The 144,179-nt window shown below is 41.4% G+C and overlaps 1 protein-coding gene, 1 long non-coding RNA gene and 1 other non-coding gene across 4 annotated transcripts; 1 reads left to right on the top strand and 2 right to left on the bottom strand.

The window, feature by feature from the left end:
* Nucleotides 1–44,106: 44,106 nt before the first annotated feature.
* Septin7 (septin 7) lies at nt 44,107–109,376 on the bottom strand. 2 transcript variants are annotated; one of them, XM_004652290.3, is made up of 14 exons: nt 109,238–109,376; nt 86,189–86,193; nt 84,417–84,519; nt 79,832–79,938; nt 70,271–70,371; nt 68,896–69,030; nt 62,760–62,877; nt 58,528–58,620; nt 57,270–57,366; nt 55,417–55,468; nt 51,456–51,581; nt 48,307–48,442; nt 46,391–46,530; nt 44,107–45,179 (listed from the first exon to the last, which is right to left on the bottom strand). In XM_004652290.3, the coding sequence occupies exons 1-14, from the start codon at nt 109,296–109,298 to the stop codon at nt 45,140–45,142; spliced, it is 1,314 nt and encodes a 437-aa protein (XP_004652347.1). In that variant the 5' UTR covers nt 109,299–109,376; the 3' UTR covers nt 44,107–45,139. The 2 variants fall into 2 exon arrangements, with proteins under 2 accessions (XP_004652347.1, XP_004652348.1); XM_004652291.3 differs by lacking the exon at nt 86,189–86,193 and adding an exon at nt 107,615–107,616 and having other exon boundaries at nt 109,238–109,365.
* A 215-nt stretch (nt 109,377–109,591) lies between these two features.
* LOC123453294 lies at nt 109,592–112,814 on the top strand. The gene is made up of 3 exons (XR_006632724.1): nt 109,592–109,744; nt 111,996–112,146; nt 112,263–112,814. It is a non-coding gene; the product is annotated as an uncharacterized LOC123453294 (long non-coding RNA).
* Nucleotides 112,815–138,658: 25,844 nt separating this feature from the next.
* On the bottom strand, nt 138,659–138,765 carry LOC123453362. Its single transcript, XR_006632755.1, has one exon. It is a non-coding gene; the product is annotated as a U6 spliceosomal RNA (small nuclear RNA).
* Nucleotides 138,766–144,179: the final 5,414 nt, after the last annotated feature.

The raw sequence follows: 144,179 nt of genomic DNA, 5'->3' as shown, positions 1-144,179 counted from the left end.
TTGAAGGAGCCAGAGTGCTCAAGGACTGTCCTGTTCTTCAAAGTCTGCTTTATTTCCCCCCTGGATTAACAAATTGGCATATTGTGGAGTATGAGCAATGCAGGAAAGAGGGGGTCATTGAATTTGCAACACGGTGTTGTGTTTTGAAAATGCCATGGGCAGTGTGAAGCAGGTTTGCTGGATGCCTGCATGGAGACCTGATGGGGCCGTGAGGATGAACCGTGGATTGTGGTGGAGACCCAGTGGAGTTGCTGGGACCACGAGATGGCTGCCAAGAAGAGCTGCCAGCCTCGATGAAGTTTTCCAGGACTGTGAGTAGCCTAGCTGGAGGGGCGGAATTGAAACTCCAGAGACTTGTTGCTAGTTAGAATTATCAGATTTGGAGACTTGTCACTGGCTAGAGTTGTTGGACTTGGAGCTACAGAGTTTGGTGTTTGCGCTGTTTAAATCAAGTATTGCTTGAATATTTCTTTGCTATGCCCAATGCCATCTTTTGCAGTGAATGTTTATTCTGTGCCATTATGGGTTTTTTGAGGACCCTTTTTGGTATTATGGCTCAGTTAAAAGACCTTGGATTACAGGAATATTTGAACATCATTAGGATGATAAAAGTTATAGGGACTCTTAAAGACATACTGAATGCATTGTATTTTACAACATGTATGAATATCAGTTTATGGAGGTCAAGGCCAGAATGTGGTGATTTGATTCAGGTGTCCCCCATAAACTTAGATGTTTTGAATGCTAGGTTCCCAGCTGATGGACATTTGGGAATTAATGCCTCCTGGAGGCAGTGTATTGTTGGGGGCGGGCTTATGGGTATTACAGTCAGTTACCCCATGCCAGCGTTTGGCACACTCTCCTGTTGCTATTGTCCACCTTATGTTGGCCAGGGGGTGATGTCCACCCTCTGCTCATGTCATCATTTTCCCATGCCATCGTGGAGCTTCCTCTTGAGCCTGTAAGCCAAAATAAACCTCTTTTTTCCCCACGAGCTGTTCTTGGTTGGGTGATTTCTACCAGCAATGTGAACCTGACTGCAACACCCAGTTTCACTTTGTTGTATTTACAAACACTCATCAAGGATCAAGACTCTCTCTTCTGCTTGTTTAGACAATCTTCAGTCACTGTGGAGTTTTTGTAGCTTATAATATTACAGACGCATTACTTTTAAATCTCTAAAAATATAACCCAACTACAGCAAGACTTTGGGGCTTATGAAATTTTATTTAAGTTAATGGACGGACTTTCATTCAACTCTGAGCATGTGAGGGTTTGATTCAGGTGTCCCCATAAACTTAGGTGTTCTGAATGCTAGGTTCCCAGCTGATGGAGATTTGGGAATTAATGCCTCCTGGAGGGAGTGAATTGTTAGGGGCAGGCTTATGGGTGTTATAGCCAGTGTACCCTTGCCAGTGTTTGGCACACTCTCCTGTTCCTATTGTCCACCTTATGTGGGTCAGGGGGTGATGTCCACCCTCTGCTCATGCTATCATTTTCCCTGCCATCGTGGAACTTCCCCCTGAGCCTGTAATCCAAAATGAATCTCTTTTTCCCACAAGCTGCTCTTGGTTGGGTGATTTCTACTAGTAATGTCAACCTGACTGCAACAGAGCATATGCTATTTGGCATATCTATTTCTGATATAATAAGCAAGCCAATATTCTGGGAAAAGAAAAGATTTTCCCCCCACTTCATTCACCAAGAGGTGAATTTATTCACAATTCAACAAATATTTATGAAGTATGTGAAATGGTCCCAATTTCAGGGAACCAATCCAACCACCGCATCAGCAGGGATGGGGCGCTGATGTTACTCATTGGTTGGGAAACTAAACAAAATGTCATTGCAACAATGACGTGTATTTTGCCAAGGGGTTGGTCTGGAAATCTGAGAATCAATGCGCTCATGAGTGAACGTGTGATATAAATGGATGTTGGCTTTTTAAAACAGCTTTGGTTGCTTGCTGTCTTCTACTTTCTGCAGTTATTAAACATACTTCTTCCAGAAATCTTCAACTCAGCTCAGGGAAAGACTCTCTCCAGGCATCAACAAAGGGCAGAAGGTCCAAAAACTGCAGAAGAGCTTCTGAGCAAAAATGCAGAACCATTCTGTGAGGAGAGAGATGAGCTTCCTTGTCAAGTGGCTGTGAAGTTCTTTCAAATTCCAGCTTTTTGCCTTAGGAAACAGACTTCTTGGTAATCACTTCTGTACTTCTGAGATGGAAAATAATAGTTTGGGGGTTAGGAACCCCCTCACTTTTCACCACACACCACAGGGAGGGCTGGTGGGTTCTGTGGTTGAAACCTAGGATTGGGTGGTAAAATTTGAAAACACTGAGCTGTGGTCTCAGCTAGCCTAGCACAGTGGTAGACAATGTGTTCCGTAAGGTCCGCCAGAGAAAGGCTTTTGTCCTGCATATGCCACTTACCAACCAGAGCGCACAGACGGGCAGGGGGCACTCATTTTAGCTATTGATTTCTTCTCTCCAGAAACCCTAACCCTGCTTGCCTATGCTTCAGTCGTGGGAGGGATTCCTTCTCCCTTACTCCACTGACACCCCTCAAGCCTCTCTGGGGCTTTCTGTGAGAAGGTGAGGAGGAGCTAGCTTTTTCTCCGAGTTCCTGTGAGGAGGGGGCTAGCCTTTTTTTGCAGTCAGGTTCACATTGCTGGTAAAAATCACCCAACCAAGAGCAGTTTGTGGGGGGAAAAAAGAGGTTTATTTTGGCTAACAGGCTCAAGGGGAAGCTCCATGATGACAGGGAAAACAATGGCATGAGCAGAGGGTGGACATCACCCCCTGGCCAACATCAGCTGGACAACAGCAACAGGAGAGTGTGCCAAACACTGGCAAAGGGAAACTGGCTATAACACCCATAAGCCAACCTCTAATAATACACTCCCTCCAGGAGGCATTAATGCCCAAATCTCCATCAGCTGGGAACCTAGCATTCAGAACACCTAAGTTTATGGGGGACACCTGAATCAAACCATCACATTCCACCCCTGTCCCCCATAAGCTGATATCCATACATGATAAAAAAAAAATACAATGCATTCAGTCCAACTTTCAAAGTTCCCATAGTTTTTATCAATTCCAGTGATGTTCATACATCCCCATAGTCAAAGGTCTTTTAACTGAACCATAATACCAAAATATCCCCCCAGAAATCCATAATGGCAGAGAATAAGCATTCACACTGCAAAAGATGGCATTGGGCCTAGCAAAGAAATACTCAAGCAATACATGATTTAAATGGGGCAAACACCAAACTCTGTAGCTCCAAGTCCATCAACGCTAGCCAGTGACAAGTCTCCAAGTCCAATAGTTCTAAACACAAGTCTCTGGAGTTTCAATTCCGCCCCTGCAGCTAGGCTGCTCACACTCACAGTCTTGGAAAACTTCATTGGGCCGGCAGCTTTCCTTGGCAGCCATCTCATGGTCCCGGCATCTCCACTGGGTCTCCACTGCAACCATGGTTCATCCTCATGGCACCATCAGGTCTCCATGCAGGCATCCAGCAAACCTGCTTCACAGTGCCCATGGCATTTTCAAAACACAACACCATGTTGCAAACTCAATGACCCTCTCTTTCTTGCATTTCTTATACTCCACAATACCAGGTAGGGTGCCAATTTGTTAATCCAGGGGGAAATAAAGCAGACTTTGAAGAACAGGACACTCCTTGAGCACTCAGGCTCCACCAAAAGAGTCTACATTCTTCCTGTTGCCCCAGTGCAGGTCAGCTGGCCCAATCTCAAAGGCTGTAATCTCTCAATTAGAGCTGAACGGGCAATGGTTTACCCAAAGGTTGTTCTTTCTGTGCCATATCCCTCTGCTCACACCAGTCCATTTCTATGCAAAACAACCCTGCACAACTTCTCAGGACACAGACATAAATAACAGCAAGCTTGCCACACAAACTGCTAGTCCAGTCTCGGCAAAGCTCTTTGTCACCCTCATAAACCAAACCTCACAGTCCATAGTTCTTACTGCATTCAGGTCTTTAAACTCTGACCTTAATAGTCCATCAAGCTGTATTTACAGCACTGCAAGGCATCTCTTAGGCCAAGGTTTCAAGTCCTTCCACATTCCTCTTGAAATTCAGCTTCAAAAGGCCAAAGCCACAGTCAGGTGTCTAGCAGCAACCCCACTCCTCGGTACCACTTTACAGTTGCAGTCACATTCGCATTGCTGGTAGAAATCACCTGATCAAGAGCAGCTTGTGGGAAAAAGAGGTTTATTTTGGCTTACAGGCTCGAGGGGACGCTCCTTGATGGCAGGAAAATGATGGCATGAGCAGAGGGTGGACATCACCCCCTGACCAACATAAGGTGGACAATAACAACAGGAGAGTGTGCCAAACATTGGCAAGGGGAAACTGGCTATAACACCCGTAAGCCCGCCCCCAACAATACACTCCCTCCAGGAGACGTTAATTCTCAAATCTCCATTAGCTGGGAACCTAGTGTTCAGGACACCTAAGTTTATGGGGAACACCTGAATCAAGCCATCTCACCTTTTCTCCCAACTCCTGTGAGAAGGGGCTAGCCTTTGCTCTAAGTTCCTTTGAGGAGGGGCTAGTCTTTGTTCCCAGTTCCTTGAGAAGGGGGCTAGCCTTTGCTCTGAGTTCCTGTGAGCAGGGGACTAGCCTTTGCTCTGAGTTCCTGTGAGGAGGGGCTAGCCTTTACTCCAAGTTCCTGTGAGGCTCCTTTATGACAAAGGAGTGAGCATAGGCAAACACCTGTGCTTCTCACCTCCGTGTGAAGGAGCTATGATTTTTGCTTCTCTCCTTCCTCCCACCTCTGACCAGCCGAAGATAAGCTTCATTGTGTCTACGCAGAATTCCTCTCTTCTCTGCCCTCAAAAAGTACGAGTCTTGGGGCTGGAGAGATGGCTTAGCGGTTAAGCGCTTGCCTGTGAAGCCTAAGGACCCCGGTTCGAGGCTCGGTTCCCCAGGTCCCACGTTAGCCAGATGCACAAGGGGGCGCACGCGTCTGGAGTTCGTTTGCAGAGGCTGGAAGCCCTGGCGTGCCCATTCTCTCTCTCTCTCCCTCTATCTGTCTTTCTCCCTGTGTCTGTCGCTCTCAAATAAATAAATTTTTTAAAAAAAGTATGAGTCTTGCCTGGCTATATTATTTATTTTTTCTCATCACTGTGGCAAAATACTTGGCAGATGAGACTTCGGGGAGGAGAACTTGATTTTGGGTCGCCATTTCAGTTCATCGCAGTCGGGAAGCAGGACAGCTTTATCCACAGAGGCGGACGCTGGTGGCTTGTTGGAAGGTCCCTAGATCAGGAAGCAGACAGTGTAGAAGCAGGGCCAGGGTATACCCCTTAAAGGTTCACCCATTCTGGCCGACATCTGCCAGCCAGGCCCCATGTCACAAAGGTCCCATTACCTCCAAAACAGTTATGCTTGCACAGGAGCCTGCAGCGCTGCGGGTGGTGTTTCAGACCCACGCCATGACACTACAGAAGATGCAAAATACCCGTGGTGACTCTGCCAGTATGGTACAGACAATTAGGGCCCGAGGTGAGAGGAAATTGGACAGACTATAACCGGAGTGACTGTCAGGCTGCGGTGCTAACGACTGGAAGGACCAGGGGGGAAGAAAAGCAAGAGGGAGGCTCAGCATGTGGACAATGGGAAGGGTTCGGAGGGAATTTGGCAACTGAAATTCCTAAGGTATCTATCTGCTGGGGAAGAGACTAAAGGGAATTTGGAAAGATCTGATTTCCTCCGTTAATAGTCCTCAAAAATGCAAATAAGGGTTGGAGAGATGGCTTAGCGGTTAAGGCACTTGCCTGCAAAGCCGAAGGGCCTCAGTTTGATTCCCCAGGACCCACGTAAGCCAGATGCACAAGGTGGAGCATGTGTCTGGAGTTCGTTTGCAGTGGCTAGAGGCCCTGACATGCCCATTTTCTCTCCCTCTCTCTCTCTCTGCCTCATTCTCTCTCTCAAATAAACAAATAAAAATAAAATGTCTTTAAATGCAAATAATTTAATTCATCTCTAATCAAGTTTAACTTACTTTGAACTGTGTGTTTTTTAAATAAGTCTCAATGTGTCCCAAAATGTATCTGGGTCACACACATCTCTTCAGAGCTTAGGATGGTATCTGGCATGTCAGGTGTGTCAAACAGTAGGCTGGACTGACTGCCTAACCTTGCTGTAAGAAAGGCATTTCTGTTTCCATTGTCTGAGCCAGCCCCATCATCATAGCCGTGGTGAGCCCATGGCAGGAAGCTATTATAAGAAGCACATAAACGTGGAGGGCCATGCTCCTTTGACAACTGAAATTTTAAGGTCATATTTTCAGCTCTCAGTAACCCGCTAGAAGGTTCCTTTCCATTGGCAGTGCTCTCCTCAGCCACAGTGCATCTAAATAAAGACATCAGTTTTTCCTCCCGTGGGTCTGGAATTCTAGTGATAGACAGCTGGAGCCAGGGCCGCGAGGTAGCCATGTTCATTCTCACGCAGGACAAAGCAATGAAAGCCTGTAAGAAGAATAAGGATGAGGAAAATGAGAGAGGAAGTGAAAAAGAAGCTCGTGCCATCTCCGAGGTGGTTCTCCTAGAAATGTCCATTCTGGTGGAAGGTAGTTTAAGGTGGGGTCGTCCCCCTCTCTTCCCCCGGCTTTCAACCATAGTCTGACCAAACCCATTCTATCAGCATCTTATGCCACAGCCTTGCTCGTTGTTACTAAGCCAGCCTTTCCCTCTAGCCCCAGTATAGGAGCTCTGGGAATAACGCCACAAATCCTAGAGGCTAGGCAGTTGGAAAAACATCTTCCAGGCTGCTCCATGCCTCCTTTCTTTTTTAAAATATTTATTTAATTTATTTATTCATGAGAGAGAGAGAGAGAGGGAGGGAGGCAGATAGAGAAAAAGAAGTAATGGGCATAACAGGACCTCTTGCCACTGCAAACTCCAGAGGCATGTGCCATCTTGAGCATCTGGCTTTACATGGGTACAGGGCAATCGTCCTTAGACTTTGCAGACAAGTGCCTTAACTGCTGAGCCATCTCTCCAGCTCCGACACGTCCCTTCTAACTTAACAAAAGAAGACAAACAAACACCCTTAAAATTTGATGCTGAAGAAAAGAAAAGCAATCAGAAAAGCCTTCTTCGATTTAAAAGCAAGTCAGCAGACCCAGTGACCATCAATTATTTCTACGAAGCGGGAAAACACTTTCCAAGGGTGTTAAAGATTACCAGACATGAAAATAAGACTTAATGAGCTTTGGCCTCAGAAAAGCTGAACCCAAAGGTAAAAATGTGTCACCCTTACAAAGACTTTCTGAGGAATCAATAAAACAAGATAGTGTTATCTGATTTTTAAAGCTGGCAAAACAATTCATTTCTTTTCTGATGAGTTTTTAGTCTTATCTGGTATTAACAGAAGAGACACCCCCACCCATTGGGAACTTGACAACCTCACTTCTGCCCTGGAAGTGGTGAGACAGAACACCTTAGAGTTCTCCCTTCTTGAAAGAAAGACAGCAGCTCCCCGCAGAAACCTGAACAGAAAGAAATGTAGGGAGGTATCATTTGTGAAAACTTGATGTGACAGAAGCCAAGATTGTTTTGAGAAGATTTTAAAACCCATAATATAAGATATTTTTAAATTACTATAATTTGGGCTGGAGAGATGGCTTAGTGGTTAAGCGCTTCCCTGTGAGGCCTAAGGACCCCAGTTCGAGGCTCGATGCCCCAGGACCCACGTTAGCCAGATGCACAAGGGGGCGCACGCATCTGGACTTTGTTTGCAGTGGCTGGAGGCCCTGGCGCGCCCACTCTCCCCCCCCCCCGCCTCTTTATCTATCACTTTCAAATAAAACCAAAAATATTAAAATGACTATAACTCTAAAATTTTAATTATTCTAGGGCTAAGGAAAGTGCTCAGTGGATAAAGTGTGAGTATCTGAGTTTGGATTCTGGGAAGGCTGGATGCTGTGGAGTGAGCATGTGTAATCTATGGAAGCTATGGAATGAGCTTATGTAATCACAACATGCCTATATTGCAAAAGAAGGTGGAGACAGGAGAATCATCAGGAAGCCTACAGTCTAGTCAGCCTGCCTCAAACAAGGTGGAAGGCGAGCACCATCGCCGGGAGCTGTCCCCTGACCTCCAACAGGAGGTGCCTGGCAATGCTGCGAAGGGACGGAGGTCCTACTGACAAGCTCCTTCTTACGTTCCCAGTCCTCTCCTAGATCTTGCCACCGTGTCTCGTCTTCTCTCCCTGGGCTTCAGAAAATAGTATCACACTCACTGCTGTATTGTGGGCTGATATTTTAACATTCAAACAACCATCCACTAAGGTTCATCAGAAGCTCCTCAACTAATCTAATTCTCTTTCTGCTGCTTTTCTATATTGGAAATTGTTTAACTTTTTTTTTTTTTCAAAAGGAATACCACTACTAAAAAGAAACCACTTCAGAATGCAGAAGAAGCCAATTTCTACTTCTTTGTGGGGCGCTAATCACACATACTGACACAGTGCCCCAAGCTTACTGCTTCCCTTACAATGGAAAGAAAAGACTGTAGCCTAAGAGGTTTCTCTGAAAAGGCAGATAATTCACCTTCTCTGTGTTTACTCAGAAACTGCTGTTCAGAGAAGAAAGGCCACGTGTTCCGGCCTGAGCCTCTAAGGAAATGTTTCTTCTGTACCAACTTAAAGAAATAGCAATTTGAAAAGTCAAAGAAAAAAAAAAAAAGCCAACCAACTGATAACCACACAACAGGAAAATATTCTGACAATAAAACTATAGCACCAATTTACCTAAAAAATTTAAAAAAGGAAAAGAGCGGCTGGAGAGATGGCTTAGTGGCTAAGGCACTTGTCTGTGAAGCCTAAGGACCTAGGTTTGATTCTCCAGATCCCACATAAGCCAGATGCTCAAGGTGGCACATGTCTCTGGAGTACATTTTCAGTAGCTGGAGATCCTAGCACACCCAGTCTCTCTCTCCCCCTCATAAATAAATACAAATAAAAATTTTTTTAAAAAAAAGGAAAAGAAACAACTGTTTGGAATGTGCATGCGCGTGCACGTGTGTGTGTGTGTGTGTGTGTGTGTGCGCGCGCGCGCGTGCGGGCACTTGCACATTTTCAAAGATGGCAACGAAGCATAAGAAGTGGCGGAAAATGTGATCTCAGTGCTCATTGGCTGACTAATCATAGTTTCTGTGTGTTCTTTCACTCAAATGATTGAGGTAAGTGGTGTTCACATATGTTCACACATTTGTCTGTAAACTTACTTTATGGAGTGCCAGAAGACAATGAAAAGACAGCCTGGAAAGATGGCTCAGCCATTAAGGCACTTGCCTGCAAAGCCTAACAACCCTAGTTCAATTCCCCAGTACACACATAGCGCCAGATGCACAAGTGGTGCGTGCATCTGAAGCTCATTTGCGGTGCCTGGAAGCCCTGGCGCTCCATTCTCTTTGTCTCTCATCTGTCTCTCTCTGCTTGCACCTAAGTAAAGATATTTTTACAAAGAAAATAAAAAGACAACTGATGGAATGACAGACAATATTTAATTATTATGCAACTGAATTGTATAAGTGACCAAAAGGCCCCAGAAGCTGAGACTTGAGGATCTCGAGTTCAAGGCCAGTACATAGCAAGCTCTCTGGTAGCCCAGGTTACCTAACGAGATCCTGTCTCAAAGGAAAGAACTAAAGAGAAAGAGGAAAAGGAGGGAAGGAGAGAGGGAAAGAGAGGAAGGTTAACCTTTAGTTATAATTTAACCCAACTAAAGCATACAGAGCTGGACCCAAAAGAAATGTCCATAGTACCATTGTTCATATCAATAAAATAAAAGTAAAAAAAGCACAAGTATTCATCAGTATTGGGCACATGACCAGGTAGGTCCACATAATGGGATTTGTCCATTTAATGAAAACAGAAAGGAGATGGAGGGAGGGCACAATGGGGATGGAGAGGAAGAGACTCAACTCTCTTGTATTTGAAAAATGTCATGATGATACCTAACACCTTGTATGATAAATAGAAATACATAATTTAAAAAACACAAATGAATATAGTATTGACAAATTGTATAATATTGGAGAAATCTTAAGAACATGATTAGGAAGAGAAACTCAGTGCAAAGCACCAACAATCATATGATTCCATGTGTCTAAAATGTCAAGAACAAGCAAATCCACAGAGACAGAAAGTAGATCTGTGACTGCCTCGGGTGTGGGGAAAGGGTATGGGGTATGGGCATTGATAGGTTCTGGGTTTCTTTTTAGGGTGATAAAAATCTTATGATGTTTAATGTGGTAATAGCTCTGCCCATATGCTAAAAACTCACTAAATTATAATATTTCCAATGGTGACTTGAACAGTATTATCTTGGTAAAAATTTTAGGTACGGTGCTATTTTCGCTAAGAATTCTAATTGGGGGTTTTCTGTTTGTCCGAAGTGTTACCAATTAATTCTGGTGTTAGGTGTTCAGGGAATGCTGGCAAGGTCATTTATTTGGGAAAAAAATGAGAATTGTTATGGCCTAGTTTATGATTAGTTCTACTGGCTGTGTGCAGTGTCTCAAACATGCACATGCCTAGTCATATGTGGAGTAAGTAGTATGTCAGGTATTGTACTGGAAACTCTGCACACAGGAGCTCTGCTCTCAGCACCTCAACAAAAGCTGCCTCCAGCTCACAGTCAAGGTGTGAAGGCCTCTGGGAGTTCAACCCCACAGCTTGTGAGTGGAGGCGCTGGGACCTGAGCCCAAGCCAGGCTGGCTCCCAGAAGTCTGCTCTCCACTGTCACAGAGCTTTGGTCAGAATGACCACTTTTCTTCAGGTAACTTTCCTTTCCTCCCACAGAGGCACCAGGTCATTCCTTTTCCTCCCCACCACCAAGCCCGTACATGTAAAGCTAACAGAATACTTTGCAGAAACATTTCTTTCTTTACATCATTGCTTCCATTGATTGGTTAAAACTTGACTAGTGAGCCCAATGGGTAAAAAACAAACAACAACAAAACAAAAAAAGGCAAGATTCTTTCTCCAAAGGATCTAAATGATGAAAATGAAAGAAAAGAACTGAGTGAGCAGATAGAATAGCAAATCCAGGAAATTTCCTCCAGTTAATAAAATCATACAACCTGAATTCTTGTGAAATGTTTAAAACGTGCTTGCTCAAATAATCCAAAACTGCATGCCAAAAAAAAAAGAAGGCATAATTTGAAAAGCCAATTTAAATGAACTAGAGTAATATCAGGCAGTGACTTTGAAGCTATACTGAACACACAAGGATGCAGGCGAGCAGCACTGGATACGTAGTTCTGAGGAATAAAGTACATGCTGAGAAGAAAATTCAAGCACCTAATCTTTGACGAAGGTGGCGTGTGAATCAGTCAGGAAAAGAAGACTTGCCCTGAGTAGGGACTCCTGATGTGACCCCCAGGGGCACTGAATATGCCCAGAGTCAAGGTGAGTGCTCTCATCTCCACCCCCAGGTACAGCCCCAGCCCCCACTCATGGAAATTGGGGATCAGAGGGCTGGATATGATGGCACATGCCTTTAGTTCCAGTACTTGGGAAGTCAACGGAGGAGGATCACTGTCAGGCACGGGTAAGGGCCCCAGGCCACAGGAGGTTGCAGTGAGCCAAGACCCCTATATTCTCGCCTCGAGACCAGCAGGAGAGAGGCCGCTCCCTCCCCCCACCTGGGGTGCACCTGGACATCCTGATAAGACTTAGGTTTCAGTTTCCTGTGGCCATGTGACCTTTTACAGCTCGCCCTAAACCTATATGTTAATGAGGTATCAGCCAGCAGCCTTCACACAACCAATCCCCCTGTACCCCGTGCTTTTTCCCGCCACTACAGGCACGCTTATAAGCCCATTCCCCTAACAAATAAATGAGCTGTCCTCTGACACAGTCTCCCAGGTATTTCTTCCCGTGGCACTCACGGCCACTCAAGACCCTGCTCCATAGTTGCCCGGATGCCCCTGGGAGACCGATGCTCAGTGGCCCCAGCATGGCCAGGAACCACAGATCACTGTGAGTTCAAGGCCACCCTGAGACTACAGAGTGAATTCCAGGTCAGACTGGGCTAAAGTGAGACCCTACCTCGAAAAAAAGGAAAAACTAAAGAGAGATTGGGGATCAGACCCACTTGGCATTGCCTTCACTCTCCATCCTGCCCACCTGCACCCCCAGAGTGGAAACTGCTGAGCAGATCACATTCTACAGCTGGAGGCACTGAGCAGGCTGCTCAGGGTCGAGATGAACACTCCCTTCACTGTGGTGCAACCCAGCCCCACTCACTGCGTTTGCTCATCAGGCCTACTTGGTGTTGGCCTCACTCACAGGCCTGGCCACCTGTGATTGGAGTAGAAACTCCCAAGCTGTTTGCACCCCACAGCCCCAGACACTGAGGAGCCCACGCCACCGAATGTCCAGCCCAGACAAGCAGGGAGACTACGCATACCAGGAAGAGATGGACCAGCTTCCAGTGTGCCCAGCCTAAACCTGCAGCCAGACCACCATCTCACGGCCACCTAGATCAAAAGTGACCAGGCCAATCACCATGGGCTCCACAAGAGGCAGTAATGTTGCATTCTCAGCAAGACAAAAGGACTATCCATGGATGGGCAAATCGCAATTCAAAACAACACAAGGAAACAAGACAAGCTATGCCCACCAAGAATGCCTAGTCCCTAGTGGAAGCCTCCATTGAAAACTACCTAGAGGGGGCTGGAGAGATGGCTTAGTGGTTAAGCGCTTGACTGTGAAGCCTAAGGACCTTGCTTCGAGGCTCGATTCCCCGGAACCCACGTTAGCCAGATGCACAAGGGGGCACACACATCTGGAGTTCGTTTGCAGTGGCTGGAGGCCCTGGCACGCCCATTCTCTCTGTCTGTTGCTCTCAAACAAATAAATAAAAACAAAGAAAAAACTACTTAGAGGAAACTATAGCCATGGAATTCCAAAGTGCACTTATGATAAATATATTCAACAAACTTAATGAGGCCATGAGCAAATGGCTGAATGAAATGGAAGAGAAACAATAAAGAGAACTCAGTGCATAGTGGAATGAGCGGATGAGAACCAACAACAAGAAAGAACTCGAGAACAGTGGAATAAAGTCAGTGAGGACAGGATCAAAGGCAGGAATGAATTCCAAGAGACAGTAAGAAAGTCAAATCAAAAAATAAAAATGGAGTTCAATAACGAGATGGAGATGCTGGAAAAAAAAAAAAACTAATGAAAAACATAAATGAGGCTCACATGGAAGCCTCACCAACAGAATAGATTGTGTGAGGGGCAGACTATCAGAGCCCCAGAGACTAACTGAGGCACTAGTTGCCCCACAATGAACATTAATAGCCCTACTAAGGATGGCTCTCAGGTTAATGGGGACCTGGATAAAAGACTATAACCTATGTAAAAATTAGCAAACATAACTAAAAGCTATAACCCTCAATAGGAGTATGGGGAGATCATCTGGTAAGAAGGGCCCTGGAGAGGGTGAGATGAAGCCTGACCCTAAAACAATTGACCTTCGCGTATAACTCCCAGTACTAGAGATTGGTTACAACCCACACTGAGGCCTTGATCAGAGGGACTTATGAGGTTCCTAAGACAAGACAGGCTTCTGCCAAAGCACTTGATTACCCATCTGAAGTAAAAGGAAAGGCCCTGATGCTGAAGTCACCACATGCTGCTGACACAGGACATTGAGAGATCGGGATGGAATCTGCAGGGAAGCCAGTTCCCAGGTGGTTAGCCCATATAGTGCTGGAAAGTGTTACATGAACTACTGGGGGCAAGTGGCCCATAGTGTTGTCAGCAAGAAGACAGTGCTGTATGACAGCAACGAGCCTGACAAGATGTACACACCTGTGCAACAGTGGCACCCAGCCTAGGTGAGTAACCAATGGCACTCTTTCTGGCTAAGAGATCTCAGTGGAAAGGAACCTGTAGCTGGAACTGGGAACCAAGTCAGAATCCTATGGAGACCAACATTATGGTCACCAACAAGAAGAAAGTCCCACTAGTCTTTGGCCAAAAGAGAGGATACACCCATGCAAATCTCTCTTAATTACCAATGCTTATCCCCTTTAGCCTGTGCTGATCTCACTCTCCATTGGAGAATCTGTTCTTCTTTTTCAAAAGGCAGTCAGAAGCAAGGACAACCAAAATCTATCAACAGGACAAGACAAGATAGCTGACTCCCCATCGAGAGATGAGCCACCTCTTGCACATCAGCCAGGACCAAGGCAAAACCACAGAGGAACTGGAGAGATGAGCGTGAGCGTGGCTTCCACGTGGCCCTGGCAACGTAAGCCATGGTGAAGGAGATAAACACCAAAAAAATAAATAGGCTGGAGAGATGGCTTAGCGGTTAAGCACTTGCCTGTGAAGCCTAAGGACCCCGGTTCGAGGCTCGGTTCCCCAGGTCCCACGTTAGCCAGGTGCACAAGGGGGCGCACACGTCTGGAGTTCGTTTGCAGAGGCTGGAAGCCTGGCGTGCCCATTCTCTCTCTCTCCCTCTATCTGTCTTTCTCTCTGTGTCTGTCTCTCAAATAAATAAATAATTAAAAAAAAATACCCAAGCAGAAATCCAGAAGCTTCTGAGAACACTACACTACAGTAGACTTAAATCACACCCACCAAGGCTCAGGGAATTTTGTGGAAGAGGGGATGGAAAGATTGTAAAAGCCACGGGGTGGGAGGCAATATCCATAGGCATTAACCGACTGCTGCTTTCACACCTCCTAGCTCATAACCCCATGGCGAATACCAGCAATCAGTGGAACGGAATGGGGCCAAGAAGGAGGGCAATGTTATACAAGCGATCAGTGGAACAAGGCCAAGAAGGAGGGCAATGATGTTATAACACTAAATTATGTGTCTATACAAAGTTTCTACTTACAATAATAATAATAATAATAATAATAATGATGAGGTGGGTTTGAAAATGTTATAATACTGCCTATCCTTTTGCTAACTAAAAAAATTAATATAAAAATAAAATAAAATCACACATGCAATTTATTTTTATGTCCTTATTTCATTTACATATATCCAAACATATTGTATCCAGAATAATAGATTTATAGTGTTCATAATTTCATCATAATTATGGTTTTGGCAATTATCTATCTTATAGCATTAGATTCTGCCATATTTTTTAAAAAGATGTTAAACACCTATAGCCATCAGGGAAATGCAAATTAAAACTATCTTGAGATCCCATCTTACTCAAGTTAGAATGAGTAGCATCAAAAAAGAAAATCGTAGGACAGCAGATGTTGATGAGGGTGCTCAAGTAGTCCAGCCACTTGGGAAATCACTATGGAAGTTCCTCAAAAATCTGAAGGTAGATCTACCATTTGACCCACTCCTGGGCATAGACCCTAAAGACTGTACATTTTACTGTGCTGATACTTGCTCAGCCATGTTTGTTGCTGTTCTGTTCACAATAGCTAGGAAATGGAATCAGCCCAGATGTCCATCAACTGAGGAATGGATAAGGAAGACGTAGCCATATAGACAATGGAATCCTACTCAGCAGTAAGGAATAAGGACAGAGGCAGGAAAACGGGTGGACCTGGACAGAAGCATGCTAAGCAAGTATAGTAGTTGGCTTCAGGTCGCTGGGGTGGACCTCCAGACCGGGCACAGTTATGGAGGAAGGGATTTATTGAAGTAGGGTGACCTCCATAATGGCAGAAGAAGCTGGCCTGCTTTCACAGGTCCAAGCACAGAGAAGAACCATAAGCCGAAACCCCAAAGCCACATCACACAGCACCACAAACAAGCGCACTTCAGGAACATCAGGCAGAACTCAGGCACTTTGCATATTTTTAGACTGGAATTCCACATCATCCCCCCGCCCCCCCCGCACATACATACACACACCCCACAAACACCTTACAGTTAGGGTTAATCCAAGAGGCTTTGATAAAACTGAGTATATTGGGGGACATCCATTCAAGCTACCACAGTGAGGTTACACAGGCTCAGAAGGATAAACACTACATGTCTTTATGTTCTCTCTCAGATATGATACCTACCATGAACTAGTTTGCTTTGTTCAAAAGTTGTACTAAGGGCTGGAGAGATGGTTTAGCTGTTAAGTGCTTGCCTGTGAAGCCTAAGGACCCCAGTTCAAGGCTCGATTCCCTAGGACCCATGTTAACCAGATGCACAAGGGGGCGCACGCATCTGGAGTTCATTTGCAGTGGCTGGAAGCCCTGGTGCGCCCATTCTCTCTCTCTGTATCTCCCCCTCTTTCTCTCTCCGTCTGTTGTCCTCAAATAAATAAATAAAAATAATTTTTAAAAAGAAATTTGCTATAACCATTTTTTTTTAAGTTGTATTAAGCATCAATAGGGTTGGTAAGAAAGGCAGAATGTTCAGGAAGGAATGAGAAGAGGGGCTACTTGACAGGCAAGTGGAGGGACAGAAAACAGGCAGTGGAAAAGTCTAGGGGTTGAGTTAGGTAAGGGAGGGAGGGAAGGGAGGAGAGACACAAAACTAATGACATGAATCAGTACCATAGAAAACCTCCTCTTGGTTAGCCACAAAATTTAAGTAATTTGGAAAATTCCTAATGAAGGCAGTGAAAGACCTCTATGATTACAACACTGAAGAAAGAAATTGCAGCAACATGAGAAGGTAGAAAGATTTGCTGTGCTCACGGATTGAAAGAACTAATATCACAAAAATTGCCATCCTACCAAAAGCTGATGAGCAAAGACGCCATAGGCATTGTAGACCTTTGAATACATCTGTGATTAAGCTGGGAATGTCAATACTAGAAGCTGAATTTCCAGACTCCCAACTCAAAGATGTCTCATTTGGATCAAGCTGACATCCTATCCGCTGTCACTTTTTTCATTCACATATGCAGCAGCCAGTGGCATGAGGAAACATGTGACCTCCAAATAAATAGCACAAAGTTCAGTCATGACATTGGCCTTACACCAAGTTATGATGTCTAGTCAAATGCACAAAGCCAAAAGTACATGTTTGCATAAGGAGTGTAGGTAGCCACTGAGAAGTGATTTAGCTATTACAATGCCAACACTTAAAGATTACTCATGAACTATTTTTCACATCAATTCTATGAATAAATGACATAGGTGAGTACTAACCCAAAGGCACTGTGGTGATTTTGAATGCTCTCCAATGGATTCAGGAGTTTTATTAAAACATATTGGATTTCCAGCTAGCTGGCTGGAGGAGGAGGTGTCGCTGTGAGTGGATCCTAGGTCAAGCCCTAAGGTATTTTGGAGTGGATCTGTTACAGGGTCTGGTGTCGCACAAGTAAGACCATCGACTCATGGAATGTGAGGCAAAGTTTTATTGGATAAAAAAGAAAAAAAGAAGGTCTGCCCCCAGCAGGAATCTTAGGGGCGGCAGCCGTGAACTGTTCAGAGTGTCAGCTTTTATTGGAATAACCACATGATGTTAGAAAAAAAGCCCAGAAACCAGGATGGGAATTAAGCCCTAAATCACAACTTACATGTGACATTTATAGCCATAAAAGTTTTTTTGTTTTTTTTAAAAGGAACTTGTAAACAGATTGGTCAGTTACAGGAAGCGCTGCCTGGGGGGTGTGAGGCAGGCCTGTGACCAGGAGTCCCTTATCTTAAGGAGTTTGCTCAACAATGCAGGCCCCAGGAAATGCTATTCACCCCAGCAGAGCCTCCTGTTTTCCTGCCATCAGCAGAGCCTCCTGACTTCTGTATTTCTCTAGGCTAGGTACAAAGAAATGTAGAGAAATAGAACATTTGGCTCTCTTTACAGGTCCTAGGCTCCAGCCCTAGGTTGTGTTGGGGGTGTATTAGTCAGGGTTCTCTAGAGGAACTGCTAGAATAAATTATATTAAAAAGGGAATTTATTGGGTTGGCTTACAGTAGTCCAATAGCAGTTACAGACCCAAAAATCAAGGAGCCCGGTAGCTGCTCAGTCCACGTGGCCAGATGCCTCAGCAGTCCCAGGCTGGCACTGAAGGCGTGAAGGCTTCCTGAGGAACCGCTGGGTTTTGATCCACACGGGTCTTCAGTTGACGCTGGTCTTCAGTCCACGTTGGAAGGCAGCGAGCAGCTCCCGCAGCCACGTGGAAGGAAGGAAGGAAGGGGCTCTTCTCACCTAGAGCTTCCTTATATAAAGTCCCCCTCTGAGAGGGGCCACCCACTCTGGGAGAAGGGCTCACCCTGGGGAAAGGACTTCCTCCTTCAGTTAATCCTTCCTGGAAAAGCAACCTCAGAGACCCACCCAGAAGGCCAAATTGACAACACTTTAGCTGTCACAGGTGGAGGCGGGGGGGGGGGGGGGGGGGGGGGGGGGGTGGATTTGGAATTCCAGCCAAAGAAAGATATGCAAAGTGCCCGGGCTTTGCCTGGAGTTCCTGAAGTGTGCTTGACTATGCTGGCAGGAGCCAACTTCTGCCATTATGGAACAGCCCCTGGATCTGTAAGCTTTAATAAATCCCTTCTTCCTCCCTTAAACTTGTCTGTTCTGGAAGTGCATCACAGCAAGCTGAAGCTGTCTGCAACAGGTGCCTAATGTAAGATCTCAAAATGATGAAAGCTAACCATAGTCCCCCACTAAGATGACAAAAGGGAAGAAATGAAACAACAATTATGCTTTCAACAGCTGGATCAGAAATATGAACTTAATACAGTGTGAATGCCAAAATAGAAGATTATAAAATAAATGAGAATTGGCTAATTAGTTGAGGAAAAGTGGAATTCAAGTCCTCACTAAAAATAACTTTAAAATTTTGCAATACTAAAAACAACTATAAACAAAATTTAAGAACAAACATTTATCACAGACTTACAAATCAATAAGGAAGCCAACAATGTCTTCCAATGGACAAAGGATATACAGAGACCTTAAGATATTAAATATATAAATAGCTAATAAACAGATCAAAAGAGGTGCAACTTCTATACTAATTAAGAAGTAAAAATAGAACAAGAAGCTACTCAGCTGTCAAATCTGACAACATATTCTGTGTTATTTTTCTTTGTAATACTTTTTGCAAAGTTTCAGAGTGACACTGATCCCACTTTTATTAAGGGTATAAATTCTATTTGGAGGCCAATTTGAAAATAAGCATCAAAAAACATTAAAATACATATTCCTTCTGATCTAACAGTAAACACCGAATGCTCCAAAACCCAAAAGGTTTTTTTTAACATTGACTTGATGCCACAAGTGACATTTTATGATGGTTCTATGTACACAGACTTTGTTTCATTTCCAAAATTACTAAAAAATACTGAATAAAAATATCCTTAGCCTATGTGAATGAAGTGCATATGAAACAAATCATATTCCTAAGATATTTTATTATGTATATACAACTATTCTAATTTTCTTTTAAAATCCAAATTTGAATCATTTCTGGCCCCAAATATTTCAAATAATGGTTACTCACCCTATATGGCAATTTTTTTTTCTTTAGAAATTGAAAGGGGAGGGTTGGAGAGATTGCCTAGTGGTTAAGGTGCTTGCTTGCAAAGCCTAAAGCCCCAGGTTCCACTCCTCAGTACCCACATAAATCCAGATCACAAATTAGTGTAGGCATCAGCAGTTTGTTTGCAGTGACTCGAGGCCCTGATGTGTCCATTTTCTCTCTCTCTCTCTCTCTCTTTTGTTCATTTTTTTATTTATCTATTTGAGAGCAACAGACACAGAGAGAAAGGCCGAGAGAGAGAGAGAGGATGGGTGCACCAGGGCCTCCAGCCACTGTAGACGAACTCCAGATGCGTGTGCCCCCTTGTGCATCTGGCTAACGTGGGTCCTGGGGAATCAAGCCTTGAACCGGGGTCCTTAGGTTTCACAGGCAAGTGCTTAACCGCTAAGCCATCTCTCCAGCCCTCTCTCTCTCTCTCTCTCTCTCTCTCTCTCTCTCTCTCTCTCTCTTTCTCTCTCTCTTTTGCTCTGCCCCTCTCTGCTTACACAAAAAAAATAGATTTTTTTTTTTTTTAAAAGAAGAGATTAAAAGGGAACGTTCAGCCCCTAGAAGAGCCGTGGGGAGAGCAGGCCAAGTTCTTTCACACACAGACCTCCCAAAGCCCAGAGGGCTGCACAGAGAGGAACCCGGGAGACTTAACTGGGCTGGAGCAGTGTCATGATGGATGAGCTACTGCCACCTCTGAGGCAGAACGCCCCAAATGATGTGGGAGGTGTTGCATCTGGAAAACTGAGAAGGACCTCTACATATGATGTCATAGGCGATTTTTTTTATTGTTGTTGTTTGTTTTTCAATGTAGGGTCTCATTCTAGCTCAGGCTGCCCTGGAATTCACTATGGAGTCTCAGGGTGGCCTCAAAGTCATGGCTATTCTCCTACCCTGCCTCCCGAGTGCTGGGATTAAAGGCGTGTGCCACCAACCTGGGCCATAGGCACATCTTGCATCTCTGCTTTTTTTTTTTTTTTTCTCCCAAGTCCCTCACTCAAGCAGCATCATGAAAAACATAGCAAACAAACCACAAACGCTGGGCTCCCAACAAAACATCTGTCAGAACTCTTGAGAGTCATGACAGCGAACAGCCAGAAAAGGAGAGAAATTGTCATGGTTAGTGGCGGGTGCGGGTGACAGAGTCACTGAAAGCAACATAGAGTCCCTGACATGATCCTGAATCAGAAGGCCATCAGCACACAAACTGGTGAAATGGGAATGAAATCTGCAGTTGACAGTACTCAGTGCTTAGTTTTGTCATCTGTACCATGGTTCTGGAAGATGCTAACAGAACAGGAAGGTGGTTGGGGGTGGTGGGGTACTCTCTGGATCTCCTTTGTTCCATAAGACGTGAACAAGACAGGAAAGGGGTTGAGGGGATATGGGGAGCCGTCCGTATGCTCTTTGACACTTTTCTGAGAGTATGAAATGATTGAAAAACAATGTAAAATGTTTATAAGTGGGGGGGTGCATACAAGGTCTATCCTCAAGCAACTATTTAACTCACTGTCATGCTATTGGAGCTTATTTCTCTAACGATCAATAAAGCAGTCAGGTTTTTTTTTAAATGTGGGAATAATGAAACAGATGTTAGTGCAAGATAGTGAGAAATGCTTTTACTTTCTTCCAGTGAGTGTGTGCATCAATAATCACTTTAAAAAGTAGACATTACGGGCTGGAGAGATGGCTTAGCGGTTAAGCGCTTGCCTGTGAAGCCTAAGGACCCCGGTTCAAGGCTCGGTTCCCCAGGTCCCACGTTAGCCAGATGCACAAGGGGGCGCACGCGTCTGGAGTTCGTTTGCAGAGGCTGGAAGCCCTGGCGCGCCCATTCTCTCTCTCCCTCTCTCTGTCTTTCTCTCTGTGTCTGTTGCTCTCAAATAAATAAATAAAAATTTTTTTAAAAAAAAGTAGACATTACTTTGAAAATCATATGGAGAAAAAGTGACCTACCCTTTAGTCTGAGAGCAGTGGACGGCCCCCATTGTCATGCGGGCTGGCACGCCAAAAGCAAGGAAACACCCGCTGGAGAGAAAGCAGAAGGCTTTCCAGGAAAGCCAGCATTGCCATGCCCAGCGCGCTCAGGCTCCGACATCACAGCAGGATGAATGAGCCTTCAAAACTCCTGTCAGACACGCGTTGTGCGCATGAGCTAGACAAGCCTCCCTCCGGGTCAGGCCATCCCGCCGTCCTTCCTCCTAACAATGAGGCAGCCGGAGAGACTCACTCACATGGCCTGTTGCCAGCTCCTGCGGCGGGGACAACCGAAACATGATCTGGTGGCTGATGGGAGCCAGTCGATGCAAAGGTAGATGGTGGACAAGGACCAGGCAGGCAGATTGTTCAAGGTCAGGACAAGAGGATGGTGCGATTTATCCACGGGGTCCCTTTACCCATCCATCTGCTCCTGGGCTCCCACTGGGTCCCTGACACAGTGCTAAGGATTAGAGAAAGCAGGGAGCTTGCTTTGATGGCACTTAGTCTGTTTGGTCAATGACATGCCAAATGCCTAAATAAAGAACAATGCAGGTGGCATGAGAAGAAGATGGCCTGGCTCTGCAGTACAGGCTCGGTGGAGAATTGTTAAGGCCCAACCTGGGAGACAAAGACAGTGGATGAGGTTTCTCTCCATGGCCTCCAAAGGCCCGGATGAGGTCAGAGGCCTGACGGCAAACTTTCCCACCGCCAGACTGAACTCCTGTGATAAATCAGAGAACTCAGGTCATTCAATTTCCTTGCAGTCGCCGTGAAACTCACAGTGGGCAAACACCATGGCAACTTCTGTTGGGTTCTGTTGCAGTCAGGTTTGCATTGCTGGTAGAAATCATCCAACCAAGAGCAGCTTGTGGGAAAATGAGATTTAATTTGGCTTATAGGCTCGATGGTAGGGGAAAACGATGGCATGAGCAGAGGATGGACATCACCCCCTGGCCAAAATAAGATAGACCACAGCAACAGAAGGGTGTGCCAAACAGTGGCATGGGGAAACTGGCTATAAAACCCATAAGCCCGCCCCCAACAATACACTCCCTCCAGGAGGCATTAATTCCCAAATATCCATCAGCTGGGAACCTAGTATTCAGAACACCTAAGTTTCTGGGGGACACCTGAATCAAACCACCACAGGTTCTCTCTCATAGGTTTGGTAAAAGTGATTATTCAGTCATCCCTATCTCCGCACATATTCATTCTTAAAATTCAGCTGGACGTGGTGGTGCACGCCTTTAATCCCAGCACTCGGGAAGCAGAGGTAGGAGAAGCACAGAGATTTTGAGGCCACCTGAGACGGCATAGTGAATTCCAGGCCAGCCTGGGCTAGAGAGAGACCCTACCTCAAAAAAAAAAAAAGGAATCATGTCTACTAAGCATCCATTATGAGCAAGCTCAGACTTCCAGACTAGCTTCAAGATATGGAATAAATGGAGACCCACCTAAGGAAGAGCTTAGCCAGCAGTTCCAAGCCCTGCTGGGAGAGGACGCAGCACACCAGCAGCATCAAACTTTGCAGCTGCGTTCTCAGCTTTTCCAGGTTCACTAACCTTGCCCAGGAAAACTCCAAAATAGGGGCTGGTGTGGGGGGGCGGGACGAGGATGGTTTAGTGGGCAAGAGCACCTGCCATGCAAGCCTAAGGGCCTGAGAGGGTCAGATACCTCTCAACCACGATTGCCCTACACCCACATAAAGCTAGGTAGAGCCACACATGTCTGTGATCCCAGTCCTGTGAAGAGCAGAGGCTGGAAGCTGCTGACTGAAGAAAACAAAAAAGGGCACTTTCAGGTTGAGGGAGAGATTCCATCTCAAGGAAACGAGTGGATGTGACTTGACATTCTCCTCTGGCCTCTGCACATGCGGGCATGGGGCATGCACACATGCATATACATATGCATATAGAGCACACACACACAGCACATGCCACATTTATGCATACTCAACACAAGCACATCATGTACCCCATTTATTCATTTATTTATTTATTTTTATTTTATTTTAGAGCGAGTGAGAGACACACAGAGAGAGAATTGGCGCACTAGGGCCTCAGCCATGGTAATCAAATTCCAGATGTTTGCGCCACCTAGTGGACATGCGTGACCTTGCGCTTGCCTTGTGCATCTGGTTAAGGTGGGATCTGGAGAGTAGAACATTGGTCCTTAGGCTTTGCAGGCAAGTGCTTTAACCTCTAAGGCATCTCTCTAGTCCACATACTCAACACACACATTATGTACCACATGTATGCATACTCAAACTCAACTCACACATATACGAGAGGGAGAGAGAGAGAGAGAGGGAGAGAGAAAGAGAGAGAGAGAGAAAATCCTAAATAACAATAAATAACCAACAACTATGATACAGAAGAGGAGGCAATTCAACTGCATCCACTGTGGCTTGCATAGTGTTCTCAGGTAGCTAGGGAACCACGCCACAAAAGCAAAGTCAAATGACAGATGCTTTTAGCATCACAATGACGATGGAGGATGTTTCCAAGATGGTTCCAAATTAGCTTAAGCTGGCAGAGAATGGAGTAAGTTTTTCACTGCCCCAGACATTTGTTGTCTCTTCTCTAGGAGGAGTAGTCAGAACCTGCCTCATGGACTTGTGAGAAGAAAATAGTTACGCACTCAGCCCATTCCTGGAATATATTAATTCCATTAATATGGAAGTTCTATGACATGTTAATATGTTTAATCACATCATAGAAACTACAGAGAATTCTGCCAAAATGTGACCGTGTTTTAGGTATGCAGATGGTCTCACTTCATGAACAACTTGAGTTATGCTGAGAGGGCATGGAGTCACTTGTGATCCCAGCGCATGAGAAGCAGAAATGGGATCCCCAGGGCAAGCTGGTTGGCTAGACCAGCCAAACTGGCAAACTCAGAGTTTAAGTGAAAAACCCTATCTTAATAAACAGGTGGAAAATGATCAAGAAAGACATCTAACATGAATCTCTGGCTTCTGTATGCATGTGCATATGCATGTATGCATAAATTTGTACAAACATAGGCACCTACACACATGCACACACACCACACACATACACATGCTAAAATAAAGAGAATGGTTAAAATTAGAAATATTTCCTATTAAAGGTTGCAGTGTGGTCCTTAAAAGATTGTGTAGAGATACTTATGAGAACATGTCAGGATCTATTGTTGAAAGAAAAATGTGCATTACAAAACTATGTTTTAAACCTAGTTGTAAAAAGGCAGTAATTGGGACTAAAATATAGGAAATTATTATTTCTAATTTTCTTCACGATCTGGAGAGTTTTCTACCATAATAATCCATTACTTTAAAAAAAAAAAAAAGCTTATTTAAAAATTAATACATAGTCATGGAATCAGACCATGCCTGAGGACTGGATAGCGCAGGCTTCGTCAGGCCTCCTTAGGAGGCAGGGCTGCTGATAAACAAATAGGAGTGTGAGACCAGCAGGTGTCATGGCCAGACAGCCAATGACCTCTCGCTTGTCCCCATCTGACCACTGCCCACAAGTTGCCTTGTTGCAGAGGGTCACCAGGGAGGGCTCCCGTTACTCTAACCAGCTTTGAAAACAGTCACGAAGACTGTTTGAGTAAGCTCAAAGGTCTTGTTCCAGCTGTAACCGGCCCTCACTATCAGCTCTGACTTCACGTATTTTACAGGATTCCCCAGCCCCTCATTCCACAGAAGCTGTTTGTTGTTTACTCCTAACTTTCCCTTATATCTGGGGTGTGCTTTTTGCCTGCTCATGTACATTTTGCAAACTTTCTCTTCTCATCCTCTGTTCTAAAATGTTTCCATAGCTTTTTAAAAAAAATTTATTTTTATTTACTTATTTGAGAGAGAATGAAGCAGAGAGAGAGAGAGAGAGAGAGAGAGAGAGAGAGAGAGAGAGGGAAAGAGTGGGTACACCAGGGCATCAAATCATTGCAAACAAACTCCAGACACATGTGTCACCTTGTGCATCTGGCTTATGTGGGTCCTGGGGAATTGAACCTGGGTCCTTTGGTTTTGTAGGCAAATGCCTTAACCACTTAAGCCATCTCTCTAGCCCAGCTTTTTTTGTTTTGTTTTGTTTTTCGAGATAGGGTATTACTCTACCTAGGCTGACCTGGAATTCACTATGTAATCTCAGAGTGACTCCAAACTCACAAGGATCCTCCTACCTCTGCCTCCCTAGTGATGGGATTAAAGGCATGCGCCACCATGCCTGGCTCCTCAATAGCTCTTTTTTAAAAATATATATATATCTTTATTGGGCTAGAGAGATGACTCAGCAGTTAAGGTGCTTGCCTATAGAGACTAACGACTGGAGTTTGATTCCCCAGTACCCATGTAAGCCACATGCACAAAGAAACACATGCATCTGGAGTTCATTTGCTGTGGTTGGATTCCCTGGCATGCCCATTCTCTCTGTCTTCCACCTCTCTCTCTCTATTTGTTTGCAAATAATTAAATTTTTTATATATTTTTATTTACTTATTTATTTGACAGAGAAAGAGGGAGAGAGAAAGAGAATGGGCATGCCAGGGCCTCTAGCCACTGCAGACGAACTCCAGATGCATGCACCCCCTTGTGCATCTGGCTAACATGGTTCCTGGGGAATCAAACCTGGGTCCTTTGGCTTTACAGGCAAATGCCTTAACTGCTAAGCCCAATAAATATAACTTTTTAAAAGTTGCTTTATTTGAGGGAAGAGGGAGAGAGAATATGGGGGAACAAGGACCTGTTGTCCTTGCAAATGTACTCCAGATGCATGCACTACTTTGTGCATCTGGCTTCATGTGGAATTGAACCTAGATGGTCAGGTTTCATAAGCAAGCCCCTGTAATCACTGAACCAGCTCTCCATCCCTCCCTATTTTCATAGTTCTAAGCCAAGAGGTGACACTGACAAGAAAATGACAATGTGAATGTAATAAGAGTAGGTGGAACAGCAAGAAAAGCGAACACAATGGCTCTATTGTATGCTATTTAGATACCTTAAATCTCATTCATTTCTTATAGCTTCTTTCTGGAAAGATATCCTGTCCTTATAGGGAAAAGATGATCAATGAGGTTAAGCTACTTTCCACAGTCAGTAAATGGTGGGAAAAAACTTGAGTCCAAGCCAATCTTTTCCACTCACGTACTTTCATACCTGTGGCCTCTCCGTATCTGTGAAGAAGGCTAGGTGGGTGGAGTCTTCTCTGTTTAAGGGCTGAGGGCGTGAACCTGGTTGCTAGGAGCTGGGAACTGGTAGAGGGACAGAAGTTGCATGTCCTGGATCTTCCTCAGTGCAGAAAACATTGTCTCCACTAGCCTCGGCTGCCTGAATCTGCATCCCGAGGTTCTCAGTCCACCCATTCTCAGAAGTGCCACTCACCAGTGCCAAGGGAGGGACTGATGGGAAGTCACCAGTGGATGGAGTGCCAGACCTGAGCTCGTGAGAGCACGTGTGTGTTCTCAATGGATATACAGAAGTCTTGTGAAAAGCATCTGCAAGAAGATTCAATGACTGAATTTAAGAAAAAGATACAATTTTTTTTTAAATTTTTTATTTATTTATTTGAGAGCGACAGACACAGAGAGAAAGACAGATAGAGGGACAGAGAGAGAATGGGCGCACCAGGGCTTCCAGCCTCTGCAAACGAACTCCAGACGCGTGCGCCCCCCTTGTGCAGCTGGCTAACGTGGGACCTGGGGAACCGAGCCTCGAACCGGGGTCCTTAGGCTTCACAGGCAAGCGCTTAACCGCTAAGCCATCTCTCCAGCCCAGAAAAAGATACAATTTTTTATGAAAATATAAATAAGCAAAAAGTCCACACTGACAAGGTGGTCTTTGGCCCCTAGTGCAAGGAACCACTGAGGTCCAGGGCCGATGCACTGCTGGTGAGTGCTGACTGGGGAGGCGGCCCAGTGGCTCATCTAGACCTGGAAGTTCGTCTCTTTCTTACGAAACGCATCTGGGCCATGAATTGCGTTGGACTAAAGGCAGGTCCATCTCTGAGCTTTGCCTCTTCCCACACTTAGGTAAAAGGGATTTTGCTTCAATGTTTACTTAGACTTAGCAACTTCCAGTTCTTGTCTCAGGAGAGGCATAAATTGGCTCAAAAAGTGGACTTCGGGTTCAGGAAGTCCTGAAGCCAGATCCCTTGTCTGATTCTGCCCGTCTCTGTCTCCGTTCAGCTCAGCCCCAGGTGTGGCAGGAGGAAGAAAACTCTGAAAACACAGGCCCACCTCGAGAGCTGCACTGCAAAGATCACTGTAAGTCTAGTTTTTACACACACACACACACACACACACACACACACACACACACACACGAGTCATTTCTCCTCACAGAGGGCCCAGCATTCTCCTTGGAAGATGGCATTTATGCAAGCACCTTTGTTCTTGTTTTTGTACATGGCATTGGCTGAACTATAGAATTTGACTCACTTGGCAGAGTATGGTGGCACATACCTTTAGTCCCAGCACTCATAAGGCAGAGGTAGGATTGTCAATGAGTTCAAGGCCACCCTAAGACTACATAGTGAATTCCAGGTTAGCTTGGGCTAGAGTAAAACTCTACCTTGAAAAAAAAAAAAGAATTTTACTCACTTGTGCAATAGATGAGTGAGATTGGTTCACACTTCTTTTAGAGCTTTAAATATATAGGAATTCAGGGCTGCACAGATGGTTCAGCAGTTATAGGAGCTTGTTTGTAAAGCCTGGTGGCCCAGGTTCAATTCCCCAGTACCCATATAAGCCAGATGCACAAAGTGGAGCATGCCTCTGGAGTTGATTTGCAGTGGCAAGAGGCCCTAGTGCGTCTATTCCTTCTCTTCCCCTCCTAGCAAATAAAATTTAAATTATAATAAACATGTAGGAATAGTAAACAGATTTCAGTATATTCATAGAGTTATGTGACCATATAATAAATTGTGGAACATGTTTTTCTCTTTTTTTTTTTTTCTCATAGTGCTGGGATGGAGTCCACAGGGTTATATGCATAAGCTAGGTAAATGCTCTACAACTGAGCTACATCCCCAACCCAGTTTTAGAACATCATCATTAACCATAAAAGAAGGATTCCTCACCTTTCCTTCAAGTTCTTGGCAAACACTAATTTTCTTCCCATTTTTATAAATTTTCCTGTTCTGGAATTTCCTGTAAGTAGAATCATGTAGTCCTTTGCAAATAGCTCCTTTCATTTAAAATAGCATGCATCCATGTTGCATCATGTATCCATATTTTATTCCTTTATATGACCAAAAAATGTCCTCTCGGATGGATTGACTACATCCTCTTTATCCAGCAGTTGGCTAATTTTGGCTATTTTCCGCTTTGGGGTTATTATGCATGACGCTAGTAGGAAGATGTGTGGACGTGTCTTCAGTTCTCTCAGGTTTACACCTAGCAAAGTGACGAAATAATCCACTACGGTACCAAACCCCAACACAGTGTAAACAGAAATAGAGAACTGGAGCTCAGGCCATCAGAAACCATCCACTGACCTCTAACTAGAGAATTTACCAACCTGGATTTTCTAATTAAACCTTAAGCAGTGACTTTCCTTTTAGGTGATCAATTATATTTTGCCTTGCTTCCATTCACACCTCATGAAAGTTTCTCCTCATGTTCCTTGCTGAATTGCACGCGTGTGGTTTGGTGTTGCCAATTCAAAACTGACTGATTGCTGAAATAAGGTTCTTACAGACCTGTATTAGCTGCCTTCTCCCTACTGGACATGAAGCCGTTTTAGGAAGGAAGGCTTTATTTCAGTTTACAGTTGTAAGAGACAGACCCCTGTGGCAAGCAAGGCATGGTGGCAAGAGCTGATCATGTTCAGTCCGCAGCAAGGAAGCAGAGAGCAATGAATGTAGGTGCGCAGTTTAAATCTCTCCTTTTGTACAGTCCAGGACTTCAGCCCACAGGATGGTGGTACCCCCAGGGAATGAGGGTCTTCTCACCTCCATTAACCTAGTCAAGACAATCTCTCAGCATGCCTTGAGGATTATCTACTTTATATAACTCAGGAGTGATTCTAGGTCCTGTTACATTGCCAGTCAATATAAACCATTGCAGTGGCCAACTTCATCCCTTAACAAGTCGAATTGCTGGATCAAATTATAACTTTTTTCTCTGGAGAAATAGCAAAGTGATTTATATTCCCACCAGCAATGGATGAAGATTTTTCTTTCACCATATTCTCATTAATACCAGTAACTGACTTTTTTTTATTATTAGAGTCATCTTGGTGACTATGATGTGCGATCTCACGGTTCTCATTTGCATTTCTTTGATGTGCTCTTTAATCTATAGATGAGAACCGGGAGACTATGCTTCAGGGATAACTTTGGGGCCAGGGGGAATGAACAAGTGGGCAGACGCTGCCTCTGCCTATGGCCTGACCAGGAAACAATCACACGGAGGTTAGCCTGTTGGCCAGTAGCTGAGCCCTTACAGTGAGCGCTCCTGGGCTGACCTCTTCTGGCTCACAGAGACTGCAAAGCAAGCCAGTCAGCAGTGGACTGGGAAACAATCTGGGTGGTTCTGCTAGCTCTCTTATCTGCCTGCTGGGTTTTTTTGTTTGTTTTGTTTTTAATGAATGTTATATTCACCCTTTCCATAGCAAACAGAATGCTTCAAAACGGGACTGTTCTTAGGTGTAAAACCACTCCCAGCAGGGCGTCTCTGAGGTCACATGCATTTAGTGTTTACTGTATCTCTGGATAAGGCTGTGGGTTTCCAGTACTGGTGACCATAACTGTAGCTATACCACAGCCTTTCAACAAGGACGACCCAGGCAGGTTGACCCGTCGCTTAAGGGTCAGCAGGAGTCAATCCTCTACAGAGAATCAATTTACTTTTAGTCTCAATCCCGAAAGAAGGCAGTGAGGAAATCCTGTCTACTGTACGCTGTGTTTAGGGAACTGAGAAATTGTGGGGTAAGGTCACAGGAATCCACCCAGGTGCTGAGTACATGAAAGGTCCCGGAAGCAGTCTACAACCAGTGACTTCCTGCTGCCTTACAGCATTGCTTATAAACTTGGCAGTGACTGGTCAGGCCCCTATTGTTACAGCTCATCCTTTATGCCTGGGCACATCTCCATGGACCGCCTCTGCAGAAAGCTGGGCTAGCCACCGTCCCCACCTTGGGACGGTGCTTGGACCTGGGAGGGTGGTCCTCTCTAGCTTTCTGTACTTAGGGATACCTACTTGTCTCCATGCTCATATCCCTCCCTGGTGCAGTTGAGATTTTTTTTAATCAAAGTCTAGCTATGTAGGTATGTATACACCACTATACCTAGCGTAAACTGTATTTTTGTTTAAATTTTATTTTATTTATTTGAGAGAGAGAGAGAGAGAGAAAGAAGCAAAGAGAGAGAATGGGTGCACCAGGGCCTTCAGCCACTGTAAATGAACTCCAGATGCATGCACCACCTTGTGCAGCTGCTTTATGTGGGTCCTGGGGAGTCGAACATGGGTCCTTTGGCTTCACAGGCAAACGCCTTAACCACTAAGCCATTTTTTCTAGCCCTTAAGCTGCATTCTTGAGCATACAAGTATCCCTACAAACATTGTGTACATGAGTGTTCACTTAAATGAATCACACACTGGATTTGGGCTCCTCCACTCTCCTTTCTGGTTGCTGGGTGTGGGTAACTTTTTTTTTTTTTTTTTCCTGCATTCCTTATGCCTCTCAGTTTGATGTCAGGAAAACTGAAGCCACCAGAAGATGACCCTTCACCAGCTTTGCCTGGCCCCAATTGCTGGCCCTGGGACCTAGCAAACGCTCTCCGTGGCATCTCCGCAATTCATCCCCCCGAAATGAGTCTCCTCAAGGTGCAAGTAATGTGAGTGGTTTTCCTCCTAAACCCAGTGCCTCGGGCTCTCAGCCACGAAGGCCAGAAAGTACTTACAGCCAGCAATTGAGAACTTCCTTTTAATTCCACGAGAACCCTGGGTAAAGGTGGAGGCTACAGTGGACCCAAAGAGGCCCTCTAGCTCTCTAGACCTGGAGTTCTCAGGTCAGGGTGGCACCCCACATCTGGGCAGGGCTGCAACCCCCTACTCCCACCCTACCTGCCAGGGTCCCGAACTCCAGTGTTACTCTGACCCTCCTAGAGGGCCCTCCAACTCAGCTCCCCCCACTGCACCCCTGTCCTGCAGCCATCTCTCCCTCAGCAGTCATGACTTCCACAGATGACGGGCTCAGAACGCTGTCCCTTTCCCAGTCTCCAAACAACAGCGTGTTTGCTCTGCCTGTTTGTGTCATGACAGGGCACCAGCCTGAGAACCACAAGGCACCTACATTGCCCTTCTGGCCATGGGGAGGTGGGATGTGGGGCCAAGGGTAAAGACCTAAGGCACAACAAAGTCTGGCTGTCTTCCTGGGAGGGAGTGGATGCCTTTCATTCCTTGTTCATGAGACTGTCCTAGGCCTAACTTCCCCACCCTGCAGACAGGGGCTGAAGGGGTCCCACAGAACAGCCATAAAACTAAGCGGCCCCCATGGCTCACCGCATTGCTGGGCGTATTTAGAAACTTCACCAAGCAGACAGCTCACTACACTCACGTTTTATCTACACGGGTGCTGTAAAGGTAAGAGTCTCTGTTGTCCAAAGGTGAACCATGGAACTTAAAAAGAAATGTTAAGAAACTTGCTCGAGGGCTGGAGAGATGGCTTAGCAGTTAAGTGCTTGCCTGTGAAGCCTAAGGACACCTGTTCGAGGTTTGACTCTCCAGGACCTACGTTAGCCAGATGCACAAGGGGGCGCACATGTCTGGAGTTCATGTGCAGTGGCTGGAGGCCCTGGTGCACCCATTCTCTCTCTCTCTCTCTCTGCCTCTTTCTCTCTCTGTCACTCTCAAATAAACAAACAAATAAATAAATAAATAAACAGAGAAACTTGCTCGAGGTAAAGGGATAGAAACAGAGCTGTCACCACTGCATGCATAAAGGTGATGGTTCTGTGAGGCCCCTGCTCAGCGGATCTTCACAAGCCCTTATCCAAAGACAGTTACATTAAATTTGAAAAGCCTTCCTCTAGTGAAAGCTAAGGACAACTCAGTATGCATTGAAGCCTGACCTCATGAGATTATTCCAGCATCTTCTAAGCCCCCTGCCCCCAACAAAGTCTTCATATTCTGCTCTGACAAAGCTCTAGGAATTGCAGCCCTTGGCTGACCCGTTCTGTCTGCCTTGGCCACCTTCTGGAGCTGTGTGGAGCTAATGCTTTCAGAAAGCCTGAAAGGGAGCTAGCTCGCTACCTGGGTCAAATGCTTGCCCAGCACATGTGAGCTCCTGAGTCTGGTCACGAGCATCGCTATATAAATGGAGGGGGAAAAAAAAAGAAGAAGAAGGAGAGAGAGAGAGATGGAAAGATTGCCAAGTTTATCTGCCCAGAAACCAGCCTTGTCATCTGCTCAGGGGATTGGTTCTCTTTAGAAGTTGCTCTTGAATGGGACACCCAGGAGTGGGTAGCCACAAGTTTCCCTCATGTACCCCTAAAACAGATTCCCAAACTGCTGAGGCCTGCTGCTGGCCAGCCCTGACTTTGGCTCTTGTACTGAGGCCAAACTAATTTGCTGCTTGGTGGCTGGTCCCCACCTTCCCCTGGACTGAGTTCACTGGAAACAGGGCACAGCACACACCTGCTGCGTGTCTGCAGCTGTTGTTGAAGACGTCAAACCCTGTTCGAATCCCACCCTGGCTAGCTCATTGCCTCACGGCAAGGGGTGCAGCCCCGAGGTCACCTGACCCGACAGGAGGGACGTGATTTCACATCAGCTGCTGCTTTGCAGTTTGTGGGGAAGAGAGTGGGCCGGCTGGAAGATGGAGACACTGAAGGAGAGGGTGGGAAAGCTTGTGTCTCTGCAGAGCTGAAGAGCAGAACCTGGTCTCTCATTTCCCCAGGTCAGGCTTTCCCACTGACCAAGTTCATGACTCTCAAAAACGCTTTATACCGTCGAGTCCTAAAACAGTTCAGCCCCTGCACCACGTGAGCTGCTCTTGGAGTCAGGAAGGGGACTGCGCAGAGGGCTGGCACTGAGGCAGCACTGCCCCCTGGTGCCCACTGGCAGCTGGGCTCCAGCTCCAGCAGGATGTGGAACCAGGCCCAAGTCTGTCACCTCCCACTCACTGCCAGTCCCTCCAAATGGGACAAATGGACAGGCCACCGGAATGCTAGCAGACAGGGCCCCACCCAGTCTTATAACCATGTGATCTGCCAGACAATGCCAATAGGCATTTGAGGACAAAAATAACTATGGCAAAGGTGCAGGGTATGTGGACACAGCTCCCACCAGCGCACTGGTGCTTACTGTCTTTTATCCACAGAAGCCCCATCCGCCAGGCACAGGGTGGTGGGGTCACCAGGGCCCTTTAATCTTTGTGCGCCACTTTCAAAGCCAGCCAGGCTGATCTGTGCTGAGGGCCAGTGGCCCCCTCCTTGCCTGTCCCCTGGCTCAAATGGGAGACACTATGGCAATCTGTTTATCTCTGTGTCACCTGCAGCCTCCTGACCACTGGGCACGTTGGCCATCCTACTACATTCCTTTCCACAGTCAGAAACCCCTGCAGGCTCCTTCCACCTGCTTTCCCAACACTTCTCTCTACCTCCCCAACCCCCTACTGCAGGGCGAAGCGGGAGGGGAACTGGCTGCCCCACAGGCCTGACGGCCTGGTCAAGATGTGCAGGGCCCGGGAGTACTTAAGGATTAGCATCTTCCTCATTCTCATATGTCCCAAGTCAACACACAATTCACCAACTGTGAACATGAGCCAAGAAGTCCAATAACACACGGTTTTTCCCATGAAAAGTAAGTAGCTATTAAAAAAAAAAAAAAACAAGTTTTATTTATTTATTTACTTATTGGTTTTTCAAGGTAGGGTCTCACTCTAGCCCAGGCTGACCTGGAATTCACTATGGAGTCTCAGGGTGGCCTCAAACTCATTGTGATCCTCCTACCTCTGTCTTGCAAGTGCTGGGATTAAAGGCGTGCGCCACCACATCCGGCTAGAAAAAGCAAGTTTTAATCATCTTTTTTTTTTTTCCTCTCCTATTTTTTTTAGAGACTTAGCAGCAATTAAATGTGCCTGACCAGGGATAGAAGAGTGAGGCAAGTGTGTAGCCCAGGGCAGGTGGATGAGGGTAGTGACAGGGACTGGAAACAGCTGGTGTCTTTAGAGGGACACAGCGTGGGAGCGGGTGTGGGGAGGGGGAGGCCCTGGGGAAAGAGACAGTCGCATTATCCTGACCCAGACCTAAGGAGAAAAGGGTCCTTGGGAAGTTACCAGACTCGGTCCTCAGGTGTTTGACCTGAGCTGGGACCTGTCTATGTAAGGTTTCAGAAGTCATTGTCACCACTGTCTTAGAGAAGCCTTGGGGCAGCACAGTAAGGCCCAGACCAGCTCCAGGCCAAAGTCATATCCTCGCAGAAAGCAAATATCAAGACGCTGAGGGCCCATCCCGTCTTCCCAGGGAGAGCCCACGGTGTGGCAGCCCCTCCCGGGCGCCTGTGGGCTGTGGGGAAGGCCACCCTGAGTGTGCTCAGTTCCTCTTGTGTAGTGAAGCCATGAGCTTGCCCCTGGCCCGGAGAGGTAGAGTTAATGTTTTCTCTTATCTTTTTAATATTTTTACTTATTTATTTGAGAGAAAGAGAGAGACTGACAGAGAGAGAGAGAAAGAGAGAGAGACAGTTTGAGCATGCCAGGGCCTCTTGCCAATGCAAACAAACTCCAGACACCTGTGGCACTTTCTGCATCAGCATTAACGTGGGTGATGGGGAATCAGACTCAGGGCCATCAGGTTTTGCAAGCCTTGCCCTGTGAGCCAGCTCTTCTACCCTGTTTTCTCTATTCATTTTCTTCTCTTCTTCCCCTTCCTCTTTTTCACTATTTATTAAAAAATAAAATATAATAATATTTGTATTTATTATTTATGCAAGAGAGAGAGATAAAGTAAGCATGGGTGCTCCAGGGCCTCTTACTGTTACAAACAACTCCAGAGGCATGTGCCACTTTGTGCATTTTGCTTTACGTGGGTGCTCGGGAATCAAACCCCAGCCTGGAGGCTTTGCAAGAAAGTACCATTAACCATGAAGCTATCTCTCCAGGCCCCTTTACTAGTCCTTGTTGGGATGAAATATGCTACGTAAAATTAACCCTTTTAACACATATGTACTTGTGATATGTGGTGTACACGGCTATGGGAAGATGGGTAGGAGTCGTACATGTGGTGTGTATGGTGTGCATGCCTGTGGACAGATGTGTAGAGTGCATATAGAATGTGTGTGTGTGGTGTGGTTTGCACATCGTATGTTGAGTATGTGTCTAGTGTGTGGCATGCACACGTGTGGGGCAGGCTATGTAGAGTACACGTCTAGTGTGTGGCGTGTGGTTTGCGCACCTGTGGGCAGGCATGTAGAGCAGGCGTCTAACGTGTGACATGTGGTTTGCACGTGTGGGCAGACACTGAGGCGGAGGGGAGCGCTGGGTAGGCTCTCCAGCTTTATGTCGGTGAAAGTCCCTCGCTGAGCCTGGGGTTGTCATTTGTCCTTTGGGTGAGACTGGCAGCGATTCTCCTCTCTCTGCTCCCCACAGAACGGAGGTGGCAGGTGTGCCTGGCCACACCCAGCTTTTTACATGGGTGCTGGTGACGGAACTGAGGTGGTCTCAGGTCCTTGTGATTGTGCTGAGCCATTTCCCCAGCTCCCATTTAACCAGTTTTTAAGTGTACAACCCAGTGATATTCACCACATTCACAATGTATTTACAAATCTTTACTACCCTAAATAGCAACCCTACCCAGGAAGTAAAGACATCTTGCTTCCCATCCCCTAGCCCCTGGCATACTCAAATACCCTCTTGTTCCTATGAAGTTTCATATGTATTTATTTGTGGAGTCTTAACGTCTTTGTTCTTTTTTGTTTGTTTTTCGAGGTAGGGTCTTACTGTAACCCAGGCGGACCTGGAACTCACTCTATAGTCCTAGGCTGGCCTCAAACTCACAGCAATCCTCCTACCTGCGTCCCTGTCCTCAAACTCACAGCAATCCTCCTACCTCTGACTCCTGGGTGCTGGGATTAAAGGCGTGCCCCACCACAGTGGGCCCTCAATCCTTTGAAGGCAGAATGATATTGCACAGTTGTCCTTCTCTAATCCGGTAGTTGTAACTACGGCTGCTTTGAACCTGTGCGCAGAACTCGCTCCAGCGACCCCGGTGTTTTGTTTGGGACATACCTGTCTGTAGGAGTGGGAAAATGTGTTTAACCTTTTGAGGAGCCGCCTGTTACTGCTTTCTTTAGGCCCAGCCATATAATGACACGTTTCCGGTCTCGTTTCTTTTTAAAATAGTTTATTAGAGAGAAAGAGAGGGGAAGGGAGAGAAAAAAAAGAGGCATAGAGAATGGGTGCACCAGGGCCTGCAGCCACTGCAAACTCCAAACACAGGTGCCACCTTGTGCATCTCGCTTACTGGGGAATTGAACTTAGGTCCTTCTGCTTCGTAGCCAAGTTAATCATTAAGCCATCTCTTCAGCCCCAGTCTTGGTTCTTTTGTAACATTCTTAAACCTCTTCCCTTAACAAATTAAACAGGTCCTGAAGTATGAAGATCCGCGAGAAAAGCAGGACTCGCGGGCAGCAGTGAGGTCCCTTCCCAGCCTGGGCGCTGTCCCTTCCAGCTGGGGCCCTGGGAAGCCCCTTGCAGGAGGCCCGTGACAGGGTGGTTGGGGCTGAGATCCAGGGGCGGAGGAGAGCGGCCTGGGATGCAGTCCCCTTCGAGGCCACACATCCGAGGACCCAGGGGCTGCTAAGAAGGCAGCGGACAGGGACGCAGACGCTGGTGGGCCCCAGGACGAACTCTGCCTATTTCTCTGAGGCTGTGGGCCCCTGGGGAACAAGAGCATCCCATGCCCCTGCAGCGGTGCAGGCTCACCACACGCACCCACGCCTTCCCCCAGGGCTCCGCGTGGATCCGGAGCTCGCAGGGGGCTCCGTGCAATAAATGCAGGAGCGAACGAATGAATATAACTAACTCAGACCATCCTAGACCCCAGCACCAACTCAGACTAGGGTCCTTTCATCCAATCAGCCCACAGCACTGATTAGCAGCTAAACAAAGGGACCAGGCCCAGGAACACTGACGTGGCCCTCTTTAAACCCCCTAGAAGAGAACCGTGAGCACAACAGCCTGAACTGGGAACTTCGGAACACAACACAAAGTGTACAAACACGAACCTCAGTATATATTTCAGGACAAGTTATCAACACCCATTTGTAACTCATCTCAAGTTTTGACAGATCATTAACTTTTATGCACTTTGATCACCTGTTATCAGCTCCCTTGGTCTCAGGAAATGCACATGGAAGTATTTGTAATGACCTCAGTGCTGCAATGATTAAACAATACTTGGGCTGGAAGGATGGCTTGGCGGTTGAGGCGCTTGCCTGCAAAGCCACAGGACCCAGGTTCAATTCCCCAGGACCCCACCTAAAGCCAGATGCACAGAGTGACACATGCATCTGGAGATTGTGTGCAATGGCTAGAGGCCCTGGCATGCCCATTCTCTCTCTCTCATAAAAAAAAAAAAAAAATGCTCACACTTTTTATTTAAGAGAGAGCAGCAGATAACAGAACTGGTGCCCCAAAGCCTCCATCCACTGCAAAAGATGCATGTGCCACCTTGTGCATCTGGCTTACGTGGGGAATGGGAAATCAAACCTAAATACTTACACTTTTGACAAACTGTTTTTCTAAAGCAGCATTTTATTTATTTGAGGGAACGAGAAAGAGACAAATTGAGAATGGGCGCACCAGGGCCTCTTTAGCCACTGCAAACAAACTCCAGATGCGTGTGTCCCCTTGTGCATCTGGCCTTGTGAGGGGACTGTGGAATTGAACCTGGGTCCTTTGGCTTTATTGGCAAACACTTTCACCGCTAAGCCATCTATCCAGCCCTTGACAAAAATTTTAAGTCTGAAATTATGTTACAATTGAGGAAGAAAGTAAGGTTTAAGTGGAAGCTGAAGTAAAGTGGTAGGGCCTGAGCTACAGCCCCCAGGACCCCTGCACAAATCCCGGAGTGACTGTGCTTCTCAGTGTCGGGGAGACAGGCACTGGACGACCTCTGGAGACTGCTGACCTGATAGTCTAACCAAATTGGTGAGGTCCAGGTTCAGTAAAAGATTGTCTCAACAACAAGGTGGAGAGACAGTAAGGAAAACAGCCCCCCTCCCCACCAAAAAAAAAAAAAAAAACCACCACCACACCCACGTTGCCCTCTGGCTTCCTCATGCAGGTGCACACACACATCACATAAACCCCACCCCGTGCAAGAGAGTCTGAGTTTGGAAGAGGAATATTGGACAACCTGTTGTGGAAGCCAGCCCTGGGGGAGGGGGCTGCGATGTGGGCTGTGGGTGCGCGCATTCTTGTGAAGTAGGGGCCAGCATAAACCCACACCCAGGGTAGGCTGAGGATGGAGAAAGGGAGTTTCACGAGGGCCTAACTCAAGGGCTGCCTGGATGTGGATGGTACAGGCCAAAAGCTAACACAGGGCCAGCTTACCAGTCAGGTCTGGGTCAAGCTGAGTGGGCACTCATTCACCCACAACCCCCAGGGGCAGACAGTTACGGGAACCATCCCTGGAGGCGTCTAGTTCACAGATGACTTACCTGTGCAGTGTCACCATTCGCGGTGGAGCTGTCACGCTTCTGTGGCAGAGGGAGGAAGATCCTGCTCGTCTGCAGAAATCAAACTAGCCAAAAGACAACCAGTAAGATGGTTATTGGGGGCTGGAGAGATGGCTTAGCGGTTAAGCACTTGCCTGTGAAGCCTAAGGACCCCGGTTCGAGGCTCGGTTCCCCAGGTCCCACGTTAGCCAGATGCACAAGGGGGCGCACGCATCTGGAGTTCGTTGGCAGAGGCTGGAAGCCCTGGCGCGCCCATTCTCTCTCTCTCCCTCTATCTGTCTTTCTCTCTGTGTCTGTCGCTCTCAAAAAAAAAAAAAAAAAAAAAAAAAAAGATGGTTATTGTACATACTGCAAACATCAAATAAAGTGTTTCAGAGGAAAAGTGACAGTCTAGCAAAGACTATGAGGGTTCTTACAGAGGACTTTTTGGTTGTTTGAAGTTTTCCTCATTTGAAACCCTTCTCCAGGATATACTGTTCCGACTACTGTAGATCTACTATTATTATGCATTGTATATTAACTTTTTTGTTGTTGTTAGAGGCAGGGTCTCACTCTAGCCCAGCCTGGTCTCAAACTCACAGTGAACCTCCCAGCTGTAAATGTTTTTAACGTCAGATGGAAAGTGTTAAGAGAAAACTCAGACCCATATCATGATAGCTAATATGAATACAAACCTCTTCCCTAATGGCATTAACAACTGTTTCTCTCCTTTAGACCCTCCTGTCTATCAGCCTCATCCTTAGCTGAGCTAGGAGTGAGCATTACCAAAGCTATGCTGTAGAAGACAGACAGCTTTTGCACACACAAAGTGATTCTCAGCCAGTGCATGAAATTGTGAAGTTCCCTGAAAAAGCCCCGCCATGCTAAAGACTCTGAAGAGTGATTAAAACTTGGTGATTGTGGAGAGTTACAAGGATGTAGATCAAGAGTCAAAACGGAGCCAGGTGTGGTGGTGCATGCTTTAATTCCAGCACTCTGCGAAGCAGAAGTAGGAAGGTCACCATGAGTTCGAGGCCACCCTGAGACTAAAGAGTGAATTCCAGGTCACTCTGGGCCAGAGTGAGACAGACCTTATTTCAAAAAATCAAAAAAAAAAAAAAAAAAAAAAAAAAAAAGAGTCAAACTTGGACTGGAGAGATGGTGCTTGCCTGCAAAGCCTAAGGACCTGAGTTTCATTTCCCAGTATCCACATAAAGTCAGATGCACAGGGTGGCACATGTGTCTGGAATTCATTTGCAGTGTTTTGAGGCTCTGGCGTACCCATTCTCTCTGTCTGTCAAATAAATTTTTTTAAAGTCAAAATTATCTTGAGCTATCTTTACATTCCTTCACAACCCTTTATTAGTCTTCTGTATCAGAGCCAATACTTTTTGACTGTCAGGAAAACCGTCTAGGGCTAAGAGAGGTCAATGAAGTGCTTGCTTTGCAAGCATGAGGACCTGAATTCCATCCTCAATACCCATACAAAATGCCAGGCATGGCAGCACTGGGGAGGTGGAGAACGGGCAGATCTCTGGGGCTCAAAGGCTAGCTAAGCTACCTTAATAGGCGAGCTCCAGGCCAAAAGCATTTTTCACGAATACTGGGGATGGAACTCAGGTCCTCATGCTCAAAATTAGGCAGATGGCATTTCTCAGGACAATACTTGGGGTTGTCCTCCAGCCTCCACACACCATCAGGCATATTATACACACAGGTACACTACATGCACACACCCCTTACATCACATCTGCACAGAGCTGCTGGTGACTCCCCTCCCTCAACCCCAAAGAAGTCAGGAATCCTGAGTGACATTAGACCTAAACCAGAGGATCTGCATGAACATTAGGGTTTCAGGCCACCCCATGAGGGCCAGGCACAGAAGGTCTCCTTTCACTTGACCCCTCTTTGCTCACTCAAGCAAAGGCTGGGCCTGAACCCCAGGGCAAATGTTCAAGCCAACAAGAGTCTTCATTCTTTCCGTGAAGCTTTGAAAGGCTTCCAATAAACACAGGAAATTGTCAGCTCTAATTCCCAAGTGAAAAAGGCTCACACAAAACATTGAACATTTTACGGATTCATCTCAAATTATGGCACTCAAGCTTGCTCCATACGCAATGTTTCAATCAGAGATGGCTGGTAAACCATCTTAGCATCACTTCCACAGAATGGCTTATTTAATAACTTCTACTCCTAACATCTTTTCTCACTCAGACAGTTAACTTATTTCACAAAGTACGCTACTGTCAATACAGAGCCACTTATTGACTTCAAACAGCTATCTTCTGCACACAAAGAAGCCAAGTGTAGACTTCAAGCACACTTGCTGACTGAACCATCTCCCAAAACTAGGAAAAAACAAGTTCTGGTCAGTTATGGTCCCACCAGATTGTTTCCATCAACAATCAATGGAATGAGACCGAAAAGAGGTATTTCATAGCTGAGGAAACATTCAGAGAGATGTTCGTCACACAGAGCTGAGCTGCATAGCCAAATAAGTGTCAACACACACATATAATTTTTTTATTTTTTTGGTTTTTTGAGGTAGGGTCTTGTTCTAGTCCAGGCTGATCTGGAATTCACCACACAGTCTCAGGGCAGCCTCAAACTTCCGGTGATCCACCTGCCTCTGACTACCAAGTGCTGGGATTAAAGGCATGCGCCACTACGCCTGGCATGCGTCCAGTATTTCCTAGCTGCCAGACCTGGTGGAGTGCAAGACCCATTCACTCTCCAGCCCTGCTAATTACTAAACACCTCCAAACCTGTCTGTAAAAGCATTGCGGTCTATCAAATATTACATAAATGCATGCAAACATAGCCTACTCTGGAACAGTGGTTATGGGAGGTTACAGAGAAAATGATTGGTGGTGGAGTTTCTCATGTAAACATTAGGGCCCCAGAGTGCCCAGCACCCAAGTAAACTGCTGGGTGTGGCCACACATGGCTGTAATCCCAATCCTATGAGGAGCAAAGACCAGAGAATTGCCAGGGTCATGAGAATGGCAAGCTGTGGGATCAGTGAGACTCTGTCTCAAGGAAAATCTGTGGATTAGCAGTGAAGGGCAACACCCAGGGTCCTCCTATGGTCTCCACACATACAGATCTGCACGCACGCACAGGACTCACAAGAGGGGGAGGGGAGAGGAGGTTAGGAAGTTAGGAAGGAAGGAAATATTAGGGGATGAAATCCGGAGGGAATTACAGGGACTTCTGCTTCCATTTACAAGGGTTTGACTAGAACTTCAATTTACTAGAGTGCCAGGCAAGTTTTCCTTTCAGAGGAAGCCATGGTAGTCTTCCACAGGGATTCAGTAACAACTGAATATCAACTATCCACATGTAGCCTAGATCAGTAGTCCCTAAATTAGCATATTAATAATTAACTGGGGTTTGGGACAAAGGCACTACCTTTCAAATTCACTCTTTAGAAATATTCTATAATGTTCAATTATATAGTAGCACCTTTATGCATACATAGCTTTACATATTAATACACATAAGTGCAGACCCATGCTCAGGTTTGGAGCAGTGACTTGTGTAACTTCCCAGGTCGACCTTGCTCTGGCTGCATCTTCCCCTTTAATCTCACCTGACTTCCATTCTTAGATCGGAGTTTTCTGAGAGCCAAAAGGTGTGGCAGGTCAGAATGTGCACGTGGTTGTGACACAAAGCAAGAGCCTGTCTTTCTTTTGTTTACAAGATGATGACCTGAGCTAGAAACAAACAAACTGCACATGGTTCACTATCAGTGCCATCTGTTGAATGTGAACAGCAGGCTCCGGTTCCACTAGGGGGCAGTAACCGTCTACTAGCTGCGCAGGCAGTTGCTTGCTGAACTCTGCTGGATTACTAGGAGGAAACACACAGGGTCACAGCAAATACCACTTTATGTACTTAAAACTCCCGAAGTCAACATTCCAAAGTCACAGGAAAGCTCTGTAGATCCCTTTGTGAGATTCAGGTAAAAGCCTGGGCAGGTATGATAAAAAGATGCATGAGCATTTTGGTTCAGGTGGGAGAAGGGCGCATCTTCAGTTCTGGAAAACAACCGATTAAGAAGCATCAGTACCTATCAGCTATGTAGCAAGTTTTCTTAGGCTCCCTAAAAGCAATTTGGAGTGTGTGTTTGGCTGGGGGGTAGAGGTATGAATACACCCAATCTCTCAACAACATCATTAAAAAGACATCTTTTGTTATCACAGTTATACCTGAATATCTTGATTCCGGTCTTGGAATAACAGCCATCTTTTTAGTAGGTGGTAGAGGGAAGAAACAAACACAGAGGCACAACTCAGATTTATCAAGTATATAGATCTACTGAGATTTCTTTATTTAAGACACAGCGTCTTCACTATGCAGTCCTGGTTGTCCTTTAACTCACCATGTAAACAAAGAAAGGCAAGCCTCAGAATTGCAGCCTTGGACTTCCATGTGCCCCAACCATGTCCAGATACCACTGCAATTTACTTTTAAAAGGCCACACATAATATAATTTTCTCCAAAAGCTGATGGCAATTTAGGATTAACAAACCTTTCTAAGCAATTTTAAGCTAGCAATGAGCATCTCTTAAGGGTAAATGTTTTCTAGGGTATTTCTAAGTCACGCTCTTCTTTAAAAATAGCTATCCTTAGGTAAACTTTTATGTACAGATACACTAAGAGGAATAATAACCCTAATTGTTCTATCTTTAAAAGGTAAGCCTTTAGGTTATGAATTAACAAAATATTGTCTGATTAGGACCATCATTTCTTTCTCTTCTGTTGGGATCATTAATAGTAAAATATTGTTACTTTAGTGAAAAACTACATAACTCCCTTTCCAGTTCATAACTAATCCAAATATGAGCTAAAAATTATTCTCAGAGAAATACATATATTAATGAGACAATCATAGCTAAAGATGCTAAATCACTGAACTTAGCTAGTCAAACAGGCTGAGATGGCACAGGAGAGGAAAATTCAAGGTGAAAAGTTCCCAAACATATTCTACTTGGGAATCAATTGTAGAATATGTAAGACATTGCACTCTATTACATCACAACATCGTTTATTATGTGAATTTTTTACAATACAAACAAAAATACAGAAATGCAATATATGGATACAGCTAAATGCAGAATGGTGACTTTTTTTCTCTCTTTAAGAGGCCATGATTCCCATTTCTAGTAAACAAAGAAACTGAATATAGGTAGAAATAGGTTGGTCATTAGCTTCACAATTTGCCTAGAAATGATCTACAAATGCATTTTCCCCCTGCTACTTAACATAAAGTGTAAAAAGGGGAGTTAAAAGAAACTTTCCTTGTTGGTTCCTACCATATGAAAGATGCTATATTCTATTTTAGCAGGGCCAATATATGGAAAATATCTAAATTAAATGTTATTACAAAAATGAAGCAGTAATGAGATTCTTTCTGGCTAAAAGGGCACTAAATGAGAATAATATATATATATTTATATATTTAAAGAATCCAAAACAAACAAACAAAAGGTTGTTATAAAAAAGCTCTAGGTGCACAGTAAGCATATAGGTTTTTTTTTTTCCATGTGTATTTTTAAACAATGGAAGTGTCAAAAAATAGGGTCAACTGTGTTAGACTAAATTACATTATTGTATAGGCTGACTGAATGGAACCTCTGTATTGTAATTATCATAGAGAAGCATAGTTTATATGGCAATTTATCCTCAGTGAACACCTTCCAGAGTCCTTTTATTCTGGGATATTCTGCAGACAATCAAACCACCAGAACATGATTGTGCAACAGTAAAATGTTCTCTTGCATTAAACTGAAGACATCTTTTTAACTTAAAAAAAAAAAAAAGAGGGAAAAGAAAATATAGAAAGGTACCTAGAGTTGTTAATTTCTAAGTACACAACACCCTAGACAATTGAAGGCATCTTAATTGCTATCAAGAACAACAACAACAAAAAATAATTTTTGTCATGCTGTTAAATCCATCATTATGGATAAAATTGGTGCAAATTGGTCAAACGGATCCAACAAACACTGGTGTCCAAGCTGGCGTATTGGCAACAGATATGTGACTGGTGGTCAGAAGGATTTAAAAGATCTTCCCTTTCTTCTTATTCTTTTCCAAGGTTCTAAATAATTAAAGGAAAATAATCTACATGAGTTATATTATAAACATAAAAGACAACACAGTGAGCAATTATGTTCTCAACCCACCTACAACTATGTTGGATTTTCATTCAAAGAAAAAAAAAAGCAGCAATGGGGCTACAGAGATTGCTCAGTGGTAAAGAAGCTTGCTTACAAAGCCTGTACGGCCTGAGTTCAGTCCCCAGAATGCACGTAAAGCAAGATGCATGAAGTGATGAATGTATCTGGAGTTTGTTTGCAGTGGCAAGAGATCGTGGCACATCCTTTCCCTCTCTCTGTTTGCAAATAAATAAATAAAAATGATTTTGGAAAAATTTAAGGAGTTAAACAATGGGGTCAATGCTACTAGTCTACAAAACCATTTTCCTAGATAACCAAGTATTTGAAAAAATTCTATGATAAGTAGTAAACAATACGGCAAAGTTCCACCTTCATCATTTTAACATATGAGAGCATTTTTCTTCCTCAAACTAAATTGTAAAAATTTTAAATGATCAGTGGAAAGTAACCTTTCCTCCTGTCATCAGTTGAATTCTTTTTTTAAATTTTTATTAGCATTTTCCATGATTATAAAAAAATATCCCATGGTAATTCCCTCCCTATCAGTTGAATTCTTAAGTACATTTGCTTTCTCCAGTATATTTTCTTCTTTGAGCAAAAAGATAAACATAACAGAACTGTCTAACCTTCAAAGTGTTTAGCTGAGGTATAATCTAAAGGCTCTTTCAAAAGATATCATGTAAATGATGCTAACGAGCAAAATAAAAAAAACCTCAAGCTACAATTAATAATGAGTTTTATATAAAGTGACATGATTGATACCTGGCTTTATCATAAGGAATTTATTCTAAAGATACAATTGCAACGTGTCCTATGGACTGGAGATGTAAAGTGCCTGCATGACACACACAAGGCCCTTGGTTCCATCTTCAGTACCCTATCGTCATAACAAGCAGGGAGAGGAAGCAAAAAGTGACTTGTGACTAGGTAACTGGACAGCATGTTATAAAGCTGTTAAAATTATAATTAAAGCCATGGTAAATGTTTTTATTTTAAAAATACTGTTGTATACACCAAATAAATCTAGTCATATGAAAACAATTGTACTTGAGGAGTATAGCTTTAAAAAAATAAGAAAGTGGTTCTTTAAAACTTTAAGATACACATTTCTTAGGAATTGGATCCTTGTTACCTTGAAGAGTTCTGCTGTTCTAGAATGCGTTGTTGAGCTTCCCAGTTTGCTTTTTCCTCCTCAAACTGACGACGTTTTTCCTCTAGTTCTTTGTGCTGTGCTTCCAAATTCTTTTTCATTTGCTCATGGCGCCTTTGGAGCTAAATCACAGGACAATATAGAAAATGACAGCGTTGAAGAACTCTGAGGCACAGGAGGTTTCATCCAGGCACTCTACTATGAAGAGTGTGGGCCACACATTTGGAGGGCCACCAGAGAACAGCTGAGGATGCCTCCCACTGCAGGAGCTGCCACCACCCACAAAGACAGCGATCCAAGAGAATCATCTTAGAAAACAGGAGGAAACATGTTTTTAAATAAACATATCTGTAAGCACTTTATATGGACAATATTATCTTATTTCACTTTTTGTAACTCAAAAATATGGTGCAGGTTGAGCAGGAAAAACACAATAGCTTCCACTACACAGATGAGGAGTAGTTAAGCGACTTGCTTTAAGTCACTAACCAGCAAGTGGTAGCACGAGGACTTGAACCAGTCTCCTAATCACGAGTTCAGGAAGCTGAGGCAGCGGCAAAGGAAAGCGCTCCGTTAAGGACCTGTGGGCCATCACTGGATACTATACTAGTAATGGGCAATGTCTCTTGATTCTTGCAAAGGAGTGATTCTCAAACACTTGTCCTCAGAAAAGTTACCTGAGGCGCTTGCTGAGCACACAAAATCCTGATGTACCCAGATGTACTGAATTAGGTCTTAGCATTGTCTATCGATCTGGAGCTTCAACAACCCCTGAGATTCTAATGTGGGTAGTTCTTCCTAGGCTGAGAATGAATTTGGTAAGAACTGCTGGCTGAATCACTCATAGTCAACTGCAAACTAAAGAGCTCACACCTAATTAGGAAACCAATCACCTTACAGTACTAGCCAATCTACTACTGAAGAAAATTATCAACAAATTTTTACAAAAGGAAAATAGATAAAGCATACCACACCAAATGTCTAACAATTGTTCAAATTATTCACCTGTGGGGGAATTGTGACTAAAGTTTCATTGGTGAATTAACATATGAGTTGGTATAGTTCTATGTTTGTTTGTTTATTTTTTAAAAATTAATTTATTTTTTTCATGGTTTAGCCAGACATGCCTTTAAACTCAGCATTCAGGAGAGAGGCTGAGGTAGGAGGACTGCCATGAGTTCAAGGCCAGTTTAGGGCTACAAGGTGAGGACTGAGACCCTGCCTCAAATAAAAAAATAAATAAATAAACTACCTGGGTGTGGTGTCTTTAATCCCAGCACTTAAAAGGCAGAAGTTGGAGGATGGCTGTGAGTTGAAGGCCACCCTGAGACTACATAATGAACTCCAGGTCGGCATGGGCTAATAAGGTGAGACCCTACCTCAAAAAGCCAAAATAAATAAATAAATAAAATAAAATAAAGTAAAACAGGGCTGGAGAGATTGCTTAGCAGTTAAGACAATTGTCTCCAATGACCTGGGTTTAATCCCCCAGTACTCACCCTCATAAAGCCAGACAAACAAAGAGGTGCATGCATCTGCAATTCATTTGCAGTGGCCAGAAGCCCTGGAGTACCCATCTCTAACTCTCTCTCTCTCTGCTTACAAATAAATAAATAAATAATTTTTTAAAAAACCCAATTTTTAAAATTAGTTTTTTATTGCTCACTAAAATGATAACTAATAATTTGTAAGAATACTATTACTATATTTTATCATCCTACATAATATGCTGTTTAAGCCCATACATACTGAATTATGTATTATTTTATAATACATATAGTACTCATTTTTACTTCTTCATTTAGAACATTAGGACAATAAACTAATTTTTGAAAACGTATGAACGGTTAATCTATAAATTTTATTGTTGATGATATGTGAGCTACTAGACTGATTACCTCAGCTTCAGAGTCCTTCAATTTTTGAACTTTTTCTTTGACCTTCATCTCAAACACCTGTTCCATTTCCATCTCCATCTTCTTCATCTTAGCTACATGTTCCCTTCTTTCTTCTTCCATTTGTGCCAGAGGGCTCCTGTCATCAACATTAATAATCATTAAATGTCTGTAAATAAAAACTGCACTATAAAACTCAGACACTAGTTAAAATAATGCCATTATTTAGATATACAAAAGTATTTTAGAACACAAATTCTAAGTTTTACACAATACAAATGGGTTAGGCATTCGTTAGAAACTTTAAAATGTATAAATATGAGAGCTGGAGAGATGGTTCAGCAATTAAGGTGCTTGCCTATAAAGCCTAACCATCTGGACTTGATTCCCCAGTACCCATGTAAGTCAGATGCACAAAGTGACACATGCATATGGAGTTCATCTGCAGTGGACAGAGGCCCCAGCATCCCTATTCTCTCTGTCTGCACTGCTTGCAAAGAAATAAATGAAATATTTAGAAAGATGGGCTAGAGAGATAGCTAAGTGGTTAAGGTGCTCGCCTGCAAAGCCAGTACCCATGTAAGCCAGATGCACAAGGTGGTGCATAAATCTGGAGTTTGTTTGCAGTAGCTGGAAGCCCTGGTACACCCATTCTTTCTTTTTTTCTCTCTCTCAAATAAATAAAATAAAATATTAAAATATTTAGAAAGAAAAAATGTATAAATATGCCAATAATGGAAAACTACCCTCCCTTCCTATGAGGTTCCATACCTAAAATCTGTTTCACTATTAAATTACAAAATAAATTCTAAAATAATGAAGGCAACTGTGAGATGTTTCTCTAAACCTTGTGCAAATGAGCTCTAAAGATGAGATGATATATAAAATACACTGCAGAAGGAAAAACAAAAAGAAACATTCAAAAATACATTCAAAGAAAATAAAACAATTCTCAAATAGACATCTAAAATGAGAAAAGTAAATGAGCTAATAAAGGATATATATATCTAACGTTTCAGGTTTGATAAATTCCTCTAAAATGACTACTAGATATCACAAGTATAATTACAAATATTCTAATTTATTTTAGTGATGAAATGTTGAAAGTAATTACCAGTGAACAATTAAAACACTTGATTATTCAAAATATATCTAGGCCCTTTCTTAAAACTCAACCACTTCAACATTTCAGTGCTCTACATTTTAAATGTGTTTATTGCTGTATATCTAGGCTATGAACAAATGTTTAATTTTTAAAAATGAACATTAATTGCATGTGCTTAAAAACTCATTTGTATAGATGAGTACATTTGTCTTTATAAGTACAAGACCATTTTTCTTTCAGATAGTTACAAAATCTGTAAGTTAATAAAAATGTATTTCAAGTGGATTAGCATCTTATGACCAACATTCAATTTGATGAATTTTTATATCTTTGCGCTAAAGTTGCTCAATACACATTTTGCTGAAAATTTTAAAAAGCCATATATTGAAACTTACCTCAAATAATTTTAATGAAAAAGGCACACTTTTCTATTCCATTGCAATGAATGCTGACCACTCTAGAACACGGTGCTGCTGCTCTGAGAATTTGTTTTCTCATCATTGTGCAGTGGGGCACAACAGCTACACACACATTCTCTAAAATGGCCTTCACTGCAGTTCTGGTGTCCAACAATCCAAAACAAAGGAAAGGTGGGGCACAGATATGGTTCCCAGGACCCTAAAATCTTTTTTTTTTTTAAAGCACGGTATCACTCTAGCCAAGGCTGACCTGGAACTCACTCTGTAGGCCTAGCCCGGCAACCTGAGCCTCCCAAGTGCTGGGACTAAAAGTGGGAGCCTCTTGAACACCTGTTGACACTGTCATCATAAAACCATCATAGCTTGAAACAATGAACTCAGCAGGGCAGATATCCACTTGGCAGTCATATTATTCTCACAATCGAACCTACTAAGTTACTCATTGTAAATATACAATAGCAATAGCAAAAGTAACAAGACTACATTCATCTAAATATTCCTTTTATTTATGTTTTTTGTTATTTTTGTTTATTTATTTGAGAGAGACAGAGAGGGACAGAAATAGGCAGATAGAGAGAGGCAGAGAGAATGGGCATGCCAGGGCCTCCAGCCACTGCAAACGAACTGTAGACGCATGTGCCCCCTTGTGCATCTGGCTAACGTAGGTCCTGGGGAGTCGATAATCTTAAAATAAAAACCCTTTTAAATCAGCTTACTTTATAAAACTTTTACAGAAAGCAAAATAAATTTTCCTTAAAGAGAATTTGGGACACTTACCTAAAGGTAAAATGGATTCAAGAGATTTTTTTTTTAAAGTTAGGTTCTCACTCTGGCCCAGGCTGACCCGGAACTCACAGTGATCTTCTACATCAGCTTCCTAAAGCATTGGAATTAAAGACATGTGCTACCATGTCTGGCTAAGAGATCTTTTTAATAACTAGCCTTTCTTCAACAGAACATATTTCAGGGTTGGAGAGATGGCTTAGCAGTTAAGGTGTTTGCCTGCAAAGTCAAAGGACCCAGGTTTGATTCTCCAGGACCCATGTAAGCTAGATGTACAAGGTAGTACATGTGTCTGGAGTTCATTTGCAGCAGCTGAAGGCCCTGGCACATCCACACTCTTTCTCTTTCAAATATTTTAAATATTTGAAAAATTTTAAAATATTTTTAACAACACTTCAGCAAGGCATGATAGTGCGTAGTTTTAATCTTAGCACTAAGGAGACTGAGGTGGGGGGTCACCATGAGTTTGAGGACAGCCTGGACTGCAGAGTGAGTCCCAGGTCAGCCTGGGCTGGAGTACGACTCTGCTTAAAAAAAAAAAAAAAGACATTTATGTTTGACTTCTAATTGGAATTCTATTAAATAATTGATGCATGAATTACAAATAATAGGACAAATATAAAACAGATGGCGCTTTCACTATAAGAACAAGGTGACAGAATAATACTTATTCTAACAATTAAACAATAAATAATATATAAAATTGCTAAATCTTAACAGTATTTTTCTACTGTTGTAAAAGAGATAATCATCTAAATTTTCTAATGGGTAACAACGGGGAATTTGATTTTAAAAATGAGACTGTATTAATAAGCAATACCTCTGAAAAACAGATCTATACTTACTTAGTAAGCTGCCCTTTATTCTTGTTGTTATCAACTCCATTGTAAGTCACAGCTGCTAGTTTTCTGCTTCTGTAGTTCTCATAGTGCACATTATTAGTAACATCTTTCAAGTCCTGCATGTGTGTTCTGCCATAAACAGCAAAAATTTGTTTAAAAAATTTTTGATGCCAACTAAACTTCAGGCTTAAAACAAGCAAAATTAACCTTAAGAAAGATGACATTCACACTCAAAAAGCAAAGATAAAACCCTTGACTTGACCAACCGAAATTGAGGTTCCAAATGAGGTGTTTTGTTGTTGTTCTGAGGAGGCAAGTTACCCTTCTTGTACAGGCTGACCTTAACCCACTCTACAGCCCCAGACTGGCCTCGTTCTCTCAGCCATCCTCCTACCTCAGCCTCCTCAGGGATGGCATTAAAGGCATGTGCCACCATGACTGGCTCCAAATGAGATTTCAAGAGTCATAAATCCTTCAAAGCAGTTACTCAAGGATGAACTTTCTACCAAACAAGCATTTGTTTTCATAGTTCTAAAGCAGCAAAAGTAGGTTAGCTACCGCTTAAGGTTATAAAATCTAAAGGACATTGCTGCTCTTAGCCAGGCTTGGCGGTGCACCTTTAGTCCCAGCACTCGGGAGGCTGAGGGAGGACTGCAGGAATTTGAGGCTAGCATGGAGCTATAAAGGAGTTCCAAGTCTGCCTGGCCTAAGGTGAAACCTTGCCTCAAAAAAACCAACCCCCCAAAATTGCTTGCTTCTCTTTAGATAAGTGTTACGAGGGCAATCTATCTGAGTTCATATTAGGTTAATACAAAGGGAGACTTAAGATCAAGATGTTTTTGACTAGGGATTTTTCAGTCTAGTGAACATGCTGTTTTAGTCAAATAAGTATTTGCAACCTTTCATCATACATAGATACATACATACTTACTTAAAACACAGGAAATAATCTACATGAGCTGCTTTCATCATTCTTTAGTGATTACAGATCTTGAAGACTCCCTGAGCTGCTCTGGAAACCTTTTACCAATGCAACAGTATGGGGACAGCATGTTCCCTTTGCTCTTCATTCCTCATTTTAAACTTCCTGCATTTACCAACTTCACCCATTTACCACAAGTCCCTTTGTGAGATAAATGTAAGCTGCACTGTCTTATCCTACCTTGCAACCAAATAACACTCACTATGAAGTGCCCTCTTCCGTTTCATACACAGAATGTAACATTTAATTACCTGGTTCATCTCCTACTATCTGACATTCCCGTGCAGTTCCTGACAGTTTATTCCTCCTAGCCCTAAGTTTAGATGTTCTAGTCCCTTTATACTCTGTCATTTGATAAATGCATTCTCTCTTATGGACACAGCAGCCACATATAACCCTAGTTTCAAAGGCCATGAAAGCTCTATTTCCATGTCAAGGCACCCAACCCAGAACAACCTTTCCTGAGGATGCCATGCATATTTTTGGCACTAGTATGTCGTAGGTGAAACAATGCTACTAATACTTCTACTATACTGAAAGCTCTTCTTTACCAGAAATACACTAGTTTTTTTGGTGTTTTTTTTTTTTTGGGGGGGGGGTTGTGAGGTAGGGTCTCATTCTTTCCTAGGCTAACCTGGAGTTCACTATGTAGTATCAGGAAGGCCTTGAACTCAGTGATCCTTCTCACCACCTCCTGAGTGCTGGGATTAAAGGTGTGCACCACCACACCCAGCCTTTTATTATTTTATCCATCCATCCATCCTTTCATCCATCCCACCCACCTACCTACATGAAAAAGAGAGGCAGAGGTGTGGTGGGGGTGGGGAGAACGGGTGCACCAGGGCCTCCAGCCACTGCAAATGAACTCCTGACACACGTGTCACATTGTGCATCTGGCTTTGTGTGAAATGAATCCAGGTCCTTTGGCTTTGTCGGCAAGCGCCTTAACCACTGAGCCATCTCTCTAGCCCCATACTACATTTTTGTACTTAGCATAGATACTAACATATAGGAACTCTTAAAAAGTTGATAACTAAAGACTGAAAATAAGACAGAATAATGTTTATTTTGGGAATAAATTAGTTATAAGTGTATCCAGGCTGAGAATAACTGTGCTAGTATGTAACACCTTTTTTTGTTTGTTTTCCTGAGGTAGGGTCTCACTCTAGTCCAGGCTGACCTGGAACTCACTATGTAGTCTCTGGGCGGCCTCAAACTCACGGTGATCCTCCAACCTCTGGCTCCCAAGTGCTGGGATTAAAGGTGTGGGCCACTGCCCAGCTTGAAACACCATTTTTAACAGGGTGTGATAGTGTGCTCTTATGGTACTAGCATTTAGGAGGTGGAGGCAGAGGATCTAAAGAGTTCAAGGCCAGGGCTGGGGAAGCGTCTCAGTGGTTAAAGGCACTTCTTGCTCTGTGCAAAGCCTGTTGGCCCAGGTTTCATTCCCCATGTAAAGCACAATGCACGTAGAGCTCATTGCAGTGGCTACAGGCTCTGGCATACTCAATTTTCTTCCTCCTTTGCAAATAACTAAATAAAAATAGAAAATAAAAAGAAGAGTTCAAGGCCAGCCTCAGCTACATACTAAGTATGAAGCCAACATGGACTAAATGAGACCACCATCACAAAGCATTAATGGGAAAGAATGAACAGATGAATGCAAGGTAGAAGAGAAAGTCTAATAACTAAAACAATAGCATTGTATAATTTCAGTATATCACATAACCACTGTTGAAAAATATTTAAAGCACCTGAGGAAAAGAACATAGAAATGAAATATGATATAAAAAAACAGGTTAATTCATTGTTAAGCCACTTGTGCTAGCATCATCTAACATTTAGGATAATGGTTTTTATTTTCATTAAAATAATCTTCTAGGACTGTCTAATCTTAACTTTCATAGATATTAAAGTCTTTATTTTTATTTATGTTTTATTTTTTTCCTTTAAGATTCAATCCATTCCTCTGTTCTTAAAATAATTTGGTAATGAGTATATGTTTTCTCCAGTTTCAGTCCATCAATTTAGACAGCACAAACTGGTGGTTGAAGAGATTATGTGCTAAAGAAATGAAGATACCAGATAAAAGAGGAAAAATGGGAAAGGGAGAAGAGATAGGAAGAGAGGAATGTGTATGAGCATGAAACACTACTTTCTTTGTTGGGTAATCCTACTCCATGTCTACAGACTTCTAACAAGATGATCTCAATGTTCTACTCTCAGAAGTGTTTTCCTCTCTTTTCTCTTTTTCTAAGAATGAGGCAGTTCAGATGTTTTCTCAACAAGTAGGAAGATTGATTTTGCTTATAATATTCCAGCACATTAAAAGATCCTACTTATCAGTTACTAGCTTGTGCACCTTAACATTTAAAGTCTGTTTTTTGACTCAAAATGACCTTCCAGTTTTCCCAAACTTTATACAGCAAGAAAGAAGAGCCTTAAAAAAATGTTGTTTTATTTATTTGAGAGCAACAGAGAGGAGGGAGGAGGGAGGGAGGGGGGAGAGAGGGAGAGTGAATATGGGCATACCAGGGCCTCCAGCCACTGCAAAAGAACTCCAGATGCATGTGCCACCTTGTGCATCTGGCTTACGTGGGTCCTGGGGAATGAAGCCTCAAACCAGGGTTCTTAGGCTCCACAGGAAAGCACTTAACCACTAAGCCATCTCGCTAGCCCCAAGAAGAGCCTTTTTAAATTATGTTTTCCAAATCTGTTTCAGTATTAAAGCTCAACCCAATTATAATGATGGAAGTGATTTTCTTTGTATCCCTAGCCTCATAATTTGTTTTGTATTTTGCCAATGAGTTCAAAAGCTTAGATGAAGAATCCACATTGTCTCTATATAGGACTTTGCACTCCACTGTTAGAACGAGGAGAGCAATATTACTAGAAACAAAGTCTGCCCAACTTGAACTTTATTTAGGACAAAAACAAAAAGGAAACATCACTTATTCTACTTTTATCATTGTTCATCTTTACCTTATCAACATATTTCTTAGAATTGTAAAATCACAATGTTCACCATTTTCAACTGTAAAAAAAAAGGAAAGAAAGAATACACATATTATTTTTACTGAAGCTAGTCTTTTCAAGAAATTTCACAGGGATTTGGATGTGAAAACAATGAGAGAACATGTTGAACAGTCTAAGTCAATTCATTATTAAGGTTCAACACTGACACAGTAATCAAGGGAACGCAGACAACTGTACTACCATGCTACTTTATTGTAGCTCAATCTTCAGTGAAACTATATAATAAATGAACTCCCTGGAAGCAAAACTCTGATAATTTGGCAGAGGAAAATAGGCACTTTCTTCTCATTCACAGAACACATTCTGTAACGCATTTTGAAGAGTTGTGGCTGAAAGGAATATATATGAAATCCTTAAGGGCTAACCAAGACAAAGAGGCAGGTCAAGGGGTGGGGGTGTTTACTTCTAAAAACATGGATCACCAGTAGGAACACTACTGGGGGTGGCAAAAAACTAAACAATGATCAAATGAATACAGAAATGTTTTCCAGTGAACATTTCTAAGGGATTTTCTAATGTTTCTAAGTTCTAAAACCTCAGGTCAGCACTGTAAGTTGCCGAAGTACAGTGGAGAACAGGGGAAAAAGTACAGGGATGTTGGCTGAGAAAACCACCGATAAAAACAGTAACTTGGACCAATACCCTGAAATCTACACAATTATTCAAGCTATCAATGAGTGACAGGCCTCCAACTTACTATAATACAGAAGACTATAAATACCTATTTGAGGAAATGCTTCTATGGCTAAGATGATTTCTGAGTTTTGATATAACTACAATTTTATTATTACTTGAAACATACAGACTAGTAAAAACATTTGGGAAAAAAAAACTGTGACTTTTGCTTTGAAGGAGGGAAAGGAGCTAGTCTTGTAAGTAATGGGCCTTCTCTCCACACAGTTCTATTATCAAGGTACCTTTTGAAACTAAGCCAACTCCAAAACTGTAACCATGTGTGATAGTTAAGGTGGTGTCAACTTGATCTGTTTAGTAATCCACAGAAATCCCTTTTGGGTGGGTCTCTGAGGTTGCATCCAGGAAGGATCAACTAGAGGAGGAAGTCCTTCCCCCAGAGTGGGCAGCCCGGCTCAGAGGGGGACTTGATATGAGGAAGCTCTGGGTGAAAAGAGCCCCTTTCCCTTCCTTCCTTCCTTCCACGTGGCTGCCGGAGCTGCTCGCCGCCTTCCAGCACGGACTGAAGACCAGCGGCGCTGGCGCTCTACAGTGCTACTGCCAAGGTAAACAGTACACAAGCCCCCACGGCTCGAACCAGCGGCTCCTCAGGAAGCCGCCAGGCCTTCCAGCGCCATCTGCAGCGCAGACTGGGACAGCTGAGGCATCTGGCCACGTGGATCGAGCAGCTACCAGGTTCCGTGATTCTCGGGCCTGCAACTGCTAGTAGATTACCGTAAACTAATCCATAAATTCCCTTTTTAAAATAATTCATTCTAGCAGTTCTGTTCCTCTAGAGAACTCTGACTAATACACCATAATTTCAAAAAAAGAAGACAGAAACCGACTTAATGATAGTACCAGCACAGGACAGTGAAGCAGTGACAACTGACTTGTTAAGCCTCACAACCATGACCGAAAGTATACTTTCCTGACTTAGGGCACAGGTGTGAAAAACAGGATTTACTCAGGAAGAAAGCAAGATTAGAGGAAAACAAAATCAGAATTACCATTGAAAATCTAAAGTATGTCATAATGCATACATTTTATACAAGTTTCTGTAAGTGTAAAACTTTTTTAGTACATTTATGCAATATCACAAAAGATCCTCAATGAAGACAACTTACCTTCAGCCACACCCCAGGGATACTGCCTTCCTCTGACCCTCTTGCCATTAACTTCAATGATAGTATTGCTACCTACCACAGCGAGAGGTAAACGGTCCTAGGAAATAATGTGATGCTGTTAGAATATAGCTCTGTAGTCCTCACAAGTTGAATAAGAAATAATTTACATATTCAACAGTCACAAAATATTCACTTTTATAGGCCATTAAGTATTCAGTAAGTACTACTATACAGTGCTACTACCGAGGTAAACAGTAAATAAAATTATATTTTTCGGCCAAGCATGGTAGCGCACACCTTTAACAGCACTCAGGAGGTCAAGGTAGGAGGATTGCTGTGAGTTCAAGGCCAGACTGAGACTACATAGTAAATTCCAGGTCACCCTGGGCTAGAGTGAAACCCTACCTCAAAAAAACAAAATGAAACAAAACCTAACAAAGCTATATTTTTCCTAATTTTTAAATTAATACTAAGGTACATATTGGTTAAACTAACTACATGGCAAAAATCTCTGTAAAAATCACACTGGGAAGCACAATTTTAAAAAATTGGTATTTATAAGAAAAAAAAAGTAAGCTTGTGACTATCTTGCCTAAATGGTCATTAATCAAGCTTCACAATATGGGAAGCAGGAAATATTCTCTCTCTTGAACCCAATAACTTCACAACCTCAGGTCCAGTTGACTGGATTTATGTTTACACATACTAACTCAGAGTATAACCATTCAACATTCATCCCAGAAATAAAGAAACTTCTTTTTTTTGGGGGGGGGGTTTCAAAGTAGGGTTTCACTCTAGCACAGGCTGGCCTGGAATTCACTACAGAGTCTCAGGGCGGCCTGGAACTCACAGTGATCCTCCTACCTCTACCTCCCGAGTGCTGGGATTAAAGGCATGCGCCACTATGCCCGGCTAAGAAACTTCTTTATAAAGCCTCTGAACACCTTCACTGTTCAGGTAACTGCAAAGGTGAAGTCAAATTCAAAGAAAAGCCTTATTTTTTAGGGGGCTGGAGAGAAGGCTTAGGGTTAAGTGCTTGCCTATGAAGCCTAAGGACCCATGTAAGCCAGATGCACAAGGTGGCGCCTGCATCTGGAGTTCATTTGCAGTGGCTAGAGGCCCTGGCATGCCCATTTTCATTCTCGTTCTCTCTGTCTGTCACTCTTAAATAAATAAAAATTTTTTAAAAAAAACAGTATTTTGGTCTTTCTAATGGATATTATGACTTTAACACTCCAATGTATAGGAATCAGCCTACCTTTATCTTTTTAACCAGCTTATTTTCTTCTTCATCATCTGTTTCTGGAAATTCATATATTTTAATTTTATGTTCTTGAATTTCTTTCATTATCTAAAAAAGAAGTAACAAAAAAGCACCACATAGCATATTAGCCCTGTTTCAACTAAATACCTCTTGGATTATGTGACAACTCAGTTTCAGTTCCTTTGCCACTTGTCAATTGTGTAAAACTATGATCTAAAATCAAAGAACCATTTTGTTTTTTTCTTTTAAACTGTAATGTTGAAAAAAGCCAAAATCCAATTATTTCAAAAGTATTGCTATGGTCATTATCCCCAAAGAGTTCCAAAAATGATTCAAAAGTCTACAGATGGATATATCCAACTGACTCCTATTAGACTGGCTTTAGGTCTTTTATTAGCAGTGACTGGATTTTTTTTTCTCTCAATATATTCACCAATTAAGTAAGCTGAAACAACAGGGCTTAAAGTCACATAATTTTTGGCAGAATATTTTATTTATTTATTGAGAAAGTGAGTGAGTGTGCATGTGTATAAGTATAGGTATAACCTGGCCTCTTGCCACTGCAAACAAATTCCAAACATATGTGCCACTCTGTACAGATGGCTTACTGTGGGTAGTGGGGAATTAAGGCAGTTCATCAGGCTTTGCAAACAAGCACCTTTAATCACTGAGTCATCTCTCTAGCCCCACATAATAATTTTTGTAGAGCATGGTAAGGGTAAGTAAAATACAAGTATAACACTGGCCCCAGGAGAACAATTTATACTCTGATTAGAAAGCATGTGCGCGCGCACAGACACACACACACAGACAGACAGACAGACACACACACACACATCAATGAGCAGCAGATGGAAGACTAGATAAATACATAGAGAAAGCACAGGCTGGGAGTCAAGTAACTAAAGTGTAAATTATAATGTATAATATCAAAAAAGAAAACATTAATAACACTAGAAATTACTTAGTAAAAGTTAAATTAGACATCCAAATCACTGTCAACTACACAAAATTCAAACTCCTAACTAATCAATGGCTAATTGACTAGAACTATTTTTCCTGCCTATGGTGTTACAGCCCCATAGGCCAGTGTTTTTGAACAGTTAGTCCCCAGCTCATGGCACTGTTCTGGAAGGTTGTGAACTCTTTAGAAGGTAGAGTGATTGGACAAAATGCATCACTGGGGAGGGGGGCATTCGAGATCGGCCTCCTTGGTGTTTGCTCTCTTTCTCTCAACTTCCACCCTGACGGATTCTGGCTGTCTTCTCCTGATAAGCTTTCCCTGCCATGACAGACTTCCCCTCAAAATGTAAGCCAAAAATAAACCCTTTCCTTCCCTAACATGTTTCTGGTCAGATATTTTGTTCCAGCAATGAAAAAGTAACGGAGATACTGCCCGTACTTTTAATCTGCTGTTATTCATAAAGTAAGGGTTTTAGCAGCAGTAAAGCGGCTATAAGAAAATGAGTTCCATGATTCCTGTACTAGATGGAGGAAAACAGAAGCAGACCCTGACAGTATCCTGTAATATTAGCCCTTGGGAGGCTGAGACAAGAGGACTGAGTTCTTGCTGGCCTAGGCTATATAGTGAGAAACTATCTCAAAAAAGAAGTAACAAGTTAAAATAACAATGGATAAAACATATCCTTCACAAGTGGGGCATGTACCTAGATGGGAGGTGAGGAAGTTGTATGAAGAATGAAGTGGCAAATCAGGACTAGCCAAGAAAAAGAAACAAACAGTAATTATGGTGGCTGTCAGAGATTGCAGATTAAAATGTATTTTCAAAAATAAATGCTGCAGCTCCAACTTCCTCTATAGAGCGAATTCTCAGGATAATGTTCAGTGATTTACTTTGAGCTTTTCTAGATGGTTCTAATGACTATCTCTGGGTAGGAATCATTCTAAGATTATAAAAATAATTTGGGGCTAGAAGTACAGCACAGAAGTAAAGTTTATGCTTAGTATAAACCAAAGTTGTGGGTTCAGTGATGGGAGAGGGCAGGAAGGGGGGAAAGGAACTGTGCTTCCAGAATGCATGTGACTAACTGCGAAGTAGAATTGATTACTTATTTGGGATTTTGTGTTGTTTTTTAAGACAGGGTCTCACTCTAGTCCAAGCCGACTTGGAACTTACTCTGTAACACAGGCTGGCTGTGAACTCATGACAATTCTCCTACCTCAGCCTCCCGAGGTGCTGGGATCATAGGCATAGGCCACCATGCCTGACCTTCATTTTTTTCTTTTCTTTTTTAAAAAAATTTCTGAAGCTCTCAGAACAAATCTACATGGAGGCATATAAAATTCAAGATATAAGGAAAAAGTATGTTATATGATTAGCATTTGAAACTTAGAACGTTTTAAAATTAAAATGGAAATGAATCAATAAGTTATACAGGAAATTAGGTATAGCAGCTATTGTCTGTAATCCCAGAGACAGAAGGATTGTCATGAGTTTGAGGTTAGCATGGGCTAAAGAGACCATGTCTCATACAACAACCAAAAGGCGGGGGCGGGGGGAGAAAGAAAGAAATAAGAGGAAGACGTTTTCTGGTGAAAATATAAGTAGTAAAATTATGGAGAAAGAATTGTCAAATTGTATAGTAAATCAATATCTCACTTGGAAGAAAATTTACAAGTTTCAAGATTCTAAAGTTTGTATGAAAAGATAAAGAGTGTTTTGCAACAAAGACTTTATTATAAAGACCATTAAAGATAACTGACACGAAGATCTATCTTGAATATGATATTATGTTGCTATAGTTTAACACTGGCCTAAAATAAAAAGACTGCTAGAATAGAACATAAAACTGTCATATGTAACATTCTAAATACAATGAGGAAAATGTGTCATTATTTAATAGTAATATCGAGATAACGACATGAATTTGGGAAAATAATCATTTTATACACATACCATTAAGTACAATGAAAGCAAAATTAAGATACAGGTAGAAAATGAGAGAAAAAATATGAATTTGTGAAAATGAAAGCACTAAATATTCAGAATAAAGACAACCCATATACATACACAGAAGCAATCAAAGTCTACCATTCACAATGACAAAGGTTTTAATTTTTAATCTTTTTGTGTATGTGACCACATGCACAGTTTAGCTTGTGGAGATCAGAGGACAGCTATGGGTGTTGATCCTTGCTTGCCATCCACCCTATCTAAAGATAGCGACTCTTTGTTGTTCACTGCCATGTTCACCAGGCTAGCTGGGCAGGAAGCCTCTTGTTCCCACCTCTCACCTTGCCTTAGGGATGCTCATGTTAAAGACTTGAGATACCATGTTCAGCTTTTCCATGGGTCCAGGAAGTCTGAACTGAAAGTATTCACACCTGCATAGCTGGTGTTTTACCCACTATACCACCTCCCCAGGCCCAACAAAGGCTTGGAATAAAATGTTCACAAATGTATTTTTAAAATAATCAAACTCCTATTGCAAAAAAATTCAACTTTTTGGAAAATAAAGGCAATTATTAAATGATTAGTTGCTACTTAAAATGAGGTTTTACCATAAAAATGACAAGTAATGCTGGCAAGTTTCTAAGAAAAAAGATATATGCTTCTTACAAAGGAATGTGATTGTTTCCTTGGGAAAGTAAAATGACAAAAATTACCATGCCCTTTCAAAAAATAATCCTCTTCTTAGGAATTCATACTAAGGCAACAATTCTAAAGAGTAAAGGGAGGGTTATGTGCTATGTGTTATTTTAAAAAAATACATCTGAGGGTTGGAGGGATGGCTTAGTGAAGCCTAAGGACCCATGTTTGACTCTCCAGATCCCACATAAGCCAGACACACTCTAACACAAGCACACAAGGTCACACATGTGCACAAGGTGACTGCATGTGTCTGGACTTCAACTGCAGTGGCTGGAGGCCTTGGCACACCAATTCTCTTTCTCTCATAAAATAATAATAATAATTTGAAACATCCTTGTTAACCAGGTGTGGCATAGGCCTATAATCCCAGCACTTAGATTTAGGTAAGAGGACTAGAAGTTTAAGGACAGCGTGGGCTACCTGAGACCTTTTCTCAACACTGCTCCCCTCAAGTGAAATATATGAATGAAACATCCTTGGTTTAAAATTGGCCAAAGAGTAAGAGTACTATGACAATAGATAAGGCATATTAACTTCAAATATTAGTTTTAATACAGTATAAACACCTTATATTAAAAAAACAAAAACTGCAAACTTAACCCGTTCTGCTCACCTGTTTTTTAAACTGTTGGCATTCCTCTGGTGTGAGTGTGTCTGCTTTGGCAATTAGTGGGATGATATTCACTTTTTCATGCAAACGTTTCATAAACTCAATATCCAATGGTTTAAGTCTGAAATATATATTATTTAACAGTACTAAATTGATCAGCTTGGGAGAACATAGTCTTTATAACTCCAACAATCAATTACATGTACTGAGCTACTTTATGTATCAAAAACACTTCCCAAAGGTGTACCTGACAGAAAATTTTTTACTAAGACTTGATTCCTTATCTAGCTTGGCTTAAGATTGTGAAGACACAGATTCTTTGGCCAGCCTCATTTCTCAGCATCCTTGGACTATTGGTACCACTTTCCATTTCCAATGTGGCAAATAAACTTCTCACAATTACTTAAAAGTACCACAGTTGAAAGAAGAAAAGGGTGTCCACTTTTCCCCATTTTATTTAATATAGTACTGTAAATCTTAGCTACAGCAATTAAGAGACACAAATAAAGATACAAATATGAAAACAAAATGTCAAACTATCATTATTTGCAAATGATATGATTATATACATAAAAGACCCTAAAGAGTGTACCAGAAAACTGTTAGAGCTAATCAACGACTTCAGCAAAGTAGCAGAACATAAAATTAACACACAGAAATCAATAGCTTTCCTATATACCAATAACAAATGTGCTGAGGATGAAATCAGAGAAACTCCCATTCACAACTTCCTCAATAAAAGTAAATTATATCACCTTGGAATAAACCTAACCAAGGAAGCAAAGGCATAATTCTAAAACATTCAAGACAGAAACTGAAGAAGATATTAGGAAATGGAAAAACATCCCAAGTTCATCGACTAGAAAAATCAGTATTGTGAAAATGTCTATCATACCAAAAGCAATCTACAGATTTAATGCAACCCCTACCAAAATCCCTACAGTATTTATCACTAAAATAGAAGAAAAAAAGGATCTTAAAATCCATTTGGAAGCACAGAAAACCTAGGATAGGCAAAACAATACTGAGTAACAAGAATATGGGTAGTGCTATCACCCTACCTGATCCGAGATAGACTACCCAGCCATAATAACAACATCGGGACACTGGCAGAAAAAAAATAGATCAAGGGAACACAACTGATGTAAACCCAGAAAGCTACAGCCATCTGATTTTTGACAAAAATTCTAAAAGTATTCACTGGAAAAAAGACAGCCTCTTTAAGAAATGGTGCTGGTGAATTCGGATATCTATGTGTAGAAGATGAAAACAGATCTAAGTGCACAAAAAAGTAGACTCCAAATAGGTCAAAGATGTTAACATCAGGCCTGAAACTCTGAAACTGCTACAAGAAAAAATAGGGGAAACACTTCAACATCTAGGTATAGGCAAAGAATTTCTGAATAGAACCCCAGCAGCTCAGAAGTAAAATAACTAGTCAACCACTGAAACCTTATGAAAATAAAATGCTTTTGTACAGCAAAGAACAGTAAATAGAGTGAAGAGGCAGCCTACAGAATGGGAGAAAATCTTTGCTGGCTATGTATCTGACAGAGGATTAATAACTAGGGTACACAAAGAATTCAAAAAAGTAAATAATAAGAAATCAAACAACCCAGTAAAAAAAACGGCTGTACAAATGCACAAAGCGGCACACACATCTTGAAGTTCATTTGCAGAGGCTAGAGGCCTATACTCACTCTCTCTCTACCTGCCTCTTTCTCTCAAATAAACAAATTCTACTTTGAGATTTCATCTCACTTCTGTCAGAACAGCTTTCATCAAATGACAATAAATGCTGGTGAGGCTGTGGGCAAAAGGAATTCTTCTCCATTGTTGGTGGGAATGTAAACTAGTACAGTCATTGCAGAAAATCAGTGTGGAGATTTCTGAGACAGCAAACAAACAGATTCATGATATGACTCCGTTATACCATTCCTTGGCATACACTCTAAAGATTCTACACATTACTAAAAGATACTTTTTCGGGCTGGAGAGATGGCTTAGCGGTTAAGCGCTTGCCTGTGAAGCCTAAGGACCGCGGCTCGAGGCTCGGTTCCCCAGGTCCCACTTTAGCCAGATGCACAAGGGGGCACACGCGTCTGGAGTTCGTTTGCAGAGGCTAGAAGCCCTGGCGTGCCCCTTCTCTCTTTCCCTCTATCTGTCTTTCTCTCTGTGTCTGTCGCTCTCAAATAAATAAATAAATAAATAAATAAATAAAAGATACTTTTTCATCCATATTTACTGCTGTTCTATTCACAATAACTAGGAAAAGGAACCAGCCCACATACCCATTAAGTGATGAGTGGACAATGAAGACGTGGTACATGTACACAATGGAGTTTTTTTATTCAGCAGTAAAGAAGAATACAATTCAGAAATGTGCAGAGAAAGGGATAGGTTTGGAGGAGTATACCAACTGAGGTAATCCAGGCTCAGCAAGTCAAAAGATGCATATTCTCTTTCAGATATGGATCCTAGCTTCAAATGTTTAGATTTGGGGCTGGAGGGATGGCTTAGTAATTAAAAAAAAAAAAAAATCACTTGCCTGCAAAGCCAAAGGTCACAGGTTTGATTCTCCAGAACCCACATAAGCCAGATGCACAAGGTGGCACATGCATCTGGAGTTCATTTGCAGTGGCTGAAGGGCCTGGTGAACCCATCCTAATCTCTATCTGCCTCTCTCTCTCTTAAATAAATAAAATAAATTTTAAAAAAGAAGCTGTATTTCAAAAAGTTTAGATTTGTATGTGATTGCAGTAGAAGTCAGTCAGTAGCGACCAGGAAGCTAGAAAGAGGCTATGATGGGAGGAGAAGGGAGGAGCACATTATCTAAGCACAGGGACAGGATATGGGGATGCAACGGTCTAAGTAGGGAGAGTGAAGGTAATGGAGCAATGGAGGTAGTGGGAGGAGGGTTAATCGAAATTAAAGATGTTCTATATAAGCAATATGGAAACCCATTCCGCTAGCTAAATAATAGATATGCGCTTTAAAAAAAAAGTCCGGAGGCTGGGTAAAAGTATTACATGGAAGTGGACAATGTTGTGCCCAGTAACATAGACTGTTATTAGAAAAGTTTCAGAGTCAGGGGTGAGACACCTTGTAGCCATTTGGCCTCTGATCCCTCCAAACCACTACAGGCTATCACCAACCCTCTTGGTTGCCCAATACAACTAAGTGGTAAGACCTTATTGCTGAAGACTCCACATGCTTGGGGTGCGGGTCACTGACAACTCAAGCTGGAACAGAGCTAGAAGCTTCCTCCCTGTTAATGAGCTGTAAGGATGCTGAAAAGAGCTATGTATTGTTTGGGGAGAAAAATCATCAACAGTCTTAACCAGCAATAGACCTTGCATGCTTTATGCTGGCCAGTCAAGTCAAATGTACCAAGTGGTTGAGCCCTGTTAAGGGGGACAACAACTGTTCTGTAATTGGACTGGAGGCCCACTTCAGCATATGTAACTTCTTGGTACTAAAAACCTAATCAAAAGCCCACAGCTGGGGAGGTCATAACCCCTAGAGGGAAAATTCCTACTGTTGTCTTGCTAAATGCATATATGATGTCCACCAAACTATCCTGTGAATACTTTTATGTTTATACTCATATATTAGTGCTACTTTCACTTTTGGTTAGAGAAGGTTCTCTTCACATGTCAGTGACACTAAAGTGACTCACGTCACCATAGTGCTGAGAAGAGGCTACAGTGAAACGGTCATCACTGAGACATCTCTATCACATCCTCTAAGGCTCAGGTCCAATTTGGCTTTTTTTCCCCCGAGGTAGCATCTCACTCTTCCAGCCCAGGCTGGAACAAGAAAAATAAAGCAGTAACAGATTAAATAAGTCATACTTGCATCCAGCAGTGACATTAGTAAGGCAGGCAGAAAGCACTGAAAATACACCATTTATCCTATTTATTATTACTTTAAAAACAGGGTCTGGGGCTAGAGAGATGGCTTAGCGGTTAAACGCCCTTGAAGGTGAAGCCTAAGGACACCAGTTTGAGGCTCGATTCTCCAGGACCCACATCAGCCAGATGCACAAAGGGGCGCACGCGTATGGAGTTCGTTTGCATATGCTGGAAGCCCTGGCGTGCCCATTCTCTCTCTCTCTCTCTCTCTCTCACTCTCAAATAAATAAATAAATAAAAATGAACAAAAAAAATTTTTTTTAATTTTCTAAAAAAAAAAAAAAGACAGGGTCTGTCTCAAGAGGGAACCTAGGGACTCCCAAGCAAGACAAAAAAAGGCCTGAATCATTTACTATGTAGCATTTTATTTCAGTGTATTTAGAACTCTATGTCATTTAACTATAAGTATCCTATATCAATGGGCAAAATTTTACTTCACCTCTAAAAATAATTAAGCTGAGAAACTGTTCGAAAGCACATTTTCATTCACAGGAAGTAGAAACTTTGAACTCCTATCCCTTGTAACAAGTAAGAAATGGTAACGTCAAGACACACCATTTGAATCATGTAATTTTATTTTTCTTTAAAAAACACAACTGCTCTTATTTCCCATGCAATTTTAAGAAAGTGAAAATTTCCCTTGGGAGATGGAAGGAATGTGATTTCATGAGAATTACTAAAACTTGAACTGAATCCAAAAAATTTGTTATAAGCTCACAAATTTCTGTCTTATAGATTAAGATCTCACTGTGCTAATAAATTAAGCCAGAATAAATTTTTTAAAAAGCATGAATGCAGAAAAAGCAACCCAAGTGTTCATAAAAGGCTGTATATGCATGCAATGTTGGGGGTTTTCTTTCATTTTTGGCTTCTCAGGAGAGGTGTTAGTGGTTCTAGGGACAGAACAAGAGCCCTGCGCTGAGCTACATCCAAGAGAGGGTCTTGCTATATAGCCTATGTTGGCCCTAAACTTAAAATCCTTCAGCTTTAACTTCGTAAATACTAGGATTCCTGATGTGTGCCACCATACCATTTAAAAAAAAAATTTATTTCTGTATTTGCAGGCAGAGGAAGAGGAAAACAAGAGTGAGCATGGGCATGCTAGGGCCTCATGACACTGCACACTCCATACACGAGCCATTTTGTGCAGCTGGCTTTACGTGAGTACTGGGGAAATCTAACCCATTCTGGCAGATTTTGCAACAAAGAGCCTAAATTCTGTCAGTTAAGTGATATAAAAACTTCCAAGAACAATATTGGATAGCAGACTTAAAGATCCCACTCCAATTTTACAGTGCAGAAATTAAGTACATAATCAAGGCTCCTTGTTCCACCAGGAGAATGAAAATTAGCAATTATATAGGAAAAGAGAGGAAAAGGAAAAGATGTAAGAGGGAATAGGTTTACAGGACAGTGATTTGAGTGCCAGATGACAATACTAACTGGAATAGACTAGAGCTCCTTTGATGGAGAAAGGGTAGAATTAGAGTCATTAGGAGGTTAACTTATGCTATTATTTACCCAAGGACCCAACTGCTTCCACCTTGCCAGAGCACGATATACCACCACACCTGGCTTAAAAAAAAAAAAAAAAAAACAAAAAAAAACCAACTATGGGCCAGGTGTGGTGGTGCACGCCTTTAATCCCAGCACTTGGGAAGCAGAGGTAGGAGGATCACTATGGGTTCAAGGTCACCCTGAGATTACATAGTGAATTCTAGGTCTGCATGGACTAGAGTGAAACCCTACCTCAAAAAAACAGAAAAAAACCAACATGGGTGCTGGGTCTTGAACTCAAGTCAGCCTTCATGATTGCAAGGAGAGCACTTTACCAACTGAGTTATGTCCCCAAGCCTTTTCTAACAGACCTGTAATAAGAACATCCTTGGAATTTCTTAGGATGTGCCCAAACCAACTGTTACCTTATTACTGTATTCTTTATTTGGCCATTCAACTAGTAACAGTATGTGGTCAAAACAAAAACTTAATTAGTCATAAGACCTCAAGCCAGGTGGGAACACTATTCCCTTTTCATGAAGAGGTTAAATCTGCATGCATGGGGAGTTAAGTAGTATAACTATTGCTACATTACCTAGACTTAACAAGATTATTCCAAGCCACTTCGATATGCGTAATTGTTCTCCATGTACTCCACAGACACAACTATTACTCTAACATATGCACATAGAGGTAATGGTAAACAACAGAAACATCAAGGTACTGACCCATGTCCTGAAGGAGCAATGAAGTATAAACAACACTGCACTCTGTTATCAGGCATCTGACGTCTGTTCACACGAGATTCTGCATTTAGGTAATCTTCAAATTTACTATCAATGTAGTCAATAACAGGCTGCCAGCTACAGAATGCAGATAAACAAAAATATTGAGTTGCAATTCCATAAATGAGTGAACTGGTTGACAATTACAGGATATTTTTAATTAGGTAAAAAACTAATCCACCAATGGAAAAAGTTTTAAATTATTTTAAATTATTCTATATACTGATCCAAAAATAGGCATAAATTTGTATCAGCTATAACCTCAACATTTTTAAACTTTCAAATGAGAGAAATAACTGTTTAATGATAAAACAAAGCTGAGCTCATTAATTAGTAAATTTTTAAATAGATAACTATATCAATACTAAGATACTTTATAATATGAAAACAAATATATACAGTTTTAAATGGCAAATGAAGAGATTAAGCAATATAAAAACTTTATGATGAACTTACTGTGTTTTAAGAGTTGAAAGAACACGGACTTTAATTCAAAAACTATGTAGAACTCAAATAAGAACCCAGTTTATAAATCCAGTTTATAAATATTAAGATACTTACTTTGGACTGAACTGCAATTCCATGGATGTCTAATTTATTTAATATTTACAGATAAACGGAAGGCCTAAAACGTGTGTAAATTACAATGTAATAAAAAAGTAATCCATACAAATGAATAAAATTAAAGAAAAATGCTTTAAATGTTATAATGCTTATGCTATGTTGCCTCAGAATTTACCTAAAATTTTCATGACAGGTATTAGCTCCACTGCATAAAAATGAAAAAATAAACGGGGGCTGGAGAGATGGCTTAGCAGTTAAAGCACTTGCCTACAAAGCCAAAGGACCTGGGTTCGATTCCCCAGGACCCAAACAAGCCAGATGCACAAGGTGATGTATGCATCTGGAGTTTGTATGCCATGGCTGGATGTCCTGGGTCACTCATTCTTTCTCTTTGTCTTCCTCTTTCTCTCAAATAAATAAATAAATAAATAAAATATTAATTAATTGGAAGCTGAGGCAAGAGGAAAGTATGAAGTTAGCCTGAGTTACATAACAAGTTCTAGGCAAACGCAAGACCTAGAAACCTATTTATGAAAAGCTAAAAGAGAAAAAGAAGCCATAGACCGCTAAAAAAATCAGTTAAAGAAATTAAGCAACATTTTCAAGTAAGTGGCAAAGTGGGCATAAGAAGCCAAGTCTTAGCACTTAAAGCTTAATGACCTTCGCTGGGAAGCAGTTCTAGAATGCTAACAGAAAAGGCCTAGCTACCCTAGTGCTAAATTTCCTGAAAGCAACGAAGACAAAGACATCTTACCAATTACTATTGTCCACTGCATCTCCAAATCCTGGGGTGTCGACTATTGTGAGCAGCAACTGAACACCACCTTCTTTGATTAAAACTTTGGATTGCTCCACCTGTAAGGGTCATTGGTGCAGATGTTAATTATAACTACACCAGCAATATCCTCAAAGTTTATCAAAACCAATTTGGACACTATTTGCTAACTAAATCTACCTTTTCCCACATTTTGTTTAGAATCAGTGACTGTGGGCATTAGAGCTCTAGTGACCAGAAAGGAAAGCCCATAAAAGAAAGAGGACCTGATAAAGTAGGAGCCACTAACACCATATAAAAATAACGCAGCCGGGTGTGGTGACGCATGCCTTTAATCCCAGCACTTGGGAGTCAGAGGTAGGGAAGACTTCCTTGAGTTCAAGGCCACCTTGAGACTACGTAGTGAATTCCAGGTCAGCCTGAGCTAGAGTGAGACCCTGCCTCAAAAAACCAAAACAAACTAACTCACTAACAACTCAAACACACCTGAGTTCAAATGTGACTCAGCAGATAAGCAAATCTAAACTTTCACTTACAGCAAATGTCTTTTTGAACATTTAGAACTTAATAGCATTACCAGTCTCTTTTTTTTTTTCTCAGCATGGCTATAATAGTTATTCTGTTATAGCAAAGGTTCAATCCTTTTCTCAAATGTGATTGTTCAAATCCTGGACAATAATCAGCAACTGTCCACACGACTAATGGGAAGAACTTTAGTAAAGTGAAATCCTACTAATTAAAATCTTCAATTGTCTGATTTTCAAAAAACGTTCTGTTTGAAAGAAAGCTCTTAGCCTGAACTATGACCACAGTTCCTGGCACAGTTTAAGGTTTCTGTAACAGGAGGTATGTATCATTCATCCAGGGCATATGCTGTTGTTCACCATAACTCTCAATGTTCAAGAGCCTGAGGTAAATTTATCACTGGTTCAAGTGAAAAAGAAAAAATCATTCTCCCAGATATGAATGTGTTTTAAGATCAAAAACTCCAGACATGTTGATAAGCCAACTTTTGCATATTAAATGTCATAAAAATTAAGGGCAACTGAAAAGCAGCTTTAGCTGTCTACACTGAGTAAGAAAGAGTCTGGAAAGGAAACTGACTACTGAGTAAGGAAAGCTCAATACACCTTTGCAGATTATGAAAGTGAGGATGTTTTGTACAAAAGGTGCTGATGCATGAACAGCCTATGAAGCTAAAAGATGGCCGTGCAAGAGTCAGTCACAACAGTGTCCAAGAGCACATCTGAGCTGCATTTGCACAGTAGCCAAATGGTCATATGACTATTTTCCCCTTGAAATGTTGACATGTGCAACCAAGAAGGTAAATGTTTATTTTATTTCATTTGAATCAACTTAAATTTAAATAGCCCACATGTGGCTAGTACTACCAAAATGGATGGTGCAGGTTTTCTACAGTCAAGAGCTTTTTGAAAAATGTCACATATTATCACGAATAATGCAAATTAAATTGGAAGGAGGACATGCTTGTATACGGAGGAAGTTTTCTAACTCTTAGACAAGTAAGCCATGGTTTTATTTTTTATATCAATATTCTTCAAACCATTTCAATCTTGGCATAAGCTGCCAGTGAAAATTTGAGTATGAAAAATGTAAGCATATTTATCTACCAAGAATGTACTATAGACAATTTGAATATCAAATATTGGTTAAGTATGGGTTTCTCTGTAGACTGAAAAAGCAGGCCAAGCACTTGGGAGGTAGGAAAATCACTTTGAGTTCAAGGGTTCAAGGGCACCCTGAGACTACATAGTAAATTCCAGGTCAGCCTAGGCTAGAGTGAGACCCTACCTTGGGGGAAAAAAAAAATATCAAAAAGAACATTTAATTATTTATCAATGTTAGAAGATGGAAATAAATTAAATTAGTCTATCTAATTCAGTTTAGGAAATTCACATTTTAATTATTTCTTGGTGTTCTGGTCAAAAGATGATCTGGTCAAATATAGTATCTAAAGTATCCCAAATTCATACCCAGCTCCTTCATAAAACCAGGTAATTGATTGATGATTCTCACTAAAAAGAAATACCCAAAAGTCCTATCATCTAAAAAAATATACTTGTGTGATATAAATATTCTCTCAACTTTATTCTAAACCATTTCTGGTTCCCTTATTAGAAAATATGATTCTTTTAGTAATATAATACAACAGTTTAAATTCTAAGATATTTTCTATTTCTATATTTTCTAGGAAAAAAAATCAAACAGGGCTGTAAACTCAGTGGTAGAGTGCTTACCTAGTACATTCAAGACTCTGGATACATTCCCTAGTGCCAAAAAAACCCCACATCTTTTTAAAAAAGTACAAATTTATTGAGTTATTAAGAGCACTGAAGGTTTCTTCTTGTGTACTAAAGATTTTCTTCTCTGACCTATGAGATTCTGTGTATCCATACATGGTCAAATACAAAAAAGTCAGCAACATATGGAAAAGGTCCAAAAAACACACTGTAAACTACTGCCATTCACAGGATCCAAATGTATCCTATCATATCATCTGGTCTTGCAAGTATCCTCACGGGATCCATGGAAAACAGATTAATTCAAGTCCAGGAATTCCAAACTTTTCTTAATAAATCTATTCCAAATGGCCACTTTCCCATGCACTTTTCTTAAGAAGGTCACATCAGCAAATTTTATAGCATCATTTAAGTGTTTTCTAAGATTAAATGCATAACTTAATTCCAAAGGGATGAAGCAAGAATATTTTCAATTGTTTCTCTCTGGATAGATAAAACTAAAGCTGGCCTCAAGAGATGGCTCAGCAGTTAAAGGCACTTGCTTGCAAAGCCTAGAAGCCTGGGTTTGATTCCCCAGTACACATGTAAAGCCAGATGCACAAAGTGGAGTGTGTATCTGGAGTGTCTGCAGTGGAGTGGCAGAAAGACCTGGTGTGCCCGTAGTCACTCACTCTCAAGCCTATTATAAATGTTTATGTATAATTAATTTGATGTATTATTTGACTCCCTAGATTTCAGAAATCAAAGATACCCCATTTTTAAAATATTCTTTAGTTTTTCAATCTGAGGTGAAGTCAAAGTTATTCAGTGTTGGGCTGGAGAGATGGCTTAGCGGTTAAGCGCTTGCCTGTGAAGCCTAAGGACCCCGGTTCGAGGCTCGGTTCCCCAGGTCCCACGTTAGCCAGATGCACAAGGGGGCGCACGCGTCTGGAGTTCGTTTGCAGAGGCTGGAAGCCCTGGCGCGCCCATTCTCTCTCTCTCCCTCTCTCTGTCTTTCTCTCTGTGTCTGTCGCTCTCAAATAAATAAATTAATTAATTAATTAATTTAAAAAAAAGTTATTCAGTGTTTATTAATCAATCTCTTAACCAAAATACTACATGGTAGCTTGTACATTAAAATTTAATTGTTGTATCCATATGTTATTGTATACATTTTCATTAAAATGTTGCCCATCTAGGGATCTATACCTGAGATTAGAACTCAACTGCCCATTTCTCCTCACTTCATATTAATCATCTACTGAAACAAGCAAAAAGGCACAATTTAACCTGAAATATTGAAAGAACTAATAAACACTGCTCTCTCCTATTTTCTCTGCTAGAGACAATGAAACCAGCTTTTAGCAGGCCAGAAACACCACCAAGTAAGAGTTCTTAAAGACTAACCCTTGAGGCTGACACAAGCTGGGAACTTATTAGAAATGCAACTTATTTGGGTCTTGCCTCAAACTTACTATATAGAAAACAATGGGGAGGGACCTGGCATGTTTATTTACTAAGCCTTCCAGTTGGCTGAGATGCACACCCACTGGTCTAAAGAACTATACGACTGGAAATGCTCAGTTCAAGGTCTTGAGGTCTAATATAGGTTAGGAATTAATCTCAAAGGTCTTCTGAATTAACAGTGAGAATTTTACTTGAATCAGAACCACTAACAGAAATCAGTCCTTCAGTATAAACAAACACTGGTTATCCCCCAAGGCTGGGGATGCGCACAAGTCTCTCTTAAAGTAAAAGTCTCTTGAAAATAGACATGTTCAGGGAGCAGGTATGACATCGTGGTCTTCACTAAGTTTCATTCCCTATTTGGCAACATCACAGTCAAGAACTTTTATTCCTTTTTCTTTTCTTTTTAACAGAAAACATTAAAGTTAGGAAAGCTATAGATATTTGCCTCTCAAAATTAAAGATTATGTTTTTACTGGTCTATTATGTCTATAATGAGATAAAATACTGGTGACCACCTCCCCCCACTGGGATAATTTATTTCCAAGGGCAGATCATTTGCTAAGAGTACTGGCCTTGGTGAGGAGCAACCAACTGGAAAACATGATCACATTCTAATTAGAGCAAGCCTCTTGAGTGATTCTAGCCTATAATACGTCATGCTCTTCTTTTCTGGGTAAGTGTACAAAAGAATTTATACAACCTTCACCTTATTTCCAGTATAGTGGTTCAGTCAAGAAAGAGGACTTGGCATTCTAATCAGGATCAACTTGGCCCTCATGTGTCTTCTATTTTTTTTTTTTTTTTTTTTTAACGAAGGAAGATGTTTACAATAGGGTACAAGGCTCTGTTTTAAAATTTTTAGTAGGGCTACCCTCAACTCCCATCATGGCTTTGTGCTGAATACAGAGAAACTGAGGAAAATATTCATATTAGATGAGGACTGTTTTGGAGTATTTTTTTTACAGGAAAGTAAAATGAGTTCATATGATCTGTTTTTAGGTTAGACCAGGACATTTCCCTTATTAAAAATAGATGCTTAGTCAGGCGTGGTGGTACAAGCCTTTAATCCCAGCACTCGGAAGGCAGAGGTAGGAGGATCACTATGAGTTCAAGGCCACCCTGAGACTACATAGTGAAGTCTAGGTCAGCCTAAGAGAGTGAGACACTACCTCGAAAAACCAGAAAAAAAAAAAGAAAAAGATGCTTGCCAGGCATGGTGGTACATATTTTTAATTCCAGGACTGGGAGGCAGAGGTAGAAGGATCACTTTGAGTTCATGACCAGCCTGGAACTACACAGTGAATACCAGGTCAGCCTGTGCTAAAGTGGGACCCTACCTTGAAAATCTAAAAGAAAAAAAAATCAAAATAACAAAATCAGTTCAATGAAATCTAAGCAGCTAATGCATAAAAAAGACCTATCCAAACTCACTACAAATAAAATATATTCAAGCAATGAAGTACCTCTATTTTTATATAAACATATATATGCACACATACATATTATATATAAATATATATGTTATATATAAGGATATATATATATATATATATCCTTATTAGTAAGCAAATGAAACCCCAAATACTTACCTAATATAAAAAAGATATGCTGTGATATATTTCTACAAAGGAATATTATCCAGCAATGAAAAAGGATAAGCACAACCAATGTTAATAAGGTAGATATAATCTTCAGTGAAAGAAACCAGCCACAAGAGCATATATATCTATATGAAGTCAAACTAACCTCTAGAGACAGCAGGGTGTTGAGCTTTAGGGTGGAAATATAATACTGGTGAGATGCAGCACATGGAAGTGTTCAGGGATGCTGTAAATGTTCAGCAATCTAATACTCATTCAGTAAATGTACATACAAATATAACATCTAGGTTAAATTCCGCAGCCATCCACATAAAGCCACAACCACAGAGATGCAGCCATTTGGCATTCCATTTGCAGTGGCAAGTGGCCCTGGTGCACATACACGCACGTATGCACGTGTCAAAATTTTTTTAAATAATGTAAAATAAAAAGGACAATAGTTCACGCAAAATGTAAGACATCAGTGATAACAATTTGATATGCATCCTATTTAATAGCTGTTTTTATATATGTGTGGACCAGGTCTGGAGAGGGAGAGGCTTAGCAGTTAAGGTACTTGCCTGCAAAGTCTAAAGACCCAAGTTTGATTCCCCAGTTCCCACGTAAGCCAGATGCACAAAGTGGTACATGTGTCTGGAATTAATCTGCCATGTCTAGAGGCCCTAGCAAGTCGGTTATATCTCTAAAATAAATAAAACATTTTGGGCTGGAGAGAGAGTTTAATGGTTAAGGCACTTGCCTGCAAAGCCAAAGGACCCGGTTCAATTCCCCGGACCCATGAAAGCCAGATACACAAGGTGGCACATGCATCTGAAGCTCGTTTCCAGTGGCTAGAGGCCCTAGTGTACCAATTTGCTGTTTTTTTCTCTCTCTCAAGTAAATAATTAAAAATATGTTTTAAAAGAATATATGTTGACCATAACAGAATCACCATGATTATATTACAATATTTCACTGAGTAAATATTGTATCACGTAGCATGTTGTACTAGATTACTAGGTGTTAAAATCCTGAAGTTAGGAGCTGGAGAAATGGCCTCGCAGTTAAGGTGCTAGCCTACAATGCCTAACAACCTAGGTTAAACTCCCCAGTATCCATGTAAGGCCAGATGCAGAAAGTGGTGCACACATCTGTAGTTTGCAGTGGCTAGAGGCCTTGGCACACACATTTATATTCTCTCTACCCCCTTCCTTGCAAATAAATAAAATATCTTAAAAAGAAAAACCCGAGATTATGTTGTTAATATTTTCATCTGTTGAACCACTGGCAAATTACCAGTAAAGGGAAGGGAGGAAAAAATCTACTTCTCCTGTCTTTATTAAACAAAGTAAAAGAAAATGGTAAAGTACAAAATTGTCATGAGTTCACTGGCATCCATCATCTCCCCAGCAGTTTATTGACAGTGTACACGTATACACGTAGTATCTAAAGGGCAGCCAATGCCTCTCTAAGTTTAGAATGCAAATCTATGCTTAACAAACATCAGCCACCATGTATGCATCATGAGATCCAAAAAATCTTAAAAACAAAAAAATTCTTCCCCAGTAACTAGCATTAGGTCATCATGTGGCCTATACTGGCATTTTCTATATTCTTTTGTCTACCTTCATGTGTCATGTATCTATTATGAAGACATGGCTTCACTGAGCAAACTTTTGTCTTTGTCTTAATTGTCCAGGAAGGAAATCTATCTCATTATGCCAACACTTAAAAGGAAGCTGGGCATGGTGGTATACACCTTTAATCCTAGCACTTGGGAGACAAAGGTAGGAGAATTGCTGTGAATTCCAGGCTAGCCTGAGACTACATAGTGAATTCCAGGACAACCTGGACTACAGTGAGACCTCACCTCGAAAAACCAAAAAATAAACAAATAAACAAGTAAAAATAAAAGGAAAATGTTAAGGTACTGGCCATCTGGCTCAAAGGCAATCTCTTGTCTAGCTTAGCTTGTGCAAGACCCTTAGTTAAACTCCCAGCAAAACAAAAAGAACAAAAACAAAAAAACTCAAATAACAGTGGCAAACAATAAAAGGAAAACAAAAAATAAGCTGAAAAAAAGGCTAATAATTTAGGCCATTCGTTAGACAAACTGATAATATGTTGTTACCACAAGAGGAAGTAGTAAAGTTAATCTACTCATGAAGAACTGGTTGACTAGCCAGCTACAGTGTACAAGAGTGTATATGTGTGTATAGGTTAGCATGAGATTGCTAGGAAGAATTTTGTATCTTCCATTCTTTAATTACATGGTCTTAGGGTGTAGCACTCTTGCTGCCTCCACTGTTCCATTTGTAAAGTGAAAATACTACTATTATCTACCACATAAAGTCATTGTACCAAACAAACAAGTTGATACACCTACTGTGTTTAGAATTTATCTGGAAGATCTTAGTAATAACTCATTGAGTATTAACTTTTACTATCAATGTAGGCTCGGTATTATGATTACCTACAGGTAGAACTGTAACAAAAGTCAAAAAAAATTCCTCACTAGAAATAATTACCACAAATAGGTTTGACAGGTTTATGACAGTATCTACCAAAATATCTGAACTTACAACTTTATACTGTGGAGTTCATTCAAAATGTCCACATACCAAGTTTACTGATTTGGAATTTAAGTACTTAAATTAAGAAAGGCAAATGGGGGCTGGGGAAATGGCTTATGGTTAAGGTGTTTGCCTGTGAAGCCTAAGGACCCTGGTTTGAATCCCCAGTTCCCACATAAGCCAAATGCACAAGGGCCGCATGTGTCTGGAGTTCATTTGCAGTGGCTGGAGGACCTGGAGTGCCCATTCTTTCTTTCTGTCTATGTGCCTCTTCTTCTTTCTCTCTCTCTCTCAAATAAATAAATATATTTTAAAAAAGAAAGGCAAAAGGTTTGTCTTCTTCTTTAGGATTAAAATTTCCAATATTAATAACAATACATTTGTTTTTGTAATTTAAAGATTACCAAAAAAGTTCTTTAAAACACAGAAAAGCTAAGTGAAGGAAAAATGAAGTATTTTCTTCACAAAACTGTTCATAGAGATTTAATTACTGAACTATACTCATAGTGAAATAAATGTTTCTGTTCACAATACAGAAACTAACCTTCTATCTCATACAATGTAAAACACCCATCATCCTTTAAATCCAGCTCAAAGCTGAATTACCTCAATAAAGCCTGTCCACAAGAACTATTCTTGTCTCTCCTCTCTGCTCACATGCTGCGCACTGCTACCACAGTCCACCAACATTTTTTCAAGCAACAGTTTGGAGCTGTACTACCAAACAAAAATATTGTGAGCCATATAAGTAACTTTAACTTTTTCGGTAGCCATTTAAAAATAACAGGTCAAATAAATAAATATAACCCAGTGTATTCAAAATTATTATCACAGAACCATAACATACAAGCAATACAATAACCTATTGAGATATTTTACATTCGTTTCTTACATTCTAACTGTTCAAATTCTGGTTCATACTTTATTTACACTTTTAGAACATCTGAATGTGAACTACTCTCATTTCAAAAGCTCAATACCCACATGTAGCTATAGACTACTTTGCTGCAAATTGCAAATCCCAAGTCTCAAGTGTGACCATAGTTGACATCAAGTGTGATGACCAACTAGCAGCAGCACTTGAGGTTTTGTTAGAAATTCAGAAACTCAGCACTTCCTCAGACACACAAGAACAGGAATTAAATTCTGCAAAATCCCAGGTGATCTTTATATACATTAGAGACTGAGAGGAACAAAATGAAACCACACATAATTTGGAACTTTTGCATAATTGCTACTGCCATTTAAACAGTATATGGCATTAATCTACTACAATGTGGAAATGTTTCATATATGGGCTGCCAAAAGTGACAGCCACTTGAACTGAACACCTGAAATATGTTTGACGGCATTAAAAAATTGCACTTAACATTACTTCATTTCACTTTATTAACTGCAATTAGCCTCATGTGCAAAGTGTGTATAATAATGGAGACTACAACTCTAGGGTTATTTACTATTTCACAAGCAATCTCTAGAAGGGTCATCAGAACAATTCTGGCAGGTTCTAATTCCTTTGATTAGCTATATACATTTTTTAAAAAATTTAAGAAATCATGTTTACCACTTTACACTTAGCCAGTGTAAACTAGGCAAGTAAATAGAAGTTATACCTTGAATTTATGTGTATTAGCATTACTTTAGCTTATTATCAATTAACAACGATAATATACATACTTGTACAGTCTTTTTTATTCTATGGGAAGGACCTGGATACTCTGGAGAATACAAATCCGTGAGGAACAATGAGTTGATTAATGTTGACTTTCCCAGTCCAGATTCACCTAAAAGAAATAGTGAGGAATATCTGTCAAACTCAGCCCCTGAACATAATGAATGCTATAATACAATAAGTAAGTGACATTAGAAAGCATAATACAAAGAATCCCTATTACAGAATGAAAATGTATATAACCGAGCAACCATGTCCACAATAGATGACGTAAAATCATGATGACGATGAGCTCTAATGATGGGCTGGAGAGATGGCTTAGTGGGTGAGGTGCTTGCCTGTGAAGCCAAAGGACCCAGGTGGGACTGCCCAGTACCCACAGCGGCACATGCATCTCAAGTTTGTTTGCAGTGGCTACAGGCCCTGGTGCACCCATTCTCTCTCCCTGCCTCTTTTGCTCCCTCTCACATAAATAAATATTAATTTAAAAAACTAAAACAAGGAGATATAAAGGGAAGAGAAAGGAAGGGAGGAGGGTACTTTATAGGTTGGTATTGTACAATGATTGAGATGGGGAGGTAATATGATGGAGAATGGAATTTCAAAGGGGAAAGTGTGTGTGGGGGGGAGGGTATTACCATGGGATTTTTTTTTATAATCATGGAAAATGTTAATAAAAATTAAAAATAAATAAAAAATAAAAACAAAGAAATGGGCTAATAAGAGGCTGGAGAGATGGCTCAGCAGTTAAACACTATTGCTTCTAAAGAATGTCAACTTCAGTTTTATTACCCAGCACCCACATAAAGCCAGACACACACAAAGTGGCACATGTGCCTGGGAGTTTGTTTACTGTGGCAAGAGGCTCTGGTGCATGCACGCACGCTTGCACACACACGTGCATGCACTCTCACTCTCCCCCCAACCCCACTCAAAAAAGAAAAAGAAATGGGATAATTAACCCAATGGACAATTCTAAGAAACACAAATATCCAGTATTTTTTTTAATTAATTATCTTATTTATTTGTAAGCAGAGACAGACAGAAAAAGGAGACAGAAAATGAGACTGGGCATGCAAGGGCCACTAGTCACTGCAAACAAACTCCAGATGTATGTACCATTTTGTGCACCTGCCTTTATGTAGGTACTGGAGAACTGAACCTAGGTCATTAGGCTTTGCAGGTGCTAAGCATCTTAACAACTGAGCCATGTTCAACACCCTTAGCCATCAACGAAAAGCAAATTAAAATTACATTAAGATTTTGTGGAACCTTTTATTCACTGCTGGTGGGAATATAAACTGGTAGTCATTGTGGAAATCAGTACAGAGTTTTCTAAATAAGTTAAAAACAGAACTAGAACTACCATCCAACTCATGTACACCACTCCTAGACATATATTCAAAGGACTATATATCCTACTTGCACACATCTATGCTTTCTGCTGCATTATTCATAACAGCAAGAAAATGGAACCAGTCTAGATGCCCATCAACACATGAATGGATAATGAACATGCAGTAGATATACATTGAGCCACAAGAACAATATTATGAAATCAGTCGGAAAGTGGATGAAAACTGTTATAGTAAACAAGATGTCCCAGAAAGGACAAATACTGCATCATTTTCTATACTGTATCATTTTCTTTTCATCCACCTACCCAATCAATCTTGAGTCTATTCAATATGAAGGAAAACAATTTCTCTTAGTCTTGAAAATATATAACACTCTTGCCTCCTTGATTTGGTGCATACACTCTGAAGTTTACCTTAGACTCTCAGAAAGTCTAACAAAAAAAGGGGTCAAATATTCCAACATTATAGTATTTTAAATAACACTTCCAAAGATCATATTAAGATAAGAATATTATGAGGCAAAACTATGTTTAAAAAGCATAATGCAGGGTTGGAGAAATGGCTTAGTGGTTAAGGCGCTTGCCTGCAAAACCTAAGGACTCATGTTCCACTCTCCAGGTCCCACATAACCAAGACATACAAGGTGACACAAGCATGCAAGGTTATATGTGTGTCCTAGGTGGCGCACACATCTGGAGTTCGATTACAGTGGGTGGAGATTCTGGTCCACCAATTCTCTCACTCTCTTGCACTAAAAAAAAAAAAAAAAAAAAAAAAGGCCAGGCTGTTGTGTTTGTCTCTAGCCTCAAAAAAAAAAAAAAAGCATGATTCAAAGATATACACACACGTATTTTAAAAATCATGTTGAAAAATACCTTTTTCTTTTTCAGGGTAGGGTTTTGCTTTGGCCCAGGCTGACCTGGAATTCACTATGCAGTCTCAGACTGACCTCAAACTCATGGCGATCCTCCTACCTCTGCTTCCCGAGTGCTGGGATTAAAGATGTGCACCACCATGCCTGACTAGGAAAAACATTTTTTAAACCTACTGAATGAACCTATTATTGAGATAACATTTCTTATAAACTTGAATTCAGATAGTGTTGTTAAAAATCCCATGTTGAGCCAGGCATGGTGCCGCATGCCTTTAATCCCATCACTAGGGAGGCAGAGGTAGGAAGATCACCATGAGTTCGAGGCCACCCTGAGACTCCATAGTGCGGTGCATGTCAGCCTGGGCTAGAGTGAAACCCACCTTTAATAACCAAAACAAACAAACAAACAAAAAAACATATGTTGCTGGGCGTGGTGGCACATGCCTTTAATCCCAGCTTTTGAGAGGCAGAGGTAGGAGGATTGCCCAGAGTTCGAGGCTACCCTGAGACTAAATAGTGAATTCCAGGTCAGCCTGGACTACAGTGAGACCATACCTTGAAAAAAAAGTCATAAGTCATTTTCTCATAACAAGTAGTGAGTTATTTGAAATGGTAGTACATGGTTTTTAGATATCAAAACTACTCTTTATCAACACCCATACCCTTTGTCTTAACACTTCTTATGACCTAGAGGATGAAGAAGGACAAAAGGAATGAGACAACAGAACAGAGAAAGGACTGCCTTGAACTAGGGGGGCTCCTAGGGAATGAGGGGGGAAGGGAAAGAAAAAAGATGGGTACATGATCAAATTACTGTACGTTTGTATTTTTAAATTCTCAATAAAAAGAGAGACCCTAGTGTGCCCATAAATACACGTGTGCATAAGTAAATTTAAAAAATATAAACAAAGGCTATGTAGAACTGTACATCAAAATAAAAAAAAGACAATGGAAGAAGTAAGTATTGTTTAAGGACAATACGCCAGAGGACATCCAACAAGGGTAAATGCTCACAATATTTAGTGTATGAAAGCTGAAAAATTACTAGGCAAAAGTAAGCTCATCTCTCCCATTTTATGCCTATTCCCAGGCCAGATACTCATTTTAGTGAAATGCTGGGTGGGGTGGGGAATGGTCTTATTATTTAAAGTCTCTAGCTTTCACATCCTCTCCCCACGTCTATTAAAGGAAGATAGAACAAGTAAAGTCATGACATATTCATTTTATACATATACATACATACCCATACACACACGTGTGTGCACATGTGTGTACAAAGCACTTGAAAGGCACCCTACTGAACTATGTACTGTATATACCAAGTGCTTCCAAAAGAACCTCTGCATACCAAACTAAAATACTAGATGGTGAAACAGGATTAGCAAATTTTAATATATACTACCTAGTAAGTCAGACAGCAACTCAAGTTTGTGAAAGACAGTCAATCATTCTTCCTTTCACCTTCTTAAAACAAACTATAGGCTAATATAACCACATTTCATTGTACCCATGATTTAGGTTCTACAGTCAATCTATCTCAAGTAAAAATATAACTATAACTTAAGAATAAATCTGGTGGGACTGGAGAGATGGCTTAGTCATTTAAGTGCTTGCCTACAAAGCCAAAGGACCCAGGTTTGATTTCCCAGGACCCATGTGTACCAGATAGGTAGCACAGGCATGTGGAGTTGTTTGCAGCGGCCATACAACATGATCATATATAATGACAGTATTAACCAACATACAGCTAAAATAATCCTTAACGGCACCTTCAAATGAACTACAGAGCAAGAAAAGGTGGTCTCAAAACAAAACATGGGAGAAAAATTTGACTGACTGAAGACAACAAGGAGAGGCACATTGTGGTCCAGTGCCCAAACTCAGCGAGCCAACTCCAAGATAATTATTTGGAGCATCTTTTCTATCCCGCCTTTCTTTTTAAAATTCAGAGCACATGTTCGCTTGATTGAACTCCTCATATGATGTGACTTCACTACAGTCATATAAGCTGGAAAACAAGCTTATCCTTCAGAACTGAGTAGCCATCAAATGCTCTTTCTTTTTGCAGCATTATGCTGGAAGAGAAACTCTCTAATGCGCTAGTCTACCACTACTTCCCACCATTCGTCAATTCTTAGTTTTTACCTTGAACACACAGAAGGAAAGGATGAAGAAGAAGAAAAAGAAATATAAATCCTATTATGTAAATAAGTTAAAATTTAAAATATATTCACATAAAACATAAAATACATTCACTAAAGTTATTTGTTATTTGAATGGTATTTTCTTAAATTTATTTGGAACTGATTAACAGTTTAAAAGTTAGACCAAAACCAGGTTAGTAAGAAATCATCTTACCTACTACCATAAGTGTGAATTCAAACCCTCTTTTCACTGATTTTCTGTACACTTGATTTGGGAGATTGGCAAATCCCACATAGCCTTCAAGATTCTTCGGTTGCTGAGCAAGGTAAAAAAAGAAAAAGGAAAAAAAGCCAAGTCACTTGTATATCAATAATACTCTATCACAGATTTAATTCTTTTCATCAAACTATTTTAGAAAAGCATACAAACCATAATTAAATAATCTTTACAATGTTACCACTAAAGGTTTCAGTTAATTTCAGAAAGGATAGAATTAATTGATAGAATTACTTTTGAAAACCCAAGAATGGGGCTGGGGAGTAGCCTAGTGGATAAAGCAGATAAAAGTTCAGAGACCACATAAAGCAGAGTGCTGCAGCATTAGTGTCTGTAATCCCAGCATGCCTAGAGAGAAGAGAGTTCAAGACAGGAGAATCAGCTGGAAGCTCACAGGGTAGCCAGCCTGGTGAATACAGCAATGAACAACAATAGACCCTGCCACAAACAGGGAAGATAGCGAAGATCGACAACTGAAGTTGTCCTTTGACCGCCACAGATGTGCTGTAGCATGCATGTGCTTGCACTAACATGTACAACCATACACACACACATAAAAAGAAGCCGACAATAAGTAGTAAGATTTTGCTCAACTAAAGCAACAAAATAATAAAGGAGTTTCCATAATGAAAAAATTTCAAATCCCCTTAAAATTACATTAAGAATCCCATGTCACCTTTGCTCAGATTTATTACCATGGATATGAGTTTCTCGAAATATGTCTTCTGACTCATGAAATAAGATCAAAATGTTGAGTTTAAAGTAATTCTTTTCATGAATTCTGGAAGGCTTTCATAATCAATGTCAATCAGCAAATACCACCATTTTAAGCTGTTATGCCTGGTCTAATTATGTCACGTACAGATTTTACAATGACCCTGCTGCCTTTAGGGAATCAAGCTTTTATTCAGGACTAAAAGTAGCTTGTTATTTTGCTGATTATATGTATATTTTTTAATTCTCTGATGACCTAACAATCATTTCATGAGTAATTTTTTAAAACTGAATTTTACACTAGTGTAATTAAAGTATGATTAACTCACCCATTGGTGAGAAATACTATTCATAGTTCAGACCATCTGAGTGAGTCCTCAGTCTTGTTGGTTAATTTTACTTCAAAAATAGGTCTTCTTTATCATATATATGATGACAATAAATATATTGATAAAATAATCCTTAGCAGCATATATACTTCTCATAAGTTTTTACCCCATTTAAATTCTCATTTTAAGCAGGGTGTGGTAGTGCATGCCTCTAATCCCAGCACTCGGGAGGCAGAGGTAGGAGGATTGCCGTGAGTTCAGGGCCACCCTGAGACTACTGAGTTAATTCTAGGTCAGCCTGGGCTACAGCAAGATCCTACCTCGAAAAACAAAACAAAAACAAACAAAAAACTCATGAGATCAAAGCAACAATTTTGGATTTAAAAAGAAGTCTGCATCTTCACTAGTATCATGTGTGGCTAAATATTTCATAAACTAAAATTTAAGCCAGATATTGATAGGCCAAATAGCCAATTAAATTGAAAGGCTAATTTTAAACATTAGGATACTGATCAAAATATAGTATTTTAAAGTCAAACAGTTGAGTAGAGCTAAAAACATATACAGTTTCCTTGGCTCATATTTCATCTAATTGTTAAGCTAATTTAAATTAACTTAAAACTGTTAAAAACAAAAGTCTCTATATAAAGTATGTAGTATACTCACAGCTACTTTGTAAAGGACACATTTCCATCATTCCATTGTTCCGGATTCCAAGAGAACAAATTCACAGAGGAACAGTAAGTGAGGAATTCCAAGTATTGTAATGGTGCATTCAGTTCAAACAGCAGTGGCGAATCCATTGGAACATAGCAAGTGACAGAATAATTAAAGTTACTTACATGTAACTCAACAAAGTGGAGGTAAATTATAAATAAGTTGAAGGCATACTCATTTCTGTATGTATCAAAATAATACTTCCAAAACAGACATACTAACAGAGAGTGGGAAAGAGAGGATGAGGTGAAAGAGGGGAGAGAAAAGTGTTCTTGTGGAAATATAAAACAAAAGACTTCCGATCTCTTTGAAAAGTCCAGTTGCCAATCATTACACCTTGACCCTGAAGTCTTACAGGAAATGGTGGAAAACATGTGTCAGTATAAAATTTCAGGAGGGTATACTGTGAATTTCATACAACTTTATGTTGTCAGCTAATAAATATATTAAGACAGCCCAGCTCAGACAAATACAAACATTTTAAAAAGCTAACATCTTTTCATATAATGCTGCATTTCAAGTTCTATTAAGCTTGTGTTAAAACTGAAAAAAATGTAGATTGTGGATACAGGAAGGTGAAAGCAGCTCAAGATGAGAAACAGTAATATATAAAAAGAATTAGAGGCTGGAGAGCTGGCTTAGCGGTTAAGGCACTTGCCTGTGAAACCTAAGGACCCAGGTTTGACTCCCTACAGCCCATATAAGACTGCTGCACATGGTGGCCCAAGTCTCTGGAGTTCATGTGCAATGGTTAGAGGCCCTGGCACACCCATATTCATTCCTCGCTTTCATGCGCGCTCTCCTCCCTCTCAAATAAATAAATAAATAAACAAACAAATAAAATAAAATATTGGGGAGTTGGAAAGATGGCTCAGTGGGTTAAAGGCACTTGCTTGCAGAATCTGTTGGCCTTGGTTCAACTCCCCAGTGCCCACCTAAAACAAGATGCATAAAATGTCACATGTATCTGGAGTTCATTTGCAGCAGCAAGAGGCCCTGGTGTACCCATCCCATCCCTGTTATTCTCTCTCTCTACTTTCAATTATAAAAATATTTTTTTAAAAAAAGAATTATAGGCTATGTAAAACTCTGAAAGGTCACCAATGAAACAGAGACAAAAAACAAAAAATCAGACAATCCTAGGACAAACTTTCTGTGAAGAGTGCTTTATACTAATATATCTGTTATATAGCAATCTACTTCAAACCATTTAATGCAGTGAAGGAAATATTAGTAGTTTATACTAAAACATAGTTAAGTAAAAAGCTTTACAGTGAACCAATTATGTAATTATTTCCCATAACAAAATCCTTCATCTCTCACAAAAGCAGAGCTCAAAGTCCTAATAAGGCCTATAGCAGTTCTCAATCTTAGTTGCCTTTTACAAATAGCTGGAAGATGGGCTGGAGAGATGGCTCAGAGGTTAAAGGTACTTACTTCCAAAACCTGACAACCTGGGCTCAATTCCCCAGTATCCACATAAAGGCAGATTTATGAGGTAGACATACATCTGTAGTTCATTTGCAATGTCAGGAGGCCCTGGAATGCCCATACTCACTCTCTGTCTCCCTCCCTCTCAAATAAATACTTTACATAAGAAATAAACTGGGGGAGCTTCTATGATGCCCAATCTACATCCTAGATCAACAGCATCAATCCCTGTAAGTGGGTCCCATCCATCAGAATTTTTAACACACACACAGCGTCCTGCCACTGCAAATGAATATCTGTCAGGCATTATGTAGGTGGCTGAGGAATTAAACCCAGGCCATCAGGCTTTGCAAGCAAGGGTCCTTAACTATGAGCTCTCCCTCCATCCCCTCCATTGGGATTTTCCAAGCTCTGCAGGTACTTCCAACATGCAGCAAAAGCCGGGAAGCAACTAGATGGCCAAGCCCTGAACGACAGGGCTCTCCTATTACTTCTGGCAGCTTATCCCACCACTCCTCCCTCCCCCTGCTCACTTCTCTTCTATTCTACACTACACCTATTACATACCTACATACCTGTAACTATTCCGCAATCAAATCAGGGTGCTTTCACGTCAAGGCTTCTACACATATCACCTGTTTTGTCTGGAAGAGCTTATCATTATGATTACTTAAATGTTGGCTTCACAGAAAGGTCTGATTGCCATATTTAATCTTAATCCATCCCTAACCCTAGAATTTTGCTGCTTGCTTAATGTTCTCCTTAAGGCTTAACACCAATTAGTACAGATTTTACTTTTTTTTTTTTTCTGGAATCTCCATCCTGCCTGTTATATGGCAAATTTCCTCTGCATCGAAAAGTATAAACAGGGACTTGAGAGATGGCTTAGTGGTTAAGGCATCTGCCTGCAAAGCCAAAGGATCCCGGTTCATTTCTCCAGTACCCATGTAAACCAGATGCACAAGGGGGCACATGCATCTGGAATTCATTTGCAGTGGCTAGAGGCCCTGGCACTCCCGTTCTCTCAAATAAATAAATAAATAAATACAAACTTTAATTTAAAAAACGTGTAAACAATTGCCAGCTCTACTAACAGCAGCTGGGTCAACTCACAAGAGATGGTGTGGGAAGGGTGGTCAGACCTGCACCAGCTGTATACAATAACATACAAGAGCCTAATAATGGTACCAAACTGACTGTATTTGCTGAATACAAAACTAATTAATTTTTAAAAAGACCTTAAGGGGGGGGTGAATACAGTATGTGAAGAGGAAGAGATCTAGGAACACGCGCTCCACTGCAGTGGTATCTCTGGAGTCTCCAGGCTCTGTAAGTAAGCCCTCACCCCATGCTGAGGGAGGAGCATCTAAGGAGGGAATCCCGGTACAGTGAGCCCCAACGAAGTAATCCTCTCTGTGGTCTAAAACTCCTGGACAAGGACAAGAAACTTCTAGAAACAGCCACAAGAAAGTTGTCATTCAGGGTGGAATGAGACTTCTAGGGACCACTGCTCTGGGGTCCCAATTTTCTGTAAGTAAGCCCTCATCCTGAGGCTGAAGGAGGAGCATCCAAGGAGTAATTTTGACACAGGAATCTCCATCAGACTGGCTGCTTTGGGGCCCCACATTCCTATAACCCTTCCTTAATCTCTGTTAGTGACCCTCCCCTGAATAAACTCATTGGCTCATCAAATTGATACTGGTGTAATCGTACTTTGGTCTGCCATCTGAGCCTGATTTGGAGTGAAGATGTGTGTCTGTGTCTCCCCAAGGGAAAAGTTTCCCTCGATAGCCTCCAACTAGAAAGTTCTATCAACGCAGATTGAATGAATTTTGAAATTGTGGCATCAGGGCTGTAAAGATTGCCCAGTGGTTAAGGCCCTTTCCTGCAAAGCAGAAAGATCCAGGTATGATTCCCCAGTACCCAGTAAGCCAGATGCACAAGGTGGCACATGCATCTGGAGTTCTTCTGCAGTTGCCAGAGGCCTTGGTGTGCCCATTCTCTACCTGCAGTTTTCTCTCTCTCTCAAATAAATAAATATTTTTTTAATTATGGCATCAGAAAAGAAGCTATGTGGTAGAATTTTAAAACTTCAAATCCTATATGCAGCTTTAAGAAACCCAAGAGACAAAAAGCATACAAATATCTATGTGTCACTCTGATAATAGTGATTATGGTTTTAGGGTTGAATTAAGGAAAGTGGGCATGGGGCTGAAATGAGTCAGTGGTTAAAGGTGCTTGCTTGCAAAGCCTGCTGGCCTGGTTCAATTTCCCAGCCACTGATGTGCAGGCAAGCAGCCATTTGCCTGCAGTGGCAAGAGATTCTGGTGTACACATACACAAGTAAATAAGGTGGTTGTGGGGGGATTCCAAGTAAAGGAGTGATCCCTAAACTAGGAATAAACTTAGTACTTCTGAGAACAAAAGAAAAGGTTTATGATCTATAACAAAGGAAAATAATAGACAAAGGGATGGACAATAGGAAATGAGGTTAGGGAGGCAGGCAGGGCCAGATCATGTGGGACTTAGCCAAAGTAAGAAATCTGGACGTTACTTTAGGAATGATGGGAAACCACCAGGGGGGTTTGCACAGGCAAGTGACCTGATTAGTGTTTTAAACATAGCTCTCACTTCTACGTGAAGGACTGGAACTGCAAATTAAGGAAGCTACTGTAGTAAGAAGTGTAGGTTGAACTAAGTTATTAGGAAGCAGTGAGATTTTAAAGCATTCAAAATAGGGCTGGAGATGGCTTAGCAGTTAAGGAGCTTGCCTGTGAATCATAAGGACCCAGGTTTGATTCCTCAGTACCCATGTAGATGCACAAGGTGGCACATGCTCCTGGCATACCCATTCTCTCTCTCTCTTTCTCTCTCTTTGCCACTTTCTCAGATAAATAAATATTTTTAAAGAGATTTCAAAATATGTTTTGAAGATTAAGTTGACAGAATATTGCTAAAGGGTTACATGTGGTCAATGAAGAAAAAGAGACCAAAAGAGGGTCTAGCAGATCACTCAGTGGGTAAAATGAAATGTAAGAACCTGAGCTTGGATACCCAGAACCAAGGACAGTTATACATCCTGGCATGCACCTGCAATCTTAGCACTGGGGAAGGAGGGAAAGACAAGGAGTCTCTGGAGGCAACTGGCCAGCTAGTCTAATGCAGTCAGGGGCTTTAGGTTCAGTGAGACACCCAATCTCAAAGTGGAAAATGATCAAGGAGACATCTGAGGACTCCATATACAAACACACTTGTGATCACATGTGTATTCACACCCATATGAACATGCATGTACACATACCACACACATGTAAAAAGAGAGAGAGACCAGAAGACAGCTTTTAGAATGATATCTAATAGGGAAACAGAAATCAATTAAAGAGAAAGACTGGGTGGTGAGAGCCAAACTAAAAATCAGCTTTTTTCAGCATTGTTTAAGATGCCTATTACATATTCAAGAAATGTCTAGTAGGCAATTTGAAACACACAGCCAGAATTCCAGGGTTGGCTGATCTAAAAACAGATAGACAGTCGTGTGCACATGGGACACCTACCCCTGGGAGAGGACTGCACTCTCAACAAGAAGCTGTACAAAAAGAAGGTAGGAGGACACAGGCAGAACCTGGAGCACTGCAGCAGTTTGGGCTGAGAAAGACCAGTTAGTGAGGGAGGAGATGTTGAGTCCAGTGAAAAATACGTTGAGTGTACAATTTGAAAAAAAAAAAAAGGTACTACTAACTTTTAACAAGACCAGTCTCCGTGACAAGAGTGAGGAATTAACAATATAACCACTAACTGTAACAAGAGCAGTCTCAGAGACACAGTGAGGAATAAAAAGTGACTAGGTTGATTTAAAGTAGGCAGTCCTGGGCTGGAGAGATGGCTTAGCTGTTAAGGCTCTTGCCTGCAAAGCCAAAGGACGACCTAGGTTCGGTTCCCCAGGATCCATGCAAGCCAGATGTACAACAGGGCACATGTGTCTGGAGTTTGGTTGCAGCGGCTGAAGGCCCTGGGCGCCCATACTCTCCTTCTCCCTCTCTAAATGCTCCAATAAATAAATAAATAAATTTTTTTAAAATAGGGCTGGAGAGGTAGTTTAGTGGTTAAGGCACATGCCTGTGAAGCCTAAGGACCCAGGTTCGATTCTCCAGGTCCCACGGAAGCCAGATGCACATGGTAGTGCATGTGTCTGGAGGTCTTTTGCAGTGGCTAGAGGCCCTGGCATGCCCATTCTCGATCTCCCCCTCTCTGTCTCCAATAAATAAATACACAAATCTTAAAAAAATATAAAGTAAGCAGTCTTTACACATAATTATAACAACTTTAACTATTGTAAATTATTTTAAAAATTAAATTATATTTAGAACATTAGCTTGTCAGTTAAGTGATTTCTTAAGATTCCTATAACCCTCGCAAAGTATCAATACACAACTGACATCCAAAAAGGGGGATGACCCACTTTCACGACAAATTTCTTCTGAAAAAATCTTGTCCAAAAATAAAAGGAAAATTAGGCTGTCTAATGATGAAAAACACCAAAATTATCACAGGTTTCATATATAATGTTCCAGAAAATACAAACTTGAAACTCTGAACCCTAACCTAGCACCAGAATTCATATTCTAAAGAATACAGTTGTCAAGCTCTTTTAAAATTTTTAAAATGCCATTGTCATTTTAAAAAGTTGTGAATATTAGTATTTCCTATAATAAATTTCCAACAGAATAGAACACTACTTATTTTTAAATTAGTTTCTGTTTCCTGAAACAAAAAATGGGGGTGGGAATAGGATGGAAGCCTGATGATGAAAATCACAAGGTGAGGAAAATCCAAAATTATTATACAATAATTTCTTTAATCTTTCAACTTTTTCACAAAATGAGATTTTCAATTAAAAAAAAAAAGCTAAAATGCTCAAGAAAAATAATGTATACTTCAATTACTTTACTATGCCCAGAATTCTATTTCTCTCCCTCCCTCTCTCCTACTCCTTTTTGTAACGACAATAAAAAGAAAATGAGCAGGGCTAAGTCACAAAGATCCAAGGTTTACATCAATAACTTTTACCATTTCCAAATAAATATTTGGTCTTTCCTATGTGACTTTAAATTCAATTTAACTCCCTTGGTTTTTAAGATATACACACTGACAAAATAATTAGATTTTTCCTCCTAATATCTTCCTTAATTCTAAATATATAAAAAAAAATAATTTACAGGCTGGAGAGTTGGCTTAGCAGTTAAGGCACTTGCCTGCAAACCTGAGGACCCAGGTTCAACTCTCCAGGCCCCATATATGCCAGATGCACAAGGTGATGCAAGCACTCAGCTGCACATGTGCACAAGGTTGTGTGTGCATCTGAAGTTCAATTATAGTGGCTGGAGGCCCTGGTATGCCAATTCATTCCCTCCCTCCCCCCCCCATTAAAAAAAAAGTACATAGAAAAAAATTTTAATAAATCAGGCCCAGTGGTACATGGCTGTAGTCCAGGCTACTGGGAAAGCAGGGGGCAGCTGGATCATTTCAGGACATGACTCCAAGGCTAATCTGGTCAATATAGTGAGACCTACATTGTGAAAATCCATTAACTAGTGAATTAAATATAAATTCACAGATAATAAGAAGGAAAGATACTACTGCTAAAATGTATTTATCTATAATCCTAACAAAACTGTGTCAGTATACTTATACTTGCCTACCATCATTCATAGCATAAGGACATGTGTATTTGGTCTAAAAATACTTCCACATTACATTTAGCATAACATTAACACTAAAATACTACAGACTTAAGCAGATATGACTCCCATCCCCTAACCCCAACTATTTTAAAGGTTCATGTCTTGTTCTTCACACCTCCAGCAACAGCTCTTACTGAGAAGGGCAACTACATATTTATGAACCAAGACTTATTTTCTTAAATCTTATTCTGGGTTTGACTAATTTGTTGAAAAGGCTTCAAAATTTATCTTTTTTTAAATTTTTTATTTATTTATTTGAGAGGGACAGACACAGATAGAGAGAGAGAGAGAGAGAGAGACAGAGAGAGAGAGAATGGGCGCGCCAGGGCTTCCAGCCTCTGCAAACGAACTCCAGACGCGTGCGCCCCCTTGTGCATCTGGCTAACGTGGGACCTGGGGAACCGAGCCTCGAACCGGGGTCCTTAGGCTTCACAGGCAAGCACTTAACCGCTAAGCCATCTCTCCAGCCCCAAAATTTATCTTTATAATTACAAAAAATAGAATTTTATACAGACTTTTTTCTTTGCTTTGACCTTGGGATTCAAATCTTGCTACACTGTCTGACCTCACTCTTATTCATTGATCATTCAGCTACTGGACCTGGAAAACATGCCAGGCATTTTCTGTATGTGTGTTAGTGATAGGAACATAAAACCCAATATAAAAACACAATGATGGGACTGGAAAGATGACATAGCAGTAAAGGCACTTGCCTACAAATCCTATCAACCTGGGTTTGATCCCCAGCCCCCACATAAAGCCAGATGACAAAGTGGTACATGCATCTGGAGTTCACTTATAGCAGCTGCAGGCCCTAGGTGCACATTCTTTCTATCTCTCTTCTCCCTTTCTCTCTGCTTGCCAATAAATAAATACACAATGATAAATGCTACGATAAAAGAAAACACGAATGCTCTAAGAACATAAAAGAAGGGGCCAACCCCATCAGATCCTGAAGGACTAGAACCTTTGGTCTAATGACAAATGAGTGCTGCTAGAAAATATGGGACTGATGCTATTAAGTACAAAGGCCAAGAGCAAGAGTAGAGTTCTTTACGTGACCTAAAACAGTTCAATACCATTTCTGTTAGGTCCAGGACAGGTGTGTCCAATCATTTGTTTTTTGTTTTTTTTTTTTGGCGAGTGTGCATGCATGTGTATGCAGATACAATGCCCCGTGCACATGCAGAGACCAAAGAATGACAGGTGTCCCCTCCATTGCTCAAAACACTTGTTTTCCTTTGAGACACAGTGTTTTCGCTGACTCCAAAGCTTGGTTTCAATAAGTTCCAGTGATTCTCTGGCTCCCTAAATAACTGGGGTAACAGCCATCTGTGGTCACACCAGGTAACTCAGCAGTTTCAGGTCCACGAATAGATTCTGATGAGAGTCAGACGTCTATACATGTCAAAAAAGGCTAGCCTGAACCCTGCAACAGTGGGTAGGAATCAGTTTTTCAGTATGAGTTAATTCATGGTTCTTAAATATACATATGTATTTACACAGAAACGTATGTGAATATATGTATTTCCTACCTCTGCTCAAGAAACCTAGAAGCAATGATATTCTAATGCCTATGTTTCTAGCATTTATATCTTAACATGTAAATACAATTCTCAAATAAAAGCCATGATATTCCAATACCAATATTTCTAGTATTTAGATCTTAGCATGTAAATACCATTTTCAAATAAGAGAATCCTTGGGCAAGGACTGATTCCATAGCTGAGGCAGGGCCAACAAAGAGAAGCCAGAAAGTAAGGAAATGTTCTCAACTAATATTCATATATTCCTATGCTCATGAAAAACTCCTAATTTGGGCTGGAGAGATGGCTTAGCCATTAAGCACTTGCCTGTGAAGCCTAAGGACCCTGGTTCGAGGCTCATTAGCCAGATGCATGAGGGGGTGCACGCGTCTGGAGTTTGTTTGCAGTGGCTGGAGGCCCTGGTGTGCCCATTCTCTCTCTCTCTGCCTCTTTCTCTCTCTGTCACTCTCAAATAAATAAATTTTTTTTTCAAAAAAAAACCCTAATTAAATAAGGAAAAGCTATTTCTCACAAGAAAGTCCCCTTAAAATGTAGCAACATAAAAGCATAAAGTCACTTTAAGATAAAGCAGCACAATAATAATTGCTGCAAGCAAGTATTTAATACATGATAAAATTAAAGGGTAAGAGTATAATGGGATTAAGTATTTGTATAGCCTAACAAAGGACTACTATCTTAAGTAGATAAAATTCTTAGAACTCAAGACAGTCAAATTTTAAAATGGACCAGAGATTTCAAAAAGATCACAAAAGAAAATAGATGACCATCAATTATATAAAGAAGATCCTCAAATGTATTGGTCATGAGGAAAAGACAAATTAAAATTCTAACTGATTGTAGTGGTGTGAGTATTTGGGAGGCAGAAGCAGGAGAATCACTGAATGTTTAAGGCCTGGCTTACAAAGTGAATCCAGACTAGCCAATGTTACACAGAGAGACCTTGCTTCAAAAATTATATATCCAATGGCTGCCTCTACACATCTACTAGAATCTTATTAAAATTGAGTATGCAGAGCAACTGGAACTGATAAATTCCTGATGGGGATGTAAAGTATTGCTATGACATTGGAATATAGCTTTGAGATTCTTAAAAGTTGAACATATACGTGCCATAGGACTTAGCCTAAATATTAATCCAAGAAATAAAACCATGAGCCATCATTATAGCTTGCTATAACGTATACAAAGAGGGCTGGGGAAATAGCTCAATCAGTAAATTGCCTGATTTACAAGTAAAAGGATCTGAGTTTGATCCCCAGAATCCATGTAAAAATGTTAGGCATAAGGGCACACACTTTAATTCCAATGGTAAGGAAGTGAAAACACGAGGATCACTCCAAGGGCTTGCTAGCCATCCTGTTTACCCTATATGGAGTGCTCTAAACCAATGAAAAAGCCTGTCTCGAAAGAAACAACAAAGGTTAGACCCTAGCCTCCACATTCATGTACATGCACACGCGCGCGCGCGCACACACACACACACACACACACACACACACACCTGCACACGTGCAAAAAGTAAGTTTACAAAGGAGGCTGAAGAGAAGGCTCTGCTGTTAAAGGTATTTCTTTATAAAGCCTGATGGGCTGGGTTTGATTCCCCAGTACCCACATAAAGCCGGATGCACAAAGTGATGCATGTACCTGGAATTTATTTGCAGCAGCAGGTAGCCTTGGCATGCCCATTCATTCGTATTCTCTCCCTCTCACATTCACTAAATAAGTATTTTTTAGGGCTGGGGATGGCTTAGCAGCTAAGGTGTTTGCCTGTGAAGCCAAAGGACCCAGGTTCAAGTCCCCAGAACCCATGTAACCCATATGCACAAAATGGCACATGCATGTGGAGTTTGTCTGCAGTGGTTGGAGGCCCTGGCATGCCCATTCTCCCCGACCCCTGGCCACACACACACCATAAGTAAATAAATAAATACTTTTTTTAAAAGTTGACAAGAGGCCGGGTGTGGTGGCACACACCTTTAATCCCAAGATTTGGGAGGCAGAGGTAGGAAGATTGCCATGAGTTTGAGGCCACCCTGAGAATACATAGTGAATTCCGGGTCAGCCTGAGCTACAGTGCGACAATACCTCCAAAAAAACAAAAAAAAAAAGTTGACAAGAACTGGGCATGGTGGCACATGCCTTTAATCCCAGCACTCAGAAGGCAGAGGCAGGAGAGTCATGCCTAAGATTACAGTGATTTCCAGGTCAGCCAGGGCTAAAAAAAAACAACAACAAACAAACAGCATACAAGAAAATACTACCCAATTTTTAACTCCAGTGGTATTTTGTTAACTGGGCTTACAATACTTCAGTGTTCTGCTGTCTTCCATTTTCTGAGTTATTATTAAGGAATCTGAAATACTTCAATTTTTTAAAAGTTTACACAGTAAGGGCTGGAGAAATGGCTCAGCTGTTAAGGTACCTGCCTGAGAGGACAAAGACCCTAGGTTCGATTCCCCAGGACCCACATAAGCCAGATGCACAAGGTGGTGCGTGCATCTGGAGTTCATTTGCAGTGGGTAGAGGCCCTAGTGTACCCAATCTCTCTATCTGCCTCTTTCTCTCTCTCTCAAATGCATACATATATAAATATATTTTTTAATGCTTACATTAAAAATGAGTATGTATACCAAGTCAGTTTGGGCTTACTTTTTTAATATATCCTTTTGTGTGCGCACATGTGTGCACGCTTGTGTATGAGTATGCCAGAGTCTCTTGTCACTACAAACAGAATGCTAGATGCTTATATTAGGCTTTATGTGAGTGGCTGGTGAAGTGAATCTGGGATGGGTCTGCAAGCTTTGCAGGCAAACACTTATAACCAATAAATCATCTCCCTAACTCATGGGCTTACTTAAGAAAAAGTATTTATTTACTTGCAAGAGGAAAAGAAAGGGAGAGACAGAATGGATGCATCAGAGCCTCCTACCACTGCAACTCAAGGTACAGGCACCACTTTGTGTATCAGGCTTTACGTAGGTACTGCGGAATTGAAGCTGGGCCATCAAGCTCTGTAAGCAAAGAGCCTTTAACCATAAGCCAATTTCCCTGGAAAGCCCTGGGCATAGTTTTAACAGGTTAAATCAGGTGGTGTTGATTTTTATTTCTGACAAACTAGTTAGAACAAAAAGGAAGAAACTGTAAGAGGTAATTCTTACAACATATCAACCAAATTACGATATGTATATGGGCAAAAGCAAAACACTGATAAATAAGATGGCTTCATAGCTGCCTGTTTATCAAACAGCAGAATTATACATCACAATGATCCAAGGACCTTTTATCCAAGTAAGCCAAAATGACATTGCTTAATGATATGAAGAAAATACAGAAGGTACACATGTTGAGCTTTCAAGTGACAAAAGCTAGGTAAAAACAAAAAAATCTTGATAAGACATTTAGAATCCAAAATGAGCATGACCAATTAGCTCAGTTGGTTACAGTGTGGTGCTAATAGAATCCAAAATGAGATTTAATATGAAATATGTGGACCTACCCCATGTGCACTTCCCTTATCCCAATCTGTAACCTAAAAAAAGTAAGTTTTACTGACAGGACTATAACAGAAATGCAGGGGGGAAAAAAAGGATACTGGGATATATGTGACCTGCTCAACAAGCCCCCCCTTTTTTTTTTTTTTAATTTATTTCTTTGAGAGCGACAGACACAGAGAGAAAGACAGATAGAGGGAGAGAGAGAAAATGGGAGCGCCAGGGCCTCCAGCCTCTGCAAACGAACTCCAGACGCGTGCGCCCCCTTGTGCATCTGGCTAACGTGGGACCTGGGGAACCGAGCCTCGAACCGGGGTCCTTAGGCTTCACAGGCAAGCGCTTAACCGCTAAGCCATCTCTCCAGCCCAACAAGCCCTTCTTAATTAAAAAAAAGTCTGAATAAGTAAAACACATCGAAGAGGAACAGATAGAAGCATCTTGGATGACAGTGAAGAAAATAAACTTGCCCTAAAAAGCAACTTACATTTAGGACTCATTAGCAGACTTTAATAGATAGCAGTGCTATCTACAATGAAGCTAATTAGCTGGGTGTGGCAGTGCACGCCTTTAATCCCAACACTTGAGGCTGTGAGTTTGAGGCTAACCTGAGACTAATTAAGAGGGAGACCCCACCTTGAAAAACCAACCCCCCCCAAAAAAAGTTATAATGCAGTTAGATGCTAGTGAAAGTCTACAGAAGCATGTCATCTATTACAAGACTACAATACTAACCCATCACCAAGATCTACAACATGACAAATGAACAAGAACTGATAAAACATAAAAACATTTCTAAGCTTTTAGTGGTACTAGGCCACATGCATAGTTTTTTTGGTTTTTTTCTAAACTGTTTTTAAAAGATCTGAAGGGGCTGGATAGATGGCTTAGCGGCTAAGGCACTTGCCTGAGAAGCTTAAGGACTCATGTTCGACTCTCCAGGTCACGCATGCACACAAGAGGGCACGTGTCTGGAGTTTGATTACAGTGGCTGGAGGTCCTGGCATGCAAATTCTCTTTCTCTCTCACATTTAAAAAAAAAAAAAAAAAAAAAGCAGTCCAGGGCTGGAGAGATGGCTTAGCTGTTAAGACATTTTCCTGCAAAGCCAAAGGATCCCGGTTTGACTCTCCAGGACCCACGTAAAGCAACATGCACAAGGGGGCGCAGGCATCTGCAGTTGGTTTCCAGTGGCTGGAGGCCCTGGCGTGCCCATTCTCTCCCTCTCTCTCAAATAAATAATTTTTTTAAGGTAGTCCATTGGTCTTGCCTCAAAAAAAAAAAAAAGACGACGACGACCAGAAAAGAATAAGTTTGGTAAGAAATAAGAGTAAAAAAGACTTGTGCTGGAGAAATGGCTTATCAGTTAAGGCACTTGCCTGCAAAGCCTAACGACCTGAGTTTGATTCCCCAGTATTCACATAAAAGCCAGATGCACAAAGTGGCTCATGTGTCTCGAGCTTGTGTGCAGCAGCTGCAGGCCCTGACATACCTATTCTCTCTGTCTCTCTTCTTCCCCACCCCACCACTGCTTGCAAAAAAACAGGGATGGAGAGATGGCTTAGTGGTTAAGCACTTGCCTGTGAAGCCTAAGGACCCGGTTCAAGGCTCAATTCCCCAGGACCCACATTAGCCAGATGCACAAGGGGGAGCACACGTCTGGAGTTCATTTGCAGTGGCTAGAGGACCTGGTGCGCCCATTCTCTCTCTCCCTCTCTCTCTCTGCCTCTTTCTGTCTGTTGCTCTCAAATAAGTAAAAAATAAACAACAACAAATATATTTAAAAATGGCACAGGCTGGAGAGATGCATCAGCAGGTAAGGCACCTGCCTGCAGAGCCTAGTGACCTGAATTCAATTCCCCAGTACCCATGTAAGACCAGATGAACAAAATGGTGCATGCATCTGGAGTCTGTTTGCAGCAGCTGGAGGTCTTGGCATGCCCATTCTCTCTGGCTCATCTCTCTTTTATCTCTCTCTGCTTGCAAATTAATTTTTTTTCTTTTAAAAATGTCTACAAAGTCTTTTAAAACAGTCTACAAATGCTGCTACCTGCTAAAAGGGAGTATAGTCATATAGGATTCAAGGTAAATGAATAATTAAGGACTCAAACATTTAGAAAGTTTCCCAGAAGTAGTAGTTTTGACTTGGTCCTGCCTTAATAGGTTATGGACCTTCAAGGTAAGTCAAAATATTGTAAGGAGAGGCAAGAACACTAAACATTATATGACCTGAATACAGAGGAAAGGCTAAACCAAGGAGGCACTAAAACAACTGCTTGAAAGTTTAAAAGATTTTAAATAACAATAACAACAAGTTAGGCTGCAGAAATTGCAGTTGATAAAGAGTTTGCCATACAAGCATGAGAACCAGGTTAAAATCCCCAGTATCCACATAAAATCTGGGTGTGGTGGCCTGTTAACACCAGCACAGAAGATGCAGAGGTGGGAAACTTAGGCCCTGGCTGGTGAGCTAATGGAGCTGAATTGGTGAGCTCCAGCTCCACTGAGACTCTGCTTCAAAAATAAGGTGCAGGCTAATTAAGTAAAACACCTAACACTGACCCTGGCTCCACAATCATGCACACATTAGTGCTCGTGCACCTGTATGCACAAGTCTGCTCACACTAACAAATACACACATGATAAATTAAAAAGAAAGAAAGAAAGAAGAAAGAAGAAAGAAAGAAAGAAAGAAAGAAAGAAAGAAAGAAAGAAAGGAACATAAGAGGATCAGAAACCAGATGAGAATAGCTGAAAACCTGACTTTCAGTCAACGCTACCACTAAGAGGTGTGCTCTGGTGGGAAAATTATCTTTATTATCTTGGCATTGGAAAAATATCCTTATGAGATCACTGTAGAGTACATATGAAATAATTAATATGATGGATTAGATAATTCACACACAAAAATTACAAATAAATGTTGTCAGGCACTGTGCAATGGAGGACAGCTATTACTAAGGCCTACGTACTTTTATTTTTATCCTTCAAATAAATGACTTCCAAACCTGACTGCAATCAGAAGTATCTGGGAAGCTTTTGATAAAAAATACACAACTAGAGCTGGGGAGATGGCTCGTCTGCTATAAGCGCTTGCTTACAAAGCCTGACAGCCTGAGTTCTAGTCCCCAGTACCCACATAGAGTCAGATGCACAAAGTGGCTCCTGCCACCAGAGTTCATTTGCAGAGACAAGAGGCCCTGGCATGCTCATGTTCACCTCTCTCTCTCTCTTTCTCTACCTCTCTCCCTCTCACCCTTCCTCTTGACAAATAAAAATATTGTTTTAAAAATACACAACTGGTACCCAGCCTAAAAGTAAACAACTAAAATTCTGCTGCTAAAGCCAAAGTAGTATTTTAATACTAACCCTAGAAGCCTACACAATATGGTAAATATTAAAGTTCTGCAACACATAAGTTATCCTATGAAAATAGTTTTAGGCATAATAATCTGAACACAGATTTGTTAAATGAAGTAGGAAGAGATTATAAACAGCAAGACCAACAAAAAAGCTACAAGGAAAAGTACTTTATCTTGGTTACATTCTAATTTGTTAACTGGAATCCACTAGTGACCAACTATACTTAGAAATCAATTACAACACAATGAAATCTTCCAACTCTCAAAAACTTTCAGCAGAGATTCAAATGAAAGATAAACCTTATGGAGCTGGATCATGGTGTATGTTCAGCATGGGCTACACGAGACCCTGGCTGATTAGCTCTATGTAGTATTATTAATTGCATCCATTTGTGCCACGTTCTCATTTTACCAAAAATCCAAACTGTGCTTCCCAGCATTGAGAAAGCTACCCTATTATATGCTATCTTCTCAGCATTTTCAGTGTTTGCAAACTAAACAATGACCTAAATGTTTTTGGTAGCTCTTTTATTAGTATATTATTGTATATATCCATGATAAGGGAACTATTCCACTTTAAAGTTATTTTCCTTTCACCCAACAAGTTAACTTTATAGAAGTGGAAACCAAGTATATGCTACTTCAATGTTTAACACATAGCCGACCCTCAATACAAAATGAACCAGAATTTTTTTTGTTTGCTTTTATTTATTTATTTGAGAGTGACAGACAAAGAGAGAAAGAGGCAGAGAGAGACAGAGATATTATGGGTGCACCAGGGCTTCCAACCACTGTAAACGAACTCCAGATGCATGTGCCCCCTTGTGCATCTAGCTAACATGGGTTCTGGGGAATCGAGCCTCAAACCCGGGTCCTTAGGTTTCACAGGCAAGTGCTTAACTGCTATGCCATCTCTCCAGCCCCGAGAATTTTTTTTTTTTAAGACAAATAACTAAAACACAGAATGTTATAGCAAACTGGGTAGCTACAAACTTAAAAAGAACAAAAGGTCGGTAAATGGACACAGCAGAAAAATGTGAACAACTACATTTAACCCCATAAGGATCACTGAGACTCACTGGCTGAAAAACATCCAAAACATTTTGCCCAAGATTCTGTTAAACTTTAGAGTTCAAATTTGAATCCAAGTCAGATTGTCTAACCTAAGTTCTTACTTATCATGCCTGTTTCTACAGTCATAGCATTATATTCAGTCTTTCAATGTCAAATTCACAGCATGTACAAAATAAATATTCATGTGAATAAACTTGAGTATTTAAGTCCTAAACTGACTTAACATCCATACTTAACACCAATCTAGCAATAATGTAACTAACATCAATACATTACACATACATTGACTTTACATCAATTTCACTGCTTTGATGCTATCAAAGCAAAACCTTCAAAAGCACTTAGCTAACACGCACATAGAATTATCACTGCCCCAATTTATTTATTATAGCGTGGTTTGGCACAACAACAAAATATAGGAAATAATTGCAAAGGAAACATTGGGATAGTAGAAATGTTTGGTGTCTTGGTTGCAATAAAAACTACAAAATGTGTTTGTGTTTATATATCTAGGGTTCACTGAAATAAGTCCTTAGAATGTATGCATTTCATAATATAAAAGCTAGACCTAAACAATTATGTGGGAAGCATGTAGAAATGTAGGTTCCTGGGCTCCTGACACAGAAACTGTGAATCAATGGGTATTACTGGGAAACAGATAATCGACATTTTTTTGCAGGGGGCTTTCGAGGTAGGGTCTCACTCTAGCCTGGGCCGAACTAAAACTTTACAGCTCTGAGACTGGCCTCAAACTCACAGTAATCCTTCTACTTCTCAAACTCCTGAGTGCTGGGATTAAAGGTGTGCATCACCATGCCTGGAAATCTGCAATTTTAATACAAGGCCATGACTGACCTGAGGATCGTGTTACACTTTGAAAGATACCAACTGAGCATGATGTTGCATATATCCGGTAATAACCAAACACAATGTAAAAATACATATGAACCAATGCTAAGCTTACAAAACATGAAAACAAAAACAAAGTAGCTACTTAGAGAATTTGTTGTCAGGTTTGGGAAATACAAAGAATATTAAATGATAGAAGTTTAAGGAAGAAAATTATGGAAGATAGCTAAAGAAGATGACTTTCTGACCTATAAAACCTTTGATAGCTCTCTATCACTTGATACAGCTTTCTCATTTACAATCTCCCCCTCCAAACACACATATTTAGAAATGTCTGTACACATTTTCACAACTGGAGAGGACATGCACTACTCTCATCTCAGGGGTGCTGGAAAACATCATCCAAACACACAAGACTGCACACCACCCTCAACAAAGCATTATTAAAAGATAAACGACAATATTTCAAGATTGGGAAACTGAATGGAGCCTCATTTCAAAGCTTCCAAAAGTAATCTATCATAGCTCCTCAGCTATATGAACCAGAAACAATGTGCTACATCTGCAACAGAGTTCATGTTAACTTTTGGATTAGTGGGGAAGGAAGACAGGTATCACTTTATATTCTTTATAAAGCAAACAAACGTTGATGAAAATGCAAATATCATATGAATATCCAAAACAAACTTTAAAATAATGTAAGCAGAAGCATTCTATTCTTTCAAACAGATGGTGTTACTCTTCTCAGCCTTCAAGATACTTTTGAAGTTAAGAAATAATGGCTTCACAGGTTAAGACATGCCCATTGGTGCAATAGAGGCATGACTGATATGGAGGTAACCAATTGCTCTCAGATTGCATTTGAAGCCCACTCTATGGGCAGGAATTCATGCCTGGCATTGAAAACCTATTCAGAAGCCTGTAGCTTGAAAGGGCATAGGCCCTAGAAGGAAAGCTATTATTGTTTCTTCTACTAAATGGATTATGTTGTGCCCGTCAAATTGTCCTCTAAATATTTACGTTTATGCCCTTAGGTTTCAGAGAAGCTTCTTTATGCAGGCGATCAGAGACTACTGGTAGCACTCGAAACTCATCAAAATATTGAGAATGAGTGACTACAGAATATCAGTGCTAAATGAAACATCTACATTATGTCCCCTAAGGCTCAGGGAACACTGCAGAAGAGGAATGGAAAAAACCTAAGAACCAAAGGATAGAGAAGAATACTTTAGAATGCGGTCTTCCAGACAAGGTATGGCTGTTGCATGCATGACCTGCACATTCCAATATGGATGGTGAAGGAGGGGAAGAAAAACAGCATCAAAGTAGGACTAGTTTGAAAGAAGTTTCAGTGCAAAGACGAAGGAGAGACAAGAGAAGGGACCAGGAGGGGGATTATGATCAAAATACATTATGTAATATATGAAAATTGTCAATAAAAAAGTTTATAAGAAAGAAAAAATAAACCATGGCTTCAACTATATAGACTTTGAACATGACAGACACTTCATCTTTTGCAACCTTCAAGCTGGACTATTCTGAAAACAGAGTGAACCAATGGATAAATTCTATTATCAGTTTATGTCAAATTATAGAAATTGTGAGCACAGAAATGGACTTCTTTTTGCCAGAGGCAAATGCTGATGATCAAACCCAGGGCCTCACATATGCTAAGCAAATACTTTATCACTAAGCTGCATCTCTATTCTCAGGAATAGGTATTTTTTTCTACAGCAGGCCATTTTTACTGTACTGAACCTAATAATAAATCTTTGAGGCTTTTGTCTCTTATTCTTTTTTTTTTTTATTGCAATACTTTGGAGTGCAAGATGATAGATGAAAGAAGGGAGGGAGACAGGGAGAAAGGAGAAAAAGGAAAGAAAAGAAATCCTTCATCCATTTCAGAAGCACTAACCTATTATGAATGATGCAGCACTAATCCGTGTCTGACATAAAGACTGATGCTCTCAATCATTACACAATATGCTTTCATGATCATTAAAGTTTTGAGCTGGAACCCTTATGTTTATTCTCTACCTCTGAAGAGGTCAAGTGGCACCAGTGTAAGACTCAAGGACTTCTTTTGAGTCTGGCTAAGGCCGTAGGCTCATGCTCAAAACACAGTCTCTAGATATTTAATGATGCAAAAGAACAAGAGAAAACTAAAACCAACAGAGCATTTCTCCTCTAGGGCTACAACAGTCACTGAAGAGTACCATTTTCATTTGAGACCCACTGTGGTTTCTATCTGGATTTGGGGATGACTTCCTCTCAAGATGGACAGGACCTAGACCTCTTTAACCCCACTAATTTCTATTAATGTTCAGAATAAGTGAATACAAATTAAGAAAAAGCAGCATGGACTTATAGCCTTTACTAAAGACTTTCTTTCTCATACCAAGACCACCAACCCCTACCATAAGATTTAAAGACATGACCCATACTGCATTTTTAACCATAATCATTAGGGAAAAATCAAAAATACAGCCCCACCCATTACATAAGTTGTAAAACGAATTTTAATTCCCTCCAAAAAAAGTCTATACTAAGTTTAATGTCCTGATATTTTCTATTTCTTTGAAAAGCATAAGTAAACAGAACTGGTATCAAGAGCCACTACTTGATAGAAACCTGCAGTCTGGAAAACGCTGTCACAGAGTCCAATGGTCTACATTTAACAGTATGTTCTTACCTAGGAAGCCAAACCCAAAATCATGATTTTTAGAATTCTACTCGATCAAGATTTAATTTTTCTACGTAAGTTTCCATCATACAATAAACTGGATGTTAATCTACAGTCTATACAGTATAGAAAATTATAATTTTTTGTGTGAAACCTTTGTAAAAATATACTAACAAATTTCAACTATTTAAAAAAACTCATGTATTTGTTTATTTGAGAGAGAGAGGCAGAAAGAGAGATGTGGGGGAGAGAACAGGTGTGCTAGGACCTCTAACCACTGCAAACAAACTCCAGATGCATGTGCCACCTCGTGTATCCAGCTTAATGTGGGTACTTGGGAATCGAATTTGGGCCCTTTGACTTTGCCGGCAAGTACCTTAACTGCTAAGCCATCTCTCCAGCCCTCGGCTTTTTAAAATTTGTTTACTTATTTATTTACTGATGTTTGCAAAGAACATGTATGTGCCTTGTAGAGGTCAAAGGATACCCTTAAGATGTGTGCCCCTGCCCTTTGGAATCTGGCTTTATATGGATGCTAGGGAAAAGAAGCTGAACCAGAGGCTTTTCAAGCAAGCATCTCTAACCACTAATAAAAATTAACAGTAGCTTTTAAAGTCAAAATATAAAACAAGGTTTCCTGTGGGCAATCGGTAAAGTAACAATACTCTATTTTTATGTGGCCAAAAATTACTACGAAGGTGGTCCAACATAAAGTTCCAAGCTACTTTAAACATAAGATTGTTTTTTCCCAATTTATTTGTTTTTTGTTTGTTTGTAACTTGGTTAAACTGTTCTCTGGTGTGACCTTTGTAGACACAAACTATGGCAATGTCAGGTTGGACATGCAGCAAAAAAGTCTACAGTGACTTATGAATACAGTGAGATTATGTCTGAAACCAACCAGCTCCATCACCATCTTCATCTAACTAGTGTGCTCATCTATCTCCTTACTCCTCCTTACTGGGACCTTAAAAGCCACAGATCTAAGTCTTTGGTCTCTTTCTGCCCTCCTCAGGCTTTGCAGTTAATGCATAACCCCTTAAACTGCCCTAAGGCCAGTTAGGAGTCTGCCTAGTCTCAGACTACCTAAAACATTCCAACAGATTATTTCTATGGGAACAATGCACAAGTCTACCCAATCAACTTTATGACAAACAACCCAATCTATTGATAATACTGTTTTCACGCAGGTACGGACAAACAGCTCTATCTCTAAACCAAAACCAGTAACTTAAAAACTACTAAACTAAGTTAGGAAAACATGAATCAACTTTCTATAAACACAAAATAAATTTGTTATCAATTCCATATACCCAAGAGCACATATGATATATTTATTCTTAGTATAAAAGGGATCCAGCTCCATCACATCACACTATCACCAAATGACACAATGCTAACATGCCTACAACCTATGCAGCTTCTGCATTTCTTTTAAAACTGTTCTCAATCCTATCTCTAGTCTCATCCACTGAACAGATGAATGTAATGAAAAACTGCTTCCTGCCCACAGAACCCTACGTATCCCTTTCTTGCTGTTTGAAGTAATAAGGAATTCAAGCACAAACTGTATCCATCCTTCAGTCTGTCAAGATTCTACAAATTTCACTTCTACCTGGATACATAAAACCTACTTCCTCAACTTGCTTATAAACATCAGAAGGGGAAACTTACTACACTCAATCCCCTGCATGTTCATAATCATTTAAGTCAAATAAAATCCTGGTGGATATAAATTACTTCATTCATTTGGATTCTCAACACAAGAGAAAAAAAAAAAACTCTTGTAAGGTTAAACTACTTAGCAATAACCTCGCAAGAATGTAATAAGTAGTTAAGTAATTACACAATCATATGGACATCAGATTCTTCACCTTTAGTTAAAACACTTCAAACAGTGCACTCTCCAAAGGTAACTTAACTTGGCAAGTGGAAATGTGTCAGGTGAAAAAAAAAATCTCAGTTGCTTATTTCATATTACATACGGAGTATGAAATGGAACTCGGGAGTGGAAAATGTGAATGAAATGGCCTGTTCTTTTTCCAATACGTGGTGAAGAAAGGAAATGAAAGGGCTTCTTAACAGAATAAACTAGGCATACTTTATTCTCAAAATTTATTTCCTTAAAACTTCAGCAGCCCCATCCGAAGACCCCGGATCCCACCCTTTCTACCTCCTCTTGAGGGCGCCCTTCCCTGACGTCTAGGTCTCCCCAATTCCCTAAAAAAAAAAAAAAAAAAAAAAATTCCACCCAAACCCAGCCCCGGATCCTCGATCCTGGACCCTAGCCCGCCATCCATCCTCCATCCTCGGGGGCGCCGGTGGAAAGGCTTGCCCGAGTGGCGGGAGGGGAAGGGAGGAGACGTGCGCGCCGAGGACCGGGTGCATCCTCCTTCCGCCCGCCCCGGCGGCCCCTCTCCAGCCGAGCGCGCACCCCCGCGACGAGGACCTCGGCCAGCGGCACTGGGCGGGCCAGGCCCGGAGGAGGAGGAGGAGGAGGAGGAGGTGGGGAGGACCGGGCCGAGACGGCCCCGCTCGGCCGCAGAGGCCTCGGCTCTCGGCTCGCATCCCGCCGGCGCCGGGCCCCGCGGGGGCCGCCCGCACAGGAAACGCCGCCGCCCCGGCTCCCCTCGCGTTCACATTCAAACTGTCACCGCCTCCCCTCCCCCCGGGCCCGGGCCGCCGCGCCCCGCGTCCCCCCGCCCCGGCCGCAGCGGCCCTCGCCCCTTTCTCCCGCCGCCTCGTCTCAGCACCGTCCCTCCCCGTCAACTCCGGCTCCGCTCCGCTCGGCTCGGCTCGGCGGCCGGCCCGGGGCTGAGGCTCACCCATGGCGCTGCAGTGGGCGATCCTCTCCTCAGCAGCAGTGGATCTCGCACTGACCGACATCCCCTCCCCCTCCGCGACCAGCCCCGGCGCCGCGCCGCGCCGATTCTCCAAAGGCGCCTACGCCGATTCCGCAGCGTAGCCGCCCGCGTCACCGCACGCTTACGCACTCGCCACCCCAGCAGGCGGACCGACTCGGCGCCCTCCTCCTCCTCCGCTCTCCCCCGCCCTCACACCAGGCTTCCGGGCCAGCCGAGACTGCGCACATCTCGCGAGATCTCCTGCCTTTTCTCTCCCCCCCCCCCTTTCCCCGCCCACTTTCCTGCACGACTTCACTGGCGTCAGCGTGGGTTTACGTACCTTAACCGCCATGTTTACATGGCCCGCCTTGGGCGCTTACGTTGTTGTCCGTCGGGGGGCCTCGGCTCCTCTTTCTGTGTTTCTTCAACACCGTCTCTCAGGTTAACCGCGTGGGCGTTTGTAGGGTGAAAACCCCCGGGGACACTGAGGTTAGTGGGAGGCGGGTGGCGAGGGTGGGGTCTTGCCCTCACTAAAGATGGCCGCCGCCGGTGCCGCCCCGCGCAGTTGCGCGTCAGATTCCGGAGCTGCGGGAACCGCCCCGCTGGCTCCTTACGGAGTTGGCGTGAGCCTCAGGGGTTGCTGCTTGAAAGAACCGGGTTGGAAGGCTGCCCTGTGGGCGTGTGGCGGTCGCGGAGGCTTCCGCAGACTAGACGTCTTCGTGAGTGAAAGCGGGGAGACGCTCGGAGGCTCCTGCGTCCATCCCTAGGTCCTCGCCTTCCTTGACTTTGGCGGTGGAAAGTGAGATTAGGCCCTGGTGGACCCCAAAACTTCTCTCGTGCTGTCATGTCTACTGTCCACTGTCACACTCGAGTTGACTCACCTTGGTGCTCAGTTTAGTCGCCGTGGAATTCACCTTCTGGTTTAGACACATGTGAAACTATTGGGTAACCCTTAAAGAGGAATGAAAGGCATTATTAATGGTGTCATCTTATAGAAATAGCATACACCTTCCCCCCCCCCAATGCTTCCTAGTGGAAATGGTCTCAATGTGCTCTGTACGACCCATCATCTTTGTTTCTTACCTTTCTTGAAACTGATGGCAGAGAGGCCTCTGCTGGAAATAAGGTTCTTCCGCTATCTTTCCTACTAAACCGCACGTTGAAAAGTTTTATATACAAAGTTACACTTTGATGTCAGTCAGGGCACAAGAATGTTCACCGCATCGTAAGATGGTGAAATAGTCGCTACTATTAGGAGATTGGATAAGTAACATTGTTGAAAAAGTTGATATACACAAACTATTAAAGGTGAAAATCAATAACCTCAAGCTTACTAGTACTAATATAGGTAAGTACATTAACACAATACTGATAGGAGGAAATAGCAAGCTGCAGAAAGGTGTATATGAAATAGCACAAATCAAACTTTTAAAACCAGGAAAACGTGAGTTCCAAATGTATAGCTCACATAAAGAAATGGTATCTATCCATATCAAAATAATGGTTACTTTTAGATGAAAAGAATGTAACAGAAGAGTTTCATTGTATCTCTGTCTTATTTTTACCAAAGTAATCTGCAGAAAATGCGGCAGGCAAAAGGTTAAGATGTGTTAAAGTTATTGCAGGGTACGTGTGTGTTCAAATGAATTACTTTGTATATCTTTTGTATGTTGAAATACTGCCAAGTTTAAGGAAGGAAATTTTATCTTTTAAAAAGATGTTATTTTGTATCTTGATTTATACTATTTCTTATGTCTACATTTATAAAAGTCTTCCTAGTTTGTTTAATCTAACTACCCAACCATTGTGTTAAATGTCCTGAAGTTCAAATGAGCATTTTTCTTGGGGAAATTTTCTTAAAACTTCTGTTTTGAAAAAGGCAGCGTAGTAAAGTTAGACTACCGTGTTCAAATCCTACTCACCATTTATTAGGCATGTAACCAACAACAAGCTACTCAACTTTAAATGATCCACTTTTCTCATCTACAAATGGAGATAAAACTTATCTAATTACTTTTTGTGAGAAGTAGTAGACTAATTAATGTGCCAAGTACATTATATATATGCTTAATAATATTTCCTGCATGTAGGTCAATGTGGAATGTAAAATATTATTGAAGGAAGAACTCATTTTTTTAAAAAAAGTACTTTTTATGTATTTATTTGAGAGCTACATAGAAATAAGCAGGAGGGATGGGCACGCTACAGCCTCCAGCCACTGCAGGCGAACTCCAGATGCATGCAATCCCTTGTGCATCTGGCTAACGTGGGCTCTAGGGAATCGAGCCTCGAACCAGAGTCCTTAGGCTTCACAGGCAAGCACTTAACCGCTAAACCATTTCTCCAGCCCTGAAGGAAGAAATCTTAATGGGCTCTGAATCTCATTAAAAGATGAATGAATGATGAGTCATGATGCTTTGTGTTTTGAAAATGCTTGTTTTTTTTGTTGTTGTTGTTTTGTTTTTTGTTTTTGAGGTAGGGTCTCACTCTAGCCCAGGCTGACCTGAAATTCACTATGTAGTCTCAGGGTGGCCTCAAACTCACAGTGCCCCTCTTCCCTCTGCCTCCCAAGTGCTAGAATTAAAAATGTGCATCACCACATCTGGTTGAAAATTCTTAATATAAAAATAACAGTAAGTACCATGCCTGTCATTTGTTCATGCTATCTTACAAAATTAGTCCATATGATAATAACTTCGCTGGGTTATAGGAAATGGCATGCTATGTGTAACTTTTTCAGAAGGAGATTCAGTAGAAGAGAACTTTAGAACTTTAGAAGCAAACTTTAACTGTTAGCCCATCAGGAAGGAAGAGTGGCTTCCCAAGCGCAACCCCTATCTACATCTATAACAGAATGCTGACTAGCCCTGTCATCTGCGGGTCTTGCACAGGTAACCACAGCTGCTGTGAGTTCATAAATGCAATGGTTTTATCATGTCCACATGACAGTTCCACAGCACTTCTTTCCATCTGCTCACTTTCACATTATTTCTGTTCCATTTTCCAGTGTTCCCTGAGCCCTGGAGAGGATTCTAAATCCTACCTACTTGACGAGATTAACCATCACACTTTCCAAACCAGTGTATCTCAAGTCTCATAATGAAGTTTCGTAACCCAGAAGAAAGTTCATTTTTGACAATGATGAGTCAACTTAATTTTGAATGTAAACCAAATAATATGACACTTCTGCTTGATCAGGGGCCTAAATACCTTTTGCAAATTTCCAGATATTGGTCCACATTCATGATGTGTCTCTAACAATATCTCTTGGTTTCATCAGGGTCTTGCTGCCTGAATCAATGATATTAATTCTAGAGGTCATATACCTTACATATCTTTGGTCTCTTTTGGAAATGAGAGTGTAACCTGAAGAATGAAGGCTGAGGATTCTAAAGGAACTGCCTTTTGCCACACTACAGCTGATGTAAAGATTGCATGGTTACTTGAAGTCTGTATATATGTCCCTCAGAATATTTTAGAAGTTGTTTTCCCACAAGTAATTTTCTTTAAGAGTCGGTTTGTGCATATGCTTTTTTTTACAGTGTTTTGACCCATGAGAGTTCCCATACATCCTCCTTATGAAGTGTTTTTATTTTTTAATTAAAAAAAAACCCTGGGCTTATCTGAGTTTGATTAAGTGTAGGTTCTTTATGTGAATGTGTTTTTTAATTATGGAAGGCACCACAAATTTTCTTGCTTAGTGATTATGAATGATAAGTATAGGCCAGCAGGTTAGATTAGGTAGTAGATCCAGGACCACCTATAATAATCTGATAGTTCACCTAAAAGTGAGAATGTTTATACTTAGCCATTTTACATTAATCTTATAAACTTCATACAATCATTTTGTGAAATAGGTATTACTCTCATCTTTTATTTTTTTAAGTTTTTTAAAAATTTTTATTTGTTTTATTTAAGAGAAATAGGCAAGTAGAAAGATTGAGAGAGAATGGGCATGCCAGGGCCTCCAGCCACTGCAAATGTACTCCAGATATGTGTGTTCCCTTGTACATCTGGCTAATGTGGGTGGGTCCTGTGGAATTGAACCTGGGTCCTTTGGCTTTGAATGCAAGCATCTTCCAATAAACCATCTCTTCAGCCCTACTATCATGTTTTTAAATAAAGAAACAATGAGAAGTGAAGTGATTTTGCTTTAGGTTTTAAAATTTTGTAATACTCTGGGGCAAGGTTTAGAAAAGGGCTTTTCTAATGCATAACAAGATTTCAGATGAAGATATTTGTTCTATTATCCTAAACTTGTCTTTCATTTCTAGACATTTAGTCTGTTTTTGTTACAGTTTTTAGAGTCTTTTTTACTTCTACAGCAAGGCAGACTTGTGGATGGTATTAGGACTACCTGAAGGGTCTTCTTGAGCGCCAACTTCCTACATGACAATAGACATGCGATGGCACCCATCTTAGGAAAGCATTGCCTCTTATCCTGCATCGCCAAAAACTAACAGACCTGACCAGGTCGAAAGAGTTGAGGATTCACACATGTAGTTTATGAAGTGGGCTAAGCAATCTGGCTAGTGTTTCCTTATCCATAATATATTATTCCACCTTTGAAGGACCATGAAAGAGGATTCAAAGTCTTACAGAAAATGGGAGCAGAGCCATTAGCTAAGTAAAACTTCCTTGTGATTACTTAAGAATTTAATAACTCAAGAGATGGCTCAGAGGTTAAGGTACTTGCCTACAAAGCCTAGAAACTGGAGTTCGATTTCCCAGTACCCATGTAAAGCTAGATAGATAGATGCACAAAGTTGTGCATGCATCTGCAGTCTGTTAGCAATGGCATGCCCATTCTCTCTGTCTTCTATCTCTAACTTACGAATAAACGGCTTTAATCCCAGCATGTGGGAGGCAGAGGTAAGAAAATCGCTGAGAATACAGAGTGAATTCCAAGTCAGCCTGGCCTAGAGTGACTCTACCTCAAAAAAAAAAATAATAATCATAATTTATAATGGGCCAGAGAGATGGCTCAGTAGTTAACCTGCACTTCCTGTGCAGGAATGGGGTCCCAAGACTGCCCAGCTTCAAATTCCCATGTAACACAGCTAGGTGAGGTCATATATGTCTGCAACCCAAGTCCCATAGGGAGCAGAGAAATGGCAAACTCAGCTCAGTAAGAGACTGGGCTCAAACAGTAAAGAGTAGATAGCATACATGACACCCTGTGTTCTGCTTTTACCACTGCAGATGAACACACTCTACTGCAGGCAGGTGCATGGGGCACCACAAGGGCACATACACATACACAAGCAAAAAATATATAGCCTTTGGGCTGGAGAGATGGCTTAGCGGTTAAGCGCTTGCCTATGAAGCCTAAGGACACCTGTTCGAGGCTTGACTCCCCAGGACCCACATAGGCCAGATGCACAAGGGGCACATGCGTCTGGAGTTCATTGGCAGTGGCTGGAAGCCCTGGCGTGCCCATTCTCCCCCCCCCCCCCCCCCCGTCTGTCTCTCACTTTCAAATAAATAATTTTTTTTAAATAAAATATATAGCCTTCAAAAGGATGAAACTAGTTTCATATATGTGAATATAGGGATATTTCTTTAACTTAAATTTGAAATATGAAAACTTTCAGGTTTTTCATAAAAAGTTGGGGATGTAGCTTAGTGGTGGAACATATATATTATGCACTGAATGTGTATGTTATATTTTCAGTGACTAGAAAATAGTAATAATTATGTAAGAGAAATATTCTATCATTAAATTAGAATAAGTGTGGTTTAAATGATTTAGACATTTTTATATCTTTCATTTTTTTAAAGCAGGATCTCACTGTAGTCCAGGCTAACCTCTTAGTCATAGAGATCCTCCTACCTCAGTTCTCAAGTGCTGTGATTTTTAAAAGTATTCTAGAAATTTAACTGCTTTCTAATGTAATCTCATTCGTGATTAAATAGCATAGTTACCAGAGGAAACTTCTGTTGGGATCAGAGTCTAACTGGTTATGTTGATATTCTATGGCAGAATAGAATAAATATTGACATGCCCTTTTATAAGAGCCTGCAGGCTGGAGAGATGGCTTAGTGGTTAAGGTGTGTGCCTGCAAAGCCAAAGGACCCAGGTTCAATTCCCCAGGACACACAGAAGCCAGATGCACAAAGTGGCACATGCATCTGGAGTTCTTTTGAAGTGGCTAGAGGCCCTGGTGCACCCATTCTCTCTCTCTCTCTTTCTCTCTCTCTCTCTCCCTCTTTAAAATAAATAATTAATTAAAAAAGAATCTGGGGCTGAAGAAATGACTCAGCATTTAAAGGCACTCGTTTGCAAAGCCTGATGGCCAGGATTCTATCTCCTAGTACATGAACCTAAAGGTAGATGCACAAAATGGCATATGCGTTTGCAGTGGCAGGAGGCCCTAGTGTGCCCATTCATACTCCCATTCTCATTCATCTTTCCTCCCTCCCTCCCTCCCTTCCTTTCTTCCCCCTCCCCCACCCCTCATTCTCTCTCTCTCTCCAAAATTTACTAGGGCTGGAGAGTTGGCTCAGCAGTTAAAGGTAGTTGCTGTCATAGCCTATCGGCCTGGGTTTGATTTCCCAGTAACCATGTAAAGTCAAATACACAGTGGCACATCTGGAGTTCATTTGCAGTGGAGGCAGGTTTGTCATGCATACACTTACTTTCTCATTCTCTATCAAATAAATAAATGGATCAAAATATATATATTTTTACAAAAGAATTGCAAGGTACTAGAAAGTGTCATTTGCAAGGTTAACGAACCAAAACAGAAAAACAGTTCATCTATGGAAAGATCAATCTTAACAGAAGAAAAGCCAGAACACACAACAAGGAGAAAGAGGAAAAAGAAAAGAAAAAAGAACCATGCTATGGGAAGCATGGAGATTTAAACAAACAGAAAAATCAGAACAAATAGTTCTCATTCTTAAATTCTTTACCTCTTTCCCACCAAGCAAGAAGGGATGAAGGAAGACATAGCACAGAAATAGGATGCCACAGAAATTTTCACTGGAGTCTTAAGGAACGTTCACATTCCAAAGCTCTTACAGGCCTATTACTCATGCAGATGGGAGCCCCACTTCTCCCCAAGAATTCCACATTCCTGGCAGCGCAGTTGCCTCGGGGGCAGAAAAGTGGAAACCATTTACCTTAGGGTTCTCTTCACATTAGTACCTTGTATAGCTATCCAATCTGATTACACAGAATAAATACTGCTGAACATGATACAGGAAAAATATCCAAGGTTCATTGGGGGGAAAAAAAAAAAAGATCTAGGGATGTGGAGGAGATGGCTCAGCCATTAAAGGCACTTGCTTGCAAGGCCTATTGGCCCAGGGTTCCCTTTTCCAGTACCCACATAAAGCTGGTTGCACAAAGTGGTGCATGTGTCTAGAGTTAATTTATAGCATTGAGGCTCTGAAGCTGTCTGTCTGTCTCTCTCTCTCTCTCTCTCTCTCTCTCTCTCTCTCTTTTTCTGTGTGTGTGTGTGTCTTTCTCTGTATTTCCCTTCTCTTCCTCATCTCTCTCCCTCTCCTCTCTCACAAATCATTTTTTTTAATCTAATTACAAGTGGAAAAGACCATTGCTGCCAACTCCCTTTGGCATTTCCTGCCACTGCTTCAGAAATTGGCTGAAAGAGGAAATAAGGGGCACGTGGTTCTGTCAAAGGATAAGTAGCTGCCTTCAACCATTAAACCTAATATATTGATTTTGGCAGTCATTGAAATCTCTTGTCATGATAAAAGTGAATTGAATTGAACTTAAATAAGTTTGTATGATATAATAGGTTAAAATATGGCCATTATTTAACCAGCGGTAGGTACTAGCCCTCTCTTTGTTGTTATTTTCTTTCTTCAAAATTACCATATATTTTATTAGTATTTGACATGCATATGCATGCATGTGTGGATGTGTGTTCATATATGTGTGGGTGCCTACGTGTACAGGTGCCTGTGAATGTAAAGTCCAGAGGCCGACTTTAGATGTTCAGTTGCTTTGTACCTTATTTTTTGAGACAGACTTTCTCACTGAATGCAAAGCTCATCAATTTGGCTAGAAAAACTAGCCAGAAATACCTACAAATGCCCTGTCTGCACTTTCACAGTGCAAGGATTGTAGGTGCACACTACTATGCCCAACATTAGGGTGCTGGACGTAGGAATTCATGTGCTTGTGTTCCAAGCACTTTACCCACTGAACACTGGTCCCCTAGTTGTCATTTTTTTAAAAAAAAAAATCATCTTTTTCTAAAATTTATTTTGAGAGAGAGAGGGAGAGAAAGAGGCAGAGAGACACACACACAGAGAATGGGCATATCAGGGCTTTCAGCCACTGAGAAGACACCGGACATGTGCATCCCCTTGGGCACATGTGTGACATCACACACATCATTGTGCAACTGGCTATGTGAGACCTGGAGATTCGAACATGAATTCTTAGGCTTCAAAGGCAAGTGCCTTAACCACTAAGCCATCTATCTCTCTAGCCCCCAATTGTCATTTTTAAGCATATCTTGAGTAACTGTTTTTTTAATGTATTTTTTATATTTATTTATTTATTTGACAGAGAAAGAGGGGGAGAGAGAGAGAGAGAGAGAATGGGCGCGCCAGGCCTCTCCAGCCACTGCAAATGAGCTCCAGATGTGTGCACCCCCTTTTCCATCTGCCTAATGTGGGTTCTGGGGAATCAAACCTGGGTCCTTTGGCTTTGCACGCAAACACCGTAACCGCTAGGCCATCCCTCCAGCTAGAGTAACTGTTTTCTGAAGATACATCTCAGTGAACTCAGAATTAGGACAACAGGAAATCTGAAGAGGGAGGCAGAGACAGGAGGATCACTTGTTCTCACTGGTCAGCCAGTCTAAGAGGAAAAAAAAATTGTCAAACTCCAGGTTCAGTGAAAGACTATCTCAGGGAAACTGGCCAAAGAGCAATAGAGAGGGACACCTCGTGTGTGTGTGTGTGTGTGTGTGTGTGTGTGTGTGTGTGTGTGTGGCTTCCTCATGTGTGTACATGTGGTATGCATGTCTGTGCACACTTACACACACCACACACACCAAAAAATTAGAATTTGCATTAAAGTGAAAGAGCTGTACTGCCGATGATATGCCATGACCATGTAGCTCCGCAGCTCACACATGGCTTGGGCGTACATAATTCCTTTTCCCTCTCTTGATTTATGGCACACAATGAACAAGCCCTTCTGAAATTCTTGTTTTTGATAAAAGGGTTCACTTCCTTGCTATTACTTCAAAATAAACTTGTGCTTTGAAGTAAAGGCCAATGCCATTTAGATTCTGTCACTGAACACTAGACACAATGTTTTCTCATGCAAAGTCTCACTGCTTTGCAAGTCACTGAGCAAATATGAATGTGCCTTCCTTTCTCTGTGAGAATGCAGATTATGAGGTGAACTAGCTTGTAACCCTCTGATACAGAACCTAACACAGTGCCTTGAGTATCTCGTGCACAACTCAATGCCTTGAGTGCCTGTGTGCACGATTATAATACTCATATCTATTGGAAATAATTGCATATATTTTTGATGTTCATATATGGCTTCAGAAACTAAACAGAATGGCAAAAAGCAACATCAACAAAGGGGAAAAAAAGGCAGAAGCTAAACATCACAATTAGGGAAAGGTAGTTATTTTTATGTTTGCTCCTTAACTTATCCTTAACTTCCACAGGAAAAGAATGAACAGGCACAAAAATAAAAATCATTCCCCAAGTAAATGTTTTTTAAAGGAAATTCTTGTAGATTTCACCTGCCATTTTTTTTTTTAAAGGAAAATTCTTGTAGATTCACCTGTCATTCAAATAATGGCCAACTACGTTGCAAGACTGGGTGGAGGGAAGTACTCACTTCTTTTGCTTCAGCCAGGCTGCTTCTAGCTCGTCTGTCTCAGATCCTCCTGATACAGTAAAAAGTAGACACAAGCTTCCCAGAGCTATGGTGCTTGAGGAGCCAAACGAACTGTGGCCCGGAAAGATGAGAAAAGTCAAAACCATCTTTCAGCTCACGGTCACTTACGCTTCTCCTTTTGTTACTAATATTCAGCAAAGCAGTCTTGAGTTCACAGGTAAAGTAAATCACTGAAGGAAAAAGTGTATTAGAAGCTCGTGAGACCGATTACTGATGCAGCTGAGGCTGTATGGTTGCGAGTGAGTCACTTCTTCAGGAAGTCAAAGGAATGTCAAATATGTGAAGGTGAGTGGTGAGGGCTGCAAAGCACAATGTAGATCCTCAGCCATTTCAAGTGGCCCTCCACCTCTTTCTGGAAGAACCACACAGATCAGACTCCATGAGAGGTGAGGGGGAAGAGTCATCAGGAAGAAGGAATGTGTTAAAGGGCACATTACCTTCAGCTACTAGATCAACCCAAGGTGACTTCATTATGTGAACCAAAAGACCTAGGCCTGGTGGCCTAGGCCTATTACCTGACCTTACTGGGAGGCTGAGGCAGGAAAATCACGACTCCAAGGCTTTCCTGAACAATTTAGCAGCATAGCTAGACCCTGACTCAAAATAGAAAATTTTAAATGGGTGGATATTTGGTTCCATGTTAGAAAGCTTGCCTCCCATATGTGAGGCTCTAGTTTCAATCCTTAGTTTTGAAATCCAACAACCAACCAAAAAAAAGTATCCAGTGAATCAAAATAATCTACCAAAAGTATTCTACCAATCCAAGGAAGAAATGTTTGAGAAATTTTGCTTTGCTTCCTCCTATTTTGAAGTTCATATAGTGAAAAGTGGGGATAATTCAATGGGAAAATATCTTAATTAATTTTTGGAATTTCATGACAGAATGAGCTGCCAAAACAAAACTCTACGTTGTTCACAGACCTCCAAAGAACATTACTTTTTCCCCAGCGTTCATAGTAAGTGCCTGGTGGGTACAGCTCAGCGGTAGGGTATCTGACTGCATAATAAACCCCTGATTAAATAAACCATCACGCAAGGACAGTAGGGGCAAAGAAAGAAGGCAGAGATAGCAGGGGTGGAGGGAGCACGAGGCTAGGAAGCTTGCTTAGACCACAGGTGCCTCAGCTCAGCAATGGTGCCACCAAGCCTGTAGTGACTTCTGTATTAGTCTACAAGGGCTGTCATTAATACCACAGGCTGGGTAGCTAAAACAACACAGATCTATTTTTCTCACAGTTATGTAGGTTGAGAGCTCAATATATGCTCACTTTCTCCCAGGGCTTCTCTCCTTGGCTTACAGATGGCCATCTCATCCTCTCACTGCATGGTCTTTGTTCTGTGCATGTAGTCTCTTTGTGTACCCAAATTTACTCCTACTATTTGGAAATTAGTTGGATTGAATGAGGATCACACTCTAACAACCTCATTCTATCTAATCATCCTTAAAAAAAAAAAAGATTTTATTTTTATTTATTAGAGACAGAGAAAGTGAGAAGAGAATGAGCATGCCAGGGCCTCTAGCCACTGCAAACTAACTCCAGATGCATGTGCCATCTTGTATGTGCATGGCTTATGTGGGACCTGGAGAATTATTGAACCTGAGTCCTTAGGCATTGCAGGTATGTGATTTAACTGCTAAGCCATCTCTCCAGCCCCCTAATCACCTTTTTAAAGGGCCCATTTTTAAATACAGCCCCATACTGAGGCAATGGATGGGATAAGGATTTCAATATATAATTTTAGAGGCTCATAGCAAAAAAATAGTGAATAGCACAACAGTTCACTATTAGATTGTGTCCAACTGTGCAAATAGAATACTTGACATAGAAAAGAATTCCACAGTGCTGTCAGACCTCCACTTTGAAGAGCATACTGTGTATTGGCTAAATTCATGCTTAAAAGTTATGTTTGTATTTGCCTATAAAAAGGTCTGAAAGGACATCTATCAAGCTGCTAAGAATGGGCCCCTCTGAAGTATGAGCTTTGGAATGGACCTTGTACTTTTTATTTGCAGAAGATGTGTTTGTTTTGATAACTGAAAAGTGAAAATGAACTGGGCATGGTGGCGCACGCCTTTAATCCCAGCACTCGGGAGGCAGAGGTAGGAGGATTGCTATGAGTTCAAGGCCACCCTGAGACTACGTAGTGAATTCCAGGTCAGATTGGGCTAGAGTGAGACCCTACCTTCAAAAGCCAAAATAAATAAATGAATAAATAAATAATAATAATAATTCTTTAGTTATCCACTAAGGAACACAGTAGTCAGGCTTACAGCCTGTAAATGTGACAATAATATCAAAGCCACCTTACTGAGCATCAACTACTTACTCACCAACAAATATTTTTCTCATGTGGAGGCCAGAACTCAAACTTGGGCACCTTCCTCATTGTTTTTCCATTAGTGGTTTTCTTTGTTGTTTGTTTGTTTTTGGTTTTCTGAGGTAGGGTCTCACTCTAGCCCAGGATGACCTGGAATTCACTACGTACTCTCAGGGTGGCCTTGAACTCTGAGAGATCTTCCTACCTCTGCCTCCCGAGTGCTGGGATTAAAGGAATGCACCACCATACCTGGCTTTTTTTTTTTTTTAAGGTAGGGTCTCACTCTAGTCCAGACTGACCAAGAATTCACTACGTAGTCTCAGGGTGGCCTTGAAGTCACGGCGATCCTCCTACCTCTGCCTCCCGAGTGCTGGGATTAAAGGCGTGCGCCACCATGCCCACCCCCACTTTAATTTTTGAAACCAGGTCTTACTCTGAACCCAAAGCTCACTGATTAGCTAGCCAGCAAGTCCTGGGGATCTGATTGTCTCTGCTTTCTCCGTGCACACCACTGTCCCTGGCTTTTACGTGGGCACTGGAGACCTGAACTCATGTGTGCATGGCGAGCACTTTGCTAGGTGAGCCACATCTCCCATCCATGAGCTAGTTCTTCCTGTCCACCAGTTTCTGTCTCCTCAGGTCCCCACCAAGTAAATATTTTTGAGCTCTCCTTCACAAATTTATTATTCTCAGTTCTCACAAAAGCTTCTCAAGGCAAGTATTAATTTTTTTTGTTTGCTGGTTTGTTTTGTTTTCTATGAGGAAGAGTCTCACTTCAGCCCACACTGACCTGGAACTCAGTTTGTAGCTCGAGGTTGGGCTCAAATTCCTAGCGATCCTCCTACTTCATTTCCTCAAGTGCTGAGATTTAAGGTGTGCACCACCACATCCCCAGCCCAAGTATTAATATTTTTCTTATATTATGGTGAAGAGCAAAGCTTTTAGAAGTCAAGTAATTTTCAAACTTTGCAATTAATAAGCAACAAACTCATCTTTAGTTTGTTTTTTCTCATGCTGACTTGTAATTTTTTTTTGTATATAGGATAAAGAAAATTATTATCCAGTTTATTTTAGAATATCATTCACAGATCATTACTGTGTTCATTTAGCAAACAAATTATCACCTGTAAATAAAACTGTAGATACACTTGATAGCCACTCACCATAAGTATTTGTCAGAGCAAAGTGGAACTCAAAAGAGACACTGGGGGCTGGAGGGATGGCTTAGTGGTTAAGGTGTTTGCCTGCAAAGCCAAAGGACCCAGGTTCAATTCCCCAGGACCCACATTAGCTAGAAGCACAAGGGGGGAACATGTGTCTGGAGTTCATTTGCAGTGGCTGGAGGCCCTGATGTGCCCATATTCTCTCTCTCTCTTTCTCTCTCTCTTTCTCCCTCTTTCTCTGTCAAATAAATAAACAAATAAATATAAATAAAAATATTTTAAAACAGACACTGGACTACAATAGTAAGGGATAGGTATTGGGAAAGGCTCTCTTGATTACTGTTTTTTTGCGGGCAGAGCACTAGTAGCATTTGTTGTTGTTTTGTTGTTTTTCTCAGGGCTGAGGTTTGAACCCGGGGCCTGGTGCTTGCTAGGCAAGCACTGTTCCACTGAGCTTAATCCCCAACCCCAGCTTTTGCAATGCTAATATAGCAGTGTCGGGTCTATAACTTCAGATATCGAAATAAAAGAGGCTTTGATGGATTATAACCACTGTTGATAGATTCTGACCACGGATAACTGTCTTTGTGAGGAGTGTACACATACTTATTGTTCTCTGAAAAATGAGGACTTTGTACAGAGAGGCTTGTGCAGCAGTTACAAAAGTACTTCAAGAGTCTGAAGCCCTAGAACTCTTGATCCTCTTGGATCTCCTGGAATCTTATCATCTCTCCTTAGACATAAGTAATTGGATCTGCTTCTGAAGAGGTTCCAGCTTGTCCACAGGTCTGACTTCAGGAAGTTGGCTTATCTTTCAGTTCCTTTCTATCCCCTACCTCTTGCAATCACCTTCATTCCTTCAAGCTACTGGTCTATGTTCAAAATTAGTAGGTCCCCAAAGTATGATGGATTCATCTGTCTTCAGGCATGTATGGCTGGATGTGAATGGAGTTGAGGAACATGAGATAGGGACTCTTCTCAAGGGCTGCCTAAGAAAAATCTGAGAACTATGGACACAGAGAAAAACTTGACATTTCTTTCCGTTGCTTAAAACATAATAACATAATACTGCAAATGAGAACCCAGACAGTTGGGAGTCACTGGGTTTATGTGCATGCATGCATGTGCGTGCATGCATGCACACACACACACACACACAGCCCCTGCCCACTGAGTATAGTGTGGACACCACCAGCTGCCTAGTACCTTCTATAACAAGAATTCTTTACACTGTAATGATCTGTCCAGCTATTGCCTTATGTGAGCCTGCCCAGTTGTCAAAGTCAATATGGAGAGGAAAAAAGGAGCAGGGCCTTTGAAATTGGGAGTCATGCCACTTCCTGGCAATCTGACTTTTGGAAAATTGGCTGTTCTCATAGGGCTAACATGAAAATGAAATGAGAATATGTGAGGAAAGAGCTTTCCGCAGTGCCTGCTTACTATTTTACAAGATCAAAATCCCTCCTTGAACTTAAACCTCATCATCTCTGAGTTCTGACCCTTTGCCCAAATCCTGCCGATTCCTTTCTGCAGGCCCTGACTCTGTTTTCATATGCCTTCCGGCACCAGGATACAGTTTCAAACACATATCCTGCCAACTACACTACAACTGGAAAATAGTGCCAGGTGCAGACAGTCTACTGGGCTCTTGAGTCTTGAACCAGTGGTTCTCATCCCTCTCTGGGTTCCCTGGGATCTCCTCAAAAACCCTTTTGGTTAGATTTGGGAACTTTCAGTTTTTAAAGGTTCCCCCACCCTCACTTAATAGGCTTATGTCATTATTCTCATTTAGTCTTGCTTCCTTGCAGAATTTCCTACTAAAAGGAATAACCAATGCCTTGGTATCTACTTGGAAAATAGTAGGTGCTTAGTTGATGTTTACTGAATGATTTAAGGCTGTCTATTGAATGATATTTTTTCCTTAAAAGGACATTTAGCCACGACACTTACAAAAATAATGCTAAATAATGGCCATATTCTAGGTGCTCAATTACAAATGGTTCTTGAGTGATTAAAATCTGCTTCATCTGGTATGGATCTAGGGAGGACAACTATCTACAAGAATATTTGCGAGTAGAGAATTTGAACAGAAGTCAATGAGATGGTGGCACTTGCAAAAGGTCTATGAGGTGTGGAGGAAAAATGATGATGACAGACCATCCAGCATTTAATGCAATCTAATTTGTGACATAGGCGTGCTCGGCACTGAAATATCTCTATCACACCTTTCAAAGCTCAGGGACCATTGTGGAAGAGTGGCAGAAAGAATGTAAGAGCCAAAGGAAGGGTAGGACTCCTTACAACGTGCTCCTCCACACACAAAATGGCCTGGATATCCATGACCCCACAGTGCCTGACACTACCTACAGAAGACCCTCATAATAGGAGGAAAAGATCATGACATCAAAATAAAAGAGAGACTGATTGAGAGGGAGAGGGGATATGATGGAGAGTGGAGTTTCAGAAGAGAAAGTGTGGGGAGGGAGGGAATTACCATGGGATATTGTTTATAATCATGGAAGTTGTTAATAAAAAAATAAGAAACTTATCAAAGGTCACAATGCTTGTCACAGGAAGAAGAAAAGCAAGGAAGAAGCCTCAGTACTTCTAACCATAGAAGCACAATAAACAGGTTTACCAACCAAGTACAGTGCCACACACCTGACATCCCATCATCTAGGAAGCTGAGACAGAAGGGCATTGAACCTTTTAGGCTAGCCTTAGTTACAGAATGAGACTGTCTAGAAGATGGAGAATGGAGAGGAAAAGGAGATTTTTTTTCACCTTTCATTATAGGAAATGTCAAGCAGAGAAAAGAGTGTAATAAGCATTCTTATGTCACACAGTTACTACAGCCATCAACATTTTGTCTATGTTGGACTTGGTCTAAGTGATGCAAAATGGTGCTTCTCTTCTTCCTGTAAGAATGGAAAATAATGTATAAATAGCTGCTCTAAGACTTAGTCCAAGTGATGCACAACAGGGCTTCATTTACTTTAAAGATAGGACTTGGTCGACCGTTTTTGGGAAAATTCAGATACATGTACTCCCAGAGCCCATTTACATCTATTTTCAACATCTGGCTAACAATTCCCCTTTGAGTTGGGTGATTACAACATCCCAAAGTCTGCAGTCTCCTGATGGGCATATATAATAGAGTCACTGTACTTGTCTCTAAAACAACAACTTACTTATTTACAAATTTTAGAAAACTGTGGCTCTGTTCCCATGTGGGGTACAAAGGCCCCATGAGCACAGTTTGTTGTGGTTTTCATGCTTATTGGATCCAGATGTGCCACCCAAAGCCAGTCTCGTGACAGTCCAGAGAGAAGCTCAGTGAGACAAGCTGCATCGCTGGGTTCATAGATGTGGAGTCTCCACATGTGAAAGTTTATATTCCAAGGAAAAACATTAAGGACATGATTAGCTGTTTCATGATGAATGCAAGTAATTTCTTAAGAATCACTATTATTTACTTGGCCCAACTATTTCATTATAGGATGATGTTTAATAATGACTGGGTTTAGCCCTCCTATCTTTTTTCCCTTCTGCAAAGTAACCACTTTGTGCTTTTTACTTGTAGTGCAAATTACTCATCAGTACTCTGACAATGGGAATTACTATCTTAAGGTTAATTAAACCATCATTTGCAGAAGAATTCATATATCATGCTTATTGAATGCAGTCTCACATTAAATAAATAAACATATTCATTGAGTGAAGAAGACTAAGTATCCTTCAAAATATTTTCTTGTTATTCCTATGTTTTAATACCATAGTAATGTAACTTTTATCATATTGAAAAAACTGCTGGGCATGGCAGGGCACACCTTTAACCCCAGCACTCGGGAGACAGAGGTAGGAGGATCACCATGAGTTCAAAACCAGCCTGAGACTACATAGTGGATTTCAGGCCAGCCTAAGCTAGAGTGTAGAGTGAAACCCTACCTTGGGAAACAGAAAACAAAAACAAACACACAGGAAAAAAAAAAAAAAAAACTTAGCCATAACCAGAATCTTTTACATTCAAAAATCCATCTTGGCTTGGCATGATGGTGCATGCCCTTAATCCTAGCACTTTGGGGGGCTAAGGTAGGAGGTTTGCCATGAGTTCAAGGCCAGCCTAGGGCTACAGTGTGAGTTCCCTACTTCAAACAAAGACCCAAAACAATAACAATCCATCTTGACCTGTGTCTCCTACCTCACTCCTTTTTTCATGATTTATTCTGGTTTATAGTTTCAGAGGTTTCAGCTCATGGAAACCCAGTTCCATTGCTCTTGGACCTGTGGTGAGGGAGAAAATCATGAAGGGGAGCATGTTAAACAAAGCTGCTCACTATGGTGACCAGGAAGCAGAGAGACTGAGTCAACCATGGTAGTTCCAAACTCAGGATACAGAGCAATGAGGCTAATGAGTTCAAAGCAAGCACCAACACTACATAGTGAGGCCTTAAAATGAGGGGAATCAGAGGTAAATGCAAATGTATTATAACTAACCACACAAAAACACACAGTACCAGGATGCGGTTAACATCCACAATGAGCTGTTGATCAGAGAGACACACAAGGTTTCCCAAAAGAAGACAGACTTCTGGTCAGGCATGGTGGTGCACACCTTTAATCCCAGCATGTAGGAGGCAGAGGTAAGAGGATCACTGTGAGTTCGAGGCCACCCTGAGACCACATAGTGAATTCCAGGTCAGCCTGGCTAGACTGAGACCCTACCTTGAAAAACAAAAAAATTAAAAATTAAAAAAAAAGACTTCTTCCAGAGCACTTGATTATCCATGAGACATTAATGGTAAGACCCTACTGCCTAAGACACTATATGTTGTTAGTACAGAACATGGAGAGACCTGGCTGGAATCTGGAAGACAGTCAGCCCCCAGACAGCCCATCTAGTGCCAGATGGTGCTCCATGAGCTACTGGGGGAAAATGGCCAACATCTGTCCAAGCAACTCGTGGTCTAAGCTACTAAGAAGCAAACAACCTGATGTGATGCTCACCCAAGAGCAATCAATAGTGGCACACAGTCATGGTGGGTAACCAACTGCTCTTGGATTGGCTAACAGATATGCTCAGTGGAAAGGAACCCATATCTGGAACTGGGAAACAAGTCAGAATCATATCCAGATAATGAGTTTACTCTCCAATATCAAGCTCCCACCAATCTTGGGCTACAAGAGGGCCTACGCCTATTAAATTCTCTCTAAAATCACACTTCACCAGGGCCCCAGCTGAAACCATAAAGTAACTGGGAAAATGATCAAGAGTGCTGCTTTCTTGGTGAACCTGATATCAGCATGAGATAGAGACGACACTCAACCCCTACCAGATCAGCGACACAGAGGCTCCCAAGACCTCATCACTGAAATAGACCTAAAAAGAACCCAATCTAGCTCAGGGAAATTTGTGGAAGGGGGTGGAAAGATTGTTAGAGTCACAAGTTGGGACATTATGCACAGAGACATTGCCTCTTAAGACCCCATAACTGATGCCAACCCCCACCATGCTTGACCCACACTCCCCATGGGGATAGCAGGCATCCCCCATAAGGAGGGTCCCTTGGGGGGGCTCAGGGATGGGGGTAAGGATGGTACCAATAAGTACTGTTTACATACTAATTGTGTCCATAACTAATAAAAAGAAATATCTAGGGCTGGAGAGAAGGCTTAGCAGTTAAGATGCTTGCCTACAAAGCCTATACAGGTTTAATTCTCCAGGTCCCATGTAAGCTAGATGAACAATGCATCTGAAGTTTGTTTGCAGTGGCTAGAGGCCCTGGTGCACCCATTTTCTCTCTCCCCCTCTCTCTTGCTCCCTGTCTCAAATAAATAAAAATAAATATTTTTTTTAATCTAAAAAAAAGAGAAGATTATCTGACTAAGCTATAAAAAGCAAATAAATTGAATTAGTAATAAGAAAAACCCTACAAACAAGTGAACTTGGAGTATAGATAGCTAATCTACTAAGTTCTACCATATATAAAAGAATACCTGGGCTGGGCGTGATGGCGCATGACTTTAATCCCAGCATTTGGGAGGCAGAGGTAGGAGGATCATTGAGAGTTTGAGGTCACCCTGAGACTACATAGTGAATTCCAGTTCAGCCTGAGGTAGAGTGAAACCTCAACAAACAAACAAACAAAAAAGAATACCACGGACTTGGAGTCTGTATAGTGGTACAGCCCTTGCTTAGCATGCACATGGTTCTGGGTTCAATTCCCAATACTCCCCCCAAAATGAATACTCATTTTTAAAACTCTTCCAAAAGATAAAGAGGGAGACAAATCACCAACTCATTTCATGAAGCAAGTGATAACCTGATATTAAGATAACACAAAGACAATGTAGAAAAGTATCTTTTGTGAAAGACAAAATGCTTGATGAAATATTAACAAGCAGAATCTATCACCATATAAAAAGAACTTTGTCCCACAATCAAGTGACATTTATCTCAGGAATGAAAAGTTGGTTTGACATCCAAACATCAATTAATGTAGCATATTATGTCAATAGAAAAATAAACATGATTGTTTTGATAAGCACAGAAAAGATACTTGGCTTAAGTACAAAACCCTTTTGTGGTAAGCCACTGAATTACAGTGGGAATAAAAGGTGATGTCATCTTGTAAAGAGATCTTTAAATATCAGACTAACTGGTGGAAAAACTGGATACTTTCTTCCCTGAGACTGGGAACAGGACAAGGATGCCCATTTTCTTTTTCTTTTTTTAAAAACACTAAAAAGTATTTTATTTTTATTTATTTGAGAGAGAGAGATAAAGAGAAAGAGACAGATAGAGAGAAAGAATGGGTGCACCAGGGCCTCCAGCCACTGCAAATGAACTCCAGACATATGCGCCACTTTGTACATTAGGCTTATGTGGGTCCTGGGTAATTGAACCTGGGTCCTTTGTCTTTGCAGGCAAGTGCCTTAACTGCTAAGCCAAGGGATGCCCATTTTTACCACTTCTATTCAACATTATACTAAAGGTTATATCCAGGGAAACTAGGCAAAGAATGTGATCTGTATGAGGAAGGGAGGAAAACTTTCTATTTACCAGTGGTATGATTATGTTTATAGAAAATCCTTGGAATCTACTAAAAATTATTAAAACTCCTAAGTTTAACATGATTGTAAGATGTACAATAATACAAAATCAGCTACATTTCAATAAATTTGCAATGAACAATGAAAATGAAATTATATTTTGAGTTACAATAACAAAAAAGTATGTATAAATTTAACAAAAGAATCCCAAACCTTACATTCTGAAAACTATAAATTATTGTTAAAAATTAGATTTTTAGAAGTGGAAAAATACCCCATATACATCAGCGGAAAGAAAATATTGTTAAGTGATTATACTCCTCATATAGATATACTGGTTCAATGCAATGCCCAGCAGAATCCCAGTAGATTTCTTTGTAGAAACTGCCAAGCTGATCCTAAAATTTATGTGGAATTGCAAAGTACTCAAAATGTGCAAATCATGGAAAAGAAAGTGAAATAGACTCAAAATTCTCGGTTTCAAAATTTATTATCAAACAACATTAAGCAAGAAAACGTGATGTTGGCACACAGATAGATATAGAAATGGACAGAATAGGGGGCTGGAGAGATGGTTGAGCAGTTAAGGTTCTTGCCAGCAAAGCCAAAGGACCCAGGTTTGATTCCCTAGTACCCACATACAGCAAGTGCACAAGGTGGCACATGCATAAGGAGTTCATTAGCAGTAGTTAGTTGCCCTGGTGCAAACATTATCTCTTTCTCTCCCTCTTTCTATCTGCCTCTCTCTGTCTCTCCTCTCAAATAAATAAATAAAATTAGATTATAAAAAAGGAAATGGACAGAATAGAGGTGAGAGCCCATGAGCAAAACCATATGTTTATTGCCTACTGACTTTTGACAAGAGTGCCAAAAACCACTGGCCAGGGAAAGAATCATCTTGATCATTCCCCTAAGCCTGGCCTTAACCTGGTCCTTTGGACTTCACCTCACTCTGCTTCAAATCCTCGCTAGTACAGCCAGCATGTTCACAAACCTTGATGTTCACCATCCACCTGCACTGGAGACTATCAAGCTACCTATTACTTGTTACTTTCTGTTTTTTAAATTTATTATTATTGTTATTTATTTATTTGAGAAAGAGAGAGAGATGCAGATAGAATGGGTACACCAGAAAATACAGAGAATGGGTACACCAGGGCCTTCAGCCAATGAAACTGAACTCCAGGTGCATGTGCCACCTTGCGTATCTGGCTTGTGTGGGTCCTGGGGGAATCAAACCTGAGTTCTTTGGCTCTGTAGGCAAACGACTTAACCACTAAGCCCACTGGATGCTTTCTTACTCCTTATCTACTCCCTACCCAGTAATATTCTATTGGGCCCATCTGAATCTCGGGGACACTTCTCAGTGTACTCCCACTTGCATCCTCCCAGCTTGGCCAATTTCTAGTGCAGGTTAAGGCATCCATCTAAATCTCCTTTGCTCTGTTCTAGGCACCTGGAAATTTCTAGGGTGTGTAGTAAGGTGCTTTGAAATGAATCCCATCTTATTTGCTTGGAAACTCAACAACACTAAGCATCCCTGCTCTCAACTCTCATTGATTCGCTCCTTAAAATAATTATCCCTGTTTTAAAAATCCTCTGTACTCTCATAAAACTTCTTTTTTGAGAAAGAGAGAGAGAGAGAGAGAGAGAGAGAGAGAGAGAGAGAGAGAGAGAGAGAATGAGTGCACCAGGGCCTTCAGTCACTATGAACAAACTCCAGACACATGCGCCTCCTTGGGTGCATGTGAAACATTGCACACTCACATCACTGTGCATCTGGCTTATGTGGGACGTGGAGATCATAAGTGAGTTCTTAGGCTTTGCAGGCAAGCGTCTTAAACACTAAGCCATCTCTCCAGTCCTGTACTCTCATACAATTTCCATCTTCACCTCATTGTTACCTAATTTAGAAGAAGCTGGAAGTTATTTAATATGAGTATAAATTTCATTTTGTCAGGCTGGAGGGATAGCTTAGCCATTAAGGCATTTGCCTGCAAAGCCAAAGGACCCAGATTCGATTCCCCAGGACACACGTTAGCCAGATGCACAAGTGGATGCATGTGTCTGGAGTTTGTTTGCAGTGGCTGGAGTTCCTGGTGGGCCCATCCTCTCTCTCTCTCCCTCCCTCACTCTTTCTCTGTCAAATAAATAAATAAAAATAAATATTAAAAAAATTTCATTTTGTCAAAATTATCACCTATCCTCATTATTTATCTCTAGTTTTTAAAAGCATTTTCCTAATTTTCTCGTAGCGACAGTGTTTTCACCTATCCTTCTGCTCTCTTCCCTTTTCGTATCCTTCTTGACTTTCATCAATGAATCTCTCTGTGTATTTTCTGGGCCTTCGTTTCCTGCCTTTCCTACCCTGAAATCTGCAACCTTTGCTCCCCTGCTTTTAGGAGAGGCTCCCTGGCTGCTTATTAACATTCACGATGTTTCTGTCTCATTTTTTATTCACAAACTTCATCCACTTTAATTTCTTTTCCCATTTGATCGTAGCACCATCAGCCTATCGAACTTCCTAAGGCCAAAAACCTTCTTTTAAGACAATCTGCTCACATTCTGGTTTTAGCAGTATTTGACAACAGTGCCCACCCCTTCCTAATTAATAATTTCCTATTAGTGTCTGTGTTACATTCTTCTGGATCTCTTATCTTGCAGACTCCACTCAGTTTCCTTTTACAATTTTTCTTCTTTTTCTTTTCCTATTTTTATTTATTTATTTGAGAGAGTGAAAGACACAGGGAGAGAGAGAGAGAGAATGGGCATGCCAGGACCCCCAGCCACTGCAAATGAATTCCAGATGCATATTCTACCTTGTGCATCTGGCTTATGTAGGTCCTGGGGAATCAAAACTTTTTAATTCTTCTTGCTTTTACTTTTAATCTTGTCAAACCAGTTCGATACAGTATCCTTCCACCATTATCTTTCAAATAAACTTACCCTACTCCCGCCCTTCCTCAGAAGCCGATTAATTCTTTTATGGACTAGTGCAATAGACGTACCCTGCTGTGTTTAGTCCGATTTTCCTCCACTTGATGAAGTCACATGCTGATGACTCAGAAAGGTACTGTTGTAGTCAACTCTATGTTGCTGGGATAAACACCCAAACTAGACACAGTTTATGGGGGATGGGATTTCTTTCAAGCTCACATGTCCATCAAATGGTGGAAGAAACTGGCTTCCCTTCATAAATCCAAGCAGAGAAGCACCACCCAACAGCCACCACCACAAGCAAGCACCACCAGAGCTCAAAACCTGTCTGCAGACCTTTGGACTGGAAATCAGATTCACCCCCAAACACCCCCGTGACATTTCCTCCCGCCAGGCAGCTGGAAATCCAAGTTATAAGCTTTAATAAAATACTTGTGTGAATGAGGGACATCCAGTCAAACTACTACAGATACTTTCCCATTCTTTGGCTTCCTTCTCCACCAATTACCTCATATGTCTCATTTTCAAACATCGCTACAAGGGTCAGTTTCCCCATGCCAGTGTTTGGCGCACTCTCCTGTTGCTGTGACCCACCTGTTGTTGGCCAGGAGATTGATGTCCACCCTCTGCTCATGCAATCGTTTCCCCTGCTATCTTGGAGCTTACCCCTCGAGCCTGTAAGTCAAAATAATCCCCCCTTTTTTATCCCACAAGCTGTTCTTGGTTGGGTAATTTCTATCAGGGATGAGAACCTGACTGCAACCCCATCCTAAGGTTCATAGTTGACCATGTCATACTGCCAGGCCGATTTTTATTTTGTACCCATTGTCCTTCAGAATCAAAGCCCTCCTTCATGTGTCCAACTCCATCTCTCTAGTCTTACCTCCCAATCCATCCTGGCAGCTTTTCTTCACAAACTATTGCCTCTGTCTGGTGCAATTATTCTCAAGTCAGTTTTTGCCAGCATTGTGCCCTTTAATCATTCAGGCCCTAGAGCTAGAGGCCTTCCAAGCTAGATATAAATTACCCTCCTCCAAGCCGCTCTCTCCCAAATCACCAGAGCCAGAACAAGAGCCTCCCCACATTATCAAGTTTAGCAGACATCTGGAACACAGAACTTACCACAATCTGACTGTGCATGAAAAATGATTGTTTCTCTTCTCCACTACAGCACACTCTTGAAGAAGAAAAACGCGGTCTAATTCATTTTGCATCCCACTCATGAGGAGGAGGAAGCACATCCACTTCAAGGCTTATTGCACTATAGACCTGGACTTTAAGGCCTCTCCCAAGGGGTGCCTCATTTTCATCTGTAGAGTCAAGGGTCAAATTTAACTTTTTGGGATCAGTGAGGTTTTTGTTTGTTTGTTTGTTTGGCTTTTGGACATCATTTCATGTTGTAAATTTTTTTTTCATTCACCACAGAATTTCTAGAGAAAGAGTTATTCAGTGGACAAAATTCGCAATATTTATTATATCAACACCAATCACTGATTTACAAAGAATGTAACAAAGAATGACATGCTAAAATAAAGACAATGCATGTGATAGAATATATGTAATTATCAGGGGATAATTCTGTTACAATTGCAAGAGACAATGTGTCTAGAGTGCATAATCATGATTTAGTACAGAATATGTGATTGGTGAGTGTTGCTCATTATGATACATTATTTAAAGTAGCTTTCCCCATGTAGTCTACATAATTTGTGTGGTAAATGATATCAACATTGAACTGAATTTATATTTAGAGTCAGAGTTAGATTTGCCTTTTAGAATTTAAAAGCAAGTAACAAAGGTGTGAGGAAAGAGCCTGATGTCACTAACCACATGTGCCATGGGTGAGGACCACTTGACCTACCTCTGTACCACCTGATATTCAGTGACATAAACTATGATGAGAATTGTCACATTCCTAACAAAGACAGCTGCTACACCCATCACTCAAACATTGCTGCTTGCTACTAACAAATTGCTTCAAATGTGAAAGTGGGCATTAAGAAAAAATGAGATTTCTGTATTTATCACATTACCTAGTATTTTGTGCTTGCATACTTCATCTAGGGGGCCAAAAGACTACCCAATTATTAAATTCAATATTCAAATGTCTACTATGTGATCTTTAAATTTTTTTGTGTGAGGGGGTTGTGAGGTAGAGTGTTGCTCTAGCCCAGGCTGACCTGGAATTCACTCTATAGTCTCAGGGTGGCCTTGAATTCATGGTGATCCTCCTACCTCTGCCTCCCAAAGTGCTGGATTTAAAGGCATGTGCCGTCACGCCCAGCTTGATCTTTAATTTTTTGATATTTTAATATAAGTTAATTATACATTATACATTATATATTTTTACATGTGTATAGTGTATGGCTTGGTGTGTGTCCAGATGTGCATGCTCCAGTAGTGTGCAAATGGAGTCCAGAAGACAATGCCAGATGTCCTCTTATCACTTGTCCTGGTGTTTCTTGAGATGGGATATCTCCCTCAACCCAGGCAGCTCCAGTAAACCCCAGTGATATACTCTGGTCTCTGGAGTTACAGATATCCTTGGCCATGGCCAAATTTTATGTGGCTTCTGGGCAGTCCAGCTTGGCAATCCCACCTTTCCAGCTTCTGTGTGACATTCTTCAATAACCCACTTCAGGGGCTGGAGAGATGGCTTAGTGGTTAAGGCATTTGCCTGCAAAGCCAAAGAACCTCTCTTCCATTCCCCAGCACCCATGTAAGCCAGATGCAGAAGGGGTTGCATGCATCTGGAGTTTGTTGGCAGAGGCTGGAGGCCTTGGTATGCCCATTCTTGCGCTCGCTCTCTCTCTCTCTCTCTCTCTCTCTCTCTCTCTCTCTCGCTCTGCATCTTTCCCTCTCTCAAATAAATAAGTAAAAATAAAATATTAAAAAAAAAACACTTCAAATGGAGTGAACTAATGAGGTAAGTCTCTTTTTTTCCAGCCTCCTGCCTCCATTGCCTCCAGTCTCTTACCTCCATTCCTTCTTTTGAGATTATCTCTTGCATCATACGTGTATGTAAAACTACACAAAATAACAAAAACCAATCAACTATGTCTTCCAGAATTTTATAAATGAACTTGAATTCCAGAAGATCTCAATTTTACATGATGCCAAAAGACAATCATTTTTTAAAATTCATACCTGAACGTCAATCTATATTTTAATAAAAATCTCTGTCCTGAAGAAATATTCCAAAGGACCCAGAAAGCGAAGTCTAATGTCTACTGCTTTATCGGGTGACCCGTCCCAAAGAAGTATCTGAAATTGTATCTAGGTCAAGGCAGAATAAGTAAGGAAGGTCCCTAACCCTGAGGCTGAAACTTTGGAAGTCTGCACTCTGTCCTCCTCTGGGCCTTGATCCTCTCTGTGGAGTGCAAGTCTGAGTTGCCAATGGTATGTGCCTGCTCGGATGCTGTGCGCCCTCACCAGACCACATTCAGGGTCACCAAAACAGAGGAACCCCCAGCTCAACTGGCCCAAACAACTTGCCCTATTCTCCCACAGACTGGGGACTTGGGCTGGGCAGCTCTCTTCTGCTGCCATTTGTGTGGAACTGTGACCAGTCTGCGAAATTCAAACTCAGACCTCGTCCTTTAAGGTTGTTATGAAAGTGTCAAGGTAAAAGGTTATGAATAGGGCTGGAGAGATGGCTTAGCGGTTAAGCGCTTGCCTGTGAAGCCTAAGGACCCCGGTTCGAGGCTCGGTTCCCCAGGTCCCACGTTAGCCAGATGCACAAGGGGGCGCACGCGTCTGGAGTTCGTTTGCAGAGGCTGGAAGCCCTGGCGCGCCCGTTCTCTCTCTCTCCCTCTGTCTGTCTTTCTCTCTGTGTCTGTGGCTCTCAAATAAATAAATAAAAAATTTTAAAAAAAGGTTATGAATATTTAACAATTTGTTTTGCTTGATTCGTAACTTTAGAAGATTTCTATACATGGAAAGTTGACTTCAAGATGGGCTTCTAACCCAGACCTCCCAAATGTTAGGGGTGGTAGAGCTGATTTGAAGATAACACTTTTTCATTTGAATTTTGTTTCTAGTAGCTCTCCGGAATAAAGGGCAAAATTAATTTTACCATTTGAATCATTACATAAATTTTCAATGAATAACTTCTGATTTTAAATTATTCTGTTCTTCTATATCTATTGTTGAAATATTTGATGGAAAAATATCTCCCTAGAGGTAGAACAGAGCTTGCGCTCATTAATTGTTGTACAAAATAACAAGCTTTAATAACTTTGTGCTTCATCTTAACATCATATGGACCTACCATTCTGGGTTTTCATTTCCTGCTTAAAAAAAAAAACAAAAAAAAAAAAAAAACATTTATAGAGATATAGGGAGAGAAGATTCACCATTTGAGAAAGGCACTGCTTCTCAACTATGACCTTGTTTCACCCAGGGATCCAGCCCACAGCTTACTTACAGGAAGTCTCCTAGGCAGGAATTGACACAATGTGCTAAGTAGACATTCCACTCACATAGTTTGTGGGGTGTGTGCGTGCGTGTGCACCATTCACTTTCCCTACTCTGTTTCTGGCAGATGACTTCCATTACTAAGCACTTGTACGCACATGCAGGCTTTCTTTAGGAAAATACATGTTCTTATACAACTGCTTCCTCTCCAACTCCAGGACCCAGAACATGCTAAGTAATTGCTAATTGCTCTACCAGTGACCTATGTCCTCAGCTACACCTGCTATTTAATAAAAAATAACACTGAAGATCTTTTCTTATTAGTTGCCAGAGCTTCATTATTCTTTCTTGAACACTGCATAGAATGACTTCATTATGCAGCTGTCCTATATTTGTATTAAGAACCTTCAGTATTTCTTTGTTTATTTGTTCGTTTCTCGGTAGGGTCTCACTTTGGCCAAAGCTGACCTGGAACTCACTCTGCAGTCCTAGGATGGTCTTGAATTCAAAGCAGTCCTCCTACCACTTCCTCCCAAGCACTAGGATTAAAGGCATGTCTGGCCATATTTTTAAGTTTTCTTTTTATTTATTTATTTGAAAGAAGGAGAGACAGTGTATAAGAGAGAGAGAGTATGGGTGCTCCAGGGCCACTTAGAACTGCACAGGAGCTTACAGATGCATGCTACCTACCCTTTGTGCATCTGGCTTTATGTGAGTACTGAAGAATCAAACCTGGATTGGCAGGCTTAGCAAACAAGTGTCTTTAACTGCTGAGCCACCTCCCCAGCCCAATAACTTTCATTTGTAAGATCGGCTTATACTTACAAAAAAATTGTGAAGGCAGAGCTGGAGAGATGGCTTAGCAGTAAGGCGTTTGTTTGCCTGTGAAGCAAAGGACCTGGGTTTGATTCCCCAGGACCCACGTAAGCCAGATGCTCAAGGTGGCACATGTGTCTGGAGTTCGTTTGCAGTGGCTGGAGGCCCTGGAGCAGCCATTCACTCATTCTCTCTGTCTCTGTCTTTCTCTCTCTCTACCTCTTTTTCTCTCTCAAATAAATAAATAAAAATAAGATACTGAAAAAAATTGTGGGGGCTGGAGGGATGCTTAGCGGTTAAGACCTTTGCCTGCAAAGCCAAAGGACTCAGATTTGATTCCCCAGGACCCACGTTAGCCAGATGCACAAGGAGGCACACGCATCTGAAGTTCGTTTGCAGTGGCTGGAGGCCCTGGCATGCCCATTTTTTCTCTCTCTTTCTCTCCCTCTTTCCCTCTCTCCCAAATCAATAAATAAAAATAAAATATTTTTTAAAAAGAAAAAAATTGTGAAGGAGTCCAGAGAAGTCTCATGTATCTGGTACCCAATTTCCTTCATTATGAACATCTTAGTTTAATATGGCATGCTTGCTACAATTATTAAACCATCATTGATACATTCTTACTAAAGTGTGTACTTTATGCAGACATCTTTCATTTTGTCTTTCTCCATTCAAGGACACCACACTACATTGACTTATCATTTCCCCATAGGGTCTTTGTGTGTGTGTGTGTGTGTGTGTGGCAGTGACTACTATCAAACTCCAGTCAAAGAGACAAGCTCTACTGGTGTGAGCAGAAAAGATATGGAACGCTTCACGAATTTGCGTGTCATCCTTGCGCAGGGGCCATGCTAATCTTCTCTGTATCGTTCCAATTTTAGTATATGTGCTGCCGAAGCGAGCACCCCCATAGGGTCTTTGATTTTGATAGCCTTGACTGCTTTTTGAGAAGTATTGAGCCGCTATTTAAAAATAATGTCCCTGAACTAAGATTTATAGGGTCATTTACTTATGTTGGTGCTGGGGGCCTCACACATGCTTAGCACATGCTCTACTACTGATCTCCACTCCCAACCCTGTATAACTTACTTTGCACCAAAGTATTTTCTAGGAAAAGCATTGTGATGGGCTGGGGAGATGGCTCAGTGGACAAAGCAGAAAGCACTCACCCCTGAAGCCGGATTACCCAAGTTTGATTCTCAGATGCCTTGGAAAATGCCAGAAGCCATGCTGGGCTTCTGTAATCCTAGCCTGCTGACCCTGGCAATGAGATGGGAGGCAGAGAAAGGAGAATCTCCTGGAAGCTCAGGGTGAGCATAGCAAAGAAACAGCAAAGCCAGAATGTTGAGGGAGAAACTGCCTCAAATGAGGTGGACAGGAGAGAACCAACCTGAACCTTGTCCTCTGACCTCTACACACTTACTATGTGTGGCACACACCCCCCTACATACACACAAATGCTACTACTACTAATAATAATGGTGATGATGATTTAAAAAGAAATAAGAGTTTTTTTATTTTAGTTTTTAAGGTAGGGTCTCAGTCTAGCCTAGGCTGACCTAGAATTAACTATATAGTCTCAGGCTGACCTTGAACTCACAATGATCCTCCTACCTTGGTCTCCCAAGTGCTAGGAGTAAAGGTTTGCACTACCATGCCCAGCATAGACAGAGAGAGAGAGAGAGAGAGAGAGAGAGAATGAAAATGAGAATGGGCACACCAGGGCCTCTAACCACAGCAAATGAACTCTAGTGCATGCACCACTGTGGGTACTAGGGAATCGAACTCAGGTCACTAGGCTTTGCAGGCAAGCCCCTTAACTGCTGAGCTGTCTCTCCAGATCAAGAAAGAAGAGTTTTAGTAGGTAATCATTTTTTCTTCAGTCATTTGCTATTATGAGTAATGTGGCAAGTAATGTGCAACTGTACCTCAGCCATTTTGACTAGTGCACTTGATAAAGGCTAAACTCCCAGGAGTGATGCTGGCTGCTTAAAGTGTAAAAGGTGTAAATCTATTTACATTTTTGTTTTTTTTTTTTTTTTTTTTGCCCCCAAGGTAGGGTCTTATTCTAGCCCAGGCTAACCTGTAACTCACTCTATAGCCATAGACTGACTTCAAACTCAAGGTGATTCTCCTACCTCAGCCACCACACTCAGCTGTACTTACATTTTGAAGCGATTGTCAAACTGCCTTCCATAGATTGTGTTTATTTACACTATCTGAGAGTGTTTCTTGACAGTCTTACCAACAGAGCATTTTGTGAAAGCTTTCAGATTTTGCCTGCCTGACAAAATTTGTGTCTGTATGATTTTAAAGTTACAATATTGCTTTTCTTAAAATGAGAATGGATGAAAATATTATATTTATTATTTCTTATAAGTAGTTTTCACTTTCATTATGTGTATTTTTAATTTTTTTATTGACAATTTCTATACTTTCAAACGATAAACCATGATAATTCCTTCCTGCTCCCGACTTTCCCCTTTACAACTCCACTCTCCATCATATTCCCTCCTTCTCTCTTTTATTTTGATGTCATTGTCTTTTCCTCCTATTGTGAGAGTCTTGTGAAGGTATTGCTAGGCACTGTGAGGTCATGGATATCAAAGCCAATTTCTGTCTGGACAGTTGCACTGTAAGGAGCAGTGCCTTTCCTTTAGCTCTTACATTATTTCAGCCAACTCTTCTGCAATGGGCCCTGAGTCTTGGAGGGTGTGATAGAGATGCTTCAGTGCCGAACACTCCTCCCTCACTTCTTCTCAGCACTAGAGTGCCTTTTGGGTCATCCCAGTGGTCACCACCATCTGAAAAGAGAAGCTTCTCTAACCAAAAGTGAGAGTAGTGCTGATATATGGATATGAACATTAAGTGAAGTGCTTACAGGGAAGTTTGGTGAGCATAATATATGCATTTAGCAAGACAAGAGCAGGTTTTACATGCCTAGGCTCATGACCTCCCCTGCCATAGGCTTTTGATTAGGTTTTCAGTACAAGGTGTGTATTCCGTCCCATAGAGCAGGCCTCCAGTCCAATTAGAGAGAAGTTGGTTCCCCCAGAACAGACATGCCACTATTGCACCTGTTCGCTCATTTGGCCTGGTTGGCCAAACTTGAGGCTTCCAGTGTCCACTGTTTTCAGTGCTGATGACTTCTGTCTCCCATAGGGTTGCCTGCAGCACATCTTTTTTCAGCTTTCTGTCAGGTCCACAGGGAGGAGATTTTCAGCTCAGCCCAAGCTTGATTTCTCAGTGACCTTGCCACCCAGGCATGTGGAATCTTCAGTGATAGGGTCTTACCATCTGTTTCTGGTGGGAAACAAAGAGTCTTGGCAAATAGCCTATAATGTTTTGGAGACAACAAGGACTTCCCTGGCCAACAACTCACTGGAAGGTATCCCATCCCTGGCACTGAAAATTTTCTAATAACATATTTAAAATATAATATATTTTAGGTAATTTGGTGTTATGGATTTTTATTTAATAATTTTATAGTGCTTTCAGCCCAGTCTCTTAGGGATGTTTGCCATGTGCTTCCTGTCAAGGCTTATGCTCATACTGAATCCTATTTTCAAATACAATATGTCTTAACAGCTTGATTTTATTCTAAACAGAATTACTTAAGAAGCTACTAACCATCTCAAAAGACACAGGGAAGGTAACACCTCCAGCTTCCACTGAGAATGTTGGTCTGTGCTGTGTCTCCTCGCCACCTTGGACTTCACTTACTTATTGTCAGCTAGGAGCTATATCACAGTATCATCCTGTCAGTAGAGATGAAAGATCACCACCTCATTCGGAAAAGTAACTTCTGCCCCACCTCGACAGCAAGTCAAAACCATGTTGCCATTGTGTCTTCACTAGGGGTGCTCACTGAGGTGCCACTGTTTAACCTATGGAAGGGAAAGCAGTATATCATATCCTCCCTAAGAAGATGTAGGGCAAAATATTTTATTTTATTTATTTCATGAGAGAGAGAGAGAGAGAATGGGTGCACCAGGGCCTTTAGTCACACACATGTGCCACCTTGTACATCTGGCTTACATGGGTCCTTAGGGAATTGAACGTGGTCCTTTGGCCTTGCAGGCAAACGCCTTAACTGCTAAACCATCTCTCTAGTCCAGTAAAGTTTTGTTGTTGTTGTTGTTTGTTTGCTTTTTATTTTTTGGTTTTTTGAGGTAGGGTCTCACTCTAGCTCAGGCTGACCTGGATTTCACTATGTAGTCTCAGGGTGGCCTCAAACTCATGGTGATACTCCTACCTCTGCCTTCCAGGCCAGTGAAGTATTTTTTTAAATATTATTTATTTATCTATTTGCAATCAGAAAGAGAGAGAGAGAGAGAGAGAGAAGACAGACAGAGAGGACGGGCATACCAGGGCTTCCTGCTACTACAAACAACTTCAGATGCATTTGCCCGTTTCTGCATCTGGCTTTACATGGGTACTGGGGAATTGAACCCAGGCCATCAGTCATTGCAGGCAAGTGCCTTAACTGCTAAGCCATCTCTCCAATCCCCAAGTAAAGCATTTTAAAGAGAAGGATCATTTATATTTGGGAAGATTTTATGAATGGTCTTAACAACAAGCCTTTCAGTTGTAGGCAGTAATAAAATCATGGTGTGGCAACGAACTTCTCATTGCCAGGACTAACCACATGACCACAGCACGTTCGGGGAGAAAAGGACTGTATTTCAGCTTACAGTTTTTGAGGGGAAACTTCACCATAGCAGAGAAAGCATGGAAGAACAGATAGCTGGAGTGTCAGATCTCCGCAGGTAGCAGGAAAGGAGCAGCAACAGTGAGCCAGCACCTGAACACCTAGTGGGGCTGGGCTAATTAATAAATCCCAAGACCCGCCTCCAGTAACACATTTCTTCCACCAAGGCTCCACCTCCCAAAGGCTCCACCTCCTTCTCAAATTTCCACCAGCTGGGGACCAAGTGTGAGGCTTAATCAAAAAGTACATGAGGGGCTGGAGAGACGGCTTAGCGGTTAAGCGCTTGCCTGTGAAGCCTAAGGACCCCGGTTTGAAGCTCGATTCCCCAGGACCCATGTTAGCCAGATGCACAAGGGAGCACATGCATCTGGAGTTCGTTTGCAGTGGCTGGAAGCCCTGGCATGCCCATTCTTTCTCTCTCTCTCCCCCTCTTTCTCTGTCTGTCACTCTCAAATAAATAAATAATAAACAAATTTTTTAAAAAAGTACATGAGGAGCTGGGGGAATACTCTACATTCAAATTACCACCCGTGACCTCAAAGGATGGAAGAAAATGCAGGTTCTTCCTCTTTCTTCACTTTCTTTAATTTGATAATCCAGTAATTTATTGCGAGCTTCCCATTGTATTAATGATGGTATGAATCTAGAGATATAAGTACAGTACAACATACTCCCTAGTTTCCTATACACAGTTATATGTAAGTGAAAAAGACTAACTTGCAAAATAAAAATCCACGAACATATTATTTAAGTGATAATAAAGAGATATGCACAAAGTAATGCTCCAGAAAGAGCAGAAAATTTTCCAGGGCCAGCGGGAACAGAGAGGAAAATAGAAGGGTTCAGAAGACTGTAGATGAGATAATGGGCTGTAGATGAGGAGTGAAGGTAAAAGACAGAGGTCTCTGATCTTACATGAACACTGAGTCATTCCATTCACTTAGAGTAGGGTCCTCTTTCCCAAAGAATTGGAGCTTCATGTATTTGTTAGCTTTCTATCACTGTGAGAAAAAGGAAAAAAAATACTAAGAAAAATCCAACTTCAAAGAAGGAAAGGTTTATTTCTGGCTCAGTGTTTTTGCAGCTTCAGGACAGAGTGAGGCAGACCATTGCTTTTGGGCCTGTGGTGAGACAGCACACCGCGGTGGGCATGCATGGCAAAGGAAGTGGCTTACCTGATGGCCAAGAAGAGGAGGGGCCAGGGTGTCCACTGTCTCCCTGAAGGGCATGCTAACTTCCTTTTAACAGTTCCCAGCAGTGATGCAGGCTGTGGGCAAAGCCCACATGAGCTCTTGGGGGATACTTATCCAAATGCAAAGGCTCCACAACCTTCCCAAATTTCCACCAGCTGGAGGCAATAGCTCCTGCTTGGCCTGATCGTTGCTTCCCCCTTCAAGGTCCTTTCTTCTTCTCTTCCTGTAAGTCACCAAGTTCTCACCTTACCAACCTTTCCACTTTCTGAAGATGCAAAGCCTGCTTCAGCCTCAGAACCTGTGCCCTAGTGCTTGAAATCTTAAAGGGCTTTTGCCCGCTTATTGGCCACTACCTCTTGTTTGCATGCAAGCATCCTATGTGCTTTCCCCACTGTATCTGTTACAATTACAACAG

Source organism: Jaculus jaculus, chromosome 11 (genome assembly GCF_020740685.1).
Source record: "Jaculus jaculus isolate mJacJac1 chromosome 11, mJacJac1.mat.Y.cur, whole genome shotgun sequence".
In the NCBI taxonomy this organism is placed as follows: domain Eukaryota; kingdom Metazoa; phylum Chordata; class Mammalia; order Rodentia; family Dipodidae; genus Jaculus; species Jaculus jaculus.
This window is presented reverse-complemented; position numbering and strand designations above follow the sequence as displayed.

Bases quoted from the DNA above. Each gene is read 5' to 3' on its own strand.
- Septin7 (XM_004652290.3), bottom strand. From the start codon at position 109,298: ATGTCGGTCAGTGCGAGATCCACTGCTGCTGAGGAGAGGATCGCCCAC. The intron at 51,582-55,416 runs GTAAAGATGAAC...TGTTTATGGCAG, and splicing joins CTAAGAAATATGTTGATAAG to AACACACATGCAGGACTTGA. The intron at 48,443-51,455 runs GTAAGTATAGAT...TGTTGATGACAG, and splicing joins AATAAAGGGCAGCTTACTAA to GAGCCCTCTGGCACAAATGG.